This window comes from Camelina sativa, chromosome 15, assembly GCF_030686135.1.
Source record: "Camelina sativa cultivar CO46 ecotype springtype chromosome 15, ASM3068613v1".
NCBI lineage: Eukaryota > Viridiplantae > Streptophyta > Magnoliopsida > Brassicales > Brassicaceae > Camelina > Camelina sativa.
The window spans coordinates 25729896-25874074 of NC_141894.1; the positions used below are offsets into that span (position 1 = coordinate 25729896).

Sequence of the window (144179 nt, forward strand, 5' to 3'; positions counted from 1 at the left end):
TCAATAATTACAAAAAAAAAATGAAGATTAAGATAATTTCCTAAATAGTGTGGGTATTATTTGAATTTTTGTTAAAAGTAGAGGTTTAGGTCATCTCCAATGGTAAGGTTGTAAGCATATATGTTAACAATATTTTCAGTATTACAGTTTGTAAAATTACAGTTTGTATTTTTGCATCTCCAATGTCATCTCCAATAATGTTTGTCATCTCCAATGGTAAGATTGAACATATACTCAGATGATAAAAGAGTTCATCATACTGTAATTTTACAATCACTAACAGCTGCAACTTATACTCAGATGACAAACATCCCAAGATAGATATAAATGTCTCATAGCCATTAGGATCCGACAAGATTACAGCGATGTGGTCCAGGCCAAGGATCAATTCTCTCCAGATACGGAAATGCTACTCATTTACTATGTGGCCACATGGATATGAGCCCTTGCATACGGTCCATTTGAATACCCGGAGAGAGGATTTATCCGTAGGCTGCACCTCCCCCAGGAATTAGTCTCGAGCCCCTCCATAGGTCAAGGATTTACCCTGAGTTATCCAAAAAAAAAAGATTACGGCGATGTTGAGCACTGGAAACATGAGAAAGATTCCATATGCATCAATCCCTTTGGATTTGAGTTTCTCTACCACCACATCAACATTTGCTTGCACATATATAATCAAAATCAACAAAAAAAATTGGCTAAAACAAAGCTCCCAGCTTCCAAAACACATACAAAATCTGCTTCTTTAATCAGAATCACAGATTTTAGCAACTTCAATTCTAGGCTTTAAAAAACCAGTAAAAATCCTAAAAAATGTCAAAATTCAGATGATTCACTACACAGTAACATGGAGAAAACTAGATTCTGTATAAGATCAAACCAAAATTTTCAAACACTTTTGGGCTTACAGTGAAATTGCAAAATCAAAATCCCTAATAAACAAAAATAACCTAATTGAAGCATAAAGTACGAAGACCTGTCACTAAGAACATGGAATTCAAATCAAACAGAGAGATTGTGGAAATCTGTTTGCGGGGAAGAGATGATGACGGAAGCGCCTTCGAAACCGAAACGCCCAATGATTCCGAAACCAGTCCCTTGTGTCAAAGGATTTGACTCGAAGCCGTCACAAACGCTCAATGATTTGTGTATTTTGTTTGGCCATTGGAGATAAACATCGAGAGAGAGATCAAGAGAGAAATAATAAAAAAAACTAACCCTACACTCAATTAAAAATTAGCGCGCAAGCATCCTTTTTTTTTTAATTAACACTCCACACGTTGAGACATTGACACATGCCTCTAAGAATCAACATGCAAAATTTCTTAGCTAAGAAATAAATCTTAGCTTATTCCATATTTTTGATTAATTTTTTTCCTTTAATAGCCAAGGGCATGTCCAGTGGAGAAATTTAAGGGTGCTCAACAAAATTAAATTAATAAAAATATTAAAAACTGAAGAAAGAGAAAGAAACGTTTCTTAAATAGAGACTTTTTAGAAATGTTTCTCAGCTACTACTACACACATGTCAGTTATTTAGACCAAGTCCAGTGGGAGTACTTATTGGGTTGCTCATGTTTTTTGTAGGGTCAAATTTTAATTTAAAAACTCAAAAGTTGGCCCACTAAGAAAACAAACGCTTCTGGAATTGCTGACCGAAAAAACGTTCTCATACTGTTTGTAGGCCATAGACAATTTTCATTGGTTCAGCTTTATTCAAAAATTAAAAATATAATTATATGATTAAAGTAGTACTTTTTTTTTTGAGAATCTCCAGCTATTTCTAGGTTGGACATGCCATTAGTAAGAAATTTTCTTGTACTCATATAATATTAATATTTTCTTTTGTGAGTTGACTAATTTAAGAATTTAATAATTTATTAATATCAGAGAAGATAAATTTAGGTTGAAGATGTAACTTTTCAAAACAATTCAAACTAGAGGAGAAAGTTGATACACGGGTTCAGAGAGAAGGGTTGCTAAAGAAAAAAGGAAAAAAATTGGGGGTTACTGTCTAAATGGGCCTTTTTTAATAAAAACCTTTGATATTGGGTATTTTTATCCGTGATATCGGATTTAGGCCTTTTTTGATAAAACAAAAATACAATGTTGGCCTTCTCTTCTTCCTTCTTCTCCGGCGATGAAAACCCTCGCCTCCTTCTCTTCTTCCTTCTCCTTCATCAACACCATTATTGTCATTTTCAACACACCTCCAAAATACTAAAACGCCCTACCACTAACACCATCTCAGAGCTAATGGATTCAATCTGTGTTGTGGTAAATGAAAAAAAATATAAACCTTAAGAGGATACTATCTTGTGAACCCAAGGGTTCCAATCAAAAATCATCTCATCTCATCATTGTCACCAGATCTCATCATCTCCACTACCATCTCTTTCACCGGATCTCATCAACTTCGCCACCATCTCTTTCACCGGAGTTCATCATCATCACCACCATCTCTTTCACCAGATCTCATTATCGTCACGACCATCTCGTTCACCGGATCGCATCATCGACACCATCATCTTGTTCACCAGATTTCATCATCAACACCATCATCCACCAGATCATCATCACCATCTCACCACTAACGCCATTCACCAAACTAAGAAAAAGAAGAGGGCAAAATTATCTTTCCAGTCTCAAATAAACGCTGAAATCTGTAATCACGGACAAAAAGTCTTTACCAGACAATACTCTTCAAAAAAAATCCTTATCCCATAATTAACTCAAGAAATTATGAAGAAAATACAAAAAAAGACTCAATTCAATCTCCCAAGAAGTACTATACTTCTCAAGACTTGTCAGAAACTGTTGTTGGCATTGTGCAATTTCTTTTTTCTTTTTAATTCTATACAATTTCTTTTGGATTATCTTGTAGTAATTTTTTTATTATCTTGGAGTTAGTTGTTGCTGAAACAAATTGAAACGACCCGACCCGTTTTTTTTTAATTAATAAAATAATAAATAATAAATAATAATAATAATAAACTACAACTAGTGGTCCCATATCCACTAGCCACCTACCACAATCACAATCAACAGCGGGAATAACCAATCTCAATATCCAATAATAATCAAATAATTATAACAAAACAATATCCAAAACTCAACCAACATGAATCATAGAACTAGCAACCTAGCAATGTTTCTACTGACCCAACTCTAGCAACCTAGCAATTCCAGACAACAACCAATCAAGTCCCTAGAACATCCTCCTCTTCATCGCCTTGATTCCACGATCACACTTTGCCTTTACCTACACCACAAACACAAATTGAGATCCATGAGTATATTATAAACACTCAGTGAGGCAATCCTCCCATCTACTGGGCTATACACACAAGCAACTGTAATTCCAATGTTCCAAACAATCAACAAGTAAAGCATACAAACCAGGAAAACCAACATCATCTCGCTGGAAGGGAGGTGCCGACCGACACTGGCTCTTGGTGTCGACCAACACTACCCCACAGTGTCGATCGATGCCGCTTCACTGGTGTCGACCTACACCAATTGGTGTCGATCGACACTACCTCTGCAACCGCAATCTGCACGAAGCCGAGAGTCAAATCTCGCTCCTAAACTCCACCAAATCGCCGATTACTCAAAAACCAAGTCATATACGTCTGTAGGAACCTGTAGCAATCAATCCCAGCAAGAAAAACACACAAAAACAGCAACAAACAAGCAAGAACAAGGAATCACAGGCTTAGATCAACCATGGTCATGCACTCACCTATCTGCAGGAAGATTCTAACCAACAGTAATGAATCCAACCTTCCTAGCAAGCTTCTAGATCCTTCCTAGCTTCAAATCTCTCAAGAACAGCCAAGAATCTCACCAATCTCCTCCAAAAACTCAAGAACAGCTCCTTTCTCTCTTTTTCTCTCAAAACGATGAAACGGCGAGAGACAAAACTTGCCAAAAAACCCTTTTTCGTTGATTGCCACTTAAGTATCTCGGTTCAATGGTTTTCCTTAAACCAAACTGACCAAAATCGACAATTGAATCAATCTGGTTGAACCATAAATTAATGGTGTTGACCGACAGCATCCTTGGTGTTGATCGACACCCACCCCCAAAACGCAGAGTTTTGGTTTGTGGGGGTTACAATTCTCCCCCACCAACATAGATTCGTCCTCGAATCTCGAACAACCATCAGCCAAGGACTCTCGTGCAACGTCTCCACGGTCCGCACCCCTCTGACCGATCTACGGAAAGTCACCTCTAGGCGATAAACTCACGTTCCAGGCATTATTTGCTCTCGACTTTTGGACTTTCCTTTACTCATAGGCCTTAACCTTGAGTTTTTATTGGCTCCTCATCAGGCCGAAACCTGCATGCCATAATGTTGGCTCCTCATCAGGCCGAAACCTGCATGCCATAATGTTGGCTCCTCATCGGGCCTAAGCCCGCATGCCATAATATATAAGGAAGTCTAATATTCGTCTCTCGGGTTGCCACCCTACATCGCGCCCCCGGATCGTCATCCAAAGTCGATATACCAACCATACGCCCAAGCCACAAAGTCTCAGAATATGGTAGTACTACAAGAACCAAAGTCCCCCCAAAAGTCGCGAGCAAATAATTCTGAACACGTCTGAGTCCTATCCCTATACAGGTTTCCTTCCCGTGGCTCGCGTAAAACATGACAATGTCCTACCAACCACATATCCCCTCTCTAGAATACCTCATGACCACACAAGGATCATATACATGCCACAAGGCCAAACAAATGTCCTAAACAGGACCGCCACCAAGGCAAAACAAATTGTCCTAAACAGGACCGCCACAAAGGCCAAACAAATGTCCTCAACAGGACCGCCACCAAGGCCAAAAAAAAGTCCTCAACAGGACTGCCACCAAGGCCAAACAAATGTCCCAAACAGGAACGCCACCAAGGCCACTCGTCCCGAAGGACCGTCACAAAGACCACTTGTCCCAAAGGACCGTCACGAAGACCACTCGTCCCAAAGGACCATCACGAAGACCATACATCCCGAAGGACCGCATAAACAGGAAACACTGGCTAAACAGCCCGCCACAAAGGCTACACAATTGGCTTAACAGCCCGCCACAAAGGCCACACAATTGGCTAAACAGCCCGCCACAAAGGCCACACAATATCTCAAAAGACAGCCACACACGGGCACAATGACTCAAAAGTCTGCTACTAAGGCCACACAAGCCCCTCCAAGGCTCTCCACCACTAAAATGGACAAATTCTAACTCACATAAAATTTTCCATTTTTAGCATTTTCCAGTTTTGGAAACCTCTATTTCAGGAAAATTTCCTCCAAAACCCTACTTCACGAGAATTTCATACCCCGAAAACCACCTCATCTTGTTACTTTGTCGCACAACCAACCACCCCTAAGCGACCAAGTAAACAAGAGAGATAGGCTGGAATACTCTATTCCCGCTCCAGCCACAAATTATAGATGGGACCAGGCTAGACAAGCTCAAGTCGCGGCTTGCTTCTCATACCACTTCTTAAACCTTGCCTTCATCCTCGCCTCTGGCTTCCAAGTCTGCTCCTCAACACCATCACAATCCCAAAGGACTCTCATCAAAGGAATCTTCTTCTTCTGAAGTTCCTTGATCTTCCTCCCGAGAACCCTCACTGGTCTCGCCTCCAAAGTCATGTTGGGCTGAAGATCTTCAGGAATCTTAGCCAACAACTGATTATCCTCACGGAGACACTTCCGCAACATAGAAATATGGAAAACCTTGTGGAATGCCCGCATAACCTCAGGCAACTCCAGCATATGCTACCGGTCCCACCGGCTCAATCACTCTGAACGGACCCATAAACCTTGGACTCAACTTAGTCTCTGTCAATGACCTGTTCGGACCCCAAAACATGGCCATCTTGAGGTACACTCTGTCTCCTACCTGAAACTCAAGATCTCTCCTCCTCCTATCAGCATAACTCCTCTGCCTATCCTGAGCCTCCTTCATGTTCAGCTTGAGAAGTCAAATCTTCTCTGAGGTCTCCTGGAAAAAATCTGCCCCGAACATGCTCCTCTCCCCCACCTGAGTCTAGCATAACGGTGTACGGCATGGTTTCCCATACAAACCCTCATAAGGAGCCATCTTAATACTCGCCTGATAATTGTTGTTGTAAGCAAGCTCTACCAGGTTCAGGTAATCTGCCCAATGCCCACCCCAATCCAACACACACATCCTCAGCAAATTGTCCAGCGTCTGGATCGTCCTCTCTGACTGTTCATCGGTCTGGGGATGATAAGCTGTACTCCTATGCACCTTAGTGCCCATCTCTGCCTGAAATGCTTTCCAAAACACTGAAGTGAACTTAGAGTCCCTATTAGACACAATACTCGCTAGCACCCCATGCAACTTTACTATCTCCTTCACATACTTCTTAGCCAAGACCGCTTCTCCATCAGTCTTCTAAATGGCCAAAAAATATGCTGACTTAGTCAACCGGTCCACAATGACCCAGATAGCATCAAAAGTCCGAGACACTGACAATCCTACCACAAAATCCATAGTGATCATATCCCACTTCCACTCAGGAATGGGTAGACTCTTCAGTAACCCGCCAGAAACCTGATGCTCAGCCTTCACTAGCTGACACACATCGCACTTTGCGACCCAACTAGCTACATCCTTCTTCATCCCGATCCAGTGATAGTACCTTTTGAGATCACGGTACATCTTAGTCGCTCCTGGATGAATAGAAAACTTGCTTGCATGAGCCTCTCTCAGGATCTCCTGCCTCAACTCCTCATCGTTGGGCACACAAATCCGACCGTGCACCAAGATAGTACCATTATCTGAGACCTGATACTCTGAATCAACATCCTTAGAGGCATTTACCAGCCCCAAATCCTTCTTATGAGCCAAACGCACCCTACTCAGAAGATCTGCTCTATCAACTACCTCCAAACCCAACGGTTCCTGAGAAACAGCACATAACCTCAAAGCACTGATCTCTCCTACCAGAGACTCCATTTCCTGCTCCTGAGCCGAAGCTACCATCTTCCGACTCAGAGCATCTGCAACCGTGTTAGCCTTACCAAGGTGATAGGCTATCTCCAAATCATAATCCACCACCAGCTTCATCCACCGCCTCTGCCTCAAGTTCAGCTCGGGCTGAGTGAATATATACTTTAGGCTCTTATGATCTGTAAACACCTGTACTTTTGCACCATAAAGATAAGATCTCCAAATCTTCAAGGCAAAAACTACAACAGCCATCTCCAAATCATGAGTAGGATAGTTGCCCTGATGCTTCCGCAACTGCCGCAAAGTGTAAGCAATCACCATCCCATGCTGCATCAACACACACCCCAAACCAACTATAGATGCATCAGTATAATCCACATAGGGTTCTCCCTGCTCAGGCAAAGCCAACACTAGCGTAGTAGTCAACATATCCTTAAGGCTTTCAAAGCCCTCCTCACACTCCTGTGTCCAAACAAAAGGAACATCCTTCCCTGTCAATTTAGTCATAGGCCGTGCCCTACTTGCAAAACCCTGTACAAACCTCTTGTAGTAACCTGCAAAACCAAGGAAACTCCTGATCTCTGTGACACTCCGGATCTACAGAAACCTCCTCTGCAGAGACAATGTGACCTAGAAAACCCATCTCACGCTGCCAAAAACTGCACTTGCTCAACTTAGCAAACAACTTCAGCTCCCGCAGCTTCTCCAGAACTGCCCTCAAATGTACTGCATGTTCTTCAGGACTCTTAGAAAATACCAGGATATCGTCAATGAAAATGATGATAGACACGTCCAGAAACTCCTGAAACACGCTGTTCATCAACCTCATAAACGCTGCTGGTGCATTAGTCAACCCGAAAGGCATCACCACAAACTCATAATTCCCATACCTCATCCTGAAAGCCGTCTTCCTCACATCTGCCTCATCTATCGGTATCTGATGATAACCCGACACCAGATCTACCTTGGAGAACCAAGTAGCACCCCTCAACTGATCCAACAACTCGTCGATCCTGGGAAGAGGGTACTTGTTCTTCACAGTGACCCGGTTCAAACCCCGGTAATCAATACACAACCGGAAACTCTCATCCTTCTTCTTAATAAATAACACCGGCGCTCCCCACGATGATACACTAGGCCAGATGAATACCTTGCTCAACAAATCCTCTAGCTGCTTCTTCAGCTCTGCCATCTCTGTTGGAGCCATTCTGTAAGGAGCCTTGGATAACGGCGTCGTCCCCAGTTCCAGTTCCATAGTGAAAGGATCAGACCGAGATGGTGGTAATCCCTACAATGACTGAAACACATCCTCAAATTCCTCAACAACCTGAATACCGCTAACCGTAGACTTCCCCACTGACTCTGGCATTGATATAGTAACCAAATAAGCCTCACGGCCCTTCTCGATCATCTTCCCAGCCTGAATGGCCGAGATCACGAGACTCCCCGAAGTCGGTCTAATACCCTGAAAAACCAACTTCCCACATGGACGCTCAAACTCCACTCTACCCCGATGGCAATCCAAATGCACCATATGTCGATGCAACCAATCCATCCCGAGAATAACATCATACAACTCCACTAGACTGATAATCAAATCCGCTGGCCATGACTCTCCTGCGATCTGAATATCCACTCCTCTAGCTCGTCCAATAACTCTCTAGAACTTGCCTCCCGCAACTCTGACAATTCATGTACGCTCCCCGGGACCCCCTCTGATTCTCGCGCTCTCTGCACACTCCGGAGTAATGAAGCTATGAGAAGCTCCAAAATCAAACATAACATGAGACTTAAACCTGCCCAGCAACAAGGTTCCTACACAAACCTCATGTGTTGAGAACCTAACACCTTATCACAGGAAAAACATAAAATCTAAACCTACTGAAATTCATAAAGTTTAAGTACAAGAAATTATATATGTGATCGCCCCGGCACTGGTTCCACCAGTCTCTGTAGTCGTGTACACCCGTGGCGCCTGCTCAATCCGTGCCACCTGCTGCCCTCTCGGCTGCACCTACTGCATCGCTGCCACTACTACCGGCTGCAACTTGGGACACAAGAGCCTGATGTGCCCTGGCTCCCTGCAATGATAACATACACGACCGCTGCCATCGGGGCACTTTTCTTGGGACAGCTAGCAACCTTGTGATCCTTGCTCCCACACCCGAAGCAACTCGCACCACTCGGCCTCTGCATAGCGTCCCACCTCCTCTTGGTTCCCTGCGCAGGTTTGCCGCCCCTGCTAGAACATCCATGATGTTGAGCCTTACTAGGCTGAACTGCTGGACTAACCGCCACTGATTGTGCCCGGATGTCCTCCTCGATCTCTACTGCAGTCTCAAGCAGCTCTGCACGCGTAGCATAGCTCTGCCCTCTATAGTGAACCCTTAGATCGTCACGTAGGACCCTCAAAAACCTTATGATATGAGACTCCTCAGACTCCATAGCCCCACCCCTATAAGATAGCAGTCGACTGAACTCCAAGTCCAGCTTCTGCACTGACCGCGTTCCCTGAGATAACTAAAGAAACTGCACCTCCAACCGGTCCAATGCCTCTCTCGGAAAGTACTTGCGGTTGAACTCCCCGATGAAGTCAGCCCAAGTCATCTCCCTTTGCACTCTCCTAGCAGCCATTGATCTCCACCACACCAGAGCATCACCAACCAAGTGGTGGACCTCTATGTCCACTCAAAACTCCTCAGGACATCTCAGAGTCTGGAAGTTTTGTTCCACACTCGTCCTCCAAGCATCTGCAGCAGTAGGATCTGTACCACCCAAAAACCGCGCAGTCTCGATGCCCTTTATCTCCTTGAGCATGGACAAATAACGTCCATGTGCTCCTGCATCCGCAGCCACTGGCTGCCGCTCCTCTGCCACCACTGGTGGCACTACATGAGCCTGAGCCGGTACCACTGCCAGCAACCGCTCCAACAATTGTGCTAACAAGCCCGTAAGATCAACACCAGGGACTCCACTTGCTGGGACTCCCACACCCGGAACCCTAGCATCACTGGCCACTTGAGCATCAACACCGCCCCCTCCGGCCAAACTCATGGAATCCTCCTAGAATTCATGCAACTCGCCAACACCCTCAACTGTCACACTCTAGTTTGCAGTATCACTCATTGCTAGGCCTCTGCCCCTACCACGACCACGTCCACGTCCATGACCACGTCCGCGTCCACGACCACGACCAGCAACATCATCCTCTCTAACCATCTGCACTACCATGAACAGAAGGCTAAGCACGCAATTATACTAACACAAAAACATATACTCACCGTGGAATCACACAATATGCTCGAAGAGGATGTTCTAGGACTCCATGCCACACACAATTGACTAACTCACATAATCAATCAAAGCATGCAAATCCCAAACATCTACATCACAAAGCCTAGTGAACCCAAACCTAGACCCGTAAGGGCTCTGATACTAAACTGAAACAATCCGACCCGTTTTTTTTTTAATTAATGAAAATAATAAATAATAAATAATAATAATAATAATAAACTACAACTAGTGATCCCATATCCACTAGCCACCTACAACAATCACAATCAACAGTGGAAATAACCAACCTTAATATCCAATAATTATAACATAACAATATCCAAAACTCAACCAACATGAATCATAGAACCATCAACCTAGCAATGTTTCTAATGACCCAACTCTAGCGACCTAGCAATTCCAGACAACAACTAATCGAGTCCCTAAAACATCTTCCTTTTCATCGCCTTGATTCCACGATCACACTTTGTCTTTACCTGCACCACAAACACAAATTGAGATGCATGAGTATTTTATAAACACTCAGTGTGGCAATCCTCCCATCTACTAGGCTATACACACAAGCAACTGTAATTCCAATGTTCCAAACAATCAACAAGCAAATCATACAAACCAGGAAAACCTACATCATCTCGCTGGAAGGGATGTGTCGACCGACACTAGTCAAGTGTCGACCGACACTGGCTCTTGGTGTCGATCGACACTACCCCACAGTGTCGATCGATGTCGCTTCACTGGTGTCGACCGACACCAATTGGTGTCGATCGACACTACCTCTGCAACCTCGATACGCACGCAGCCGAGAGTCGAATCTCGCTCCCAAACTCCACCAAATCGCCCATTACTCAAAACCCAAGTCATGCTCAAATTTACCCTAGAGCTACTCTCTCAAATTAAGAGATCAATTGTAGTACTTAGGGATCGAATCCACAAGGACTCTAGATTCACACAATCTTTTAATTATGCTAAACCAAAATTGTAATTTAAATAGCATTGCAAAAACAGAAAATAAAAGAGTTGTAAATCAATAGGAATAAACGCTAGACTTAGGGAAATTCTCAGGAAATCATGGAAAATTAGATCAATTAAAGCACCGTTCTTGAACTCTAAACACAATTGTAAAATAAATCAGTTCTCACTGCAAATATTATCTAAATTTAAAACAAGAAAATATAAATCTCTTTGCAAAATTCAAGTTAAAAACCAGCAATAAAATCAAGTTTAGATAAGTTTACAAAATCACTAATTCAAATCTCTTTGCAAAAAGTAATTTTGCTCACCAAAGGTTTTTGTCAGAAAAATCAATTATATTTTCATATCAATCAATAATCTTAAGATCTAAATCCAGATGACTAATCAAAGATTTAGCATTTAGAACAACCTATGGTGAAGAACAAGAAAGATAATGAATCCAAAATAAACAGATCTAACAATCCATGAAATCTCTAATGAGAAACCCTAAACCTAACAAGTAGATCTACTCAGACATAATTATAAGAACACAAATCATAAATAAAATAGATAGCATTAAGAGATTAAAAGAAGAAGAAAAGGAGTTCTGAATCTTCTCTGAAGGAGTTTTGATTCTTCTCTCCAAAAGCTCTCTAAAATCTCTCAGGGTCTTCTCTCAAAAGTTGCAGGGAAAAATAAAGCTTAGGTCTAAAACAATGACCAAAAATCCTATTTATATTCCTAAAAACGTCCAGGGACCAATGATGCAAATATGAAAAATTTTGGGGCAGCTTTGTAAATCTTCAAAACTTGTGAGAAAACTTCCAATTCTTCTGCTGGATGATGCATCGATCGACACCATCACTTGCATCGACCGATGCAAGTCTCTTAACTTGTCTCCCAACCTCACAGCTTAGCCTCAATGCTTGAATGTGCTCCAAATCCTCCTATTTAGCTCAATTATGCTCACATCCATGCTAAATCCTATAAAGACTCATAAAGACTCTAAAAACACCAAAAAGACTCTATAGATAGGACTTATATCATGGCTAAAAACACCTAAAAACCATGATATATCAATTCCCCCAGACTTAGCTTTTGCTTGCCCTCAAGCAAATCAAGAACTTCATCTGTGGAAAAGGTTTGAAAACGCGGAAACTCCTTTTCTTCTTAAATTAATGCCATGATCATCCAAATCATAATCCATATGCTTAGCAGACAAATCCTAATCAAACCACCATGTACTTCTCCGTTGGCATTTGTTTCATCCCAAATTCCACAACATCCTCCATTAAGCCTTCATCGATGGGACTCATCAATTTGATCAATGTCAAGAACCTTCTAGACTCATTCCCGTACAATACCATAACAAGCAAGACAATTTCTTTAACACATGTGGTACTCTTTCTCTCCCCCAGACTTATTATATTTAATCTTCCTTTGAGTTTTGCTTTATTTTTTTTCTTATCATTTTTTTCTTTTTATCAAAGGTGTAGGCGAATAATGGGGTCATCGGTAATTTACCTACCCCTCGCTTCCAAACTTTGTGTGATCATTTGACTCAAGAGTAGAATAATGGGGTCAAAGGTAATTTACCTATCCCTCTAAACTGATCAAAATCATCTCATCTTTTATTCTCTTTTTTTTTTAAATAAAGCTCTCAGGATAGATCAAGTGGAGTTCCCTTCCTTCTCTCTATCTCTAATCCCCCGTACTGCGAATGTCAAAGCGGATTCCTTGGCACGCCAAGCGCGACTGTCTCCGCAGCATGTTTTGTTTGTGAACTCTTTTCCTCCAAATTGGCTCTTTTGAGCTGATTCTATTGTTGTCAAAAAAAAAAAAAAGCTCTCAGGAAAAATCTTTTAAACTTAAATAAGGGAGAGGAGTACCAATTTTTTAATTCTTTTCTGAAATCTTACTTGTCAGGTATGAACAAGGAGTCAAGCCCTATGAACATCAATCTCCTTGATGAGTATAAAAAGAAAAGTACAGAGATTACCTCAGACTTTTGTGGATTCTGTTGGAAATTTGGATGTCTATGGTTCACTGGCCAGCCTTTGGATTTTTTAGTAGTCGGATTTTGGACTCAATCTGCAGCATTAATCAACCAAGGCAGTACTCTAAAACAAAAAGTCATAGTTCCCAACAAAAATTTTGACTCAATAAAACAATTTTTTTTGTTTGACTCTCAAAAACAAAAACGTAGTTAGTAACTGCCTCCCCCAGACTTAAACAACACTGTCCCCAGTGTTATCAAGTAAGAGATTGGCGAAAAAAATAAACAAAAATGAATAAGTATTGAAAGTGTGAACAAAAACGTGTTACCAGTCCGGATATTCTGTGTCGACCGATGCTGATGGTGTGTCGGTCGATGCACTCTGCAGATGCAGAGAGTTCGAACATTACTCTTGAGTTAGCTGCATTAATTTGTGTTTCTCTCATTCCTTGGATGTTATCACTGCTAAAAATCACTCAAACACAAGATTAAACGCAACATGATAGATAGAAGGTCACAATTCAATACAAATTCAAACTGACTCAAAGCAAGAATAAAAATGACTCAATTTAAGTGGAAAAGAAAAACCTATGAGTGGGTTGCCTCCCACTAAGCGCTTGTTTTCAGTCATTAGCTTGACTGTGTTGGATCTTAATCATGCGGTGGATCAGAACATGACAATGAATGCTTCCGAGAGAATGTCCTCTTCATCCAAGGTGGTGTGTAGGGTAGTAGGTATATGAGATCTGCCAAGGATGTGAGGATCATGACCATGACGGGTCTGAGGTATGGGTGGCTTTCTGTTATGTCTTGCAAAATCATCAATAGAAGAAACAAGCGCTCTATGATAATCTCGTGGCTTGGTTAACTGCAAAACAATTTTTGTAGCTTTGAAAGTCTTATTGATGATAGGAGAAGGTTTGGGTGAAGAAGATTCATACCTTGGCCTTACCTGCGGACTCTGGAGTGTGGAGTGGTGAGATTTCAGCTTTACAACTGGTCTAGGACTTGCAGCTAAGGTATCAACTCGAGAATCTGCGGTTTTGAACAAGTCTGAACTGGCTCTGGAAGGTGTGTCGATCGATGCTACAACTGCATCGATCGATGCTGAGCCTGCAACTCGTGTTTCTTCAACGATTCTGCAACTAACCTCAGCAATCCGTGTTTCCATTACAAAAACGTCATCTGCCAGCGACTTGTCATGCATCAGAACCTCATCATGGTCTCTAGTACTGATTAGATGATCTCCACTCCAATCTTCAAGCTTAACAACTTGCTTGCTCACTTTCTCAGCAGTCTCCAACTCTTTGACATACCCAGCATCAATGTCTCCATGAAGCTCAACGATCATATCATCATCAAAAGCAATTTCCAGAGAAAATGTCTGACCATCAATAGTGGGAGCTCTTCTCAGCTTGTCCATCTCAAAGTTCATGACCAAATAATCCACATTCAGAGATATGTGTCATTTCTTTACATCTATGACAGCACCAGCTGTAGCCAAGAATGAGCGTCCTAAGATGAGAGGATCAGTAGGCTCTTTGTCATATTCCAGCACCACAAAGTCAGTGGGAATCATGCAATCTCCAATCTTGATTGGAATATCCTCTAAAACACCTTCAGGAATCCTTCTGGATCGATCAGCTAGGATAAGAGAGATCTTAGTTGGCTTGAAATCTGTCATCCCAAGTCTCACAACAGCAGAATGTGACATTAAATTGATACTAGAACCAAAATCACAAAGTGAGTGAGCAAACCGTTCTGCAGAGATAGAGCAATCAAGTACAAAGCTTCCAGGATCAGGTAATTTCTCTACAACCCTACTCTGAATCATTGCACTCACTTTCTCACAGACAACCACTTTCTCTTTCCTCTCTTTCTTCCTTTGAGCAGGTTGGTTCAACAGAATTGCACTGACATCCTTGGTTAGCAAAGCTCCTTCCTCAGGGCTCAAACCATTAGTGACCATTCTCTTCACATACCGCTTAATCCCAGGAGAAAACTTGACTGCATCAATCAAAGGCATCTCAATCATCACCTTGTCCATCATAGCTTTGCATCTAGCTTCTTCAATCTCCTGCTTAGACCTCCTAGGCTTAGGATAAGGAACCTTAGGCTTATAGGCTTGCTCTGAATCAGATGGTGCAGCTCAGAGAGAAACCGAAGCTGTTTGTGGGGAGTGTCGATCGATGCTGATATTGTGTTGATCGACGCTTGATTGAGTTTGCATCGACCGATGCTCTTGTGTATCGGTCGATGCAACATCAGCTACCGGATGATTGAACTTCCTCCACCAAAATTGCATTACAAGTATGCTTGGGGTTCGACTCTGTTCTTCCAGGAAGAAAACCCTCTTATCGTTTAACAGACCCAGCAGTCTGAATCACCTGATTCTCCAGCTTCTTAACATGAGTGTTTAATGCATCAAACTTCCCAGTCAGCTCCATGTAGACATTGTCAATCTTCCCATTGAATGTCACTGTCAGCTGCTCTTGACCTTGAAGAATCTGCTCAAGCATGGCCTCCATCGACTGTCAGAAGTCTGTGGAGGTGGAGACTGATAAGAAGAATTACCATAGGTCCTTGTAAAACCACTGTTCTGCTGCTGCTTCTGGTAATCCGGCTTAGGAGTATAGCCTAAAGAGTTTCCACTGTAAGGCCTATTGCTTTGTTGATTGCCAAATTTCTGTGCCTCATACCCAGCTCCATACACATAGTTGACATCTTCTTCTGTAGTCTCTGGCTTTGGCTCAAATGTCTCAACATCTTCAGCAAAATGGACAGACTTCTTTCCCACAAGAAGATTGTGCACTGTATCCAACTTAGCATTCACTGTAGCAAACTGATTTGAATCATGGCCTTCATGTGCTCTTTATCGCTCTAGGTCCGCATTCTTAGTGCTGTTGCTTGATGCTAGCATTTCTATCAACTTTTCAGCGTCATCTGGGTACCTTGTCTTGAAGTTCCCATCACTAACAGCATCCAAAGCCATCTGATACCTCCAGTCAATCCCACTAAAGAAGATACTGATCAACTGCACCTCTGAGAACCCATGATGTGGACAGTCCCTCTGGTATTCTTTGAACCTCACCCAAGCAGCTTTGTAAGATTCAGCTGGTCCTTGTCTGAAGGTAGAGAGCTTAATCCTCAGCTCATCAGACATTGCATCATCATAGAATTAGTTCAAGAATGCCACATTGATGTCATTCCAGGTCTACAGAGATCCTGGTTTGAGTTGCCTTAGCCAATGAGAAGCTTCCCCAGCAAGAGAGTAGGGGAAAAGCTTGCAGTAGATATAGTCCTTTGTGACTCCATTAGCTTTGATGCTTGTGACTATATCCTCAAAGTGCTCAATATGGTCTAGAGGCTTCTCATTTGGTATGTTCTGGAATGGCCTTTGTCCAACAAGAGCAAAATAGGCAGGCTTCAGCTCAAAATCATTCCTTGGGAATGGAGGAGGGACAATTGAGGAGCGGTTCTCATAGAACAAGTCTGGTCTGTTGAATTCCGCAAGAGTCTTGACAAGCTCTCCATTGTTTTCCCGTCTGCCCTGACCGTTCTGCTGGTCGTTACCATCCAAATCTGCACCATTCGCACCGGCTCTGGCATTGCGTCGATCGACGCCAAGGTTGCATCGACCGATGCCATCATTGCGTCGGTCGACGCCTTCATTGCATCGGTCGATGCCTTCTGCATTCTCATCGACCACGACGAGTTCTTCCTGAATAACCCGTCCGTCAGCATCAAGTTTTTGGCCTTGTTCGTTGCGCACATGACCCTCTTGATCCCTCAAAACTCCAGCCGCATATGGTCTCAATATGATTGGGTTGACCATCTTTGCTGATTTGGCTGCTTTTATGTTTTCACGCTCTAGTTGTCCTAACTCTTGGTTTGTAAACTTAACAACTAGACCAGTAGGATTTTTTCTGATGCTAGGCTTAGGCATGTACCTGAAACACACAAGAGAAAAGAAACAGAAGCGTGTGAGTAAAATACAAAAAGAAAAATTTAGACAAAATCAAAGATTTTAATCTAATGGTGAATCAAAAGAGTCCCCAGCAACAGCGCCAAAATTTGATATGCTCAAATTTACCCTAGAGCTACTATCTCTATATTAGTAAAAGAGAAGTACAACTTATCTTTGGACGAAAATGCCCCCAATGTCAATGACCAGAAAACAAAATCATTAAGGTTAAATGAGACATTAAAAGTAATCGAATCGGGTTTTATTTCTTAAATAACTCGAAATTCTTAAATTACAGACCCGACTCTATGAAATTGGATCCTCTTTGTTGGATCATTCGCCGGATCAAGAAAATCCGCGTATTTTTATTCGGATCCTACATCAAACAATTAAACTCTTTTTTGGGTATATAACCCTAGATATAAACATTGAGACTCGATTATTAAACATTGAGACGCCGCGGCGTTGAAGAAGAGAGATCGTTGGAGGCATGGTTGAGACGAGACGTCACAGCGATTTTGCGCTTCTTCTCAGGAAACAATATAATCACAACTTACCAACAAGAAAAAGGTAAGATCTGATCACCTTCTCAATTTTTTTTGTTTATAGAGTATAAGATTGTGAGTTTTTCCTTCGATCCTTTCTTCAAACTTTGCTTTGTGAATGTTATATGAATAGGAGTTTACTCCAGCTGCTGGGATTATATGCAGTCAGATTTGAAGCATATGGCCTAAAAAAGGTTTTGGCGTACATGTAGAACATATCAGGTAATCTGAGCAACAGTTCAAAATCTAAGATTTAATCATAGACTGGATTTTTCTAAATAATTCTAGATCAAATACTTTACTCTCCTGCACAACTATCTCACCTTTGATGTTTCTAGATACTACAAACTAGAAAAGCGATAAATGCTGGTTGTTAATTTGAAGGTAGAAGAAGAAAGTGAAGAACAGATGTATAAAGTATAATGAAGAGAACGAGGAAACCGTGGGAAGCATCTCGAGATGTTGAGAGCTGAAACTGATGCTAATCAGAAGAGATATGAGTTTGAAACTAAAGGAGATAATGGTGATTACGAATGACACACCCTTTTTATTATATTTCATTTCTTCATGATTGAGGTTTTATATAATCTTTTCTCTAGATGGTATTGACTTTGGCACTATGGTTGTTTTGCAGTCTAGAATTATTAGTGTGTGAAGCTAATCATACATCATTTGTTCAGTAATCCGATTTTTGCAGAACAGAGGTCATTATGAGCTCTATTCATCGGTATGAAATAGGTAATTTTCGATCTATCTTTTTTTTCTTTCTCAAATGGTTTGATTTTTAAATGAGCAAAATATTAATGTTAATAATGCCAACAATCCCTTATTTGAGATCCTTCATTATTTTTTTACTTATCTCACACATTTGTAAATATGATACAGATAAATCACATTGTTGCTCTAAAGGTTCTTTTTATGAGCTCATAATAGAAGTCGAGATACAGTCTCATGATCAAATGTTTTTCTTTTTTATTGACTAATAAAATTATCCAAACTTTTGGCCTTATAACCAGCTTGCATATATCACACTTCTTTTGTTGCAGAACATAAACTAAGATATGCAAATATATCAACTAGAGACGATGACATGCAACAGTGAGTTCTTCTTTCTACGGTTTGACCTCTTAAATTAGTTTGTTGTATAAAAACAAAATTAATTGTGCATGTATGTTGCATCGTTAGGAAGGGTTGTCATCTATTTCCATGGCAAGCGTGTGAATGTATGATTATATATAAAACCAGAAAAAATGTTAATTGGTGCTCACATGTTAAGCTTTACCCACCCTATTATTTTATTTTATTTTTGCATTGAAATCTATTCATTTGATTTTAAAACTAGCTAACAATACTATTCATGGATTCATAAGCAAGTAATCAAAATGTCTTAAAAGCTTCTAAAATGGTTGATATATGTATGTTTTTGTGTATGTTATTCCATAGTGTTCATTAAAATGATAAGTGTAACTGTTTGAATAATGTGTAGAACAATCTGATCTTTATGATTTTTCGTTTTTGTCTGTAAATTGTTGTTAGTAAATTAACTAACAATTCTTAAATCTAAATGTGAGGATAAAGTAGTATATTTTTTATTCTCTTCTTGCAGGTACAGTTGTACTAATATACCATTATATTATGGGTTTGGTGGTTCTGATCCACAAAAGTGCATCATCTATTGAACTGCAACATATGGAGAAGGAATAAACATGAGAAGAATTGAGAAAGTTTGAATAGAACAATACAGTAGAAGAGAAGCAGATAAGTAGAGAAAAAGTGAAGGTGATCAGACAGCCATGTAAAAGCTCCACTTCATTTATGAGCATTTGTTTTCTCATGATGTATGCAAGTAATACTTGCCAAGTATATTAGCTGCATGAGTGTCTTCTTTTAGATGAATTTGGTAATACAAATCCCACGTGGTTTACTTAAACTTAATAATATGTACTTATAACACATACTTTTCAAAAGTTAATCAAATCTAACAATTTAATATATATACATATAGGATTTAGAATATAGGATTCTCTTTTATAAAAATCCATGGTTTGCAAAACTCAAAATGATATAGTACAGCGGGTGAGGATTGATATTTTTATGACATATGGTAGAGCAGGTGAGGATTGATATTTTTATGAATAAAATTCTTTACGGGTTGGTCTATCAAAATATATTGTGACTGTATATTGTTTGCAAATGGATATTTTTATGAATGTAATATTTAAGTGGGTTGGTCCGTTAAAATATACACTGTGAGTGTGTATTTCTTACAAATATATTTTTACAAATATAATATTTTACGGACTGTTCCATAAAAAAAGTACATACATTATGATTGTGTATTTTTACAAATGCAATTTTTTATGGATTGGTTTGTCAAATATAACATATTAATGCGTATATTTTTATACGAATACGATCTTTTATGGGTTAGTCCATCAAAGCCTACGTTATGACTGTGTACTTTTACAAATGTAATCTTCTATAAAATTTTATGTATATTCTAATTTTTACTACAAATCATATTTACATATATGAATATTCTTCCGCGCTGTAGCGCGGATCTGATCCTAGTCTCAAATTAAGAGATCAATTGTAGTACTTAGGGATCGAATCCACAAGGACTCTAGATTCACACAATAGATTTAATAATCTTTTAATTATGCTAAACCAAAATTGTAAAAACAATGCAAAAACAGAAAATAAAAGAGTTGTAAATCAATAGGAATAAACGCTAGGCTTCCGGAAATTCTCAGGAAATCATGGAAAATCAGATCAATTAAAGCACTGTTCTTGAACTCTAAACACAATTGTAAAATAAATCAGTTCTCACTGCAAATATTATCTAAATTAAAAACCAGAAAATCTAAATCTCTTTACAAAATTCAAGTTAAAAACCAGCAATAAAATCAAGTTTAGATAAGTTCACAAAATCACTAATTCAAATCTCTTTGCAAAAAGTAATTTTGCTCACCAAAGGTTTTTGTCAGAAAAATTAATTATATTTTCATATCAATCAATAATCCTAAGATCTAAATCTAGATGACTAATCAAAGATTTAGCATTTAGAACAACCTATGGTGAAGAACAAGAAAGATAATGAATCAAAAATAAACAGATCTAACAATCCATGAAATCCCTAATAAGAAACCCTAACCCTAACATGTAGATCTACTCAGAAATGATTGTAAGAACACAAATCATAAATAAAATAGATAGCATTAAGAGATTAAAAGAAGAAGAAAAGAAGTTCTAAATCTTCTTTGAATGAGTCTTGATTCTTCTCTCCAAAAGCTCTCTAAAATCTCTCAGGGTCTTCTCTCAAAAGTTGCAGGGAAAAATAAAGCTTAGGTCTAAAACAATGACCAAAAATCCTATTTATATTCCTAAAAACTTCCAGAGACCAATGATGCAAATATGGAAAACTTTGGGGCAGCTTTGTAAATCTTTAAAACTTGTGAGAAAACTTCCAATTCTTCTGCTGGATGATGCATCGATCGACACCATCACTTGCATCGACCGATGCAAGTCTCTGAACTTGTCTCCCAACTTCACAGCTTAGCCTCAATGCTTGAATGTGCTTCAAATCCTCCTATTTAGCTTCATTATGCTCCCATCCATGCTAAATCCTATAAAGACTCAAAAAGACTCTAAAACACCAAAAAGACTCTATAGATAGGACTTATATCATGGCTAAAAACACCTAAAGACCATGATATATCAATATACGTCTGTAGGAACCTGTAGCAATCAATCCCAGCAAGAAAAACACACAAAAACAGCAACAAACAAGCAAGAACAAGGAATCACAGGCTTAGATCAGCCATGGTCATACATTCACCTCTCTGCAGAAAGATTCTGACCAATAGTAATGAATCCAACCTTGCTAGCAAGCTTATAGATCCTTCCTAGCTTCAAATCTCTCAAGAATAGCGAAGAATCTCACCAATCTCCTCCAAAAAACTCAAGAACAGCTCTTTCTCTCTTTTTCTCTCTAAACGATGAAACGGCGAGAGACAAAACTTACCAAAAAACCCTTTTTCGTTGATTCCCACTTAAGTATCTCGGTACAATGGTTTCCTTAAACCAAACCAACCAAAATCGACAATTGAATCAATTTGGTCGAACTAAAAATTAATGGTGTCGACCGACACCACCTTGGTGTCGACCGACACCACCTTGGTGTCGATTGACACCCACCCCCAAAATGCAGAGTTTTGGTTTGCGGGTGTTACACAAATGTGTTATGGGGTTGGTGTTCTTTAGTATCTGACGAAGAGTGTTTCATTTGCTGTGTGATTTTATTATCTCTCCTTATTTCTACCTGCAGAGGTTTGACTTCTTATTTTTTACACTTGTTTTTGCTTTTTGTCTCGGTTTGACTTCTTATTAAGCTCTTTTATTTGCTGAAGCTTTTTACTAGGTCTGGGCATTCGGTTAAATCAGTTTAATCGGTTTCTCGGTTTATTCAAAATTCTAATATTCTGCCGATTTGAACCGAATAAAATTTTGATTCGGTTTGGTTTGGTACTTGGTTTTTTCGGTTCGATTATAGGGTTTAAAATCAATTCCAAACTAAATCGAATTTAATTCTATTTCGGTTAATTCGAACCGAATTAGACCAATATAAAGATAAAAGGCTCAAATTAACATTTTTACATTTACAGACCAATAGCTAATGGGCCAAATCTAAGCTCAAATTCAACTACATATCTAAACCCATTAAAAATACAAATCCAAACCCATAAGAAAATTAGGGTTAATGATTGAACTCTCTAGCCGCCTCTACTGTCTTCCAAGACAACATATCAGGACTGGCGACGGTAATGGCATTATCCGATGTATTCTTCCACGTAAAGCCAACGACCTCTATCCTACCATCATCAGAATCACATGCAATAAAAAAATCTATCATCTAAAACTGAAAAATTAGAAAAACAAAAATAAAAAATTTGAAAACCATAAGATCTGAAGACTAACCAGTGAATCTAGTCTTGAGTTAGGTGATGAGAAGGCTGGTAAAGATGAATCACATGCCATGGATCAATGTTGAGTGAGAAATGATGTCGTGGGGGAGGAGAAGAAGAAGATAAAGAAGAGATGGTGAAGAATAAGCTTAAGAAGGAATGAAGAAAGGAGAAGGAGTCGAAGAAGAAAAAGAGAGAGAAGAAAACTTCTCTTTTTGCAATAAATAAAAAAAATTTAGAAATGAAAGTAGACCTAGGATTTTTGTCTTTTATATGATTCTTCCCTAAACCGAGAAACCCGATCGGTTAGTGTCTACCGAACCGAATCGAACCGAGAACCGAACTCCAAATTCCGCCGATCGGTTTACATCTAATAACTGGACATAAACCAAAACCGAATAAAATCGGTTTTTTCGGTTTGGTTCTTTCGGGTTGAACCGTTTGCCAGGCCTACTTTTTACTGTAGTAGTTCATGGAAGGCCAATTTTTCCTTTTCGCCCATATGCATTTCTCGTTGACCAAAAGTCAAAGTGCCTCTATAGTTTCTCTCTTTTGTCGTAGAGATGACTTGAGAGAAGATGTGGAAGAAATGGGAGCTAGTGTGGATACCATTCTCAGATACTTGGATTCCTGGTCGGGTTCTCGATCCATCCATACCTCTAGGAGTTGTCGTCTCCTTCTTCAGCCTGTTGGAGCCTCATTACGTTCCCAAACCTTCTCTCCGGAGCTTCCACCGTGATTTTGAAACCCTTATTGTTTCAGCATGATAACATGATTTTCATCTAGGGTATCAATTCTCTATGCAGTTGTAGTACAAAGGGTTATCAATCCAAATGGTTGTTATGCTAGTAGATAAGATGTGAACAGAACAATGCAAGTCAAGCGAAGTAATAATAGGGGTTTTGTCTAACAACCTAAGATGAACAAAAATAAAAAGGAATAAAGCAAGAACTACTCGACCAAAATACACGATGCAAGCAATCGAGTACCGGATCAAGCAGGTGATCGGGTGACAAGAAAAATAAGAACACAGTGATGAACAACTCGAGGATCTACACAAAGCTGATGATTGAGTACCAGTTCGGGTAAAGGGTCAAGTTAAAGATAAAAGGTTAAACCACTACAAGAAAACAGTCGATTAGCGACTACAAGTAGCGACTACATTTGTAGTCGCCAAAAATAACGACTAGATAGTGACCATTTTGCGACTAAGTTGTGACTACAGTAATTTAGTCGCCAATCAGTCTCTACTTTACCGACCACAGTAGATAGTCGTACTATAGTCGTCAATTTAGCGACTATTCTACGACTCATTCGGCGAGTCATTAAATAGTCACCCCGTAGTCGCCAAATAGTCATAAAATACAGTTAAAAACGTGGTTTTTTTTGTGGGGGCCAACTGATATTGAGTAGTCGCCTATTAGTGGCATAGATGTAGTCTTTAAAAACAAATTGCACCCATTTGTCTCCTTCATTCCAACACAATTGTCTTTCCTTCCCCAAAAAAAAATGTAGATCACAACCAAAAATTTGACTTTATAAAACCTTTTATTTTCTCCTTTTATATTCTCCAAAAAATATATATATATAGTTCTTAAAAAAAACACAATATATATATATATATATATATATATATATATATATATATAATGGCGGGAAATTTTTCATTAGAATTCGAATTAGTGGGGTTGGACCAATTCTCGTTTGGAAATAGCCAAGATACAGTTCAGAATAGTGGCGGTAAGTTTTTCTGTCCATGTAGTGTTTGCAAGAACAATAGATGTCTCTCGGGTAGAAGAGTTATGATGTATCTGTTTGATGCATTTAAACGATCGTGAAGTAACTGTCATACGAAAGAACCTGTCGGCAATAGAAGGGAAAGTAGAAGAAGAAAACAAACATATGTTTTAAGAAGCCTATCATTTTCTTACTTTTATTCACAAACAATATTTGCATAGGATTTCTTATGAATATGCTCTATTTAAAGCATCTATATAGGTTATATATAGAATCTTTTCCTTATTTCTTTTTTTTTTTGTTTCAATATTCATTAAGGATTAATAAGTACTAAAATATTTTATGTAAATTAAGATAGAAATTATAATAATAAAATTAAGATATAATTAAGATAGAAATTATAATAATAAAATTAATTTATTATTTTAGTTATTATTATAATTAAGATAGAAATTATCATTACAAATTCTTTTAATTATTATTATAATTAAGATAGAAATTATATATAGAATCTTTTCTATCTTAATTTTATTATAGAAATTATAATTATAATTATAAATTAATTTTATTATTATAATTTCTATCTTAATCATAATTTATATCTTAATTATAATTTTAAGGCCCATTAACTAACCTAAACCCATTAACCCACTAACTAACCTAAACCCATTAACCCACTAACTATATAATCGTGAAAACCCTAATCTCACACACAACCCTAATCTCTCGAAACTCAACTCTATCGCCTCTCTCGAAACTCAACTCTATCGCCTCTCTCAAACCCTAATCTCACAACACAACCCTAATCTCTTCGAATCTATAGTTTCAATCACCAACAAGATGCCACATCGAGGGAAGAAGAGGAAGGTTGGTCCTAACGTTACTCAGAGAGCGACGGGGGCACCACCAAATCGACGGCCTAATACTCTGCCCAGTCGGTACAACTTCACGCCGGCGGGACAAGATCCTCCTCCTCTGCAAACGCCTGAAGCACAAGTCAGCGGTTTGCAACGACAGTCTCCAGCCCAGATCCGGAACTATCCTCCGCCGCAACAACTTTTTCAGAACTCGTCTACACATCCACCTCCACCCGAGCTACACCGGACTCCTTCAGAAGAAGTCCACTTCAATCCACGGACTCAGGGAAGAAGTCGGGATGTCTCTCCGCCTTCTCCAGTTCGACCCTCTCAAACTCAGGGGAGAAGTCAGGCGAGAAGTCAGGCGAGAAGTCAGGACAGAAGTCGGGAAGTCTCTCCACCTTCTCCTGTTCGACGCTCTCAACCTCAGGCGAGAAGTCAGTCGCATCCATCGCATCCATCTTCTCAAGGGAACAACTTTGAAGAAGAATCTTCTCTGGTGTTGCCCGAACTACAGTCGAATGTGTTGCGTGCTCTAAATGCATTGCTTGTGGTTCCAGACAGGGATAAGTTCACCACTGTCCTCTCTCCCACACCCGTACCGAACACCCAATGGTATGATTTTCCTCTTCACATGCGAATAACAATGATTGTGGTTTGTCTTGTGCGAATAGAAATGGTTGTTGGTCTTGTCTTAGGCGAATAGAATTGGTTGTGGTCTTGTCTTGTGCGAATAGAATTGGTTGTGGTCTTGTCTTGTGCGAATAGAAATGGTTGTGTCTTGTCTTGTGCGAATAGAATTGGTTGTGTCTTGTCTTGTATTGATCTCATATCTGTTGGTTTGTCTTGTGAGAATAGAATTGGTTGTGGTCTTGTCTTGTGCGAATAGAAATGGTTGTGTCTTGTCTTGTGCGAATAGAATTGGTTGTGTCTTGTCTTGTATTGATCTCATATCTGTTGGTTTGTCTTGTGCGAATAGAATTGGTTGTGGTCTTGTCTTGTGCGAATAGAAATGGTTGTGTCTTGTCTTGTGCGAATAGAATTGGTTGTGTCTTGTCTTGTATTGATCTCATATCTGTTGGTTTGTCTTGTGCGAATAGAATTGGTTGTGGTCTTGTCTTGTGCGAATAGAAATGGTTGTGTCTTGTCTTGTGCGAATAGAATTGGTTGTGTCTTGTCTTGTGCGAATAGAATTGGTTGTGTCTTGTCTTGTATTGATCTCATTTCTGTTGGTTTGTCTTGTGCGAATAGCAATGACTGTTGATCTTACTTATTTTATTGGTTCATGTGTATGGAGGTTTACTCGTGACAAAGGATCGAAACTTGTTCGGAAGATTACTAAAATTCTTCAAAACAAATTCGAAGGTCCCTTCTACAGCTGGACATGTGTGCCGCGGGACAAACAAGAGAGATACTTTCTTGAGTTCGCGGTAAGGATGCATCCTGTTTACATAGCTTTCATACATAGCCTTCATACATAGCTTTACATTTTTTCTTTTCACTCACAATAGCTCATTTTTTTCTAGAAAACCCACACTTGGGATCCTTTGATAACCGGGACTGTTCAAGCTTACTTTGAGGGAATCTGTCAAAACCGGATCAAAGACATGGTTAGCGGTGTGAGGACTAGTCGAGTTCAACCAAACTGGATTGGCGACACTCTCTGGATGACGATGGAGGATTACTGGGACACTGAAGAAGCACAACAGAGGAGTAAAACCTACTCTGATGCCCGTATGTCTGACCGTAACGGCCTAGGTCCTCACGTCCACCTCTCAGGGCCAAAGTCGTATCGACAGCTTCAAGACGAAATGGTTAAGTAGCTGTTATTTTTGCCACTTTCAATTCTTACATAGCTGTTGTTTTTTTAGTTAATCTCTGTTTCTTGGCTAACATTGCAGGTTGAGGAATTGGGAAGAGAAGTCCGACTTGGTGAGGTGTTTATCAAGGCACATACAAAGCCTGATGGTACATATGTTGATCGGAAGGCAGAGAAGATTGCAGGAACTTATGAGAAGACTGTTCAAGAGAGGTTGTCTCAGCTGGAGGCAGAGTCTTTTGCTGTGTCAGATGGAGAATCACGGCCACGGGACCTCACAACAGAAGAATATACAGAAATTTTCCTTGAGGTAACTTTTTAAAAATACCAATACACATTTATAGACATGTAGTTTAACTTGTCATCCACTAATCTTAACTTTTCTCTTCTTTTCAAGTCCACTGAGAAAGATACAAGAGGAACACCTTATGGAGTTGGAAGCCTCAAGGACTGCCTTGTCAATGGAAAGCATAAGCAAGCATGTGGCTCTTCTACCTTTGTGGCTCTCGAAGAACAGTTGAAGGAAGCTCAACGAATGATAGAAGAACAGGCTACTCAACTACGGAGGCGTGATGCAGAAACAGCTGTGCGTGAAGCTGAGCAATCCAAAGTTATTGCTGCCCAGAAGGACAAGATTGACCATTTATCAATCGTCGAGGAGTTTCTGATGAAAAATGATCCGCGGTTTGAGAATTTCGTTGCAAGCAAACAGACAACCACAGAACCTCTTCCCCAAGATGATCCAGCTCCAACTCCATCAACCGCTGCTTAATAGGTTTCTTCTATGTCTTAACTCTTTTTAGATGAACTCTATCTCACTCTACTCGGATGAACTCTATCTCTTGCTCTTTTGTATGAACTCTATCTCTTGCTCTTTTGTATGAACTCATTGCCACTTTTGTATGAACTCTATCTCTCGCTCTTTTGATTTCTGTAACTTGAACATGTATTGTATTTCAATATTTCGATATTATGTCTTTCCAAATTCGAATCTTTCAATTAAAATTGGTATACAAGAATGAAAAGAAGAGGATAATGGGAATGAAAATAAGAGGATAATGGGAAATTAGTATATGAAACTTTCAAATTTTGAAATCAACATCAGTGGCTAAATAGTCGTAACATATAGATTCTGAAATCAACATCAGTGGCCAAATAGTTGTAATGTAGTTTCTAAATAGTCACTACGGTAAGTGACTATATAGCGACTACAACACTTAGTTATTAATTAATCACACTATAGTCGTAATATAGTCGTATTTTAACGACTATGAGATGACTACTTAATGACTATATAACGACTACATCTTTTGGTCGTACAGTAGTCGCTAAAAGGCGACTATAAATACGACTACATAAATTAGCGACTATCGATCTCCGACTGCTTGAGTTAGTCGCTATTTGGTCGTAAACGTAGTTTATACGACTACAAAGCGACTAATACTGTAGTCGCTAACCGCCTGTTTTCTTGTAGTGAACAATCAAATATGAAAGCTCCTAAGGATGGGGTAATCAGTTCATAAGTATTCCTAATCGATATAGAATATCTTATATGTCTCAAGCAATCTATTCCCTAGACAGTGAATCTCGAACCCTTGCTAATCCATTCTCACGGTATAAACAATCAACCTCAATCACTTCCCTACCCAACTCTCGTTGGAGAAACATGACCAAGCAGGCAGTACAATCTGATCCACTAATGTCAATGAATTCCTTACTCATCTGATCTCTTAGGCTAAGTGAATAGATCTCTAGTATTAGTTGGTTTAAACATTTCAACAAACATTTCTCGATGTGGAAACACCCTAGATTTAGTCTCAATCTCTCGGTCTGAAACTAGCATTAGAAACACTAATCCAAAAAAAAATTTTTAATAAGAATAATCAATTTAAAACATCCTAATCCATTAAGAATACTCACTAACCTATCCCATCACTAGAAACTTTTATTGACTACCCAGATCTCAAACGACATAGAAAACGAAATAAACTTGAATTGCATTGAAAACAAATCGAAAACAATAATGAGTTGAAACGTAGAATTGTAAACTAGAAAATAAAAAGGAAAAATACTAAAAACAAATTCAAAAAGTTTAGATCAGCTGGGAAAAATAGGAAAGTAATAAAGAAGACTTGGTTTATCTTTATTTTGTATATAATAATGACATGATATAAAATTACGTATCATCACTTTTCCACTTTCATGCTTCTTCATTATTGATATTTAAGAAAGTAAAACAAATACTTAAAAAGAGAGATGAAACACTCTTGGAAACCAAACAGTGCTTGTCATTCCTATTACTCTTATTCTCACCATTTTCAATTTTTTTTTTCTAAACGTTTTCATGGTTTCTACTAGACCCTTGTGTAATCCTGATCAAAGGGATGCAATTCTCAAGTTCCAGAACGAGTCTGAGACTTTGGAGGCATATTGTTTTGTTAGCAAGACTCCAAAGACAGAGTCATGGGCAAATAAAAGCGACTGTTGTTATTGGTACGACGTCAAATGTGATGCCGAGTTCGGGGATGTGATCGAGCTAGATCGTAGCTTCAGGTGCCTCTGTGGCCAGCTCAATTCCTATAGTACTACTCTTTTTAGGCTTCAAACAACTAAGTTTTCTAACCATCTCTTGACCTTTCTAATAATGATTTTATACAAGTTACCATTTCTAATTTCACCACTCTCGACCATTCAGTGGTAGGATCCCGTTTTCCGCATGAGGCAACTGAGCGAATTTTATCATCTTCGCATCGCATGAATCATTAGAATTTGTAATAATAAGTAACATGCACGTATGCGTTTTGTAGAAAAATAAACAAATTGATAGTTCTTTTTAGTGATTTAGTAAATTAGTTAACTCTTATATCTTGTAAAAAGCAGTATAAAATTATTTATAAAACCTTAAATGTCTTAGATTTTTTCTATATATTTTTAAAAAAATATCTTAGATTTTAAGAGAAGGTTGTTTGTTTTAGTCGGATTTTTATTGAGATCGCTTTAGTATTTTAAGTTTTTTTTCTTGGTTTTCCCGGAGAGGTTCCAATACAAATTAAGACTGGTCAGAATAAAAGAGTAAGAAACAATCCTTTTGGCAGTTGTCTACAGTGTTGATAAATAAAACGTATTTGTATTTTGCTGCAGAAAGATCATTAAATGTATAAATATACTCCTACTATTCTAATCGCAAAAAGAGAATCATTAAAACCAATCAACGTCAACCTAACTGCTCAAGGAGATTTAAATTCCTTCGGGAAATGTTATCAAAAGCTGTGCCGAGTCTAGGAGGCTCCATTTTTCCTGGATAGCACTAGCATGCACTCAGGAAACTTAAACCTGTATTTAAAAGTCTTAACACGTTAGCTAACCTTGTACTATGATGTTTTTCTATTTTCTTATTTTTCTTCTCTTCACACGTCGCACCCAACGTCTTTTTCAACATAATTGAGCATTATTGGCAGCAAAAAAAAGAAGTAAATAGTCTTTTATTTCCGGTAACTAATTTTAATTATTTTCTGTACCTGACTGAAATAACTAAATAAGAATACACGTCTCAATGCCTAAAAAGGGTAAAACATCTTTTAATGTTAATTGTACTTGAAACAATTAAAAATGGTAAGACAATTTTAGTGGAATTTGAAACAATGTAGTTATTGTTTATGGACTACGGTACGATAGTTTAATGCATAATGCATTTCATCACTTTAAGTTATATAACCATCCTGAGTAATTTTTTATTTGTTGATCACATGTGTGGGATAGTTTAAACGGTATTTACGACAACGGTTAACTTTCTTTCGCTCAGAAGCCATTATTTTCCCCCTCAACCAATTCACACATTCACACTGCCTATGACCATCGAGATCTGCCCAGAGCCCAGCAATCTTAACCGACTATCTTGGAACGCCATTAAAGATATTGGGTCTACCTGAGTCTGTAGGTACATTGAATAGTATATCTTCTTCGCAACCATAATTTATGGCACTGTTTATTCTAGTATCTTTTATCTTGTATGACTGGTTATATTTTGACCTAGTTTTGTGAAACTTAAGCTAAAAAGTGTTTTTCTTTTTTTTGGTGAGAAGCTAAAAAGTGTATTTTAGTTTGATTTTATTGGTTTATAATAAAAGGTCTTTGTTAGTTCTATTTATTTTCTTTTCTTAATAACGAAAAAGTTATGGGTCTAAGCGCATACATCATCTCATAACGGAAACTAGAATATTTTTATGGTTATTGTGCTACTCCAACAATAACTTACAAGTTTTGTTTGAGATACTTATGGTTAATTTATTGACACTTGGCAAATTATCATTAGTTCCATTACATTAGTTTAGTCTTGAAAATAAACAATTTGTAAATCACATTTTGTGAATTAATGAAACTCGAATCATTTCTAGTGTGTGTTTTAAATTTAGAACAAAATCCACCCTACAAAGGCCACAATAACCGATTTTAAAAAACTAAAACAACTAACATCCTAAATCAAATTGAATAAGCTTAAACCCAAACTACCCAAGGATGGACGAATATGTAATGGATGGTAATATAATTTTTTTCTTCTAAAAGTACGTAGAAGGCTACATTAGCTTGTAATGGCATGTTTATGGTATTTGAAGCACATATATAGTTAGAAGTATACGACCGACGGCAGTAAAATGAGGTAGTTGATTGTTTCGTCACTCCTATTTATTACTCATGAATGTGGGTAGATACTCCATAAATATAGCATTATCTAAATACACTGTTTCTTTAGTAATAACTCAAAGAGATACGACAAAAAATAGGTGCGGCTTCATCTTTCATTTTATAGTCCTAAATTATACCTAAATAATGAGGATTATCAACGTTTGTTTATCCTACAAAATAATAATTATGATCAGAACGAAAACAAGCACTAGATTTCTGATATATGTTGAGAAATCTAATGCACACGAAGTATACTTAGTTAAGTGCTACAATTCAAGTTTCAAGTGTAATATAAGCGCCAATTATTTATTTTTGTCTCGAATTTAAAATTGTGTTCTGATATTTTTCTTTACTTGTGATTTCTGAAGACCCAATATTTAAAATATAAATGTAACCTTGGGTAGTTTGGGTTAGAATACAACAAGGAGAAAGAATAATTAATACGTATGGTCATCACTCTCTTGATTCACTCTCAACTTTCTGTATATGTAAACAGAGCCAGCTTGAACAAAATGTCACAGCACAACTTAAAATAGAACCAAAGAGTAAACACCTAAACAAGACTTTTTTTCTGTCCTCTCTTTTTTATTCTTAAGGTTATCTTCAATGAAGAACTTGAAGATTGTTATCTTAAAGATCTTCTTCATCTCTTCAATGGCAGCATTAGCCATGAAACGATATGAGATCAACTTAGATGATCTCCAAAACTTCTTCCTCCACCAAATACAAAACAACCTCCAAACCATAAGCCTTCTATCGTTTCTTGTTGGTTTTGTGTGGATCCTTTACATGTTAACCCGACCTAAACCCGTTTACCTTGTTGACTTCTCCTGCTATCTCCCACCGTCGCATCTCAAGGTCAGTATTCAAACGCTAATGGGACACGCGAGACGTGCAAGAGAAGCAGGCATGTGTTGGAAGAACAAAGAGAACGACTATTTAGTTGACTTCCAGGCAAAGATTCTTGAACGTTCCGGTCTTGGTCAAGAAACGTACATCCCAGAAGGTCTTCAGTGCTTCCCGCTTCAGCAAGGCCTGGGTGCTTCACGAAAAGAGACGGAAGAAGTAATATTCGGAGCTCTTGACAATCTTTTTCACAACACCGGTGTAGAACCTGATGATATCGGTATCCTGGTGGTGAACTCTAGCACGTTTAATCCAACTCCATCACTCGCGTCCATGATTGTGAACAAGTATAAACTCAGAGACAACATCAAGAGTTTGAACCTTGGAGGAATGGGTTGTAGTGCTGGAGTTATAGCTGTTGATGCCGCCAAGGGATTACTACAAGTTCATAGGAACACTTATGCTATTGTAGTAAGCACAGAGAACATCACTCAGAACTTGTACTTGGGGAAAAACAAATCAATGCTTGTTACAAACTGCTTGTTCCGGCTTGGTGGTGGTGCGGTTCTGCTTTCCAACAGATCTAGAGACCGTGCACGCGCAAAATACCAGCTCCTTCACACGGTACGGATACATACTGGATCTGATGATAGGTCCTTCGAGTGTGCAACGCAAGAAGAAGATGAAGATGGCATAATTGGAGTTACCTTGACAAAGAATTTGCCAATGGTGGCAGCAAGGACTCTTAAGATCAATATTGCAACTTTGGGTCCTCTTGTTCTTCCATTGAAAGAGAAGCTTGCTTTCTTTATTACTTTTGTCAAGAAGAAGTATTTCAAGCCAGAGTTGAAGAACTATACACCAGACTTCAGGCTTGCCTTTGAGCATTTCTGTATCCACGCTGGTGGAAGAGCTCTTATAGATGAGCTAGAGAAGAATCTTAAGCTTTCTCCGTTACACGTAGAGGCATCAAGAATGACACTACACAGGTTTGGTAATACTTCTTCGAGCTCAATTTGGTATGAGTTAGCTTATACAGAAGCTAAAGGAAGGATGAAGGAAGGAGATAGGATTTGGCAGATTGCTTTGGGATCAGGTTTTAAGTGTAACAGTTCAGTCTGGGTGGCTCTGCGAGACGTTAAACCTTCAGCTAACAGTCCATGGGAAGACTGTATGGACAGATACCCGGTTGAGATTGATATTTAATTTTATGTTTAAGCACTTATGGCTAATAGTCTAAACTATCTTATCTTGTTTATTTTGTTGACATATTATTATCTTATGTATGTTCTTTTAAGAGTTTGTATTGAATGTTGTTGCTGTCTGTGTTCGCTTTGTTTTGGTACTTGTTTAAGTAAGAAGAAGTGGTGGATGATACTGAATTTTCTTTACATAATTAATTAACAGTCATTTCAAGAGTACATGGTTGTGGCCATCCATGTATTCAACCCATGCCAAAACAACTTGTAGCCAACTGGTTGCGAAGCGGTCACGAATCATATCCATACTTCCATAGATGTAACACTGATATAGCTACAGAAATAACAATAGTCAACCGAGTTTCTAAGGATGGCATAGAAATATCAGTGAGACGATGGAAGCAAAAGTGACAAGGGATTAAAGAAACTGTCATGAAAAATTGCCTTAGGGGTATGGCCACGGTAACATATTGGCCACTTCCGTAACTGTAAGCCACCAAAAGGCCAATGCCACGGTTGTTTTGGTGGCTAGCTAGTAGCCGAATACATGCATACAAAACACAGCCATATTATTTCTATTTTTCATTGTTACCAAATTTAGATATTTCGAATTTCTATTCTATTAAATTATTTTTATTTTTATAATTGGAAAATTTAACTAAAATAGAAATCATTATATGATCAAAAATTGGTACAGCTGTATACTTGAAATTACACATAAATAGTTCTATGGTTTATATAAATAAAGAATATACTTTATGATCTAATACATTTTAAAGAAAAAAATTATATCTGTTATGTTTAAATTTGAATATCAAATTTCGGCAAGTCGACTAATTAAAATATAGTCCAAATAAATAAATAAACTGTATGGCATCACTAATTATCAATTCATAATTAATACCTACATCAAATGTATTAATGTTAATGGAATAATATATAACTTGTTTCTAGTATATATACAATTTAACCCTTGCATGGCATGGGTCCTTACCTGTCAAGCGGATACCTTCCATCTTCGTTTAATTAATCGGTTAGTGACGTTCGGAATCTGCATGTCCGAGGTGTTGAATGTTTCTCAGTTTGACGTGATAAAATGATTCGAAGCAGCTAGTTCTACTTTGTTTGCCCGTTAAAAGGGACACATATAGTTCCATCCGATCATCTCTGTGTTGTGCTTCATGAAGTTAATCATGTCCCATTCCCATCATTGATGGCATCTCAATCTTCATGTTGAGCATCCACATGAGAAAGATAGTCGCATGTTCAGAAAAATCACCGCGATGGACCTATATCATTCAGAGTCCAAATCTATGATCCTTGTAAGGTTAGACTGCACTGCGAACAAAACATATACTCTCTCCGTTTCAAAATATAGGATGTTTTAGAGAAGTTTGTTGTTTCATAATATATGATGTTTTCAAATTTCAATGCAACTTTTAGATTAGTTTAGTAGTTTATATTATGCATTATTGTTTCTGATTGGTTAAACTTATTAAAAGTAAAGTCTTTTTAATCTGCGTGCTTTGCTTAAAACATCCTATATTTTGAAACGGAGGGAGTAATATCTATTAGTATTGTACAATGTAAACTTTTTAAAAAAGAAAAAAAAAACAGTACCTTGTAATAAGTGCAGAGCCGTGCTTCAATAGTTCAATGTATAAAAAAGAAACCTTGGCCTACAACATCAAATATTTGAAAAACACTTAAAAAGAGGCATATTTCTACAAAAGAATTTAATTAAGTAGGCTCAATTGGCTAGTTCACTCACGTTCTTAGTAGCAATAAGAACAAAGAGAATTAATAGATAAAAATGTTAAAGGAACAAGGAAAGAAACAGAACAAAATCTTATAAAATTAGCTTAAAGCATTCTTTACTCTATTTAATATCTTATCTATTGAAAGAAAATTATTAGAGAAACTGATTTTTGAGATTTGGTAAATAATTTTATGGTAAAGAAAGGGAGAAGAATTATTCTTTAAAATTATTTTTTTGTTGAACATTGGGTCTAAACCTTGACACGGCTCTCTGAATAAGTGACACCGAGTTAAAGCCAAACCGACGACTTCTCGCTCTCGTTCCGTAGTAAACTGTTGGGTCGCCACCTCGCCGGATTCTCAACATCATCGAACATTTACTGGATTCACTTATTGGCAAAAAATCATTCTTTCGCATATGCATTTTTCGTATAAGCTCCATGGTCATCGGTGTTTTTCAACAGCCATAAATTTTTATCTTAAAAACTAAATCTATTGTACTATTAATATATATACACGATAAGTTAAAAAGAATCAAATAATTAAGTGACACTTTACTCAAAACAACTATGATTGCAAAAGCTATGTTTTACTTCATCTTTATTTGTTGAATAATTTGAAACCGCTCATATCAGAGTGCGGGCTCTTGTCCATTATGATATGTTTTTCTTCAAATTTTCTTGATTGCACGTTGCACCATTCTTTGTTGATAATGTTCTTGATCAATTCATGGCATTGGTCTTTCTAACAATTCTTCCACATCGTGTGGTGAACGAGAAGTCGAGAACCCAATAATAACACTGATGTCAAGGCTTCATTGCTTGGTTGAATAGATGGACCGAAAAATTGGTTTAAGTACCGTTTTATGTTTTATGCTTCCATGTTTTTCTTTTCTTTTGTCGTGGAACCATTTGTATAGGTTTCTAATCTTTGATTTGTAACTTAAACTGTTTTCATTATCAATGAAATATTTACAGTTTAGAAAAAAAAAAAAACTGCTGTGAACAGAAAATAATAATAATTACAAGCTATAATATATAAAGATTGAAATACACATATTTTAAAAATAATGTCCATCGAGCCACCGCTTATAGTTAACATACCGAAACCAAATATACTGATATTCCGCCAGAAGTCCATTGAACTCTAAAAATCTTTGGTTAAGCAGGGATTGCATGCATGAGCTGTCATATTTGCACGGTGAAGAAGATTTGCAGCATGATTTTGCTATTGGAGGAAAAGACCCCTCAAATTGCGTGTAACTATGCCGAGAAAATAGTGAAAGAAAACCCATATTTGTCATCTCAAATTCGGAGCTAGAGAAGCAATGATTCTCATAATTAAGTTGAAAGGAAGCTGTGAGAATGGTATCGACTTAAAAGGAGAATATATGCCAAAACGGAACCATTTAGGTAGACTAAAAGAGATGCATCCGACAAACTTTAAAGAAAACCATTTTTTGAACATACATACACCGATACACGGTAAAACGATTATACAATGCACGTAGCGCGCGCTTACGTACGTGAATCCGTAGAGAGATTTTATTAGAATACTCGTCATTTATCAACAAAACCGGAAGATTGAAACATGTAAACTAGTTTTTCAAAATCACTATAAAAAAACGCATTTTTGAAATCTTTTTTATTTTTGAATATAATGTTAAATTATATTCAAAAGGAAAAAATAATTGTTTTACAACTAGTGCAACACTTTTAGATCATTTCCCCTTAATTAGTAGGATAGAATGTTAAGTTTGAAAAGAAACCAAGCCAAAACAGAGTCTATGAACAAGACTGAAACCAGAGTTGTAGAGCGTCATCAAATCTCCGATCCCCCAGTAAGCCAATAGACAGTAACCGATCCCTCACTTGCCTATCAATCCATGAGATAATAGCCACCTCAGTCTGTGGTGCCTCCCCATGCCTACGACCATTTCGTTCACGCCAAATCGTATAAACCACTGCCTGAAACATGTAGCGGCTTAGAAACCCCCGAACAAGCTCGAGACGCGGATTTGAGAGATAATCAAGCAGAGTCAACCAATCATTCGAGAAATGTGTTGCAAACAGACCCTCCGCAAGCGCCGACCAAACTGAAGAGACAAAAGGGCATTGGAAGAAGAGATGATCCCGAGTCTCTAGAACATTTTGACAGAAGACACACATGCCTGCAGAACTACCATTCCATGGAACCATTCGAGCCCCTGTTGATAAACGATCAAGAGCTACTAACCAAACGCAGAAAGAGAATTTGGGTGTTGCATGACCGAACCACACCCCTCGATGCCAAGCAATCGTGATTGAGGTGGTTCTAACGTGATTCCAAGTGTCTTTAGTAGAGAACTTGGGCCGATAGATATCATTTCTCCCACGCCAAACCACACGATCAGGGCATGATCGACGTTTCTGCCAGCACAAATGCAATGCCTCCTCTATGGTATTAAGCTGATCAACCCGATGCTTTCTTCGTCTACGATTTTCCCAAACCTCAGCCAAAGTACTCTGCCATGCTATCCCCATATCCAGGGAACCACGTTCTCCCACCACATCCGATAGAGTGCCTAATCCCGACCAGTTGTCATACCAGAAGGAAGTTTGTTCCCCATTACCCACTTCCACCTTACAAAACGTTTTAGCAAGATCCCGACACTTAAGTAGGCGTTTCCAAATCCAAGATCCCAGTGTTGTAGTACTCTTTACTGACCAGAAGGACACTTGCTTCAACAAATTTGAATTTACCCATTTCACCCACAAAGAGTCCCCATGTGAAACTAACCGCCATATCAACTTAAGAGAGCTTACCAAATTAGCTTCCTGAAGTGATCTTAGCCCCAAACCTCCCTCAGCTTTTGGCCTACATACTGACAGCCAAGAAACTTTTGCTTTTTGTGTATTCATCTCTGTGCCGGACCATAGAAATGCAGAACACATAGAATTTATCTCATCAAGACACGCAGTAGGCAAACTGTATGTGCCCATCCAGAAATTACATACACTCCACAGAACCGAAGAAATCAGGTTAAACCGACCCGCAAACGAAAGATGGCAAACGGTCCATGATCCAATTCTTTTTCGAAGCTGTTCCAATAACGGCAAGCAGTCTGCAAGAGTGAGACATTTGGTGACTAACGGGAGCCCCAAGTAACGGACGGGCAGAACACTCATATCAAATGGCACCTGAGCAGTATCGAGGGTGTGAGTAGCTCCTCCTGCCAAGTAGAGCGTGGACTTTTCCATACTGATCGATAGGCCCGATATCTTTTCAAACTGTGCAAACACCTTGATAATGCCCTCGATAGACCGAAGCTTTCCATCAGATAACACCAATAAATCATCTGCGAAGCTAAGATGAGTGAGGTTTAGATTGCGGCACCGAGGATGATATCCAAACAACAGTTCACCCGCCGTCCTGTCCAGAAGCTTGGAGAGCACATCCATGCTTATGAAGAAAAAATATGGGGAAATAGCACAACCTTGACGCAAGCCACGAGAACTCTGGAAAACCCCTGCTAACTCTCCATTCACTTGAACCGAGAAAGAAGCAGTAGTAACGCACAACATAATCCACTGAATAAATGTTGGAGGAAAGTGCATAGCTGAGAGAACCTTGGAGAGGAAAGACCATTGGACTGAATCAAAGGCCTTCGATATGTCAATCTTAATAGCACATTTTCCAGAAATAGAGGGTTTATGGTAGTCTTTAACAATTTCGGTGGCAAGCAACACATTCTCAATTAACAGCCGGTCCTGCACAAACGCAGATTGATTACTCGACACAAACTTTGGCAGTACCCTCTTCAACCTATTGGCAATAATCTTTGAGATGACTTTATAAATAACATTGCAGCAGGATATAGGCCGGTAGTCTTTCATGCTTACAGCAGACACCTTCTTAGGGATGAGAGCCAAAATGGTAGCATTCAAACCTTTAGGCAAGAACCCTTTAGCAAAAAATGACTGAACCGCAAAGACAAAATCTGCACCCAAAATCCCCCAAGTAGACTTGAAGAACTCAGCAGTAAATCCATCCGGACCAGGCAACTTGTCATGTGGCATAGAAAAGAGCACCCTCTTGATCTCCTTTCCTAAAACCTCCCTGGTGAGAGCATGTTGATCAGCCACAGAACATCGAAAAGGCAGTAGAGTCTCAAGGGCCTCAACCGTTGAGCCCTCAAAAGTACTAGGAATAACTTGCAAGAATTCTCTAAAGTGCCTCTCAGCTTCCACCTTAATTTCATCTGCCTGTACCACCACTCTACCATCATTGCATTGTATCTCTTTTATTGTATTCATAGCTTCTCTCACTTTAACTGCTCTATGGAAAGCTTTATTATTGCGGTCACCTACTTGAAGCCAATGCAACTTAGACTTTTGTTTGAGATATTTCTCTTCTAATCCAGCGAGAAATTCCCATTTCTTGTATGCTGCATTCTCGGCCTCCATTTCCTGTGGAGATGGATTTCCCAAATTAGCTTGTTGCGCTTGACATAACATCTCATAAGCCTCCTTTGTTTTCCGAACCAAATCTCCCATACGTCGCTTAGCCAGAGAACGCAAACCTGGTTTCAACCCTTTTAACTTTTTTGAAAAGCGGAAAAGAGAGGAAGTAGACAAGAACAGAGGCTGAGTGCTCTCCCAGTAAGAACCAACCAGTGGTAAGAATTCATCCATATCTCTTAGGAGATTGACAAACTTAAAAGGTTTACGCCGCTTAACCGGCACACCAGCCCCACTAGAGACCATGATTTGGCAGGGTACATGATCAGAACAACCCCCCGCAGAGAACACACTGTAAGCCTGCGGATAAGCTAATTCCCAAGCAGATTTGACCAAAACCCGATCAAGTTTCTTCAGAATTAGATCATTTTCTCTCTTGTTACACCAGGTGAACAGAGGACCATGATAAGTCATATCCGAGAGCGAACAATAATTAACAAAAGATTGAAATGCCCGCATCCCTGCTGTCAAGACCGGATGATCATCAACCCGTGAATGCTCACATAAATCCAACATTTCATTATAATCGTCAACTAGAATCCAAGGCTTATTACGGATAAGAGGAGAATCATGATGATCCTTAATCTCTTGCCATAACACCCGCCGAGCCTCGGGCGTACTCTGAGGAGCTTTAGGAAACTTCCTCACGACAAAATCCTCCCATAATGGCTTAGCCCCTTGAAACACTTCCTTCGGCACAACAACCTTCTCCTTACTGTCTATCTCCACTACCTCAAACCGTTGCTTTGTGAACACTCGTTGTGTCGCTACTTGTAGAAAAGAATGCTTCCCACTTTGAACCCCCAAAGATCCCGACTTGTGACCAGGACCATCCTCTGACTGAACCTCAACCGGGGACGCAGAGGTCCCTCCCAAACTACACCCTGCCAAACCATCCTTCCTGAGATCCTTCCCCGACTCCAGATCTGCCTCGGAGCGATGCGGCGAGACCGCCGACGGTAACATCCTTGACGAAAACGCAAGAAACCCTAATCGCCTTTTTTTTCATCCTTGCCACGTCAGCAAAGCCTCAAGTTAAAATCAAGTTGATGAAAAGATCAACCGTGATGCTTGTGGCGGGTTTAAGTTAACAACCAGAGTAAACGAACGTCTCATCACAAATACAAAAGACCATTCATTTCAGTTGATTTTGTTTCCTTACCGTCAATATAATATGTAAAAATACCAAGTCGTATTTGCACACAACTTCGATAATGGGACAGTACTGTACCGCCGAAGAAAACGTCTTCCACCTGACCAGCCTTTATTATTTTATTTCATTTATCCATTTCTCTTCTCTCTATAAAGACCTCCATCTAACTCTAAACAAATCATTCTCCCAAAATATACAAAAATGACGTTTCACAAAATCTTTTTTCTAATCTCTCTGATGCTCGTTGTCTCATTGGTTAATGCAGTTGACTACTCGGTTGTTGACAACACCGATGACTCTGCCGGAGGAAGGAGATTCCGAGGAGAGATCGGTGGTGTAAGCTATGGCACACAGTCACTAAGATCTGCCACAGAATTTGTGTGGCGTTTGTTCCAACAAACCAACCCTTCAGACAGAAAGTCCGTTACAAAGATCACACTGTTCATGGAGAACGGTAACGGTGTAGCGTACAACTCGGGAAATGAGATACACTTCAACGCGGGTTATCTCGCGGGTGTATCGGGAGATGTCAAGAGAGAATTTACCGGGGTGGTTTATCACGAGGTGGTTCATTCTTGGCAATGGAACGGTGCGGGTCGGGCTCCTGGTGGACTTATCGAAGGGATAGCGGATTACGTGAGGCTGAAAGCAGGTTACGCTCCGAGCCATTGGGTTGGGCCTGGTCGTGGTGATAGATGGGACCAAGGCTACGACGTTACTGCGAGGTTCTTGGATTATTGTAACGGTTTGAGGAATGGGTTTGTGGCCGAGCTGAACAAGAAGATGAGGAACGGTTATAGTGATAACTTCTTTGTTGATTTGCTTGGGAAAGACGTGACTCAGCTATGGAGAGAGTACAAGGCCAAGTATGGTCAATAAATGATACGATATAATCTCAAATATATGTATTCTAAATCTATATAAAAAAATAAAACGTTTAGTAAAAAGAAATAAAACTGATTGTAATCTCTTATGGTGTTGTTAATTCTAGCTATTGGACACACATATACGTAATACGTTGGGACGCATTTGCATTAAAATATAAGGTCTTGCTAAAATTGGTATTGTTAAGTTAAATAGTCAAAGATAAGTATATTGAGAGTTGATTTTAGAACATTTTATATCAGATAATCAGTGTTTGTTCGTGACCGTTGGTGGGATAAAAAAACTCTTTCTTGTAAGTTGTCCACAAGTTCTCTTTATTCTAGGGAAAGCAAGATCTATGGGAATGTAAAAGTTATACGTATTGCAACAATTAAACGACATAATTAAAAGTTAATTAGATGATCTACCTTAGAAGAAATCATGCATAATGGTATATAAATGATAAAAAATCGTCTAAAACATATTTTTTTATCCATTAATTCGTTCATCAAACAAAAATATTCTATAGTGCAAATACTCATCCATAGTTATATATTTGCTTTATTTCAAAATGCTTTCGCTAATCTTTTGTATCGAGAATTCAATCCTCCATATTGACATCATCACGAATATTAATCGGTTTCTAATGCGTAATCGCCTAGTTTCCACGAAAATTGATACGTTAAGTTAAGTCATTGATAATTCAGTCAAAGATAATGATGACATTTGAAGTTGTGGTGGTCGTGGTCGCATTAAAACACTTTCTTGTAAATCATCCATTAGCTATGCTTGTAAGAAAAATAATACTAACACTTAACTTTTAAAAAATCCACGAGAAGATAAGATTCACACTCGTTGACAACAAAAAAAAAAAAAAAAAAACACGCACCCAATTACAAAGAAGAGGACAAAAGAGTAATTTCGCAATTTTGTGACAGAAACAGTCTCGTCTCCGGCGACGATGAAATGGTTGCTCGTCGCCGTGTTGACCGCTTTATCAACGATCTTCTCCGCCGTAACACAGTCCCATCTCCTCCGTGGATCTCCGGTCAATTCTCTCTGCGCTGATCTCATTCATCCTGCTAATTACTCCTGCACCGAACACACTGTACTGTTATATCTCTCATCTTCTATCTTAGAACAGAGATTTTATTGAATCAGTCGCAAAAAAAAGGCGTTTTTTTTTTTTTTTTTGGTTTGTAGATTGAAACAAAGGATGGTTACATATTAGCTTTGCAACGTGTGGCCTCTCATGGTCCAAGACTTGAATATGGTCCACCTGTTCTGCTTCAGCATGGACTCTTTATGGTAAAATCTTGTTTTAAAGGCTTTAACTTTAACATCTCTGTTCTTGGTAAAATTTAGGTATACAATTGCTAAAAAATTTAATCTTTTTGTGTGTGTGTGTGTGATAAGGCTGGAGATGCGTGGTTCTTGAATTCACCAAAAGAGTCACTAGGTTTCATTCTTGCTGATCATGGGTTTGATGTATGGGTTGGTAATGTTCGTGGTACACGTTACAGTTATGGACATGTAACTTTATCTGAAAGTGATAAGGTATGCCAAAGACTTATCTTGTCTTTGTTCCTCTGTATGTATGAGCTTTACCTAAAAATGTTCATTTTAGTTTTGGTACAACAACCACTTATTGTTAATAAAAATGATTAATGCTGGCAAGAACAGGTGATGTTGTTGACATTATAGTGTGGAGAAAGGAGGATAAGAAAAGTAATGCTTTTATATGCAGGAATTTTGGGACTGGAGTTGGCAAGATTTGGCCATGTATGACTTAGCAGCAATGATTCAGTATCTGTATTCAGTTTCAAACTCCAAAATCTTCCTTGTTGGACATTCTCAGGTCATCATTCTACTGAATATATATGTGTGTTCCTTTTTTGTTGATTTCTAGTAATTTAACTTTCTTTAATTTGTTTGACAGGGGACTATCATGTCTTTTGCTGCTCTTACTCAGCCGCATGTCGCAGAAATGGTTGAAGCAGCAGCGTTGCTTTGTCCAATATCATATTTGGATCATGTCACAGCTCCACTTGTTGAAAGAATGGTTTTTATGCATCTCGATCAGGTACTCTTGGCTCTCAAATGTCATTAAAGCGATATGAGAGAATCAAGTTAACACGTTTGCTACTACTTACAGATGGTAGTTGCACTTGGGCTGCATCAAATAAACTTTAGAAGGTTTGTAACTTTTTTTCTCGTGTAGTTTTTTGTGTGTGTTGTTAAAGTGCCACCTTTCTTTACTAACCATCTGGTCTGCTTATTTTCTATCTGTGCTTTCAGTGATATGTTAGTTAAACTTGTTGACTCGTTATGTGAAGGGCATATGGATTGCACTGACTTCCTCACATCCATAACAGGTTTTTTTTTTCTCTTTTCCTCTAATCTCCCTGTAGTGATACTTTCTGTGTATGAATTTGTGCCTTTTTAATCTTTCTTTTGGACTAATATCAACGAGTGGCAGGGACGAATTGTTGTTTCAATGCGTCGAAGATAGAATACTATCTAGATTATGAGCCTCACCCATCATCTGTCAAGAATATTCGACACCTTTTCCAAAGTAAGATCTCTAATCCTTTAAACCTTGATATAACTTGGTCAAATGCCATAACTTCTTGTGTGTTACATGGCCTAGCTTACCTACTCATGCTCTCTTTGATTCAATTATAATGCCTTCAATCTTTACAATCATTTACCCCAGTGATTCGAAAGGGGTCTTTTGCACAATACGACTACGGGTATTTCAAAAATCTCCGGACTTATGGGATGTCGAAACCTCCGGAATTTAAACTCAGCCTCATACCGGGATCATTGCCAATGTGGATGGGGTATGGTGGAACTGATGGTTTAGCAGATGTGACAGATGTGGAACATACTCTCGCCGAACTACCTTCCCGACCAGAGTTGCTATATCTTGAGAATTATGGTCACATTGACTTTGTGCTCGGCGCAAGTGCCAATGAAGATGTCTATAAGCACATGATTCAGTTTTTCAGGGCAAGGAGAATGTCTACTAGTTGGTAAAATACTTAATACACTGCTCTGCCTTGCACGTAATTATTTTCTGCAAGTATATACACACATCTTATTGTAAATATTTCCTTACTAAAGTTGCTGTTTGAAGAGCTACTTTACACCAATCTAGATATGAACTGATAGAATAGTCCAGTGACTAAAGTGAATTATATTGGTCGTCAATGAGAAATTACCACACATTTCATCGTACCAGTTGTTTTGATTCGCCGCTAAAATTAAGCATTTCTGGCCGGAGATTGTTCGTGTGGCTGATTCGTTATTAGTAATTTGGATGCAAAATCAATTGTGATAGAATTTTTTTTTTGTTGAAATTTAGATGGCATTGGATGCGAATTTTGCATCCAAAGATGACAATGAGTTGTTGCCCTTACAGAGATGCTCATCAAATCAAATATCTGACTGACCCATCCTTAACTACACCTTTCCAGTTTCAGCGAAGATCATCAGTTTGTACTTAAGGCTCAAAGAAGCAAGCAGTCGATCTCAACATGTAACATATAAATTACCGCAAACTGAAAATATAAAAGAGGGAGAAAAGGAAGATACCAAGAAAACACTACATTTAACAGCGCACTTGCTAAAATGGGTCACGTTTAGAAAATGTTACTGGTCCTAGTAAGTAGCCTTTGAAGTTGTACCAGAAACTGAGCAATACGATGATCTGTGTCACGGGGTAAAAAAAGAAAATCATACTCTCTCAATCTTCTTGTTCCTTACTTGAATGATGTATGTGCAGTGCGAAAGCCCTTGGGAATCCACTGATGTGGCTGTTTTTTTATAACCTTTGGCTGAAGTACATGTTCATAAAGTATCTTGACGGGTTGAATCCGCTTAAGATCACTGCAAAAATGGAGAACAAACTTGAGACAATGTTTACGCTTTTTTGAGGAAGAGGAATCTGTGAAACCAATGAATCTGATTGAACTTACAAATAGGGGACAGGACAATCACCACCCCGATTGGGTAGAGGAAGAATGTTGTTCGCTCCAAAAATGGAAGTACTATATGAATTCACAACAAACAATGCTGTTAGCCCCAAATTATACAGCAGATATATTAAGGATGGAAAGAAATTTATGAGACTTACCGTCATATCCTAGGAAGTTAAGATAATGGTAGTACGAAGCCCCGACCATGAAAAGCAGATTTGATAACAGTAAAGGGATGAATCCGTGCGTTATCAGGAGTGGTGATAAGAAATAATGTATGACTACCACACAAGATGAAAGTATAAGTCATAAATAATCCCAGTTTGAGAATTGAGTAATGTATTTGAAGGTGTAATTACCGTAGAGCAGGACAAACATTGGAAAGAACGAGTTGCAGTGAACATCAAATGTATACAGCCTACAGAAAAATGGATAAAGGTATTCATGAACATACTCACACAGGTAGAGATTATAAATCGGAGAAACTATAATATGAATACTGAACTACGAACATGAAATTTTCTGTTTTGGAGATTCTAACTCATCTTAGAGAGGGAACAAAGTAACCAAAAGAAAGGAGGTGAAAAGATAAGATATAGTCCATAAACTTACCATTCAACGCGTTGTTCCACCACATGACTATTTGGAGCCTCCTCGCGAAGGTAAGAGTTTGTCAAAAACCTGGTAATCCATATCTTAAGTCAGAAAAACAGTGTATATTTGATAAACCGTGGTGTAAGATTACGAGGAAGAAAACTGTAGAGAAGGATTCAAATTTGTGGAAGAGTGATTGTCACAAAACTGGCAATGTTCATAAGAGGGATTTTAGTACCAAATCTTAAGAGTGTTTTTCTTGCATGATATAATGAGCAAAACAAGAATAAGATAAGATAAGCAATTCTAGTCGTAAAGGGAGTAACAGTGTTTATAGCACGAATGAAACTAGTAGACATATCAAGCAAGCATAACATTTAAGCCGCGTAAGATTTTACACCAACAAACGTCTATGTCTATGCAATGATAGAAACACCTTACCAACAGCATGTAGCTATAACTGCTCCGGTGATTAAGAAATGTGAGAGCAAAACTGAAACGACTACGACGACAGCATGAGAGCCACTATGGTCATACCTGAAGTATAAACATCAGATTAAAATCAACAAGAAACATAATTAAATAGTATTATGGTCATAATCAAACATAAGTACATATACAAAATACTTACGTGGCACAATAGGCTACAGTTGCAACAGCAAGAAGTAGGCTACAGATCACAATAAACGCAGGGTCATCACGTGCCCATTGGTTCTTAGTTTCTGAGAGAAAGAGAGAATAAGAGAAATTAAAGCAACTGCACTAAAACTCTCAGGCCATACGAAACTTAAGCTTATCTTTAGCATGAACTAACATAAAATTTTGAGTAAAGAAGAGGACATAACGCAAAAAGCTGCACAACTAGAAAATATCACAAGGATTCTCCGCTTGCTAGGTATTCATTGTAAAAGTGGACGTCTCAAGGTACTTTCAGAACAGAAGGCTAAATCATATAGAAGCAAAAATAAAAGCTGGTTGCAGTAGCATAAGGGTTTGCTAATGAAAGTTGAGCTTACGTTTGTGATACTTAGTGTGTTGATAGCTGATGCCAAAGCGCCCACATGCAAACAAACATACAAAAAGTACGAGAATAAGAAACTCACCACATAGTAACTTGACTAAAAACATTCCAACATGTTGGATTAGACTACACTATTGATCTTCTCAATCTCAATAGTAGCCTTGCACAAATCTAAAACTACCATTCCATCCTAGTACAGCTCTCTAGTAAAATCCTGGGCGACTTTATCCAGTTCTGGAACATAATTAAAAAGACTTACACAACTTTGGGAGATGTACAAAGGTTAAGCATTTGCCAGAAAGTATATTCAACATCCATTTGCTGCCACTGCAATGAACAAACAAGAAAAGTTTCATAGCCCAAAAGTCAAACTCGAACATGACCTCCAGATATACAAATTCACCATTTAATAAATTGCATTATCTTACAAATCCCCCAAACTACATGACCTCTATCTCTACATCAGTATCCTGAAAATATCTTGTTTGATTATCAGATCATGACACACACTCCCAACAGAATCTCTAGGAAGTGATCTACAACATCAGAACTTGCTAAAGCTAAGTGACACTGCGGAGCCAAAGAATCGATTCAGCTAAACCCGAGGTTTCTACCCGTAATTTGATCTAAGAAAATGACGAATCTATATGTCTAAATCTGAGATCAAAATCCACGAACCTTGACGATACGGCGAAAATACTGAAGGAACATTGGATTAGCTCGGGATGAAGAAGATGAAGAACGAGATCTGGAAGTGGTAGGCAACATCTTCTCCTCCCTCGTTCCTGATCCAGATTTTGATTCTTCTTCTTCTTCTTCTTCTTGAGATCGTTTTGATTCCAAGGATCGATCTCTCTGGTTCTCTGCGTTTTTTTTTTTTTTTGTTCCTTTCTGGTTATTTACGGGTTTAGGGATTTGTTCGCTTATACCGCAATCGCACTCAGACGCGAGCTTCTTTTGGCTGCGTTTTTACAAACCGTTCCATTAAAAAAGGTAAAAACTCTTCCCTACAAACGGTCTAAGAATTTATTTGGTTTAAACTACAGTTGGTTGATTCTGCGGGTTCGAACCTAGTTTGCGACATCAATTTTTTCTTTTGTTTGAACGACTAAAACGATCTCGTATTGGATATCTCTGCATACATCGATTCCATGTCATTAAAATTTAGCGGTGGATTTAACACCATGAAACGATTTGGTATAATTTAACAATGTAAATTAACTTTTGGATTTGAAATTCAAATTTCAGAACAGTGCATATAATTTAGCACATATATAACTCCAATTCGGTTCATTTGTGTAGCTATATAAAATTAAGGTTCTACTCTCTTCTTTTTAGTCTACTAGATTTAAGACTCGTGCTTAGAGGTGTCAATTGGGCATTAAGCCCACGGGTATAGCCCGTTAAGTAACATTGCAGGGCGGGTATGGGCCTTGTATTTGAAACCCAAAGTTAGCGGGTCTCGCGGACTCGATCCGTTTGGTCCGCAGTTTTGGTGGTCATGTCCGTCGCGGGTTTGCGAGCGACCCGAAGAGCGATGGAAGGTTCTTCATCTTCGTCTTCGTTATTCTCCAAATCGGACGGTGAATTGGAGGATGCTCGATTAGATGCTAATGAGACTCGTTTTTTGCGACGACTCCAAGCTTGAGTCACTAGTCTCTAACCTCCTTCCTCTTTAAGAGTTCTCGGCTAGCCTTTGAGAGAGGAGGAAATTCACGGATAACAGAGGAGATCCATGTCAGTTCACAAGCCGTGGTGACGAGAGCTCCGTTTCTGCTTCTGTTAAACTTGAATGGTATCGGCATAATGATTGTTCACGGCATATCAATTTTGAATCTTTTTGCCTTAAAACTTTTAGTTTTTAATTGAATCAGCTTCAAAGTTAAGAGTTTTCTTCATCATTTATCTGGGATTTATAAATTTGTGAACTTGGTGAGAATTACGAATCCATATATCCTCAGTTTAAGAATTGAGTTTTGAAACTTTGGGGTAACTTATGTGTTTGGTCTCCTCTAAAGCTTCTTCAAGCAAACTGGTTTATGATTTTTTTTGTGGTATCATTGTCAGGGACAAGTGGTGTGACTCACAATATGATAGATCATAGATGATTTTCTATCTCACAGGTATTTCAGAGTGCAGCTCTCTTTGATTCTCTATCAGTTCGTGAAAATGTTGGGTTACTACTGTAAGATGTTATTCTTTAACGTCCTACATAGCCTCATTTTTTGCCTTGCAGATGCTCTTTTGTTTTTAGACATATTTGATTAAATCTGCTTCATTGCTTGAACCCATGTAAGGTCCATGGCTTACATTAGCAAGCAACTCTCATCTCCAGCCAATAGAGTAGTTGTCATCAATTTGAATGTATGTTTTCAGACTCCTAAACTCTAGGCTTGTAGTTTCTCATGTAGTCTTCAACTTCTTTGAGTTTGACAGTTATGTTTTTTTTTTTTTCTGATCTTTGTTTTATTCGTATTCCCATATATTAAAGTGGTTTCAAGAATCTATAGCTGGGTTTAATTGTCTCGTTTTGATTTCAACACACAATGATAATTTGATTCTTTCACAGTCCTTTGTTATTAAGTTGTATAGCTCTTTGTGTTATGTTAAAATCTTGCTATACAACATGCTTTATCATTATGTATAGCTACACAACACACACACACACACACACGATGATCATTTACATCCACATTCACAATACACACTCTCTCTCTCTCTCTCTGCATGTGTGCTCGTTCATATTTACATATCAACATAAATAGCTGCAGGTTTTGTGTCTTTTAGCCAAGCTAGGAAAATGCATTCATCATTTAAAAAAAATAACTGAACAAACAAAAACTTGCTACTTCTGTTAAAGTTATATAATCTATGCTCATACAAAAACTTGATATTTTGGTGTGGATGATTTTAGTGATTCTTTTTGTTACATTTGTTCTGTAGAAGGAATGATGAAAGAGCTAGGTCTAAAAGAATGCAGAAGAAGAAGATGCTCGCAGGCATGCCCGTTAGTCCGCAAAGTTAAGCGGAGCGGGCATGGGCACTAATACGTCGCCCGCCGCCCGTGACGGACTTGTCCGCGGCGGATCATTGAAAATACGGGACCATCATGGTCAGTCCGTTTGGACATGCCTGTTTGACATCCCTACTCGTACTATAACACGGGTTAAAACATTATGCAATAAAATCATATGCTAAATATGAAGGCTTAAAAAAGACACATATTTTGTAAGTTTTATACCGTTAATGATTATAGATAAATACCCGTGCTATAACACTAGTTAAATTTTATTTCGTAATCTATCTTGTAAGCCACTATTTAACTTGTAACCCACTATTTAAGTTGTAACCAATCAATCTATCAATTTCGTAATCTATATTTGGTTAACGTTGTAGTCTATCGATAAAATATGTGGAAAATAAATTTGTAATATTGTGTTTAAAGATTTTTGGAAACAACGTGATATAGACTAAAATCTTCCGAAAATACAGTTTGGAATATCCATAATTTTATTTGTTACCATTAATATATCAATTATCAAGGAATATCCCTAATATTTAGGTGTAACCGATTAATATCAATATATGAATTAATCTATAATATATCTATAACCTATTTGTAACCATTTATTAAAAAAATAAAGTCTACAAAAACTATGTTGTGTACTTCCGTTTTATTAAAAAGAGGATTTGGCAATACAACTTATTTTGAAAAAGAGTTATTCAAACTACAAATAAAACACATTTAATCATATATCTAATTCACACTGTAATACAAATACAAAGTTGAAATCATAGAATTGTAACTTCCATTTATTTTCTTAAGTGTAAATTATCATTTCTCTTCCTATAAATATTTTATTCTTTAGTTCTCTCATTCTCCGGTTCTTTTCATCTTTCTCATTCTCACAGTCCCTCACCCTCTTTCTCCATATCTCAAATCTGAAATATTTTGTTGTTGTTGTATGAGTTTAAAAAATCAACTGAAATGTCATTGTAAAATTTTAATTCCAATTTTTAATTATTTTCTATATGTCATGATTTGTATCTTGAAGTGTTTTTTTGTTTGTATTAAAACAATTCCAAAACCATAATGACGTTTAACCAAGAAAAACAAAGTCTCTCGATACAAATAAATTTTGTTGGTATGCTCTTTACATTGTAAAGTCTCTTGAAAAAATTAATAAAAAAAAATAACCAAATCGTTATGACTTTTAACCAAAAAAAACCTAACTAATATAAACGGGACTCAACCTACTATCAAATAAAATAGACTCTCATATTTCATACTATTTTTTCTTTTCTTGTCACTTTAGCATTTTCATTAAAAAGATTTTTTTGTATAAAGTTTTAATATAAGTTCTCAGTTTCATTTGTTTTTTCATCTTCTTTTCAAACATCTAATACATTATGTAATATTTTATTAATATAAATAAAATATCAAGAAATGTGAAATTGGATTCATGGTTCTCATGGATTCATGAAATACTTTATTAATACAAATAAAGTAGACGCAAAGGTCTTGATGGAATTTCTGGCTTGTTTGCAGGTGATCATTTTGCTCATGGTTTTCTTCCACATGATGAAAATTGTCTCCAGTCGCGTTTGTCAGACAGATCTCGCTTCTGCTCCCGCTTACAGAGGTCATCATCTTTCTCATATCGTCATACTCCCCAGTTTCAATCATCTCCATCATATTCCAGCACATGTCAATCTCATATACTGGTTGAATGTGGATATCATGGAAGCTATGAGGAAAAGCAGCCTTAGACTTAGATTTTGTTACCCATAGTTATAACTTGAAAGTTAAATTGCATGTCAACAAGAGTTCTCCTAAGAACTTTGAATGTAAGATATATATGTATCTAAGTCCTTAAGATTCTTTAAGCTTAATTAATTTTCGTTACATATTGTTCTAAGATGAATGAGCGTTTGTGGTCCAAATGGCACTCTACCTCTCAATCATAAGGGCTAGAAATCCAATTGCAAGCATATAAAAATGGAGGAAGTCAATTTATGATTTGAACAGGGAAACATGAACATTCTGTGTAAAAGGAGGTTTCTACCCATAATTTAATCTGTGATCAAATCCACGATAGAACTTGAGAAAACAGAAGAACATTGACGATACGATACGACGGAATTAGTAAGTCCCTGCAGCCTTTTGTTTGAAACAAATGTCAAATGTGCTATACATGTTTCTCCCTCTTTTTTTTTTTTTTGTGGGTAAGGACAAAACTTTTGTGATCTAAACATTTCATATAATATTTAACGTCATTAAAAAAAAAAAGCACACTTATGTTATGAGAAATTGTTTGTCCAGAAAAAAAAAAAAAATGTTATGAGAAATTTTGTGGCTTAGAGGGACATGGCTAGGCCGGCCAAAATATATGGATTCCTAAAGCCTAATAAAAGTTGGTTGCCCATTTTCAAACAAAAATCTGCTACTTGAACTTGCCACCTCTAGCGCAATATATATGACAATAACCACTGTATCATAAGACGTTTTTTATAATGACGCTTCTTAAAGTTAACATATAATATGATACCTAAAGGCTAAGCACCACTTTGCTGGGCTATACGGGAATGAGAGTCAGTACGTAAAACTTGCTAGTTTTTTCTTGCTAGGTTTTTCAATGATGCATTCACGTAGGTCGATACAAAGAAAGAAGACAATGAGCTGTTTTAATTTTATTTTTGCTTTTGTGGAAATATTGAAAGGCTTCAAACAGCTATTTCTAGTTAGTAGAAATAAATTCTGTAATTGTCAATGCATTTAAATAGAAAGAAGGTAAAACCATTAATAATATAGATATATACTATAATTTTTCAATGCTTATTTTGGTGTTTTTTTCCAACTCATAATAAATATAAGATGATTTATAATATTTTTCTATTTATTTAAATCTTAGCTTTTTAGAGCTACTTTACATAAAATAAAATAAAATAAAAAAGTTGAAAATTAGCATACATTAATTAATTATTCATAAAATTAATTTTAGCTAATTAAAATATATTAATTATATGTTAAATAAAAAAGATACTTGTTACATATACATTAAATACAATATGACACTAGTCACTATATATAATTATAGAGTTAGATACTTTACTAAAATTGGTGCAAGTATCTTTGACGACTTATTAAATAAAATAGACTAAACATAGTCTTTAGATACATACTGGCGCAAAATATATTGAATACTAATTGATAAGGTTTCCATCTTTGAAAAAGTGGAAAAAGAGTCAAAAAGAAAAATAAAGTTTTGAGTAACACCCATCAATATAAACTCGAACTGTCCATTACATAGTTTCATAGAGTTAGTAAAGAGATAAAAGGGATTTCAGAATTGGGTTTGAGATTTTTATTAGATATGGCTAAGAATTCAAGCAGCAACAATGTTGATGAAGGCAAGAGATTCCTTTTTGACCTCAACGTAGCACCTGCTGATGAAGGTTTTGACCTGAACGTGGAACCTGCTCATCAAGAGAATCACAATGCTCCAAATCCTGTTAACGAAGCTAATCCTGTTGAACAAGGAAATCCTGTTGGTGAAGAGAATGGTGGTTCTCTGAATAACTCGAATTCTCCCAGTGATCCGGATTCGTGTTCGATATGTCAGGAGGCTCTGGTCAACAATAATGGTGGTAATCAGCGAACACTTGTTACGCTTAAGTGTGCTCACAGATTTCACTTGGGTACGTAATTTCTCTGCACACCAAATTATTTTCTTTTTATTGAATATAATTTTTTATTTGTGGTGAAGGAAACAAATTCAATTTTCTCTTGTTGATATGAGTCATATACATAAATCCTTAATTTCCCAATCATATACCATAGATCATGCTTAGACTGAGGCGCATAGTGGATCTGTCAATGATTTGGTATTCTATATGTGTTAGTATCGCTAGCTTAGTACGTTTTGTTGTCTGATGCGTTATTGTCATCTCATAGACATATCTAACAATTTTGTGTTGATATTTTCCATGTGTATGCAGATTGTCTTGGCTCAGCCTATAATGCAAAGGGCTTAATGAAATGCCCAAACTGTAGGAATGTCGAACCAGGTCAATGGCGGTTTGGAAACGCCGAATTCCTTCCAGAGATTATGGATGCTGCAGAAGCAGAAGCAGCAGCAGAAGCAGCAGCAGCAGCAGAAGCAGCAGCAGAAGCAGAAGCAGAAGCAGAAGCAGAAGCAGAAGAAGAAGAAGAAGAAGAAGAAGAAGAAGAAGAAGAAGAAGAAGAAGAAGAAGAAGAAGAAGAAGAAGAAGAAGAAGAAGAAGCTGACAATGATTCTGGATTCTTCTCTGATCTGGTAAGATGTCTTTCGTCTTTTGAATTCATGCTATTCTGTGAATGATATTTACAAAAACGATGCTTCTCTTACTATTGACCTCATCTAATATACATTTTGATGTTTAGTAATGCTTGTATAATGTTCTGTGTATCTTGTAGATCGTGAGATCAGAGTTGTGCCCTTTTGGAAACTCAGGTCATCGCTATCCCTATGAGTAAGATTTACATTAATAATGGTTACATGCATTAATAATACTTTATTAATGTTCTACAACTTTGGCAAAAATTGCACTTTAACATCCTCTCTCTCTCTCTCTCTCTCAAACATGTAGGGGTCTACAATGTATTTATGTAGAGTGTTCTTTCTTCATTGCTGAACACTTTTGTGTTCCTCGTCCTCAAAACTTTGAGGCTTCAGATCCAAGTGAGCAAGGGAACATCGACACTGAAGAAGTCCCTAATCGCAATGTTTCACCTGTGATTCCACCAAGATTCTCTAATCGCGACTCTGGCTCATATCCGTTGTTTCCGCATATTCCTGTACCATCTGATAGAAGGATCTTTTGGAGGGTCTCACGTCCTGGGGTGATGATAGCGAGGCATTATATTTGCCATCCATATCTCAATCACAGGTAAACAAAATATATCACGTATTCGATCGACTATTTTCAATAAAATTCCCTATATATATTAATTTACCTTCATTTTTTTTTCTATTTGTTGTAGTGCCACTGGAAGAACCGACATCTCAATGGTTAATACACCAATGGTTCGGGATTATCCAAGCAGCAGCACAACACCGATCTCACGTGGTCATGACATAACAACCATGACTAGAGGAATCTCAGATTCTTGGTTACCTTCACATGGTTCGAACCAAGTCAATAGCATTGGCTCCTCTAACGTATGGGTGACTGATAAGCCTTTCTTGGACCCGGTGCAACACATGATGATGGAAAGCGAGTTCTACACCATGGTTTATGGTGACAGTTCTGCCGGCATAGAAGACACCAGTGGCAACGGAAACGACATGGAGGTGGAAGCGGCAGCCATGGAGGCGGAGGAACCAATGGAAACGGAGGAATCGGCAACTTTGGTGGATATGGCAACGGGAAACGGCAATGGGATAAGTGGCTAAAGCTGAACTGTGGTGGCAGCTTATGTGGCTGTAATAAGCTGTACTAAGCATCTTTATCTTGTTCTATTAAATAAAATGAACTGTCTTTTTTTTTCTTCAGAAAACTTAAAATTGTTTTTTCCGTTTATATTGGTTAATCATTGAAATTTTTGTTCTTAGATCGGAGTTGTCTGGTTCACTCAGGGTTCTTCGATTCTCTTTTATTAATTACTTGACTTGCCATCTAGTATATAGACTTTATACTAAAAGTCAAAGATGGGGATGCGTAGTTGCGTACCACATAATATTTTTTCTTTATTTGTTCTTATATGTTATCTCATTATATAAACCATAGTTTTCAAAGTTAGTAATTCATGTCGTATTAAATTATATCGATAATATTTTGGCACTTGTGAAAATAAATTTTATTTAAAAATTATAGGTAAAATTCAAAAAGTCTAAAATAAATTGCAATTAATATTTTTTAAAAGTATATAAAACCAAAAGTAATCTATTATATGACTAAATTTATTAGGAAAATTATCTAATAAATTACTAATTTTAATAGGAAAATATGTGCAGCTAATAAGAAAAAAAAGTGCAATTAATAAGAAAAATTTGTGCAATTAATAAAAAAAATATGTGAAATTTAATTGCAAATATTATTTGTTATAAACATATAGTAAAAAAATAAGTTTATACATCCATCCATATTTTCTTTATACTTTCTTTTTTACAGCATATTTCTACTTAGATTAAATGTCTCTTTTTTTTTTTAAAGCACCAATTTAAATTTAAATATTTGTTTTAAACAAATTATTAATCGGATTTTTTTTAACAATAATTTAGGATACACTAACAAATTTTCCAAATATGACAAAAACTGAAGATGAAATTAACTGGAAAATATGACATAATACCAGAACAAGATGTCCCAAGGCGACATTTCCGATACAAAGAGTGGCTTCCCACAAGACCGGAGATGCGGAGAGAGTCAACAGAGGACTCTTCCATCTATAAATAAGTTTGATCTACAAAAAATTCCTCCTAATTTTCTCTGACAAAAAATAAAGATGAAATTAACTGGAAAATATGGCATAATACCGGAATAAGGTGTTTCGATGCGACATTTCCGATACGAAGAGTGGTTTTCCCACAAGACCCGATATGCGGAGAGAGTCAACGGAGGACTCTTCCATCTATAAATAAGTTTGATCTACAAAAAATTCCTCATAATTTTCCCTTATAACTTATAACTACACGATCTGATCATCACTAGGTGGAGTGCTCTTCTTTGAACCTAGACTGGTTGGAAATGATATGTACAAGGGACTGCTCTGTTTCTTATATTTATTCACACGATGCAATGTTTTTTCATGTTTCTTATATGTACAAGGGACTGCTCTGTTTCTTAACTAGACTGGTTCGAACCAAGTCAATAGCATTGGCTCCTCCAACCCATTTAACGTATGGGTGACTGATCAGCCTTTCTTGGACCCGGTGCAACACATCATGATGAAAAGTGAGTTCTACACCATGGTTTATGGTGACAGTAGTGCCGGCAGAAACGACACCGGTGGCAAAAAAACGACATGGGAGGTGGAAGCGGCAGCCATGGAGACGGAGGAACCAATGGAAACAGAAGAAGCGGCAACTTTGGTGGATACGGCAACTGGGGTTTTCGTCGACTTAATTGTCCAAGATATTTAATTGTGATTATTTACCTAATCAGTGTGTAAGATAGCTTGCAGCCAAATATAATAGTATACTTTTAACTTGATTACATATCAGGCCTTTTATATCATAGACCATTAACTATTGTGTGTTAGTATCATGAGATTAGTTTTGATGTTTTATGTGTTTTGTTATTTCATGAAGACATCTAGAAATTTCGTGTGCACATGGACCATGCATGGTTGCTTTGTGTAAAGAACTTTGAATTCAGAGAGTGAAAATGAGAGCAAACAATTGGGGTTTGACCTCAAAGTCAAAACGGTTGATGATGCCAATTATGATTCTCCTCTTGAGGGCTCAGATTTGTGTTCAGTTTGTCTCGAGTCGTTAGTTAACAATAATGATGATCATCGAACATTTGTTATACTTGAATATGATCACATGTTTCATTTTGGTAAGCTTTTTTGTACACAAAATAATTTCATTTTTTTTTTTTTTGTGGAATTTTCATTTGAAAAGGAAAAAATTCATTGATATGTAAGATAAAATGCCTCCCTAATAATTTAATTAGGATTATTTAACTAATCAGTGTAAGCTAGTTTACAGCATAATTTAATAGTACTTTTAACTTCATTTTATATCATAAAGCATTCAGTATCACGAGTTTAATTAGTTTTGATGTTTATGTGTTACTGGTTTCATAAAGACATCTAAAATTTTCGTGTTCATATGGTTTCTTTGTGTACGTATTGTATTGGCTCAGCTTTCAATGCAAAGAGTTTAATGCAATGCCCAAACTGTAGAAAAATAGAACTAGGTCAATGGCGGTATGCAACCGGTGGTGTTCGTTCGATCCCAGGTTTCAATGACGAGGATTGGACTATTGTAGAAGAAGAAACTGATCCAGGATTCTTCACTGATTTGGTAACATTTGATTCTGGTTTAAAATTAAATGAATGACGTCATTCAACAAAAAAGATGTTTGTCTTAATTACAATTGACCTCATCTAAAATATTTAACATATCGTTATTCTTTAATGCTAAAAGCCTAAAACCACATTTTCATGGATGCTTGGTTAACTAGGTCATGTGTAATGTGTAGAGTATTCTTTGTATCATGTTTTGTGTACCTTTTAGACTTTATAAACGCTTAGGACAGCTCTATTCTTTCGGGTAATATTTACATCAACTGGGGTTACATTTATACTCTTTACATATGTTCTACAGATGCAACGGTTCTATGTTAGTTGATAACCAGAGGTTCAAATGGTTTCTTGACGTCACAACTTAAAGTGACCATTTAACAAAGTTTCAGAGGCGATGAAGAAAAGGACGTTCTAGAGGGTCAGTGCCGGCCCGATGATATATGATGGTTAAAGCAAACCAAAAACTGATGTCCAAAAAAAAAATGCAAATGTTAACAAGCAAAACATACATAAACAATATATACTGATCAGTGATCACTTTATCTAAATTTTCCACTTTTATCATTTAATTATTAAGCCATTGTATATTAATTCTTCTGATCTGTAAATTCTATATATGAAAAAAATAAAAATAAACCACAGAGATTGGTAAACTTGAGGAAAAAAAAACAGAGAAATAGAAGAAGATAAAATAATGTTAGTTAAATTGTTTAAGTAAATAATTACTCCCTCCGTTTCATAATATATGATGTTTTAGAGGTTTTTTTTTAATTTCATAATATAGGATATTTCCAACTTTCTAGGTAACTTTTAGATTACTTTTATATTTTTTATTATTTATTCTTTGCAATATTGCTTATGATTGGTTGAACTTTTTTAAAGTGATTATTTCTTAATATGTGTGCTTTCATTCAAAACATCTTATATTTTGAAACGGAGATAGTATTTAATTTAAGTAATCTAACAAAAGAATATTAGTAAAATTGTTTATTTCTTTTAAGAAAACTGGAAAAGGAAAACAATTGGTTTTTTGGAAAAAGAATAAAAAATGGAAGGAAAAAAATTAGTTTAATGGATGACTGTCAAGGGGATTCGAACTTCAGACAGACAAAGAGCACAACACTTGAACAATTGAACCACTAGACTACAAATCATTATGAGATTTAATGCCCCTAAAATTTTATATAATATTTGCGTTTGAACTATAGAGGCTTGGTTGTTTGTTCTATGCTGCTGTTAGGTTGCTATAATGGAATGTAGTGGTCTAGAACGGTTGTTTAGATTGTTATAATGGAATGTAGTGGTCTAGAACAGTTGTTTAGGTTGTTGATTCATTGTTCTATGACTTGCTTTATGTTATTGGTATTGTTTGTTAGATGTTATTGAATTTTCGTCTCAAGTGTGGAAGGTTCATGGACTCATCGAGATCTCTTCTTAGGCGAGAAACCTCGTAGCTTTAAACCCTAGGTTATTCCATCGATTTGATGTCTCTCTGTCTTGTTTGTTTTGTGGTGATGTTGTTTAATTTCTCGTCTAGTTTGTTGAGTGTTAGGGGTAATTAAGAGGATCTTCCCCACTCCTTATTTAAAACAACTCTTATGTTCTACAACTTTGGCAAAATTAAAACTTCATTTCGTCTCTTAAAAAGTTATAGAGGTTCAAATCTATTGGGTCAGAGCATATTTCACATGAAGGTTTTTTTTAAGTAGAATGTTATTTTACCATTCCTTAATCCTTTGCTGCTATGAGAGTTCTTATTTTAGTAGCCAAGGTACCACCAACGCAAGAGAAGTTCCTAATCCTAATGGCTTACAATCCACATCTAGGCTATCAAGCTCATATTCATTAATAAAATGAACAAACATAAAAAAAAAATGTATTTTACTAATTTCCTCCTCTTTTTGTGACATTAAAGTACCTCTTTTTAATCTAGGGTTTTGTGAAAAAACCTTTTAATTCACCATTTCTTGCAATTTTATCTTTCAACTCCCAAAAATATACAAAAAATCATAGCAAATAATAATTAATACATAATAGAATCTATGTCATCATCGTCAAATTTTGAAAATATTGATAAATAATATATCAAATCGAAACCCCAACGACTAAGTGTTCAAATCTACATTTAATTTTTTTTTAAATTAATGCATGTGAGCGTAGAAACGTTTAGAAGATACATGTAATAGTTATATTTCATACTATTTTTGAATTCTTATGATTAATCTGCATTATTTTAGAAATGGAAGTTGAAGTTGCAAAAAATGGTAATTTGCACAAAATCCCTTCTTTTATGACAAAAGTTATACCTTTTTGTCGAGCTTCCCCTATTTAATATTTTGGAAGTACACAACTTCTTTTTGGTAGACTATATAATAGTTATAAGTTATAAAGTTATAGTTATTATTTGATTCATTAGTTGGTTACAAAATAGGTTATATGGGTTAACTTATACATAGATACACTTAAAAAGAATATCCCAAGAATAATACAACATAAAAGAAATAAAATCTCTAACAACCATACTGTTAGGCCATATATACTTTTAGGCAATTAAAGAAAAAATATATAAGAAAATCTCGAAAATTAAATAAAACGAAATAATATTTTACCTAACACTCCTCCAAACTTTTAGTATAAATCATTGACATTTTCATACCAAAAAAAATGTTCAATCCATAAAATATTCAAGCTTTAGTAATATTATTCTTTAAAAAAATATCTATTAAACTAAAATTTTAACTGAGTAACGGATCAAAATTTGAATATTTAAATTTAATTTCATATATTTCTTTGTTGAATTGTATAGTTTAATATAGTTTAAACTTTTAAAATAAATTAATTTGAAATATTTTAAAATAGTTTAATTTGATATTTTTAAAAATATCATAAATATATGATAGATCAAAAATTTAAAAATTATAAACACTCTAATTTGATTTGTTATAGCACGAATCAATAATATGTCATTATAATATGAAATAATTCCAAGAAATATGAGCAAAGGTTAAAATTTCAAGAAATATGATTTCTCAGATTAAATTAAAGTTTAGAATAATGTTGTTTCGTAGACTTTTTCTTGGTTAAGATGATTTTGACAAACATACGTTACATTAATATGCAGTATACTACGGGTTAACTCACAATATTAACAATCAAAATATAATGTATAATTTTAAACACTTAACAAATCAAATAAAAAAAATAAATTAATTTTTTATCACACAACTTAACTTGCGGTATGCCACGGGTTAATTATCTAGATCTACTAGAATAGATCTTACAAAATATATGTTATTTTCATAATTCATATTCAGCATATGATTTGGCATAGTATTCCATCCAAAAAAACTTTTAAAATAAATAAAATAATCACATATATGATGTTTTTGAATAAAAATTACATAATAAACAAAAGAAATTTCAATCCGTGCTAGAGCACGGGTTATATTCTAGTTATAATATTAATTCAAAATAGCGAATTCTGAAGAAGACATATCTTGGGAAACATGTTACATTTTCTTTTTCTTCTTTATTGATAAATAAAATTCACTTATTTTTCCAAAAAAAGAAAAGAAAAATTAGACATGTTTTTTTCCCAATATCTTGACAAAAATAAACCATGGAGGGGGGGCTAAGTCCAATACACCAACCCAAAAAAGAAGATAAAGTCCAGCCCAAGCCCAAAAAGCCCTTCTGATATACTCTTATAGACCTTAAAAGCAAAATTATCTATCGTCCCCACGTGAAATCGCAAACAAAACAAAAAAAAATCCCCAAATTGTGACCGGAATTAGGGTTTTGACGATGTCGTCCGGGAAGCCACAGCAAGGCGACACACGATTGGTGGTTGCTGCCACGACAGCGTCGGCATTGATGGAAGCGAAGAAGGCTGATCACGGAGGATCTTCATCTATCGTTGAGTATAAACCGCCGGTGATGCTTGAAGACGAAGAAGATCTAGAAGTAAAGCTCAGACGAATCCTCGAGAACGTTCCTGTTCGCGTTAGCAATACTTCTGGAAGTTCCGCTGGTTCTGGTTCCGGCGATTTCCATCAGGTAATTTAATCTTAGCCTGTATAGCTTAAATCGAAAAATTATGATTACTTCTGAAATCGAAGAAGGTATTGCGAACATGGCCTAGTCTTTTGGTTCTTAGGCGTAGTTAGTTGTGTGTTTGTAGCTAATCTCACTCAATTAAGATGAGTTTATTGTTGGGATCTGAATTTTCTTAGTTATAAGAATTTGATAGAGCTTGTAATGAGAAAAGAGTATGGACTTTTGAGTATATTATATGCGGGATGCTCATGTGAGAGTAACTAAACTAGCTTGTAGATTAACTCTGAAGGAATGTAATTACTTGAATCGGCTGTGATAGATTTCAACTTTTAGGATTCGAAAACTGTAAAAGTTAATTCAAAATTGTAGGTGGTTAAAGACGAATCCTGTTCTTTAGTAACTCGAAACGGCTGGATTCAATTCCTGGTATTTTTTTCTCAGCATGGTTAATCAAGAGAAGTCCTTGTTGTACATAACAGGAATCTGAAATTTCTTAGTCGAGATGTGTGTTTCTGACTTTGTTTTCTTCACAGTATCTTTATTATGCCCTGTTAAAATTTTGATAGAACTTGAACTCAAGAGTATTCGCTCGTGTGGTTTAGTAAATCGGTGCTGATTATGTGAATTCTCTTGGTTATGGCTTGAGTGCTTTCTGATATTTGGTCCTAAATATTGACTAGCGTATATACATCCTTTGCATATTTACGAGATATCTTGACTTGTGTGATAACGATGCATCACTCTCTTTTTACAGTACCGGCAAATGAGGCGAAGAGAACAAGACCGGCTCACAAGGATGGATATTGACTACAACAAGCGGTTAAAAATGGCTGAGTTTACTATAAGAAGAGAAGAGAAACTGAAAGCTGCAGAAGAAAAAACATCAAAGAAGCGTTTGAAACGCCAAAAGAAGAAGCAGAAAAAGCAGGAGAAGAAGATAAAACCAGACACTACAGCTGAGGAACAAGAAAAGCAACCTAGAGAAGTAGAATTATCATCTGACAACGGTGGCGATGAAGAAGAAGAAGAAGAAGAGTCTGTGGTAGAACCTTTACGTCCGATGTTTAATATCAAGTTCCAAGAGAACCGTTAATAGCTTTTTAAATTGTAAAACATGTTACATGAATCCAAAACTATCTCTTTGCAATATGAGTTTCTCTCTTTCCTTTTGTTTTCAACAATGTATTAAGGGGGAAAAGAAATGGAGCAGGTTTGTTTAATCAGTGTAATATATTTGGCGGCCCTTATTTATAACCCTGCAGCTAAATTGCAACTAAACCAAATCGAAATCAGGATTGAGTAGAGAAATTTATAAGCTGTTTGGTTTTATTATTTAAAATCAAAGTGAACCAAAAATTTTCAAATTGAACCAAACATAAGATTAAATTCCAAATTATTTTTTAAATTCTATATGTATAAAAACTGTATATATTAAATCTATATAATAATAACAATCTGAATAAATACCAAATACAGTTGCGATTTTTAGTTGTACCGTTTCGCTAAATACTTTTTTTTTATATATTTATTTTGAAAAATTATAAGTTTATTGAAGAGTTGTGTCTTTTAACATAAAAAAATCGTATGATTGCTTCTGTTTATTATAGAGTTCTGTCTTTTCATCATATCTTATTCACAACTTTTTGTTCTAATCGTTATGTTTATTTAAATATTTATTTCTTTTGAATTATATATATATATATATATATATATATATATATTATTTCTTCTTTTTTTTGACATCATATATTATTTCTTCTTAGATAACTAACAAAACATTGTTCCCTCACACAAATTTCTCGTTTCATGCTGCTTCTAAATAATATGAATTTCAATATCCAATATCCAATATTATTCTATAATCTAACTTAATGATTTTTAAAATGATTATAGTGATATATAAATTTAATCAACTTTAATTATGTAATTTACAGTTGCGTTTATTTCTTTTAAATCTTCGTAAAATATGTGTTTTTAATATTTACCTATTTAATCTTTTATTTTTAGTAGTTGTGTCTATTTATTATAATTATTGGTTGATAAATTTTCACTCAAGATGAAATTCCATTTATTTTTAACATTATTTTATCAAAAATTACGTTTACTTATTATAATATTCGTTTGATATTCTCACTTAGGATCACTTTGTCATAATTTTTTTTTTTTGTAATATAAATATCAATAAATGTTATGATGCTTGTTACTCTTTAATACAATTTTTCTTAAAATAACTAATACTTAATACATACAGAAAACTCTACAAGGTTGCCTCAATTCATTATAACTTTTCATTTAATAATTTTTTACTTAGAGTTGAGACTTTTTGCTATAACATTTTTTTATTAGAAGTTTTTCATTTTGATGGTTGTGTTTTTAACTCAGAGTTATATATGTTTTAATATTTATGTAATTTTAGCCCTATTTATTATTTTTTCTTTTGAAATAATTTTTAATTTTATTCTTAGCATATATTTTAAACTATTTTATTACTTTCAAATGATTTTATAATATATAATTCTATATTAAACTTTAATTCAACTTTTCTTGAAATACTTCCCCGCCACATTGAGGGTGTCTCGGTCCTAAAACCACATTGACACCGTACGTTTTGCCGTGGAAGCACATGGAGCTAAAAAGAAGAAGAACTCAGATGATCTGAGAACAATCAGAGGCAGCTCACATACGATATAAATTCCAGCTGATGTTATTCCAGAGATATTCAGGGGATTGTCTGTTAGTTCCTTTGCTTATCGAAACAATGTGCATCCTTCATTCGCAAATGAGATTTTGTGAAAACGTATTTGATGAGATCCTCGGATAGCCCGCAAAGTCTCATATTCACATTTGAAGGAAAGTGTTCAGGGAATAATTTTTTCTTCTCATCGGTTCAGCCAGAAGATCGAGGTGAATCAGTATCATCTTCCCTAGCTGTTTACCATATGAGCTGCCATTTTCGACTGTACAAAACGTTTGCACCTTCTGTTCACGGCTTGATTTGTTATGGACGGTCCATTACTTTGCCTAAGATATATATATATATATATATATATCATTTCTTGGGTTATGATCCCATCGGTGGTGATTACAAAGTGTTGTGTATGACGAAAGGAGATCTTGTTGGTAGGTGATATGGTTTAGGTCAAAAGAGCTTCGGGTTTTGACATTGGGAAAGGATAAATCATGGAGGATGAATGAAGATTTTCCTCTTCACTTTCTTGATTTCCATGAGTCTCATGATATATGTATCCTGGGTGTTTTGTGTTTATCGAGCTTTGCTCAACAAAGAAGGTACGAGTGAAGCATTTATGAGTTTTGATGTTAGATCGGAAAATTTTGATTTTATCAAAGGACCAGAGTTACTTGAAAACCATTTATTTTTTCCAAAGCTGACATGCTACAGGGGGAAACTTGCATTCATGTTCTCACAATTTCATAACCATATATATAGCATTGAGTTGTGGGTTCTAGAGGATGCTGCGACACATGAATGGTCGATGCAGTCTTATTCTTTTCCTATCACAAATGGCGAGCCGTCTTGCTATATGTAGTTTTCAATCCATTTTTTGTTGTTGGTGAAGGTGAGACTGTTTTGGTCCTTGAAACTGTATGCATGTTTTGCCTACAATATAGATGGCAAGGCTTATTTTGTTGTGTTTTTTTTTTCTTTTTCTTTTGTGCCAATGACGCAGGAGAGTTGGTTTTGGCACGGGCAAGTGTGGAGACAGGACCATTTGATGTTCTCTATTATGATCCAAATAAAAAGAGAGTGAGAAGATTCCTCATAGAAGGAATCACAGGAAAGGAGGATCCACTTTGGAATAAAGATCCATATCATCGCATAACCTCGGTCTTCCCTGGTCATGCTAATCTCAATGTTTCTCTAAAGAGTGCTGGCTCTTCTATATCTGCATTGATATGTGTGTTCTTCAGCTGCAGTTGTGTTAATTACTTGGAGGATGAAGACTATTCGTTTGTGTTACGTTTATACTCTCAGTTTTCTCATGGTTTTGCTTAGTTGCATACTTTATTAATCTTACGAGAGAGTTAATATTTATACACAGCGTAGAAGATCTAAACTATAGATACGAGTATAGGGTTACAAGATATTGATAGATATATACATTACAACTATATCTATACTAATAGATACGAGTGTATCACTGTCTCATCTTCTTTAATTTTGCGATTTTTTATTTTCATAATTTGTAATCTCTCTTAATTCTCCCACTAGATAGAGAGATTAAGATTTGGAAAAGATACATTTTAGAAAATTGTGAGTTTTAATTTGATAACAAGACAGAAAAATTTGGAACTGTCAAACAAAAGATTTACAATAAAATTAAAGAACATAACTCATATACTGTAGAAAGAAGAAATTTTGGTATTTAATTTTTACAATTGTAAATCCACGTTTTATAAATAATTTTTTACCGTCTTACTATAATCCGAATTGATTTATCCCGCGAGTCAAATTTCCTACTGGTTTAATTAAAAGAGAGCAAAACGCGAGCCATTAGATATTATACTTCATTTTCTTCTTCTCTTGGTTAGAAGATAAGATTTGTGGAGCGAGACCACTCAACACCGTTCGTTGGTATCACCGCCATGGAAAGACAAGAACAAGTGCAAGAGGCGAACAAGAAGATCTCCTGTGATGTGAGAAGCACAGACCAGATTCCAGATGATGCCATCGAGGAGATACTCAAAGCATCGAGTGTTGAAACCCTAGCGAGGTTTCGCTGCGTCTCGACGCAGTATGCATCCATGATTCGCAGCCGAGAGTTCATAAAATCGCACTTGATCAAGTCTTCTACTCGTCCTCTCAGAAGCCTCATCTTCACATTCATGGAGATGGACGGTTTGGGGAATCAATTCGTCTTCTCAGCCAGTCAACCTCAAAATCAAGGTGAATCATCTTCTTCAGCAACTTACCATATGAGTTGCCAAAATCAACTGCACACAACTTCTTCTGCTTCTGTTCATGGTTTGTTTTGCCATGGTAAGATGGAGATATATAACCCTAGCACTAGAAAATCCATTACTTTGCCTAATAGTTCCGCGGATTACATTTACTTGGGTTATGATCCCATCGATGGTGATTACAAAGTGCTGTGTCTGGTAAAAGCACAAGACTTACGTGTTTTGACTGTGGGAAAGGATACTTTTTGGAGGAAGATTCAAGATTTTCCTCCTCACTTTCGTTGCTCTCCTTATTCTCCTGATCTATCTCTCAATGGTGTTTTGTATTATGGAGTTTATCATCATCTCCCTGATGGGATTCTTCTCCACCCTGATCATTTGATTCCTGCGATTATGAGTTTTGATGTTAGGTCCGAAAAATTTGATCTCATAAACCTACCAGAGTTACCAGACAATGTCATGCATCCAATTCTGACAACCTACGAGGGAAGGCTTGCATTCTTTTGCAATACAAGACATGGTGATTCTACCTTCATTTTGTGGGTTCTAGATGATGCTGTGAAACATGAATGGTCCAAACACTTGTACGTTCCACCTCCATTAGATGGCCATACTTATGATGATTTTCTTGCCTTTTGTTTTACTGATGGAGGTAAGCTTCTTTTTTCTTTGGCACTTGAAACGTTTATGTTTTGGTTACAAAAGATGTCATGGCTTAACTTTGACCTCATTCTCCCAATGATGCAGGTGAATTTGTTTTGGCACCCCGACTGTTTCGTAGTGAAGAACCATTTTATGTTGTCTATTATGATATCAAGAAAAATGCTGTGAGAAGAGTCTTCATAGAAGAACTATTCACAGAACTGGATGAGGAGACATTTTATATGACGCAATCTATCTTCCCTGGTCAGATTGATAATCCCATGTTTCTCTAAGTTTGCTCGCTCTTATCTCCATTGAAATGTTTGTTCTTAATTAAGTTGTAATAATTACTTGGGAGATTTCATGATTTTTTTTGTCTTTTTTATTTTTAATTTTGGCAAAACTTTGTTTATGTATTCATACTCTCGGCATTGTCTCTGGTTTTGCTTAATTAGTGTTGCATCTTTTGAATGTTCATCTGCCTCTATGTATTGAACTTGTGTATTGCTGCCTCATCTCATTTAATTTCTTGGCCTCATGTAGTTTTCTTTTTCATCTATATGTCTTATTTGATAGGGAAAACTATGAGCTAAAAGTAAGGGGTTTCTCTTTAATATTGGTAGAGATATGAATATTAAAGAGAGGGTAGGTTCATACCGAATCTGTTAGATTTTGTAAGACAATTTTAAAGGGTAGATCGGACTTGGTAAAAGATCATTTAGGGATGCTATTGGAAGTCGAGATGGGGGTGTTTGGTTCTATGGGTTCATTAGCTAGAATGACTCGATTTTGTGAAGAGGCGACGAAAACGAAAAGATGAGGAGGAGAAGATCTTAAAAAAGATCGACTGAAAAGAGGAGGCTTACAGTGGTGGTTCTAGAGAGATGAGGGGGAGCGAGGTTTAGTTCATCCAATAATCTGTCATGCATTGCATATAAACATTTAAAGTGGAAAGGGCAGATTGGACTCGGTAAAATGATCATTTAGGGATGCTATTGGAAGTTCCAGAATGGTGGTCTAATTGGTTCTATGGGTTCACAAGACATACACACATGACTTTTTCAAGACTAGAATGACTCGATTTGGTGAAGAGACAAAAACGTTATGGTGGATGAGAAGATAGAAAAAAAGAGAAAGAAAAAAGAAGGGTTACGGTGGAGGAGAAGATCGAAAAAGAGAAGGGTTACGGTGGTGGTTCATGGTTCTAGAGACTTAGAGAGATGAGGGTAGAGAGAGGTTTAGTAGGTCGAACCGTCGAAATATGAGGAGAGCTTATATATATACGCACACACAAAAAACGAGAGAAAGAAACAAATGAGGGTTTTGTTCACACACAAACAAAAACCGAGAGAAAGAGACAAACGAGGGTTTTGTTCACAGGTCAAGATTCACACAGTATTTACACATGCACATTTCATAGCCATATGTCATGCTTTCTTAAATATAAGATAACTAGATTTAGATTTGGATCCGTTCTGTACATTTCATTATTTTAAAAATATTATATATATAATTGTTTATAATATTATTTTGATGCAACTCATGCAAACAATTTTTATGGTAAATACTAGGATACGATCCGTACGTACGTGCAGGTTTTTTTGAAAAGATTTTTTACCCTTTTCAATTTCTTTAAATTTTATAATCTGAAATAAATTTAATTTTCATGAAACATTGTATTAATATGAGGAAAAAGATATTGGATTGTAGTATAGATAATGAAACATATATCTATACTTATTATTTAGGATCCATAAATTTTACAAATCCGATCACGGCCCATGAAGACTCATATCTTCTTCTCAATCGTGCGGGGTTACCAAAGAGACAAAAAAAACAAAAAGGCGAGATACAGAGAGAATTGTCGGTGTTGTGAAAAAATTGATTTGAGCAATATAGATCGGATATATCCGAAAATCGAAAATCTCTGAAGCTTTTTCTATTACCAGTTTGGAATCCCACTTAAACCAATAGTCACATCGGATCAAACAGGTGACTATTGCCTCATTTGCCTCATGACATGCTGTCCACATTTTGTCAGCAAACTTCCCCCAAAGGGTGCATGACAAACGCTAGTCACTATAATACCACAAAATTTAATACACACGTTAGTCACTGAGATGATTAGTTAATAGACAAAATATCTATTATAGTCTTGTTACCTTGTATCTCGAAGGATGACCTCTAATCTCTTTTTGGGTTTGTCATTAAGCTCTGAGATTTTCATTTCTCCACACGAAACAACCTGTCCAACAACATCTAAAGTAGGGGAATTTATGTTATTCAGGTAATAACATAGGATAGTAATTCAAACCATTAATATATAACTAAACCATATATTAGCGTACCAATTAGAATGTTTTCATTCAAACTATCATCAGTGAGTATATTATCAAAAGAAGCTAGATCCAAATAAAAATTATTTGAAACAGAATCACATCGGCTTATGATGGTGGAGTTCATGATGGTCATTCTGTATTGATGCTTTGTTGCCCGGAACTTCCCTGTTGATCTTGACAGCTGAAAGTTCTCGATAATTCGCCAGTCACCAAAAACAATAAGTCTTTGGTGTTTGTTGAATTGCTGCTTATTAATAGTAGCATGAATGAGGTCTCCCTATAATAACATAATTGAAAAAACATTAAAACATTAGTTAACTTTATGGTTTGAAGTATATATGTTTATAAGTTATAAAGAGAAATCAAGAAACTTACTTGAAAATCAGCCAGAATCATTTCTATAGTTTCTCCCGCGTATGTCGTGTATTGTTTCCATGTGTGGACAATCTTGACTTTGATTTTCTACGATGTCTTGTAGGCCTTGAGGTCCGAAACATGTGTGAATCCATTCATCCCAGCCATGATTTAATCGAAGGTAAATTTCTATTCTCTTTTCGTAGGTTTGATGGTTTTTAAGATTTGCAATGTATTCTATGGTTTATATAGATATTTGAAGTTGGGTTTGGTTTAAAGGTAGAATATTCGATGCAATGAATATAAGATATTTTGTTCTTGATTTGATTTTGGGTTTGATACGATATTTCTGTTTTTAGTTTAGATTTTTGATAAATGCTATTAAATAAGTCATTATAAAAGGTAATGAAATCGAAATGGTTGTTGTGATTGTTTGATAAGCGAATATATGTGATTAACTGTTAATATTTGTAGTTAATGTTTTGATATGATCTTCATGATTGAATGTTTATACGTATGCTATTTTGAATGATGATTTGAAGATTATGGAAATGATAGAGTATGATTATGTTAGTTTTGATAATATTTAAGTTTCGGGATTTTATTATTCTTGATTTGGGACTTTAATTTAAGAAATAAAACTGGTTAGTTGCTATAAATGGGAATTTCGAGAAATCAGATTTTTTTTGGGTTTTAATGGGATCAAACCGTTGATATGGTTGTTTCCTAATTATCTGTTGTAAATTAGCATATTTATCTCATCTATATTAAATTTGCTCGCAGGTATATGAAAAAGAATGCGTTTGGATACAGTTGTACCTTAAACAGGATCCGAATGAGATAATAACAAAGACTTAGGATGCGCGTCTGTTTGCATTTATATTTTTTTTTCTTTCTTCTTCCTTGTTTTCTGCCGTAGGGGTAATATATGGCATTTTTTGCCAAAAGTTTTTTTTCTTTTTTCTTTTTGTACTCCCCAATTAATAGTATAGATTATTCATAGAATGTAAATCTATTATTTAAGTCTTATATTGTTAATTTTAACCCATGCTAGAGTATACAAAATTATTAATCCGTGCTAGAGTGTGTCCAGCACCTTCCGTGCTAGAGTATATAAAAATTTAACCCATGCTAGAGTATGTAAGTCTTAAAATTACAAAATAAACAGAAGAAATTTCAACCCGTGCTCTATCACGGGTCCTAATTTTTATTGAACGTTGTGGTTTATCAATAAAATCTGTAGAAAATAAATTTGTAATAGTGTAAATTTGTAATATTGTGTTTAAAGATCTTTAGAAACAACTTGGTATAAGACTAAAATCTTCCGAAAATACAGTTTGGAATATCCATGATTTTATTTGTTACCATTAATATATCAATTATCAATTTGGAATATTCCTAATTAAGGTTGCACCTAATATTTAGGTGTAACCGATTAATATATGAATTAATCTATAACCTATCTATAACCTATTTTTAACCATTTGTAACCATTTCTTAAAAATATAAAACTATGTTGTGTACTTTCCTTTTATTAAATAGGGATTCTTGTAGGGTTTAAGATTGTTTAGCATGGTAAACTGAGAAAGTATTGTTTAGCATGGTAAAAGAGATTAGCATAACTTATATACTAAGGTTGGAAGATTCTCAACCCGATTTTTTTTCATTATTTTCAGAATACCATATCGAAGATTTCGGTTAATCTTGTTAAATTAGGAAGATTTTATTCCTTTTTTATGATACTGAGTATATTTTTATTCCTTTTTTATGATACTGAGTATATTTTTATTCCCTAAATAAGTTTTTTATCGTTTGAAATAACTTCACGATTTGATAACCAAAGATCTGTATTTAATTAAATTACCATATCATTTGAAACAACTTCACAGAGTCCGAAGATATATATATGAACAGTTATCTTATTAAGAGTATAGGATTAATGTATATCCTATATATAACCTATTTGTATGCATTTGTAATCATTTATATTTTATATAAAGTCTACCAAAATTAAGTAGTGTACTTCCCTTTTATTAAAAGGGGGATTGAAGGTATCTAATTAACTCTAAAACTAAATTTGGAGGCGCATGTATATGTGCAGAGTACTTGATATTTAATATTAATTTATACTATTAAAAGGGAAACATTATTTACAAGACAAAATGAAACTTGAGAATATATGACATAAAATAATTCTCAATAAATTAAAAAGCATAAAAGATAATAAGTACATTAAAGTAATTTTGGCAGTCAAAAAGCGCGGATCCTTCTCTGACCAGGATTTAATTAATTTGGGTTAGGAAAAAAAGCCGAAAAATACCCCATCTATTTTTTATTTGGACATTTAATACCTCGTCTTTTTTGGTTGGAAGAAAAATACTTCATTTAATTATAGTTGGTCTAAAAATACATCATATTTTAATTTCTTGGTGAATTCGAATCCACAACCCATGGAACGTTAACGGACGTTACATGGTCGTTAATGGATTAAATTTTAATCTTACTATATATATACACATCTCACTATGAAGAATATTCTGACTTAGTTTTCGTGGTCTGGTGGTTAGACGCCATATCTCTTAACCCAAAAAATTCAGGTTCGATAGCCGGGATAACTGGTTTTTGTTGTAAACAGAGGTTTCAGGGAAATAATTGTCCCTGTTATTCATTTGTTGTATAGGATACAACATATATATATAATACAATATTAGGGTTTAGGGTTTATACTAATGGGCCGATAATGGGCATCTATACAACAATATAATTATTCATAACACTCCCCATGGGATGACCATTATAAAAATGTAGCCCCAAATGCGCATATGAGATGCTCCCTCGTTAAAAACCTTTCATGGAAAAACCCGATGGGATAAAAACCATGATAAGGGAAAAAGAGTACAACCACGCACATGATCATATTTCTCCCCCTAAAAGCATCATCTTCAGGTTATACATTATGATCATATATATATCATCTATTCCAAACTGTTATAAACAATGCTTTAGTGTACAAAACTCATATGATCATCATATATTCTATTGGGTCATTGAACATTAAGTCATTTGAACCCCTTTCATATAGAAGATCTATTTGAACTTGAGCCCAAATATTCTTTTACATACAATCTTCCAAACAATCATCTTATACATAGGAGTTATTCATAATCTCGTTGTAAAACTTTCCCTTTCAACTCTTCTTTTTAATATTGTACTAGAAGATAATTTTTCTATGTAAGATGATGTAAGCATCTTGAGATAACATTTTTTTCATCAGATGTCAAATCTGTAACCTCAAGAAATGTCATGACATATCTGATCTTATACAATCCGATTTCTCCATCTCTCAAGAGTAATATTTCATCATTGATTATTTCTCCATATATTCCTTGGTATGTAAAATCTCTACTAGAGATAAGATGATATGTTCATCATCAACATATTTTGCACTTGTTCTTATAGCTTTCTTTTAATAAGAACCACTTTCAAGTGCAGAAGAGACACATACAATTTTTTCTTTTAACGAGGTTCAGCAAAGGCCTACATCCTCAAACTTTCTTAAAAATACTTCTTGAACACAATTATAATTAGTGTTCAATCTCGGATTTACACAACCCTAAGATATTCACTTAGCTTGTTCCCGATTTATTTTCAACCCACTATGAGATCCTCAAGATCAAAAACAATGATCTACACACATGATTCTCTCATAGAGATAAACTTTCACCCTTTTCTCTCCAATGGTGTCAAAAATCATCAAGACTTTTTCTCGCTTTTACAATGTTCTCGAGAACTATAAATTATTGCCTCTAGCAATATAATCACTTTAAGGGATACTTCTGACAGTTTGGAAACCTTCTAGATAGACTGAATCAAGTCTTGCCTTGTTTTCAAAGGCATAAGGAATCTACATAGTTGCTTCCACCATATGAGAGTGCATTTCTCATAATAAATATCAAGTATTTATGAGAATCATTGTACTACTACATGTACTTTATTTCTCATAAAGATCCTCTTATGTCCTACTCATTTTACACTTTCAAGTGTAATGACTGCAAGTCCAAATATTATCTCTTTAAGAGACTTAAACTATTTCATAGTTACTTCTTTTGATGATTAACCAATCATTCTTTGTGTACACTTTTCAATAAAATTTTTATATTAACCGCGGTTTATGATCCTCGATTTTCATCAATAACATCATCAACTGCAACACTGCATGCAAACATATTACGACGTCGATTTGCTTATTGGTTCCTTTTTCATTATAGACATGACTCAACTTGTTGAGATTTCCTTTCATTATGATTCTCAGGTACCTGAATCTCTTTCTTACTCATGTCTACATCTCTTCTAGAGATTTTTCATAACTCCTTGCTTCCTCGGTGCCATATTAATTTATGATCCTTTTTCTTTTCCGAAGATGCTTATATTTGGAACCATAAGTCTATCACACTTCATGCGATCGTTAGACTTACTAGCAGTTGATCTTATCCTTTTAGGACATTAATATTAATTGGAGCACAGCTGGTATATGTGACTTTGTCACTATCAAGGTCAGTAAATGCTTCTTGCATTTTTTGCTAAATTTTGAAAATAAATTATCTTTTCAACTTCTAGCGCACATTTCTTTGTACGAGGATCAAGATAATTTCTTCCAATACTTTTGTTCCAGCTGTTTATTTCTTCCCCTTATGTTGGAAAGACTAACTCAGTGAAACAACAGTCTCTACATCTTGAGTCCAAATTCTCGAGATATTCAATCATCAAAAGAGATTCATATCCAACATATTTCCAATATTCTTTCAAATTCCATCTTATATCACTGTGGTGGAGAAACCAACATGTATAACACATTTAAAAGGAACATATCTGGTTTCTGACCCAAACCAATTGTATTGGGGAGTACTCATGATAATTCTTTGGCATGATGCGAATTATTTGACATATAGAGTCAGTTATGTCAATTACTTGGCATGCTTTCACCACCATTGTCAATTAACCAAATACTCTAGCAAATTTCATGTTGCAATTTAATAACAAACATATATAGTGGATGATCAGTCCACAATATTACTTTGTACATACCACAAAATTGACATTATCCAAACTCATGGGATTGGTGAAAACCATATAATAAATCACTAAGAAAACTCTTCAGGTTCTCTAGAGAATTGTAACATCCGCGAACCAATTTTTGTATTTTTGGTGTGGGTGTCGATCGACACCCTTGGTGGCATCGATCGACACCGTGTGTTCCAGTTTGGTCGGGTTCGTTTTAATTGTCGATTGGTTCGGTTTGGTTCAATTAAAATCCCTAAAATCGTGTGTAAAAGGGGAAAACGACCCTAGGTCGTGTTATTTTGTTGGAGTCGCCGCTTTTGAGAGGAGGAGAAAGAGAGAAAACGTTTCTGTGACTTTCTGGATTTGTTCTTGGAGTTTTTGGAGAGATTTGAGGCTGTAGGAGGGTTAGCTATTGCTAGAAACGAAGGGGAAGCTTCTGGAGGTGTTGTCTTCCACGTTTCTCAATCCGATCTTCCTGTTCTTGAGGTGAGTGCATGACCATGGCTTATCTAAGCTAAGATCTCTAGATTCTATGTGATTTGGTGCTTATGTGGTTGTTTCTTTGAGTTCTCTATGATATTTCGTTGCTGTCTGGGCTGGGTTTGGCTTCTGGGAGTGCAAGGAGCGGATTGGAGAAGTTTGGAGGCGAGTTTTGGAGTTTCTGATCGAGGGAAATCGCTGCTCGGCATCGGTGTCGGTCGACACCAGTTTGGTGTCGGTCGACACCAGATAGTCAGTGTCGATCGACACCATCTGGTGTCGGTCGACACCCCTTGTTCAGTTACGATGGACGATGCATGCTATGTATATTGCCTGGTTTGTTTTATTGATTGTTGTTTGTGGCATGTAGAGATCTTATTGCTTGTGTGTATAGCCCAGTAGATGGGAGGATTGCCTCACTGAGTGTTTATCAAATACTCATGCATCTCAATTTGTGTTTGTGGTGCAGGTAAAGGCAGAGTGTGATCATGGAATCAAAGGCAATGAAGAGGAGGATGTTCTAGGGACTTGATTGTATGGTTATCTGGCATTGTTAGGTTGCTAGAATTGAGTCTTAGAGCATTGTTAGGATTGCTGGATGTTTGATTTATGCTGTTTGGGATTAATGCTGGATATTACTTATTTGGTTATTGGATATTGTTTTATTGGATATTTATCGGAATGTGGTTAGGTGGCTAGTGGGTATGGGACCACTAGTTGTAGTTATTTAATTATATTATTATTTATTATTTATTTAGTAAAAAAAAAAAAAAAAAAAAGGTCGGTTGTTTCATTTTGGTATCAGAGCCTTTATGGTTCTAGGATGGTTAAATGGATGGTTAGAGCGGTTAGGAATTTAATTGGGTGAATTATTTTCCTTTTGCTTGATGCATGATGTTGTGTGATGGAATTGATTATGAGTAGTTAGTAAATTTGTCTGCGGTATGGAGTCCTAGTATCATCCTCTTCGAGCCTTCAATGAGATTCCACGGTGAGTTATTGTTATGTTTCTTTGTGTGGTATTGATTTGTTTTCTGCTTGTTAGCCTCTGTTCTTGGAAGATCAGTGGTTAAGGTGTTTGAGTAGTTGGTCGTGGACGGGGACGTGGTCGTGGTCATTGTCGGGCGGGTTCCGAGGCTAGCGAGTGTGTGGTCCAGAGTTCCACGAGGAGGTACGTCAGAGGGTCGCAAGCGTATCAGGAGGGACCAGAGGGGATTAGCCGGTGAGCGTGCCGGGGGTGCTGGGAACCCAGGTGTGGGGTTGCAGCAGGTGGAGCCCAGGGTCGAGATGATCGCTTGGCGGATCTATTGGCGTGCTGTTGGAGCGGTTACCGAGAGGGGTACCAGTGTAGGCTCCAGTTTTGCCGCATGTGGCGGGGTGCAGTCGAGGGCTGCGGATGTTGAGGACTTTCCACCTTATGTTAAGAGGATGGAGCGGTTGTAGATGACTGGTATAAGATTATTCTCAAGAGGTATCGGGCCTAGAGAGGCGGATAGGTGGACATATGCAGTTGGAGCAGATATTTCTCTGCTTGGTGGTTAATCCAGTTGGATATAAGTTGAGTGGGTAGGTGTAACATTGCAATGTTATACTCGGACCACAGGAGGTAGTTGTGTCGAGAGATGTTTATAGTCGTTAAGGATTGTTGCTCCTGAGGGGATGGTGATTCCCCTGAATACCGATAGCTCGAGGGGCTGAGGGCTCCGAGAGTGGCAGAGGGGATGTTGTTCTCCTGAGGGGATGAGTAGTTCCCCTGATACCGAGATCTTGAGGATTGTGGGCCAAGAGTGAGACGGTATAACTCGAAGACGCTGGTCTGAGAGTGAGATCGGTATGACTCGAAGGTTGCGACCTAAGAGTGGAAGAGTTGGGAGCAAGCAATTCCTAGGACGTGAGTATAAACATAACGATTGAATGTAGACCTTGAGAGATTGACGGTGGTTTAATCTCGGGTTTTGAATGTGTTGACTTTTGGGACAAGGTTTTATGACCATAGCGTTTATGAATGTTTGGCTGTGTGCCAGGATTGTGAGGCCAGTGGTGCCGGAGTCCCGGGAAGGGGAGTTACAGCAGGATTGAGCTGGGAGAGGCATATTTGCCAGATACATAAGTTCACGAAAAGCCTTCATGGCAGGATAAACTAATCGTTGTAACGATGCTGGATGAAGTTCATTGGAGTTGGACAGGGTTGCTAGATCCAAGGTTTTGGTAAACTTGTTGGAGGGAATAAGTCAAGTGGTTTGAGTTAGCTGCCTGCAAAGCATTTGACGCGGTGAATCAGAATATGCGAACGTATGGTACTTGTTTGTTTTATTATGCTCATATTGATGATTTACTGTGGAGAATTGCCAAGTGGAAAAGCTATTTCTGGAATAATTTATCTTGGGAAAGTTTCCCTAAGTGGCAAGTTACTAGAGGTTCTTGGACGAACGAGAGGGTTGATATTTAAGTGGCGGCGAGTTGATGTCGGCATACTTGAGTATTTGTTTAGTTGAGCTGAGGAAGCAACTAGAGGATTTATGGAGCAAGGGATTTATACGTTCTAGTGTATCACCGTGGAGAGCCCTGGTGTTATTTATTAAGAAGAAGGATGGGAGTTTCCGCTTGTGCATTGACTAATGGGGTTTGAACCGGGTCACTGTCAAGAACAAGTACCCTCTTCCCAGGATTGATGAGTTGTTGAATCAGCTGGGAGGTGCTACTCGGTTCTCTAAGGTAGATCTGGCGTTGGGTTATCATCAGATACCGATAGATGAGGCAGATGTGACGAAGACTGCTTTCAGGACGAGCTATGGGCACTATGAGTTTGTGGTGATGCCTTTCGGATTGACTAACGCGCCAGCAGCGTTTATGAGATTGATGAACAGTGTGTTTCAGGAGTTTTTGGATGTATCTATCATCATTTTCATCGACAATATCCTGGTTTATTCTAAGAGTCCTGAGGAGCATGCAGTGCATTTGAGGGCAGTTATGGAGAAGCTGCGGGAGCAGAAGTTGTTTGCTAAGTGGAGCAAGTACAGTTTTTAGCAGCGTGAGATGGGCTTTCTGGGTCACATTGTTTCTGCATAGTGAGTTCCTGTAGATCCGGAGAAGATTCAGGCTATCAGGGATTGGCCTAGACAACAGAATGTCACTAAGATCAAGAGTTTCCTTGGTTTGACAGGTTACTACAGGACCATGAGATGTAGTCTCTGGTAGAAGAGGATAGTGCGTTGAGCTTGTGCGTGGTTTCTCGAGAACCATTGGGTTAGGAGGCGGCTTATGGAGCGGATCTTCTGAGCAGGGTGTGGTTGGCTCAGGAGAAGGATTTGGGGCTGGTGAATGTCTTTAAGGATGTTGATTCAGAGTATCAGGTCTCAACTAATGGTACTATCTTGTGTGCCCAAGGATGAGGATTTGAGATAGGAGATCTTGAGGGAGGCTCATGCGAGCATGTTTTTCTATTCATCCAAGAGCGACTAAGATGTACCGTGACCTCAAGAGGTATTATCATTAGGTCGGGATGAAGAAGGTTGTAGCTAGTTGGGTCGCGAGGTGCGACGTGTGTCAGCTGGTGAAGGCTGAGCATCATGTTCCAAGCAGATTACTAAAGAGTCTACCCATTTCAGAGTGGAAGTGGGATATGATCACGATGGATTTTGTGGTAGGATTGCCAGTGTCACGAACTTTTGATGTTATTTGGGTCATTGTGGACCGGTTGACTAAGTCAGCATATTTTCTATCCATTAAGAAGATTGATGGAGCAGCGGTCTTGGCTAAGAAGTATGTGAGAGAGATAGTCAGATTGCATGGGATGCCAGCGAGCATTGTGTTTGACAGGGATTCTAAGTTCACTTCGGTGTTCTGGAAGGTATTTCAGGTAGAGATGGGCACTAAGGTGCATATGAGTACAACTTATCATCCCCAGACAGATGGACAGTCTGAGAGGACGATCCAGACGCTGGAGGATTTGTGTGTTGGATTGGGGTGGCCATTGGGCAGATCACCTGAACCTGGTAGAGTTTGCTTACAACAACAGTTATCAGGCAAGTATTAAGATGGCTCCTTATAAGGCTTTGTATGGGAGACCATGTCATACACCGTTATGTTGGACTCAGGTGGGGGAGAGGAGCATATATGGTGCGGATTTTGTTCAGGAGACCTCAGAGAAGATTCGGGTTCTGAGGCTGAACATGAGGGAGGCTCAGGATCGGCAGAAGAGCTATGCTGATAAGAGGAGAAAGGATCTTGAGTTTCAGGTTGACGATAGAGTGTACCTCAAGATGGCTATGTTGCGGGGTCCGAACAGGTCATTGTCAGAGACAAAGTTGAGTCCGAGGTACATGGGTCCGTGCAGAGAGGTTGAGCGGGTGGGACCAGTGGCATATCGGTTGGAGTTGCCTGAGGTTATGCGTGCGTTCCACAAGGTATTTCATGTGTCGATGCTGAGGAAGTGTCTTCACGAGGGTGATCAGTTGTTGGCTAAGATTCCTGAGGATCTTCAGCCTAACATGACTTTAGAGGCGAGACCAGTGAGGGTGCTCGAGAGGAGAGTCAAGGAACTTCGGAAGAAGAAGATTCCTTTGATGAGAGTCCTGTGGGACTGTGACGGAGTAGAGGAGCAGACTTGGGAGCCCGAGGCGAGGATGAAGGCAAGGTTTAAGAAGTGGTTTGAGAAGCAGACTGCGACTTGAGCTTGTCTAGCCGGGTCCGAGTTGTAGTCCGTGGCTGGAGCGGGTACGGAGTATTCCAGCCCATCCCTCTTGATATTTGGTCGCTTAGGGGTGGTTGGTTGTGCGACTAAGTATCAAGATGAGGTGGTGCTCGGGATGCGGGTTGTTGGCTCCGGTTGTTGTATTTTTGGTTTTTCGGATGTGATTTCGTTGAGATTGTAACGATTATGACATTTTTTTGAGATTAATAAGATGAGTATTTTTTTCTTTATGTTTGACTGTTGTTGTCATGGGAAAAGTGAAATAGCTCGGGTTTCTATTTTTGGAAAGTTTCCATAAATAGAAAGTTTCCACAAAAGGAAGGTTTCCATAAATAGAAAGTTTCTAAAAAGGGAAAGTTTTGTGGAAATGTTGAGGTAGATCTAGCAGGGAGATACTCGTTGGCATCAGTGTTTGTTTTTGCTCAAGGCCGTGCGGGCCCAACTCACGTGATGCCGATAGCTCGATGGACTTTGTGGCCAGAGAGTGGGAGTGGTATGTTGCTTCGGATGACGATCCGAGAGCGCGCTTGAGGGTGACGACCCAAGAACGGGATATGTGAGACTCCCTGGATACCGTAGCTGTGAGCCGGTATGTCTCCAGGGTTGCGACCCGAGAGTGGGGGGAGTGGGCGTGTGAGACTCCCTGGATACCGTAGCTGCAGGCTGTGGCCTGGCAGTGAGCCGGTATGACTCGAAGGTTGCGACCTGAGAGCGGGGGGAGTGTGTGTGTGAGTGACTTCCTGGATGTCGTAGCTTAAGGCGGTTGGCCTGATAGCAAGCCGGCATGATTCGTTGGTTGCGACCACGGACGGTGGAAGCACTGAGTTGTGAGCAAATAGTGTTTATGATGCGAGTATATTGGCTAGAGGGAGACCTCGAGGGTCAGTCGGAGGTGTGCGGGCTGTTGCAACAGTGGCACGGGAAACCTTGGCTGACGGTGTTTAGTCCGGTCTGGGGACGTGCGGGCCGTGCTGACGGTGGCACGAAGGTCCTTGGCAGATGGACGGTATTGCGGGATTCGGGGACGAATCCATATTGGTGAGGGAGAATTGTAACATCTGCGAACCAATTTTTGTATTTTTGGTGTGGGTGTCGATCGACACCCTTGGTGGCATCGATCGACAGCGTGTGTTCCGGTTTGGTCGGGTTCGTTTTAATTGTCGATTGGTTCGGTTTGGTTCAATTAAAATCCCTAAAATCGTGTGTAAAAGGGGAAAACGATCCTAGGTCGTGTTATTTTGTTGGAGTCGCCGCTTTTGAGAGGAGGAGAAAGAGAGAAAACGTTTCTGTGACTTTCTGGATTTGTTCTTGGAGTTTTTGGAGAGATCTGAGGCTGTAGGAGGGTTAGCTGTTGCTAGAAACGAAGGGGAAGCTTCTGGAGGTGTTGTCTTCCACGTTTCTCAATCCGATCTTCCTGTTCTTGAGGTGAGTGCATGACCATGGCTTATCTAAGCTAAGATCTCTAGATTCTATGTGATTTGGTGCTTATGTGGTTATTTCTTTGAGTTCTCTATGATATTTCGTTGCTGTCTGGGCTGGGTTTGGCTTCTGGGAGTGCAAGGAGCGGATTGGAGAAGTTTGGAGGCGAGTTTTGGAGTTTCTGATCGAGGGAAATCGCTGCTCGGCATCGGTGTCGGTCGACACCAGTTTGGTGTCGGTCGACACCAGATAGTCAGTGTCGATCGACACCATCTGGTGTCGGTCGACACCCCTTGTTCAGTTACGATGGACGATGCATGCTATGTATATTGCCTGGTTTGTTTTATTGATTGTTGTTTGTGGCATGTAGAGATCTTATTGCTTGTGTGTATAGCCCAGTAGATGGGAGGATTGCCTCACTGAGTGTTTATCAAATACTCATGCATCTCAATTTGTGTTTGTGGTGCAGGTAAAGGCAGAGTGTGATCGTGGAATCAAAGGCAATGAAGAGGAGGATGTTCTAGGGACTTGATTGTATGGTTATCTGGCATTGTTAGGTTGCTAGAATTGAGTCTTAGAGCATTGTTAGGATTGCTGGATGTTTGATTTATGCTGTTTGGGATTAATGCTGGATATTACTTATTTGGTTATTGGATATTGTTTTATTGGATATTTATCGGAATGTGGTTAGGTGGCTAGTGGGTATGGGACCACTAGTTGTAGTTATTTAATTATATTATTATTTATTATTTATTTAGTAAAAAAAAAAAAAAAAAAGGTCGGTTGTTTCATGTTTTCAGAAATTTCTGATTATTTTTTTGCATCACTACTGAACCGGAATGGCTTAACCGGTCATGCCAAACAGTGATATTTTCACAAAGCATTTTATCTTCTAAATAATGCATGTAATCTCTAAAACACTTATATTGTCTTAGGTAATAATACTTATAATTTCAAAGTATTTTTTTTCGCTTTCATATGAGTGATTAAACTCATTTTGGGTGTGAACATAATCTTATATTTGTTCCATCAAATCTGTATGTGGGATTCCTTAATTCTTCCCCTCGAGATGATGACACTTCATGTCTATCCATCTTGATTTGAATCCCAAGTAATCAATAACATTCTCACATTGGGTCATGTATAATATCTTGGACCCTTTTCTTTTGAGACTTGGGGGACTATAACACATTAATATTAATTTGTGTTCCCATAGACAATAGTATTTATACTCTTCAAGAGCTTTTAATTAGGGGTGTTAAAATGGGTAACCCGATCCGACCCGATCTATACCCACATGGGTTAGAGACTTTTGTAGGTGGGTTCAACCCGACCCATTTATTAAAATGGGTTGAATTTATATACCCAAACCCAATTATATAAAACCCGATGGCTAAATGGGTTATATGGGTTACCCTTATATAAATAAAATAAAATAAATAATTGATATTAAATCCATAATATATTTATATATAACAAAATTATAAAACAAACCAAAGTTTTCAAGCTTAAAAAGTTAATATCTAGATATTAAAGAAAATTTTCACATTCATTTTAGATCATTGACATATATATTACTAGGTTCGAATCCGCACGTACGTGCGGGGTTAATTTCAAAAGCTAAATTTGTAATCAGATTTACAATATATAATGTATATACAGATTATTTTTGCAAACCTATTTTTAGTAGGGTTGGATCTTCGGGTAACCCGTTCAGGTGGGATATTACATGATCAAGTTTGGTTAAACGGGTTTAGAAAAGTAAAACCTATTAAGTACTTTTCGATATGGGTTCGGTTTAAGTTCGAGTACTATCAGCTTCGGGTCGGTGTGGGTTACAAATTTGAGAACCGATTAGTACACCGAGTACCCAAAAATAATGACTTGATATAGAATTTATATTATAACTTTTGTTTTAAAAAAAAAAGACATAAGAGTATATGTAAAAAAATATAAAAATAATTAAAACATGTTTGATATAAATATTTCGGAGTGGATGTAATTCATGTTTCATCTTGTACCTGAATTCTAGTTGTATAGAAAATACATTCCCAATAGTGAAGATTCTTGATATAAGACATTTCCGATATTAGACAAAAAAAATTATTCCCGACTGGAAACGGGATGGACCGAATACAAAAATTACCAAAATACCATTTGGGAGAAAATTACAAAATTAGTTGACTTTTTTATTCTTATTATTTTAAAAATTTAATATTGTAAAACACACTTTAATGCCTTTTAAAAAACATGTTACATATAAGATTGCAAGCGTCGATATAATTCAAAAATAAAATAATGTTTTCGAGGAAAATTAATAGATAAATTAGCTCAAAATAAAATAATATGGTTAAATATAATAATTATTTATAATACGTCCTAAAGTTATATCATTATATATATAGGTGAGAGTTTATGTTGCTTTTAATTATAAATAGTAAGGATCACAAAGTTTCTTTTGGTTGCTTTGTGGTTATTTTCAGTTTTGAGAATTCTTGATCACAAATATTTCGGAGTGGATGTAATTATTTGATTGGTTTATTAAAAGATAATTAATAAAATAATTTACAAACACAGTAACCACCATCAACATTACTCTTAAAAAAAGGGTAGTTTGTTTTTCTTATGAGAATTCTGTGTTTTTGTAAATATTATTTGTAGACAAAAAATCTTAAATAATTTCAATATTGTTTTTAAGAAACAGTTGAGAACTTTATAATAGTATAAATATATTTAGCCAAAGTGAGACTCTACATACACTTTTCTATATCTTTTAATATATAATCAAATTAATTTTTTTTACATGTATAAATTTTTGATTTTTAATATTTTCTATCTATACTAATCATGCTTAATTACTTAAATTTCCTTTAGGAAATATTGCAAAGTCGAAACTAAATAATTATTTGTTTATATCTAATTATATTAAATTGATTTGTTATTTCCGTAAATATCTCACAATATAAAACCAAATCAAATATGTTTACATATATATATATTTATAATTTCGATTTGAATTCTTGATTATTATGGAACCAAACATTAAATAGTTTTCAAAGATATTGAGTAATTATCGGTTCTATTTATATGGATGTATAATTAAATTGTGATTTTCTTATATATCAAACAAATTGATTAAATTCATTTTTTGAAAAAATCTGTTTGTATACGCATTTATACTAAGGTTTCATATTTTAAATAGTATAGATATATAGTAAATATATACTAAGGTTTTCATATTTTTTTCTGTTTTTTCCATATGTATTAAGATGAATTATTTAACATAGTTTTTTGGTTAAGAAAATTTAAAAATATAAAATAAAAGTTAGTATTCAAATATTAAGTTAGATTTCTATAAATATCTCAAAATCTAGAACCATTTACGTTATATATATAATTTCAAATTTAATAATTTGCTTTTATGGTAACAAATTTAAACCATTTCAAAAAATATCGGCTAATTTTAATTTTATAATTAATTTCGTAATTATTGTTTCTATAAATATTAGATTTTCAAATAACAAATTTTGTTTACCATATATTGTTTATTTTTTATTTTTTAATTATATAATCAATTGGACCTGTTTGGCAACATGGATATATGATATGTTTTTTTTTCTTTCCAAAATCTTGTTTTGTACTCCCCAATTAATAGTATAGATTGTTTACTTTTTTTTTTTTTTTAGCAAAGTAGAAAAACTTAACATATATTTTAGATATTTTACATAAATTAGTTATAAAAATAAAATATTTTACATATTAATATATATCTATATTATATTATATGCATATATATATATATTTTTTATTTTTTTTCAATCAACCCATTGATAACCCATAACCCTAATGGGTTTACCCCGATAAACCCACGAACCCATCAAAACCCATTTATTTATATGGGTATAAAAACTTAACCCATACCCGTTAAAATAATAGACAAACAGGGTAAACCCATGGGTTTCTACCCATTTTGACACCCCTATTTTTAATATACTTTTCTACCACTTATAGCATAAAGTCATATTCACTTCAAAGAATAGACCAGTCCAATAGGATGTAATTCACATCAACTCATAATTTTACTCATTCAGAAATAACAAGATTATAATATTTTTTAAAATATAATTTTCATTATATTGTGTCTACATGACAACAATATTTTATGACAAATAGAATATATTTTCTCTAATATATTTCCAAAAATGATATTATCTTCTATTATAATCTTGGTTATAATAGGAATTTAAGTTGTTTGTATATATTTTCTTATAAAATTTTAGTCATTTACTTTCTTTAGATTATTCTAAAGAACTAGATATTTTTATGATCATGTACGTGGACTTAAACCTCCTCATAAAAATGATGCCAAAAAAATATAAGCAATAATCATTATTTAGTAAATTGTTACTAAATTTTGAATTTATTCACCAAAGAAGGTTAGAGATATGATTTAAAATATTTCATCATGATATTATATCTAATTTAATTAGATTTAAATTTGTGATTAAACAGATAAATTAATTCAAAAACATTATAACAATCATATAAATGAATGTTATATAAGTATTAAGCATCATATCTTTATATATATATATATATATATATATATATTATAATTTATTTATTTATTTTTTTAAAATAACTTTTCTCTTTTCTTTTGTAAAACAATTAAGAAAATAATTTCATGATAAAAACTTTGAAATTTCTTTAAAATCATGTCACTGAAATCGTAAACAATAAAACAATGATTTTTAGATGTCACGTATTTTAACCGTAATTCTCTATTATTAGCTGGTATATGTGACTTTGTCACTCTCAAGGTTAGCATCTTTGCAAACTTTTCTAATAAATTATCTTTTGAAATTATTGCGCACATTTCTCAGTACGAGGATTAAGATAATTTCTACAAATATAATGCTTTACCAGATGTTTATTTTCTCACCCTCATGTTGGAAAGACTGACTCACTAAATCTCGAGATATTTAATCATCAAGAGAGATTTATATCCAACATATTTCCAACATTCTTTCAAATTCCATTTTATATCATTATGGTGGAGCAACTAAATATGGATAACATATTTAGATGAAATATATCTGGTTTCTGACCAAAACAAGTTATAATGGGGATACTCATGATAATTCGTTGGCCCGATGCGAATTTCTTGACATTTAGAGTCATTTTCAATTACTTAGCATGGTTTCACCACCATTGTCAATTTACCCAATACTCTTGCAAACTCAAGGTTGTGATAACAAGAATATAGTGGATGATCAGTCCACAATATCTCTTTTGAATACATACCAGAAAATTGACACTATCCAAATTTGTGGGGTCGATGAAAACCATATAATAGGCTTGCTTTGTGAAGCAGCATACATAAGAAATCACTTCAGACATCTCTGATTATTCTTTCGCATCACTACTGAACCGGAATGGCTTAACCGGTCATGCCAAACAGTGAGATTTTTACAAAACATGTTATCTTCTAGATAATGCATGTAATCTCTAAAATACTTTTATTGCCTTGGGTAATAATAATACTTATGATTTCAAAGTATTTTCTTCACTTACTGTCTCAACATGATTACTTTTCAAATCTTCAAGATTTGCTCTATTATATGAGTGATTAAACTCATTTAGGATGTGAACATAATCTTACATTTAATTTGTTTCATCACCTCTGTATGTGAGATTCTTCCCATCGAGATGATGACACTTCATGTCTATCAATCTCGATTTGAATCCCACTCAGTAATCAATAACATTCTCAAATTGGGTAATGTATTATATCTTACACCCTTTTGACTTTAAGACTAATTGGGGGACTATAACACTTTAATAATATCAAATTGTGTTCCCATAGACAATAGTATATATACTTTTCAAGAGCTTTCAATACTTTTTCTACTACTTCTTAATATTGTAGTAGAATAGTGAAAACTCATATTTACTTCAAAGAATAGACCATGCTAATAGGATGTGATTCACATCAACATCTCATAATTTTACACTGCCACAAAAATATAAGAATATAATCTCTTTTTTTAAAAAATATTTTTTACTATATTGTGTCTACATGATAACAATATTTATTTTATTTTTTTTGTGACTTTTAAAGTATAAATTTTCTACTATCTTTTCATAAATGATATTATTTTCTATTATATAATCATGGTAATAATAGAAACAAGTAGATTTGTATATATTCTTTTAAAGAATTTTAGTCATTTACTTTTTTTAGATTATTCTAAAGAACTAGATAATATTTATGATCATATACTTGGACTTACACCTTCTCATAGAAGTGATGCCAAAAAAACATGATCAATAATTATTATTTAGTAATTTGTTACTAAATTTTCAATTTATTCACCACACAAAGTTGGATGACATGATTTAAACATTGAATCATTATATTATATCTAATTTTAATTAGATTTAAATTTGTGATTAAACAAATAAAATAAATCACAAACATTATAAACAATCATATGAATGCTAAATAAATATTAAGCATCATATATATACTTTTTTTTAAATAACGTTTATATATGTATATATATATATATATATCTTTTTCTTCTTAAACGTTTTATTTTTTCTTTGTTTACTAAAGATTTTATTGTAAAATCTAAAAAATTTTACAAAGAAATATTATTATATTATTATAATTATTTTATAATAATAAATTATATATATTTTGATATATTATTTATTTTATTTTATTTTTTAAGACCTAAAGCCATTCACGAAAATAGACGTGCTTATTAGACATAAAAATAATACTTATCTCAAGAGAAGATGTTGTCCAGGAGCAGAGACGTAAGCATCGTTGGCTAATAATTTTTACTCAGTCCTCTTACGTCAAGGTAACTTGTAAAGCTCTCGGTATATAAATCAACATGGAGACGATATCACAAACTCGGCATCAATTATTAGACCGACTAAAGCCAGCCGGAGCTGAGCTGCATATAAACGATGCATCAAACAAACGATACCACATGAGTATATTATAAGATACGAGATTAAACGAACAGATTAAATAGTAAAGCAAAGGGGTATTAATCGATGATGAATAAATTTCAGTATTGCTCATATGTTTGACTTCAAGCTGAATCAAAACTAACTGAACCATTTATGGAGCATAATCGATCATAAACAACATAATAATATAAGTCAATACTCCAAACTGACACGTTTAAAGTCACACGTGGAGCATAATCGGTAATCAAGCGTTAAACAACATGAATAAATCAATAAAGCATGAGACGATTGATATATTAAAGCATGTGAAGTCAAAGCAATATGGTTTAGAATTAAACATGTGTAGACTTGTTATTAAGATCAACAAATCTAAATTACACTCAGCAATAACGATTATAGATTCGTTTCCCAAAAACAACAGTAATGATAAAACAAATACGATCTCTATAACCAAGTATGACCGTTCTTTTATATAGCATGAATCGAACGATAATAAAAGATGATGTTACTTATCTCAATATTGAAACCGTGGATTCAGAGGTGTTGGAGATCTACAACTATTTGCTTGGTCGGCTAAGGGTTTTTTTTTTCTTTTTTCTTTTGAGACGGCTAGGTTTAGAGGTGTTATAAACAGAGGTTTTAGAGAAATAGTTCTCTCTATTATTCATCTGTTGCATACGTTACAACATAGGATACAATATTAGGGTTTAGAGTTTACACTAATGGGCTGATAATGGACATCCACATTATACAAATATATCTATAACACTCTTGCAAATAATTGGGATTGTTTGCTTCTCTGTTAGGTTTCTTAAGAATAACTGAATCATCCATCACCAAAAGAACGAATAAACAAAAGGATATGATCAGCAGGAGCAACGATAGCCATGTAGGTATTCGACAAAGGGAGATTTGATAGGTTCTTCTCGGATCAAAGGGGGATGCGGCCAAAAAGATAAAAGAGAGAGAGAAGAAGAAGAAGAATAAACCCTAAACGAAATCAAAACCAACCCAGATCTAATTTCATTGTGAGGCTTTCTCTCTTCAATACCCAAAACTTTAGATTCAACACTAGCAAATCTCCTCGGTGAAAAAGAAAAAGAATAGAAAATTAGGGTTTTGGTTTCTGCAATCCGGTTCGATACGGTTGACAGAAAACCGAGTCATCTCTAAATGGAAAAAAAAAAAAAAAAAAAAACAAACCCGGAAGCCACCGGCTTCGAACCCATATTGCGTGTGGTGGGAGTTATGACATAAGGCAATTTTACCACCTAACCACGAAAATTATCATGGTAACCTCTTCGTATTGAATTTATATATAGTAAGATTAAAATTTAACTCCATTAACGACCCTGTAACGTCCGTTAACGTCCCGTGGGTTGTGGATTCGAATTCACCAAGAAATTAAAATATGATGTATTTTTAGACTAACTATAATTAAATGAAGTATTTTTCTTTCAATCAAAAAAGACGAGGTATTAAATGTCCAAATAAAAAATAGATGGAGTAATTTTCGGCTTTTTCCCCATTTGGGTTATGTATAATGTGTCCGGAGTCAAATTAATTAATAATATAAACAAACAAAATCTTTTTCACAATAAAAACTCAGCATTTGAATTAGCGGTTACATGAGTGGCCCAAACGCGTAATATCCAATAACCCATTATCAAGATGCGTAATAAATACATTGGTCCAATAAAGAATTCTTTCCAAACGGAACATAATTCTCTAAATAAGAAATATTAACTACTACTATAATTACTAAGATGTTGTATACCTTAAAAAAACGAATACCAATAATAATGGAAAATAAATATAAATTTATGTTTTCATACTCACGCAAATTAAGCCTTTAATAATTATGGGGAAAAAAACTTAAAAATACCTCATCTATTTTTTATTTGGACGTTTAATACCTCGTCTTTTTTGGTTGGAAGAAAAATACATCATTTAATTAAAAGATGCGATTTAATACCTAAACTAATAAATTTTGTTAGTTTCATATCTACGCTTTTTTGACAAAAATATAATTCCGTTTTTACCCTTACTATATCAAATAATAATTAATTTTAAATAATATGACATTAATTTATAAGTTTATTTGAATTATTATTTATTTTAATTACAATTTTGTTTTACAAAAAAATACAAGCATCTTCATCAAACTCTAATTCATGTTTATTCTCCTCTCTCGCTTTCACAGACTTGGTCATATCATTTAACATAAAATAAAATTAATTTTAATTCAAATACACTTATAAATTAATTAAAATAAAATTAATTTTAATTCAAATAAACTTATAAATTAATGTCATATCATTTAAAATTAATTATTAATTGATATAGTAAGGGTAAAAATAGAAGTTTATTTAAATATTTAAAATAAAGTTTTTAAAATAAAATTAATTCTAATTCAAATAAACTTATAAATTAATGTCATATCATTTAAAATTAATTATTAATTGATATAGTAAGGGTAAAAAAAGAATTTTATTTAAATATTTAAAACAAAATTGTAATTAAAATAAATAATTTTAATTCAAATAAACTTATAAAGTAATGTCATATCATTTAAAATTAATTATTAATTGATATAGTAAGGGTAAAAACGGAATTTTATTTTTGTCAACAAATCGTAGGTATGAAACTAACAAAATTTATTAGTTTAGGTATTAAATCGCACGTTTTAATTAAATGATGTATTTTTCTTCCAACCAAAAAAGACGAGGTATTAAACGTCCAAATAAAAAATAGATGAGGTATTTTTAAGCTTTTTTCCCAATAATTATGTAAAATCAAAAATTAGCAAAATTTCATATATCACTAATGTTGAAAAAGGGAAACTATCCATATGTCCCAGTCACACAAATTAAGGCAATTCTAAATATGAAATGATAACAAATTAGCAAAATTATCGGATGCAATGTTTCCAAAACTAACAAAAAAATATTACACCAAATAACTCCTACTTACCATTCTTATTTGCTCATTTACTCGCAAATTAATTGGAAACTATACAACTATATATAATTCGTTCGGCGAATACAAGATATCGTAAAACAATATCAACGATAACCACTTTATACAGAAAATGGCTGTAAGTAATGGAATCATGAGTCTTGCTAACATAAAACCTTTCAAGACGAGTTGGAAGATCCAAGTGCAGATCGTTCATTTGTGGAGACAATATACGATTTACACTGGGAAAACCTTAGAAATGATTTTATCAAATGTTGAGGTGAGATTATATTCATTTACTCTAGTCTACTTATATTTGTTAAACCCATATATGATTACGTGACTAATAATATATTATTTGCTAACTATAGGGAACTCTAATCCGTGCCAAAGTTAAAAAAAAATCATGTCAACAAGTTCCATGAATGTGGTTTTTGAATTACTAAATATATATACATGAAGAGTCCAAAGTTAGAATGTGGCCTTTGTTAAACCCATTCTTGCGATGGCCTTGCAATGACGATTAATAAAAGTCAGGGACAGTCGTTGAGCAACGTTGGTTTGTATTTACCCTGACCATGTTTTTCACATGACCAGCTCTATGTTGCTTTATCAAGAGTTACTTCTAAAAAAGGGCTTAAGGTGCTAATCGTTGCTAAAGATGGGAAACTCAAAAAAAAAACCATGAATGTGGTGTTCAAAGAAGTTTTTCAAAACATATAGGCAATTTCTGAACACGGAGTAACTTATGTTACTTAGGTATGTATTTGTTTAAGTATAACACTGATTTGTAGAACTTATAGTTTACTTGATATTGCTTTAGCTTATTCTCGGTTGGCTGAATTACAGGTAGGTATTGGTGAAGGCGTGAGTGATGATTAAGGGTGGATTATGCCTTAAAGACGTGAAACCAAATTGTTTAAGTTGCTATACATTCTTTTAATATTTTTAAATCTCGGCAAACATTACACTATCTATCATGTCGAAATCTATATAGAATTTCAGCTGGATCTATAATTTCGGAAGATTTGTCTAAAATTGGTTTTACGCAGTTTTATAAGGAAATAATCTAGAATAAGAAATTTAATCCTACACATGTCACAGAGGCTTCAAGATTATTAATTTGAGAAACCTATTTGGATATTTCCTTAATCTAATTTGCATCTTAAACAAATTCCACAAAATTTAAAGGGATAATGAACCTGATAAATGATGGCGAACCTTGCTTTGGCGTTGATCGCGAACTGCCCATCTCAATTTGGATCCATTAATTACTTGCAGGAAAAATTGATTTATAAAAGATGAATGAAAACCTGATACAAATCAAAAACCCAGCTTAAATACAAATTAAGAAACTAAAATTGCTTACCTTGCACAATACATAGTGTTGATCTCACTGGCTTCTACGCAAATTATTGATGAACTTCCATGTCGCTTGATATTTCAATTGATAAAAGTAGCTAAAGTCGCAACAATCGAGAACCAGAGAAGCTCCCAAAGAGGAACATTGTAAAATCTATTTGATTTTTATTTTTGAAAAAAAAAACTAAGTGCAAGAGTAAACGAGATCAATTTGACTTCCACTGTCGCTTGATATTTGTTTATGTGGAAGAAGAAGGTAAAAGCGCCTCTTACAGTCGGACTGTCACCGGAATTTGTTTCGGTTTTTTTTCTGTGAGTTTGTATGGAAAAATTAAAATGCTTCTTGATTACTTTGTTTTATTGGGCATTAGAAAGAGATTTTTTTCCATATTGTACTTAATAATTAACTAGTTCGCCCTAAAAAGCTCCTAGGTTCGGGGTTCGAGACTCTCTTACGAACCATTCCTTCTGGCGCCGGTGAGACCTCTTATCGCCGGCGTCGGGGTGACAAACCTTCTTAACCTCTCTCGAATCTACATAAGCTTATTCCTGTTCTTTTATTCTAACTCGAAGTCTTTTTTTCCTCAAAATCCAATTACAATTTCCCAAGAAGCTGTCTTCTCAAAAGGTTACTTTACCGATAGAAGAGCACATCTCTGCTCTACAAGCTCCGATCTGAATCAGATCTCGGATGTGGTCCTGCTCGTGAACCCGATGACAGAAGCTTCCCAACAGTTCAGCTGCTACTCATCCTTTACATCCGAGCAAGATTTCCTCGCTACACCGTTTGGCTCTAGATCTGGACTAGCACCGGCACCACCATTGTTTCCTTCCCACTGGTTTTCATTGATGGCAGGAGCTTCTCTTGGACCATCAGGTGTGCCTTTTCCAGTGGGAACGCCGACAGCACACGGCGAGCTCAAAAGTTGGTGGATGGTTCCCTTAGATGCTTTACCGTCGCATGTCCCTCCATTCTTGAAAAATGGCGGCGGCATTTCCTCCCATCACCCACCACCAGCAACCCTATGGTTTGTTAGGATAGACCTTGCTTATCATTGTTGCCTATTAACGCCACTGTGGCCCATATCCAGGTCTGATTTCTTCATTGCTCTGCTTAGCCTTACTCAGAATCGTGTTTGCTGGATAATGGTGAGATTGGTCTCCCATTTGGTCATAGGAAAACTATCCTTAGAGAAGACTAGCTTATTCCTTTCTCGAAACCATATGGATACTACACTTTACTTTTCATTGGATGCAAACCTTTGTTGAATCTATGTGGAGCTTTACATTTCTCGAACATTATGTGCTGTGTTGCTTTCCAAGCCACTATCCTACTCCCTGACCTTGAACCGAGTTTGAACCCTCCCAGATCCGGTGTTGATAAGTCTATATCAAGCTCAACCTCTTTAGCACCCATTACCTCTGCTTGGTCAAGTCGAGTAACCCTCGGTAGTAGAACATTGGCGGCTTTAGATTGGCTTGTTAGATATGTGTATTGAGGCCAGTACTTTAACATTGGTCGGATGTTTGTAATGCTAACTATAAGTATGATCCTGCCCTGACCTCGGAGTTGAAACCGTTGCTTATGCCCATTGCTCCCATTCCCCACCTATCGCCACTAGATTGTAAGCTTGGTTCTGTTGATAAATCTCAAAGCCAAACCGACTACAAGCTTTGTGTGGATTTCCTTAACCTCCATGGCTTTGAGCTTCATTTGAGGGAGGATCCACCTGTTTTATTACGGTTTGATGCCCATTCTCTGCGAACCCCGATTGTAGCTTCAACTAGATTCAAGAGGTCTGTTTCTAGAAGATTAGAAGAATTTGCTCTTATATTTCTGATCCCTCCCCTGTTGGCGAGAAGCCCTCCACCTCTTCCCTTCGTGGAACACTTTTTTTCAAACTCGACTGCGTTATCCGCTAGAGCTGTTCATGATCACCTGTTGGTCAAAGATCTCGTGAAGCTTGGCTTCAAAGACGAATCCACATTGGTTCCAGTACTCTTCTCAAATATTTTAAAATTTGTTCAAGTTGAAAATCACTTTGTTAAGCCCATGGAACTCTTATCCTTTTGTTGCTTTGTTTGTATTATCTCTTGTTGTAAGAACTCACTTCCTTTTGAGATTTCAGCTTAAATGAAAGCTTTGGTTTGACAAAAAAAAAAAAAAAAAAAAAATTGTTAATTGTTAACCCGTAACTTTTATGTATGAGTTAAAAAATACAATAGATATAGATTATAGGATTTGTAGTGTAATTAATCCATTATATGTATATTAATCTTTTCCCCAAGAAAAAATTGTATCTTAATCCTATGCTCGGAGGATAACGGAGAGTACAATATGCATGTAATTTTCGAGTTGGAGTCGCTATAAAATTGATACAAGCCAACTATTTAAATAGTATAGAAGATGGAGAAAGTTATGATTTTCCTCAAACGAACAAACTATATTACATCCACAACAAATTTTCTATACTACACTCACAACACGTTTTCTACTCTCCTTTATTCTCTATAGACAAATTATAAACTTTGTCTAAATAATTATAAAGAATAACAGTTCTTTTCTTTAGAAAATAAACAACTTTGATCTAAAGCAATGATAATTATATTACTGAAAAATATTAGAAAAAATAAAACTTAGTTTTTGCAAACAATCACACACGTATGTGCGGACCCGGATCTAGTATAAAGTTAAGTGGTAATACATAATTTGGTTGTAAAAATTATATGAAATTAAGTGTGTATGTTCCAAACTTTTCCAACAGTATGATTAGGAGTGTTAAATTTATTTGGATTTAGTTTTAATTTGGGTAAGTTTTGTTTATAATAGGAGGTACAATAGCAAAATGAGTTTGTTGAATAATGATATTAAAGTAACCATAATTTGATTACAGTACCTAAGATAAATATATTTTTGAAAATGAAGTACTTAAAAATAATAAATTTAATTATAAAAAGAAGTCAAAACATAATATTTATTTTCATACTATTAAACTCGGGTTTGTGGACTTGTAACTTAAAACCAATTGCCAACAAGTGAATTAGCCCTAACCTCTTATATATTACTTACATCTCATCACATTTTCCAATGTGTGATCTTTCTCAACACGTCCTCTCAAGATAAATGGATCTTCTAGCCATTAATCTCGACAGAAACCAACATGGCTCCTCGAGATAATGTTTTTTAGCTATCTTGATGGAATTGAGCCTTCTATTGGGTCATCAATTAGTGGGGTGATCGGGCCTCTATACGGGCTAAATTAATTAACGGACTAGTATGTGTAGGCTCTGATACCATGTTAAATTTGGATTTTACTGTGGCTTCCAAATCAAAACCAATTGGCACAAATGGATTAGCCCTAACCCCTTATATATTAGTTAAGTCCCATCACATTTTCCAATGTGGAATCTTTCTCCACATATACCATTTAATATCTAATTTATCCCTACCCGCACGTTCATACATGGTAATGTTTGTAGACGTATTTGTTTAGTAGAGCATTCATAATCTCAATTTCGAGTGATCTAACCAATTTTGAATCTATATACATTTTTGAAGTATATTTTGGGTTTTACCTTTTTTGTACTTATTTAAAAATTTATTTACAAATAAACAATTTCTAAAAATAGCATTACTTCATATTTTGTTTCCTAAATATTTTACATTCCATTCGAACAAAAAATTACAGCAAAATCAATATGGAAACAGAAACTATGATATATTTAACAACACCTTCTATTGTGTTTTGAAGATATTCTATCTCTGAATCCTTTGCAAACAAAGAAAATAACAATTTGATTCATATTTTGTTTTCCAAAAACTATGAGCTTTGATTTTTAATGTAAAAATAACTTCGATTCACATTTATTTAATTATTATAATTAATATATATAAACTTAAAATTTTTTAATATATTATGAATATGTAAAATTAAAAAGTTTAAAATACTATATAATATGGTTATATAGTAGATGGGTTATAAAGAAAACATGTTGGAATTAATAAAACATCATTAAATTTGTGTTAACACGGGTTAGATACTTATTTTATTATTTGTTAACACTATTAACACAAGAAAATAAAGGGATATTTCCACAATAAGAAATGGAGACTGAAGATGAATGAAAAAAGTAGGCAAAAAGGTAAGTATATATAATCACTAGAATTTGCACCTTCGCAAGCGCGGGATTTTAATTGAAAACTTTTTCTATTAATATAAATTTTTGAACTCGAATATAATCATTCAAAGTTTTGAGGGTAAATCTTTATAGATATATATCATGTGGTAATATTAGGAAAACTTGTGACAACCCGTCCCGCGGACCCCACTAGCCCACTGCTAGCTGCCCCAACGAACCATCCGTGGACCCTGCTAGCCCACTGCTAGCCGTCCAAACGGACCCCAAGCTGGCCCTGCAGGGCATCGATCCTAACCCATCACTGTGGAAATCCACATTCACCAGTAGGTTATTGGTGCGCCAGGCGTTCCTCGAACCCTGGTCCCTACCCTTTAACAACCTTCCCACAGGACAAGCTGTCACCAATTGACCTGCAGATCAATTGGTGGCAACTTGTCCTGTGGGAAGGTTGTTAAAGGGTGGGGACCAGGGTTCGAGGAACGCCTGGCGCACCAATAACCTATTGTGGATTTGGATGAATAGTTCCATTTGCCTAGTGAGGGGTTAGGATCGATGCCCTGTAGGGCCAGCTTGGGGTCCGTTGGGACGGCTAGTGGTGGGCTAGTGGGGTCCACGGATGGTCCATTGGGGCAGCTAGCAGTGGGCTACTGGGTTCCGCGATTTTATGTGACAACCCGTCCCGCGGAACCCAGTAGCCCACTGCTAGCTGCCCCAACGGACCATCCGTGGACCCCACTCGCCTACCGCTAGCCGTCTCAACGGACTCCAAGCTGGCCCTGCAGGGCATCGATTCTAACCCATCACTGTGGAAATCCACATCCACCAGTAGGTTATTGGTGCGCCAGGCGTTCCTCGAACCCTGGTCCCCACCTTTTAACAACCTTCCCACAGGACAAGTTGCCACCAATTGACCTGCGATTTTTATGTGACAACCCGTCCCGCGGACCCCACTAGCCCACCGCTAGCTGCCCCAACAGACAATCTGTGGACCCCACTAGCCCACCGCTAGCCGTCCCAACGGACTCCAAGCTGGCCCTGCAGGGCATCGATCCTAACCCATCACTGTGGAAATCCACATCCACCAGTAGGTTATTGGTGCGCCAGGCATTCCTCGAACCGTGGTCCCCACCCTTTAACAACCTTCCCACAGGACAAGTTGCCACCAATTGATCTGCAGGTCAATTGGTGGCAACTTGTCCTATGGGAAGGTTGTTAAAGGGTGGGGACCAGGGTGTCAGGAACGCCTGGCGCACCAATAACCTACTGGTAAATGTGGATTTCCACAGTGATGGGTTAGGATCGATGCCCTGCAGGGCCAGCTTGGAGTCCGCTGGGACGGCTAGTGGTGGGCTAGTGGGGTCCACGGATGGTCTGTTGGGGCAGCTAGCGGTGGGCTAGTGGGGTCCGCGGGACGGGTTGTCATAGTATTAATATGTTAACCTAAGAAAAAAACTAATATATGCATCTACTTTTCCTAATAGATTTTTTATTTAGTTTATATTTTCATCTTTGAATTATTTAAAATTCATATATTACCGTGCTTATAATATTCTATTGTTTCTTTACTTATGTCAAATTAATTTTCTTCTAATTTCTCAACCTTGATTGGTTGGTCATAAACTTTTTTTTTTTTTTTGCAAACATAATTGTTACCATTATTCATTCAATACCAAAGAGAGATAACGAATAGAAGCTCATCAACCTAATGGATGGATAAAATAGGTTAATCAATCACAAGCTTACAACAAACATAGATAGATAGATTGGAAAAACATAAATTGTTGTTGATGGATCCATATGAGCTCAAAGACTGTGACATCCTAATTTGTGGAAAAGGTATAAAAGAATTGATTTGGCCACATATATCACTAAAATGCACTTATTTTTTTCGGTCAAGGATCCTGACTCCTGAGAGAACTTTATGATCGGTGACCTTCCTCGAAGTGATTGTCGGAATTGTGCGAGTGATGACAAAACACAGAAAAATATCATTTGTAGATTTGTAGGGTCGGTAAACGAGTTTTTAAATCCTCCCAGACGCAACAAACCGGCTATCGAATATGGGTAGGTCCACAGGCCGGGGATAGATGTAGGGCCCACTTAAGAAGGTGGGCATATGGACTGAAAATGGACATGGGCTCACTAAGTAAGGTGGCGGTTGAGGCGTTACAGAGACAGAGCTACATCATGGTGTGTCAAAGATACTTCCACAAATACATTGGAAAATTTAACATTAGTTACTATCAAAAGATTTTGTGACGTTAGAAAAAGGTTTTTACTTTCATTGGTTGTCGGAGCAAGCCATTTTAAGATAGCAAAAAGATGTGAACATGTTCTCTCCACACAGGAGGAGGGTAGAACCGAGGTTCTTTCTATAGTGGAGAAGGTTGCACACAAGGTTATCTCCCAAGGGAAGAAGGTGGAGGAGGTTGGACGCAAGGTTATCTCCCCAAGAGGAAGGAAGGCGAAGCCTCCGTGGTGGAGGAGGTTGGACGCAAGGTTCTCTCTATAAGGGATGAGGGTGGAGCCGTGGTTTTCTCTATGGTGGTCATACATTATTGTGATGGTACATTATGTAATATATTATGTAATATATTTTTTATTCAAAAAAGCCAACAATTTTTGTAATTAAAAAACGATGCAGAAGTGAAACTAAAATAGTTGGCTTAATGTGTTCATTCATATAGACATTTTCTAGGTGGTGTTAAAAAATATATTTGTAACATAGAATATATTTATGGTTTTAAAAATACACTTTTAATAGTAACATGCATAAAATATTTGTAAATAGATATAAATCAGTGTATTATAGCAAAAATAAATTTTATAAATAACGTACAACAAATTTTAATATATTTTTTTAATTTAATTTATAAAACTTTAAACCTGCACATCGGGCGGGTCCTCATCTAGTATATATATAAAGTTACTTTTTCTCACATCAGCCACTTCTTCATTAATTTTGTGGGCCTTTACAGATTCTAATAAACCCTTTCAACATCCATTCAACTAAATTTCATCCAAAATCTATAGGCCCAACACTATTTTTAAACCCTATAGATTTAATTTTGTACTTTAAAATAAATTAAAAATATTCATTTAGTGTATATTTATGTTAATTATAAATAATAGAAAATTTAAATAAAAAAATATTTATGTAAAATAAATAAAGTATTACAATAAGAAAAATACTATAATTTTTTATTAGTGGTAATAATATAATTAAAATTTTCTATTAAACTGATCATAATTTAAAATTTCAAATGTATTATTGAGTATTAGAATGAAAGTAAAGTTTAAATTTAGGTTAGAATAAAAAATATGTAATTGTGTATTATTGAGTTTTAGAATAGAAGTAAAATTTAAATTTGAGGTAGAGTTTTTTTCTTAAATGCAATTGTGTATTATTGAGTTTTAGAATGGAAGTAAAATTTATTATGGTAGAATAAAAAAAATTCTGTAATTTTATTTATAAAATTTAAACAGGAAAAAATATTAAAAGTGATATATTATTTTATAACATGATCCAAAAAGAAAAAAATTTGATATTTCATAAATTGAATCAAATGCTTCTAATACAAATTTAAGTATTGAAAAATAGTAATTAAAGAGAAAATAGTTATAAGATATCTTGAAAATTATTTTACAGTCTAATATGTGTTATATGTGAGCCAATAGAATATGGAAAGAGTAGATGTCAAAAAGAGTGCATAATCAATAATGACGAAAAAATTATAGTTATAAGTATTTGAAAATCTTATTATATAAAATTTGATGTCAAAATTACTAATTAACAAGATCGTGACATGTGTCAATTGTATCATTCAGATGTTGACACATGTCAATTTTAAATTTATTAAAATTATAAAAAATAAAAATGTAAAAATTTAAAAACTACCATAAAAAGGTTTTATATAAAAGTAAAATAGAGAAAAGAAAACCTAATTTTATTTAAAGTATTTAAACAGTTTTAAAATTTAGAAAAAAATAATTATAAGAAAATTATATATATATATATATATATCATAAAATTCAAATATTGTTGAAAAAAAAACATAAAAAAATAGATTTTCTCATATTTTTTTCACCAATCAAATAATTTATTCAAAAAACTGCTATTGAAATATATAAGATAGGAGTATGTAAGATTAACATATGCGTTTTTGTAATTAAAAGTTTATCTCTTTACTTTTATATATTGTTTTTACTTACGGAAAGAACTAAATATATATTTTTTGTTAAATTTAATTTTATTTCAATAACTTTGAACTCATCTACACCTATTTTCTTTAACTAAAAGTGTATCTATTTACTGTTTTTTCCAATCAAACAATTAAAAGGAAATTTCTCGGTTAGCTGTCCAAACCGGAGGGAAAATATTTACAAAAGAAACTTTAGAGATAAGAGAACACAAAGCACAGTCAAGACAATCCGCCTTCGTATTTGATGCATGTGGGATCCAAGAGATGGAGAATAGTGGGCAAGACTCTAGCGAGTTAAACTCATCGAGCAAATTGGAGAAGGACGGCCAATATCCAGAAGACTGCACCATAGTGAGTAACTCAGCACAATATTCAAAAGATGATTGACGTAAAAAAAAAAAAAATAAATAGATCATCTCATATTTTTTTCACCAATCAAATAATTTATTCAAAAAGTCTGCTACTGTAATATATAAGATAAGAGTATGTAATATTAACATATGCGTTTTTTAACCATAAAAATATTAATGTGAAGAGACATATAATAGGTTATTTAAGGTGTTCATAAAGATAATTTGTTGGTAGTAGTAAAGACTAAAGAGTATATTTTAACAGGAAAATATATTTGTGTGTACAAATACATTTTTAGTGGTAATGTATATAGTAGATTTGTAAATGGATATACGTTAGTGTATTACAGAAAACAAAAAATAACTATTTTCTATAACTAAAAGTTTATCTCTTTTTTATTCAAAAAAAAAAAAGAAAAAAAAAGTTTATCTCTTTATTTTTATATATTGTTTTTAATTATGAAAAGAATTATATATATATTCTTTGTTAAATTTAATTTTATTTTAGTAACTTTGAACTCATCTACAACTATTTTCTTTAACTAAAAGTGCATCTATTTACTTTTTTTTAACCAAATAATAAATTAAAAATAAATTCCTCGGTTAGTTGTCCAAGCTGGAGGGAAGGGGTTTACAAAAGAAACGTCAGAGATAAGAGAACGCGAAGCACGGGCAAGACAATCTGCCTTCTTATTTGACGCATGGGAGATCTAAGAGATATAGAATAGTGGGAAGGACTCTAGGGAGTTAAATTCATTGAGCATGTGGGAGAAGGATGGCCAATCTTCAGGGACTGCACAATAGTGAGTACCTCAGCACAATCAGTTTCGAAATGTTGACAATCGATCCCTGCAACACGTATCCGCTCCATGACCGACAACAACGCTTCTAACTCCGAATGTAGGGGAGGGGCTCCGTTTTAGACACTTGGCCCCCAACAACAAGGTTCGCTCTTCACCAACGCAATACCACCAGCCCAATCCTGAATGCACATTGGTTGCTTTCCAAGAACCATTAATCTAACAACCAGGTGAAGAAACTTGGACATCCGAAGACGGAGACGGCACTGGCATGACCGCCGTAAAAGAGGGCGCCTCTTCCCAGGCTAACTTATCGCCCAAAGCCTGAGCAATTATATCATTCGCCTCGATCTCTAAATCTTGATTTTTTTATTTATTTATGACCTTCCAGAATTGTCCATAAATTTTATGGTAATTGAAGAGCTTGTTCAGAATCACCCTGTTGAGAGGCACCCCTCCAGAAAATAAAATTCAAATTCGAGTACACTGACTCATATAGAAAACCTTCTGATGAGACTAGAGTCGGAGATAAATCCCAAACTTCACACGAGCGAGGGCATTCAAAGAAAACATGATGAATAGTCTCAACCGCATAGTCGCACCATTTACACCAAATATCACATTGGACAACTCCGTGTACCATTTTATTTTTATAGATAAATTTTACTTATTAAAAATATTTATTTATATTTTTTTGTTAAATTTAATTTTATTTTAAAAACTCTAAACCTGCACATCGGGCGGGTCCTATTCTAGTAAATTAGTAAAACTTGAAAAGATAATAATAATAATACACAACTAAAATCTCTGACATCTCATTAATTGTGTGAAACGGATGAGTTTGTAGAAAAATAAATGATATACATTCTTAACTAGATTATTAGATTCCAAGTTGGGTTTAATAGTTTGGCCATATAATCATGGAAAGTGAGATAAGATAGGCACATTCATGAATTGGTTGTATATGGTATGTTGCAATTACTTCAATTGGAGCGGTTGCGGTCTGTATATAGTAGTAACGATACATGAATGGGTAAAGCAAGCTTGGTAAAGATGTTATAACGATATGATAATTTATTTTACCAACCAATTTATGAATGGGTAAAGCAAGCTTGGTAAAGATGTTATAACGATATGATATTTTATTTTACCTTTAAACTAAGCAATATTCATGAGATTCGGTATTTTCAAATTTATACGGAATAATATTATGTAAGTATCAACATCTATCGTAAATAATATAATACAATTAGATCAACAATCGATCAACATCAAAGTCTTTTAAAATGTTTTAATGAAATATGAATAAGAAATAAACTCTGTTAATGATAAAAGATATTAAAGTAGTCATCAATATCGTTTAGTTTTGTGACAACCCGTCCCGCGGACCCCACTAGCCCACCGCTAGCTGCCCCAACGGACCGTCTGTGGACCCTGCTAGCCCACCGCTAGCCGTCCAACAGACTCCAAGCTGGCCCTGCAGGGCATCGATCCTAACCCATCTCTGTGGAAATCCACATCCACCAGTAGGTTATTGGTGCGCCAGGCGTTCCTCGAACCCTGGTCTCCACCCTTTAACAACCTTCCCACAAGACAAATTGCCACCAATTGACCTGCAGATCAATTGGTGGCAACTTTTCCTGTGGGAAGGTTGTTAAAGGGTGAGGGCCAGGGTTCGAGGAACGCCTAGCGCACCAATAACCTAATGGTAGATGTGGATTTCCACAGTGATGGGTTAGGATCGATGCCCTGTAGCGCCAGCTTGGAGTCCGTTGGGACGGCTAGCGGTGGGCTGTGGGGTCCACGGATGGTCTGTTGGGGCAGCTAGCGGTGGGCTAGTGGGGTCCGCAGGACGGGTTGTCACATAAAAATTAGGTTATTGGTGCGCCAGGCGTTCCTGGAACCCTAGTCCCTACCCTTTAACAACCTTCCCACAGGACAAGCTGTCACCAATTGATCTGCAGGTCAATTGGTGGTAACTTGTCCTGTGGGAAGGTTGTTAAAGGGTGGGGACCAGGGTTCGAGGAACGCCTGGTGCACCAATAACCTATTGGTGGATGTGGATTTCCATCCTGATGGGTTAGGATCGATGCCCTGCAGGGCTAGCTTGGAGTCCGTTGGGACGGCTAGCGGTGGGCTAGTGTGGTCCACGGATGGTCCGTTGGGGCAGCTAGCGGTGGGCTAGTGGGATCCGTGGGACGGGTTGTCACAAATACATATTCCCAACTAAAAAGGGAGAAAGTATGAGAAAATTTTTGTTTAAAAGAATAAGAGAAAATTATCTTCCCATTAAAAAAAACTAATTAAATAAAGTTGAAAGTAGTGTTTTTGAATAAATTATTTAATTATAAGACGATCTATGTTTATATTAAAATGAGTATTTACAAAATTTTAGAATTAATAATTAACTGTATATTATCTTTAATCCCTTTTTTTTAGAATTAATAATTTAAAATTAAAATAAGTAAATATTATTATAATTTCAAATTTTATGAAATATATTTATAATCTCCTTATTATCTTTTGATAATATTATAATTTAAAATAAGTAAATAATGTAATTTTTGATAATTATCTTTTAACATTATGAATATTTTATAAAAAAAATATTTTATTTTTGTTGTAATCATATATCTCTTATTAAATATTAACTTTTACAAATATCAAAATTTGAAATTGATAATTTAACACATGTCAAAATCTTGTTAATGACTAACTTTCAAAACTCAACTTAATATAATAAGATATATACATAGTTGAGAATGGTTTAAAAGAAACATCACTTTTTACCTTACTTTTAAGGGACAATTAGGTGCTTCCCCACGCAACGCGTGGGTTGTGGTGTAGTTGGCACTTTCTTGTTTTTTTTTTTGGTCTTTTTCGTTTTCTCTTTTGTATTATTTCGTTTTAATTAGGTATATACGGGCTTTACCGTCACTTTTGTTTACACACTATATGTTTATACCATTTCGTTCAGATGTGTATAATTGTGGCGTTTACTTTTTATGAATTATGAAGATGTTGTTTCTTGCTTTTGAGGATCCAATCTTATCATTGACTGATATTGTTTCCAATACATTTATTGTATTATATATTTTCTAATTAACTGCTTATGTAAACCCTTCATACGTTGATGTTGCAATAATAAGTTATTTTTTAAAAATATCTTCCGTGTAAGTAATTATGTTTGTATGCCCATGTTTTGGTCTAATATCAATAAGATCGTTTCTGTTTTTCTTTAGTTGGCTTTGAAACCAATATTGAGTTAAGCAAATAATGGGTCGAATTATGGTGTTAATAAGTAATATAAATTCTTATGTATATATATTGTATATATGTGACTATAAATTTAGCTAACTAAAAAATTATGTAATATTTAAATACAATCTTGAAAATATATATATATATTTTTTTATTTGTGGGAGGAATGTATGAAATTATTGGATAGAAGTTATTTTTGAGTTAAATGACCTTTAATGTCTTTAAAGTGAGTTAAATATTAATAAATTTTTATATGTGTCTTGACTTTTTTAAAAAGGAATACCAAGTGTTTCCTTCCAAATTTGAAGTGATATAGTATTTTAGTTTTCTTATATGATTTTATGAACTTCAATGTAAAAGTTTTTCAAAATAATAAGTACACTCACTGATTGAATTATAAAATTTGGAGAAATATTTATTTCGTTTAATCATCTGCTCTTTTAAATAAATTAAATAAGTATGTTGTTATTCCTACAAATAGGACAACATATATTATAGTTTAACCATGGAGTTAAGCAATGGAAATGGAACTTGTGATTGCAAGACAAAATGCTTATATGTTACACATTGATCGTTTAAAAATGAATAGGAACATCTAATTCTCAAATAAAGTTGATTGTTTTGTTAAAACCAACATATGTGAATTAAATTTAACTATGCAAATTTTAAAAATAAATATGAATAGATTAGAAAGGCAAGAAATATAAAAGAAATATTTTTTATATAAATAAAATAAAAATTGAAAACAATGTTAAATATATATAATACTTTCTACATTAAAATATAGAATCAAACTCTTACAAGTTACAACACATATGAGATATAACAACATTTGATATTGGTAGGAGAGGAAGAGAGAATGTTTACTATAAGATGGTAATCTAAATTGGATAATGGAGATGAATCTTTAAAAAATAGAACAATGTAATATCTATATATATATATATATAATACTTTCTAAATTAAAATATAGAATCAAATTCTTACAACACATATGAGATATAACAACATTTGATATTGGTGGGAGAGGAAGAGAGAATGATTACTTATAAGATAATAATCCAAATTAGATAAAGGAGATAAATCTTTTAAAATAAGAACAATGTAAAATATATATCATGTAGTCTCTAAAATTAAAATTTAGCATTAACAATTTACAATGATATTTCATTTTTTTTTACAACCCATACAACAAAAATAAGAAATCAAAAATAACAAAAAAAGATGAAAAATGATTTGAGGTATTGTAGAAGAGAATGAGAGAATGTGAAAATGAGATAGTAAAAGAATGTCAATATGAGAGAATGATAGATTGAGACAATGCTTATTTATATGATAAGAAATGATGGAAGTTACATTTAGAACTATGGAGTTACAATAGTAATTTATTGTGTTTGAATAGAATTGAGTGGTAGAATATGATTAATGCATAATTTATTTTATTTTCAGTTATAATTTTATTTTAATGTGTGAGTTAAATGTATTGTGTTTATTGGATCTTAAATATTGTTTAAAGCAATTAGAAAGCAAATAAAAAAATAAAAAAAATTAGAAAACATTAAATGAAAATCAACCAATAAGGAGAGACCAAAACCTTACTTATATATATATATGATATATTGCTTTAAACTTTGAAATGAGAAATATATTATAAACAATAATTTTACATGAGAAATATATTAATTTAGCCAACCAAAATATGAATAAAATTTTAGCCAACCAAAATAAATAAAAAATATTAAAATTTAACCAAAAGTAATTTCTCTTGAAAGATAATAAGTTAGTAGGAGGAATGAATTAATGTACAATTATTGGATAGGAGTTACATTTGAGTTAAATGGAGTTATATGTCTTTAATTATAAATAAATATTTTAACTTTTTATAACCTAAAATAAAAGGAATACCAAGTGGCTGAATCAAAATTCACATGATTTGGTTGTTTGTTGATATAAACTCAACACTTACACATAATATTTCAAAATAAAAAATATTACTTTTTAAGTGACAAACTAAATTAGTTTTCTTATAAAATTATATGAATTCTTCAATTTCAATAATTTTTAAAATCCTAAGGATAACTTATATTTTTTTGGTTTTCACTCATCAATTTAAATTATAGTGCTAGATTTCTTACTAATGGTTTCATCTTTAGAGAATTTAGTGAAATGATATTTTTAAAACTATATTTTATTTTTATATTTAAGTTCCAGTTGAATATGTTTTGTTTTTTGAATCATTTTTTATTTTGATTAAAGACACAAAAAACCAATTGTTTAATTATGTTCTTTTTGTTTTCAAAAACCTCAAATCATAAAAATATATATATATATATTATATTGATCTCTGCAGATTTAACAATTGGATCACAAAACAAAATAGTCTTTATAAATGGATAAATGGATAATTATATTGATCTTTAAATATTATATTGATCTTTATAAATTATTTAAAATGATACATGAATATGTGAGATAACCAGAGACATAATAGATAATTACATATGGATCATTTTAACTTTATGATCTTATTGTGTGGTAAATATTGTAAGGAAGTATGAAAATAATGACTTATAAGATGTTAATATAAAATAGAAAATGGAGATAAACATTTTAAAAGATTAAAATAAATATATAAAATATACATATCATACAAACTCTAAAACTAAGCTTTTACAATGATATTTGATTTGATTTTTTATAATCCATACAACAACAATAACAAAAAAAAAAATACAAAACAAAACAAAACAAAACAAAAAAGAGATTTGAGAGTAGTGGAAGAAGATGAGAGAATGAAAGAGTGATAGACTAAGAGAATAAGATAATGAGTATTTATAGGAAGAGAAATGATGAAAAATTACATTTAGAAAAATGAGAGTTACAATTCTAATTTATTGTTTTGTTTTAATACAATTGATTAATACAACTTAGTGGAGAAATAAAGTTAATGCATAATTTATAGGGAGAAGCTATAAAGATTTCAATTTTATATTATGTGAGTTAAATGTGAAAATTAATTGTTTTAAATTTGTATTTTAATATATATTATTTTTTTGTTAAAATTTTATGACCGAAACTCTACTTTTATATACAGTATATGATTAGATTTCACCTTAATCGTTAATTAACTTAATTCAAAATGACTTAAAATTAATAAAACGATGTGCGAACTGCGAAGAACGAAGAGACTCGAGGAAACAGTTTTGGGATTGGTGAGAAAGAGAGAAAGAGAGAGAGAGAGATCGCTCCAATGGAAGAATCTGTTCATCAATCTATTCGCTTTGGCTCAGGTTTCTCTCCACTGTTTTCATTCTTTATGGACTCCATTAACATGTAGATCTCCCCTTGAAATCGCAACGATTCCATTTCGATTTTTGAAAATTTTGTCTCAACTGATGGATGCAGTTGCGGATTTGATCATGCGGAAGAACCGACGCGGAGGGTATCTCCTACTCGGATCAACGACGCTTTTATGGTTCCTTTTCCAGAAATGTGGATACAGCTTTTTCCCCTTTGTTGTTAATACTCAGCTGCTCCTCGTCGTTATACTCTTCCTCTGGGCCAAATCTGCTATTCTCTTCAACAGGTAGCAAAATGTCACATTCGCTTCATCTACTCTAAGCTATGTTTTTAGGCTAAGTATGTAGAATTAGCTTGGTTTTGTGGGATCTAGAGTGGAGCTTATCATGTTTTAGATAAGATATGGTTACAGGACAAGTAGGTAGAAAAGTTATGCAAAAGTTGTGCTAAAACTGAATTGCTCTCTTTGCTTTGTTTGAGTAGACCTATGCCACAACTACCTAATCTTGAAATCTCTGAGGCATTTGTGTTTATGGTGGCTAATGGTATGCGAGTGTGGATTAATACCGTGCTCGCAGTTGCTCGTGATATTTACGTTGGAAGAAACGCAAAGCAACTCTTTCGGGTCAGCTTACTGTTTTCCAAGTGATTTTGTTCTTTCGTTTCTTGATTTTTAGAGTGTAGCTTAGGAAATTGAAACAGTGATATTCCTATTGGCAGGTCAGTGTTGTGTTGTGGACAGTATCATTTGTTGGCAGTTTCTTAAACTTCCTCACAATTCTCTATCTCGGTGAGTAGATTTGTTTTCCTTTGTCCTTCATTATTGATTTTGCATTCAAGACTGCTCAACTTACCTAATTGACTTTCTCTGTGTGATGATCTAAATGGATAGGTGTTGTTCTCAGTCTGTTGGTCCCCATTGTGTACGAGAGATACCAGGAACACATTGATGATAAGCTATCTTTAACACATCGAATCATTCAAACACAGTGCAGGAAGATCGACGAAAGATTACTACAGAAGATTACTGCTAAGCCTTCAAATAAGATAAAGAAGATGCAATAGGTAAGGTTACTGACCCTTGTCTAAGCATTTATCAGCTAGCCTTTTGAGATATTGTTCGATTTCATCACAGATATGTTCCTTTGATAAGGGGCTTTTGTTATGCCTAGCACATGACGATTGTAATTAGCCTAGGGGTAATTTGCAATATAGACAGTTTTTCCAGGAAAGAAATAGGAGTTTAGACTGTTGTAGCTTAGCCAGCTTAAAAACAGAGCGTACATAGGGTAGTTGAGAGCTGAAGGTTTAAAAGAGAGTGAGAGAATACGTTTGGGGGGAATTCTGGATTTTTGCATTGGTCGAGAGTTTAGAGCTGTCATTAAACAAGTTTTTCTATGGTGTACTTCTTTGGTGAATTCAATTAGAGGAGTTCACCGCTTACCATTCTATCAGCCAAGTAATGTATATTTACAATACAATAGTGAGATATGCGTAAATGTTAAGTAGATTAGATAGACATCAATGGTACGAATATTTTAAATTATCTGTATGCTGACCAGTTGGATATTTGTTAACGTCTAATATGTTTGCACTTTTTTTAGTTGCAGGCAGTGAAATAAACAAGATATAATATGGCCGAGTTGGGGAGGTAAAACTGAGGAAGTGCAACAGAGCAATGTATAACAAACTATGATATGAGTATATGAGATGAGACTTTGGTTTTCACACTCGAATCAACCCTTTAGTTGATAGGGACAATATGGATGAAGAAGTCCATGTCTATGTGTAACTTCAGGAACTAAACGTGATTGGTTCTAATTGGAAGATGGGACAGTTTTTGGCAAATATTGGTTATAATGTGGAATTGTGAGTTTATTAGTTATGTGTTACAGTTCTACGACTTGTCTACACAAGTGATAATTTATCCGATAAATCACAGTTGTAACTCAGGAACGTTACCAATGGTTTCGTTCTGAAGTTTAAGAGGAAACAACATGCCACAGATTTTACCGTTTATGATTACAAGAAGTGAGGCCACACAAAGGCAGAAACTCAAGCAACTTTAGGAGCTAAGACAGATTCCGAATTGGGCACTGTCACAGACCGCAACAGCTCCAACGAGCAAACAAGGCCTAGGAAATGAGAGAGTAAGGTATTCGCCGATGCCTGCAAAAGCAGCTCTCAAAATCAATCAGTGAAACTTACAAAAATCATTTTTGCAAATCTTTTGGTAAGACTTAGAGGGCATTAATATAGTAAAAACTTTTTGTTCACCTGAACTAGGAAGACATCAAGAGCAAGAACGGGGCTGTAACCCTGGGAGACTCCCTGGTAGAAAGGGTTAGCTGAGGTTGTTAAAGCCTTTGCAACTAAAAATCCAACCGTTGCTTGCATCCCGAGAAGTGCTGCCCCCATTCCCAAAAGATTTACCATAATCCCGCTCCTCAAACCTTTCACAACATCAGCACGTGGTGGAGCCTGAAACCAATACAGCCTTAATTAAATACTGGATTTCTCGCTTGCATACACCCAACTACGAAACTGAGTAACAGGACCCAAGAAGCAGTAACAGCAATTGGGTCCAGCTTAAGTACTTAAATATGATCAAAGGTTCAACAGCTAGTAGCATAGTAGCTACTACTATATATAGGATTCACAGACTGGTCTTTAAAAAAACAAAGTTTACCCAATTTATACACATAAGAAGCTACAAGCGCTATTGTATGAACGTTCACTTCCACAGAACGCCACTCACACCAAGAGAACTGAGTGATTTAACTTAAAAGACACATCCTAGGATCCTTACTGTTTCTACTTAGTTAATTCAAACTTTTTACACGTTAGTGAAGTCATTAGACCTTTAAAAGCAGTGAGTTGGATTAAACTACAATATAGAGGGAGACATTGTTACCTTGGCAGGGTCAATGGCAGTTCTACGGAGCCTCTCTGAAAGCCGGATATACCCAAAGGACCAGAACACCGAGACAAATGACGCAGCAATCCCACTTGCAGTCCCATAAAAGGTAGCAGGTGAAGTAGGTTTCCCTGTCACAACAATGGAGAAGGATAGAATCACAGCTGCCACAACGGTTGACACAAGCTGCCCCCAGAAACCAATACTCCCTAGCCTCTTGAAGTACCTTGACGTCTTCTCCAACCTCTTTGCTACCTGTGAAAAACCACTCACACTCTTAAAAACTCTCTTTCACCCCAATACAGTTCTTAAATCTCAATTCTGAAAAATTCAAAATCCAAATTGTTATCTACTTCCTAAAAACAAAAGCTGATTCAAGTTGAAACTGTGAATTAACGAGTTTTCATTTTCGATTTGCTCAGACACGATCGTGACAGTCTCCTTCCACCACTCGATTCAGCTAACTTAGTCAAAAAGCAAGACGAGATACTAAGATTCGAGCTGGAAAAAGCTAAAGAGAAGGAGAGAAACCTGAGCGAGCTTTGCCTTGTCGACCTCATTATCACCGGAAACGGAAGAAGGAGACGTCGGAGAGGAAAATGCCACCGTGGATGATGCGAAACTAGGTTTAGATCCTCCGATTTGGAAACCGTAGACGGACAGAGACGGTGGCGACTGGTGTGAAGAGACGGTGGCTTTCCTCTTCGGAGCCAAGAGAATTGGATTGAAAAATGGTAGGGAGCGAGTAGAGAGGCGTTGGTTGTGGCACGAGTTCTGAAAACCTGGCCGTAGAGCGACGGCGGAGACGCCGGAGGAACTCACCGGCGGCAAAAATAGTGACTGCATATTTTTTTTAGTTGAGAGTAAAGTTGTGAATTGGTTGCTGTTTAGGCTTCGTTCTATCTTAATAAGTGCAATGGGCTTTTTGCTACCTAACGGCCTTTTAGAGAATTTTTTTTTTCCTTTTTCTTTTCTTCTTTATTAACGGTCCAAAGTATTTTATTTTCTAATTTTTTTTGTTTTATCAATTTTTGTAAAAGAAAATTCTCTAAAATACTACTAAAATATAACTTTGTTTCAAAACATTATTACTAGTTTTTTTTTACAAATACCACTAAAATATATTTTTTTCAAAACTACCTAAACTAAACTAAACTTTCAACTTTCAATACCTGTATAATAAATAAATCTTAAACCGCAAATCCAAAATACTTATCAAAATTTTTAAACACTAAACTCTTTTACAATTATTTTTTAAGCTTTGTGATTTTTTTGGATTCAAAATTTGTAGTTATATTTTTCAAAAAAAAAACTAATGATGGTATTTTTAGAACAAAAACTTAGTTTAGCGGCATTTTACATTATTTTTCTTTACGAAATTTATTCTTATGGATTTTTTTTTTCTCACACCTTGTCTATGAGTATCTCAAAACTAAACAAATATAGTAGACAAAAAAACTATATTTTAAAAAACAAATTCAGAATAAATTAAAAGAATATTCAAGTTCATGAACACGACATGTACTAAACAAATGCATTAAACTCGTTAAGTACGTAATTCAAATTTGAATAAATATTAATTTCTAGATGTAAATTGAGTTTTCTGTTCTGATAAAAACATTATAAAGAAATAGGAAGAATATCAAAGATTCTTAATTAACAAAATAAAACAACGATTTGACTAATAATTTTTTTAACAACTTATATTTCTCTATACGATGGTTTAGTAAATTGTGGTACATGAAAGTGGATCAATCATATTCAGTAAGTTCTGTTCTAAATTAGTTCCAAACGAATAGCTACACAATAAGAATTGTTGCAAAAGTGTAATCTTTGAAGATTGTACAAGCAGAGAAGCATCTCTTAAGTAACTATATGCATCAGGACCACCTAAATCAGATGGTGAAACTTAAAGAGCTTTAGACCTTGAATCCTTGATCCTTGCTCTGCCATGACCACAACCTTCAACAGTTTTTTAAGGAATTATATAACCTACCATGCATATGAGGTTCCAAAGATGGGTTTCCACTAATCAGTCAGAGAGATTCTCAAGTGAAACTAACATAAACTCGTCTACTAAAATCTTGATCCAATTAGCACACCTTTGCTTTTACAAAACTCACGTAGATAGTCCTGACATCTATGACCTTACCATTATACTCTATAGCTTTCAATGCTGCTTGTGGAGTGACAAACTCTTAATTTCTTCTCCGCGATAAATTTTCCTTTGTTGGACATGCCACACTCTAGCCCCAAACTTGAAGCCATTCAAATGACTGATTGCATGCCAAAGAGAATTCGAGTTATATGTACGCATAGAGACTACAATGAATAATTAGCTAATAGTGGGCCTCTCTATCCCTAATGCAGATGTAGATACTGTGTTACCAGGTATTATTACAAGATGTTCTCATCTAATTTATCTTGAGTTGATCTCGAGATCCGATCTATTTGAATTATTACACTCATGATTCATGGCTCAAATTTGATTACAGAGATCGACAAAGTGGTGATGAACAAATTAAGCCGAAATTATGAGGATCAAATTCACCAAGCAGAGGTTAAAACCAAAGCATTTATCAACATACAGTACAGTATTCGAAAAAATCAATTTGAGACGCCTCAAGTTCTAATGTTACACATCTTTTCACATCTTGTATCTTCTTCCGCGTCCGTTTTTGACGTCTCAAGTTCTAATGAACATTTTGTTTTTTTTTTGTTAGAAGGCAAAACGCTTTAATATGTGTTTTAGGCGGAGACATATAGTAAGATTGGAAATATTCATTAGTGTATTTTTTGAGTCATCACTAACAAATATTCATTAGACATATAATAAGATTGGACCTACGCATCTTCTAAAAATTTAGTACTGTATATTTTTTTCTATTTACTCTTGTAAGCCAGTAAGTAAATTCATTTTTACAATTTTTTTTCTTTTTTTTTTTTCACTAAAATCTCAGATATTTTATTTTAACATTTGTAAATTTGTAAGTAAAAACAAATAATAAAATATATTTGCTGATACGATTTTCATATGGATGGGTTAATCAAAATTTAGTATTTGGTTTTGGTTTAAGATTTTGGGACTTGGCATCAGTTTGATAATATATAGTATACATATATTATATCCATACACACTTTACTGTAAAATATATATATTTTTTTTGGTATAAGATTTTGGGGCTTGGCATCAGTTTGGTAATATATATTTATATATATACTCTCTCTGTTTTTTTATATAAGATTTTTTTAGATTTTTGCACACAAATTAAGGAATCATTTACTTTTTGTTTATTTTTAAACAAAAACATCATTTAATATCTACTTAACACACAATTCAAATGAAAAACATATATTTGTGAGAAAATCATCTATATAACAAAAATAAATGGTCCTCTATTTTTGCATCTATTATAGAGTTTCTCTATTATAGAGGTGAGTTTTACTCCAATGGTCCTCTATTCTCACCTCTAAACTAGAAATTGCTATTTTTTCCTCTATATTTTTTCTTATATTTATAGAGGAACCCTATTTTTTTTACAAAGGTTCATCTATAAATAAAAGAAAAAATAGCAATCTATATTTTATAGAGGACCATTCGAGTAAAAGTCACCTCTATTATAGAGTTCCTCTATTATAGAGGAAAAAATAGGGAAAACCATTGGAGATGGTCTAAAAAATCATCCAAAAAAGAATAGAGGGAGTAGTATATATGTGTACACACTTGACTGTAAAATATATATATTGGTTTTGTTTAATATTTTGGGACTTTGCATCAGTTTGGTGATATATAGTATATACTAGATTAGGACCCGTGCTAGAGCACGGATTGAAATTCCTTTTATTTATATTATAATTTTAGAATAAAATACGAAACCGAAGATCATGATTAATGCTAGATTAGGACCTTAAAAACTGTTACTATCAATCATACAAATTATATTTTATATTAAAATTATAATATAAATAAAAGGAATTTCAACCCGTGCTCTAGCACGGATCCTAATCTAGCATTAAGGTTTAATTTTTAATTTCTAAATATGATCCCGAATATCACGATTAATCTTGTTAAATTTGCGAGATTTGATTCCTTTTTTATGATTGAGAGTATATTTTATCCTTTAATAACTTTTTTTTTATTGATGTGGTTTATCAATAAAATCTGTGGAAAATAAATTGGTAATATTGTGATTCTAGATATTTGGAATCATATACGTGATCTTCCGAAAATAAAGTTTGGAATATCCATGAACTATCAATTTGGAATAACTCGTTTAAGATTTTTGGTTTTATTTGTTACAATTAATATATAGATTAATTTATAACCTATTTGTAACTATTTATTAAAATTATAAAGTCTACCAAAACAATGTTGTGTACTTCCGTTTTATTATAAAGGGGATATACACACACTTGACTGTAATATATATATTTTTATACTTTCATTGTCAAATATGTTATCAAAATCAAAATCTCTCACTTACATGAAAGCCTGATTTTGCATCATAACATGCAAAAACAAGCATAAGTTACCATAAACATCATTTCTTTTTTTCTTGAGTTGATATGACAATTTCCCTTTGCAAGATTGGTATCAAAATCAGTGCATAAAACAAAATTATCGAAGAAAATATATATATATATACTTCTTGCGATTTTTTGTTTTTACCACATTGTTCTTTTGTCACTCAAGTATACATAAAAAGAAAAGAAAAAAAACTCTATGTTTAACGGAGAGAACCGTATCAACCAAGTTTATACTTCTTCTCGAGATGTGTTATTTTTCTACTTTAATGTCTAAGAAACTGTATTTTTCCTAATGAATCATACAATTGACTGAAAATGACAAAAAGAAAAAAAAAATTGTCAATTGTAAAGTTAACGTTTTAGTGTGTTTATTTTGAATATCGGTTTTTGTTAATCATGTTTTGGTTACCTGATATGTTTGAGCAATTGCAAATGATGGTAGACGACAACATTACAAAGTGTAAGGTAAGAAAGGAGCTAGCAATTGATGTTTAATGGCTTTGTTTCACTTACTTCACTCTTGGATTAGACTCATTCAGACAAAAAAAAAAGTATAAAATAAAATAAGTACATCGTTCTGCAAGTTCATGTCAACGTGTTGATTTCAATATTTTTGCCACAAAAAAGGCATGCTTTCGAACTACATAGTGAATTTTAGAAAAAATTTCAAAGAATATTTCAACTGCCACACATGATATAAATTAACAGCGTCACGTAAGGAGTAACAATCGTATTATACGCAAGTTTTAAATTCAAATTTTCGAAATCTATATTCTTTTTTGTGGTAAGAAGAAACAAAAAATAAAGATTATTATACAAAATTTTGCGGACATTTTTACGAACTTCGAAAAAAGACAAAGTACTAAATGAGAAATATCTACGACAAAAAGAATAAAAGAATAACCTGTTGACAAAAAATTAAAAATAAATAAATGACCAACCCCTCTTTTTATCTCTTATACAAACCTCACCCTCTCTAAAGCAGAACCTCATAGTTTTGCTTTGCTCCAATATCTTATAAATTTGGTGAACAGAACAATCATTACTTGCAGTGGTTCACCCTCTCTCTCTCTATCTCTCTGTCTCTCTATCATAAGAACTCATAAGCATTACTCAGAGAAAAGAGAAAACCTAAGAACTCAAACCATGACTTCCATCAGAAGCAACCTCCTCTTCCATCTTCTTCTTCTTCTCCCTTCATTACTCCAAGCTCTTAACACAGATGGTGTTGCTTTACTCTCTTTCAAATATTCCATCCTCAATGACCCTCTCTCAGTTCTACGCAACTGGAACTACGACGATGAAACACCATGCTCTTGGACCGGTGTTGCCTGTACAGAGCTTGGGAGTCCAAACACCCCAGGTTTGCTTAGAGTGACAAGCTTGGTTCTTCCCAATAAACAGCTCCTGGGTTCTGTCTCTCCCGACTTGTTTTCGATACTACATCTAAGGATATTGGACCTCTCCAACAATTTCTTCCATGGGTCACTGCCGGATTCAGTGTCTAACGCTACTGAGCTTCGTGTTCTGTCTCTTGGGAACAACAAGGTTTCTGGTGAAGTGCCTAGTCTTATCAGCAACGTGGCTAGTCTACAGCTCTTGAATCTCTCTGCTAACGCCTTCACCGGCAAAATCCCTCCCAATCTCCCACTTCTCAAGAATCTTACAGTCATTTCCTTGGCAAAGAACTCCTTTTCAGGCAATATTCCAAGTGGGTTTGAAGCAGTACAGGTTCTAGACATCTCCTCAAATCTTCTAGACGGATCTCTTCCTCCTGATTTCGAGGGACCAAGTCTACATTACCTCAACCTATCACACAATCAAATCTCCGGCGTGATTTCTCCAGCTTTCAGCGAGAAATTTCCAGCAAGCACCATCCTCGATCTCTCCTTCAACAATCTAACAGGACCAATCCCTGGTACACCACCATTGCTTAACCAAAAGACTGAGTCCTTTTCTGGTAATATAGGCTTGTGTGGGCAACCATTGAGAACTCCTTGTTCAATCCCTTCTACTCTATCAGACCCACAAAATATCTCTGAAACTACTTCACCAGCAATAGCAGTCATGCCCAGAAATCCAATACCAACAACTCCATCAGTAGAATCACCAAATGAAACAGCCAAAAGCAAACTAAAGCCAAGCACAATCGTAGGTATTACACTTGCAGATATAGCTGGTCTAGCTATCATAGCTATGTTCATCCTATACATATACCAGATCAAGAAACGTAGAAGCTCCAAAGAATACAGCACTTTCAGCGTCTTACAAAAATGTCTGGAGAAAAACGATACATTACCAGTCAAGAAATCGAAACACAACAACATAGTCACAGCCTCAGAGGTCACGAAATCACCAGCTACAAAAACTGGATGTGGTTTGTGGATAATTCGTGGGTATGATGACACAACGTCTGCATCATCCGAGAGCGACGTAGAGAACCAGCTGCAAGACAAGAAACCGATTGAGGTATTTAATCGAACAAGTGGTGGGCGAGAAAAAGGCAACACTGAAACAAAACTAGTGACGGTCGATGGAGAGACTCAGCTAGAGCTAGATACACTGCTAAAGGCATCAGCTTACGTACTTGGTACAAGCAGAAACGGCGGAATCGTGTACAAAGCCGTGTTAGAGAACGGCTCAGCTTTTGCGGTGCGGCGGATCGGAGCGGAGTGTTGTACGGTGACGAAGTTTAAAGAATTCGAAAAGGAGGTTCTCTGTATCGCTAAACTTCGTCACCCAAATCTCGTTAGGGTTCGTGGCTTCGTCTGGGGTAACGAAGAGAAGCTTCTCATCTCCGACTATGTCCCAAATGGGACTCTACCTCTCTCCTCCATCTCCGGTAAGTTATTCAGTTTTTCATAAAAGGCCTACGTTATACTACTTAATGCTACCATACGCCCAATATGCGCATTTTAGTAACAACCAAGTTGGAAACTCAAGATTTTTTGGTTTTAACATTTATTTTTGTTTGATTCGAAAACAGCTAAATCAGGCTCGTCTTCACAGAATCCTCTCTCGTTTGAGGCAACGCTCAAGATAGCAAAGGGCATAGCTAGAGGAATGGCGTACATCCACGACAAGAAGCATGTGCACGGCAACATCAAGCCAAATAATATTCTCTTGGACTCCGAGTTTGAGCCTGTAATTACTGATATGGGACTTGATCGTCTTATGACACCGGCTCATTCACTCACGGATGGACCAATGTCGAGCTCACAGCATCATCCACCAGAGTGGTCGGCTAGCCAGAAACCAAATCCTAAATGGGATGTTTATTCCTTTGGTGTGATACTCTTGGAGCTTCTCACGGGCAAAGTTTTTTCGGTTGATCGTGATCTTGTTCGTGATTATGAGACCGATGAGAAAACTTGGTTTTTGAGGTTGGTTGATGGGACAATTAGGGTTGAGGTGGCTCGCCGCGAAGATGAGGCCGTCGCTTGCTTTAAGTTAGGCTATGGTTGTGTCTCTTCCTTGCCTCAAAAGCGACCGTCTATGAAGGATGTGGTGCAAGAGCTAGAAAAATTGTTTGTTTAATTGTACTTTATTCAAATTTAGAAAGATTGCGTAAATTTGTTGCAATGCAAATGGATTACTTTGCATCTTTTGAATTGTTGTTTAATTTTTTTTTTTTATAATTTGTTTTTAAAGAAAGTATCATGTATAAGTGAAATCATAATTAAGTGCAAATATTGTCTCATGAGAAGCTCACAAACCCCATGTAATTAGTTTTTTTAGTAAGTTTATATTCATGAAAAATACAACAAGAAAGCTACTGATCGTTTGGCTAAATAACCTTGATGCTACAAACTTTGTATCTTATTTTTATGTCCCTTTTCCATTGTAAACATCCTCCATTATGATCACTCTTCTTCTCCTTAATAAAAAGGAAGCTGTTAAAAAACAACAACAAACAACATCTCTCCTTTTCTCTTTTATAAAATCAATTTAAACATATTTCATCTGAGTGTTCTTCAATTATTCTTCATTTTCTTTTACCTTCTTTTCATTTACTGTCTGATAAGAGCTTATATTTTATCCTGTTGTGGTTCTACTTTGATACTCATATGTTGCTTTTATTAAACAAGTTTATTCGGACTATCATTAAACAATCTATATTTTGCATAGGCTTTCCAACAAAAATATAATAGTGGTCAATATACTCAATTCGGAATCTTTACAGAGAATAAATTTTTTATTGTTGTTATATAGGGGGTGTATTTAACTTCAAAATTTAAGTAAATCTATAAAAATAAAAAATTATGTTATTCAATCATGTATTTTAAAATTTTTTATGAAATCTAAAGTTATTGAATTAGTGATTTGAAAAACTAATTTAAAATCCACGGTTACTGAGAGCGTTTTAAAGATTTGGATTTTAATGATTTTAAAGGATTTTAAAGGATTTGAAAAAACAATTTTTAAAAATACAGAAATCCAAATGCTATGAATTTAGAGATTTATTAGAATTTTACAATAAAAATTAGCAACTTCCCTAAAATCATATAAAAACTCACCATAACTTAAATAATTTAAAGATATTAGATTCAATACACCCCCATAGTTTAGAAATTACTCTATTTTTAATCTTTATATATATTAATGATGAATTTATAATTTAGAAAAGCTAGTTTCTGTATTTATAGTTTTAACGACAACATTATTTATAATATCAACGATTATAAGGAGTTGATTTTTTTATGTCTTAATTTATATTTTTTAAATCATTTACAGTTTTCATATATATATATATATATACTAGCACAATCATCTTGATATTATTGTTGCAATTGATATTCTTCATTAAAAACCTTTGTTGTTTTGCTTCCTTTATATTTTTTTAGAACTTAGGTCTTCGAATTTCCTTTGCTTTTCAAGATGAAAAATAAATTAATATAAAAAATTATATGTACTTGTTGTTTCATTTTAAACAATGTCGTCCCATAGAATATTAATCAACCGATCAAGATATGTTATCTCAGTAATTAACATTTTAAAATACTAGTAATCCATTTTATTATTATTAGAATACCTATTAATAATTAGGGACAATTGCATTTTTTTTACTTTTTTTTGTGTGCACCAAATATATATTAATCAACCAAAGTTATGGGAATACACGCTAAGACAGTTCTTCGCAATAGAGTCAGCTAACACATTCGCTGTTCTCGAGATAAAGCAACAAGTAAAGCTAACACAAGAGTCTAGTAATAAGAAGATATCTGCTAAAACACCATGAACTTCCAAAATAACTGATCGAGAGTTTATAGTTTCAACCAATTGACAGTCAGATTCCAAGAAGAGGTGACTTATTGACAACTCAGTCATTTGACGGCTGACTTATTAGCAAAAGATTAATTACTAGAATGTTACGGCTGACTTATCAAACGATACAGCTGAGTTACATATTTTCAGTTGATGAAGAGGCTGAGTTTGGCAGCAATTTTTTTTGCTTTTTAATTAGTGTAATGTTTTTCATGTTGTGGCTGAGTTTTAATTAGGCCGAGTTATGGTATTGTTTGATGGCTGACTTGCCACGTCGGACGTAGCATCCATGTCAGCATTCCATGTCATCATTTTTTTCTCCGGAAATACGAAACGTCGTTCGACTCTTGTTCTTCAACTGGTTAATAAGTACACTATTTACCTTCTTATTCACCTTGTTCTTCTACTTCTTCTTCACTTTCTTCTTCACCTTGTTCTTCTACTTCTTCTCCACCTTGTTTTTCATTCGTGGATTCAGTTCCGGTACTAGTTGTGTCCGGTAATTGGATAAAGACACAGAGATATGTATTTAACTCCGACGATAGAGGGTGTATAGTTGTGCAGATAGATGGAGGCACAACACACGAGAAGCTTGTGAAACTTGTTCTTGAAGACTATAGACTGGACTCGTTTAGCCATGAGCTAAAGCTGAGCTACATGTTCTCGAACAGGGCAATGAAACATATGGCGCATGATACTCCACCAGTTTTTGTCTCCAATGATCGACAGTTGCAATGTTTTTTGGGGCTATGGAAAACTGATCAGCTACGTCTCTGTGTAGAGTTTTCGGCGAAAGAGTTTACAGAAACTAGTGGAGCTAGAGGAAGTATGATTCGGCGAAGCAGAGACTCGAAAGCAGAATCTACATACGAAGTGTGCGGTGGGGGATTTAAAGGCACTTGTTTTGATTATGGTAAGATCGTTGACAAAGAAAACGAAGAAGAAGAAGAAGAAGTTGTCGAAGTAGCATCTGACGAAGAAGAAGACGATGAATTTTCAACCCGATTTGATGTTTTCGACGACTCTGATGGTGAGTCATCTGATGACGAGAAGTTTTCTGTATTGGGCGAGCCTCAAAGTAAAGTGGAAGACCCACCTACTCCGCCTCCTTAGAATAAAGCTCATAAAGATGATAACTTTGCCGGATCGAAGATGAATCCGAAGACTATTAGGTTGGAGGTGTCAACGCTAAAAATTGCTGTAGGACAACGATACAGTAGCAAAAAGCATTTCAGGAATCACGTGAAACTTATTTCGGTTAGGGATGGATTTGATTTTAATGTACCAACCTCAAATCCGAGACAAGTGATTTTTAGGTGTTGGGTTAAAGGATGTCTTTGGAGAGTTCGTGCATCTGTACAAGGGGATGAACCGGATTTTCATGTTCGTGTATACGATTCGAAACACACATGTTCTGTGACGAAACGTTCTACTAGATGCCGCCAATCAACAGCTGATGTATTGGCAGGTCTTTACAGGGACTATCTTGGTGATCTTGGTCCGGATGTTAAACCTAAAAGTGTCGGAGTCATTTTCAATAAGCAATTTAGTCTTAAGGTAATTACTATGTTTTGACTGACTTATTGATAATAATGGTTGAGTTATAGTTATGTATAGGCTGAGTTATTTACATTTTACGGCTCATTTATTGATTATTTACGGCTGACTTATTCGAATGTATCGGCTGAGTTATATATATATATATATTATGGCTGATTTATTAATTTGTTGGTGTCAACAGATGGGTTATTGGAAAGCATATCGAACGCTGCTGAATGCAAGGCAGATCGATCAGGGAACTCCTGAGGAAAGTTTTAGTGAGTTGCCTTCTTATATATAAAAGTTAAGAAGGGAAAATCCGGGTACAGGCACGCGTCTTCAAATAGGTGATGAAGATAGATTCAAATATGTTTTTATTGCTTTTGGTGCGAGTATTGCTGGGTTTGCTTTCATGCGCAAAGTTGTTGTTGTCGACTGAACGTTTCTCCATGGTAGTTACAAAGGGACGCTTCTAACAGCCCTAGCTCAGGATGGTAACTTTCAAATTTTCCCATTGGCTTTCGCTGTTGTTGACACTGAAAATGATGAGTCTTGGCGTTGGCTCTTTACACAACTCAAAGTTGCCATTCTAGACGAAAAGGATCTTGCGATAATCTCCGACAGACATAAGACAATAGGGAAAGCGATTGGTCAAGTGTATATGTTGGGTTCGCGTGGAATTTGCACTTACCATTTGTATAAGAACATCTTGGTGAAGTTCAAAGGAAAATATTTGTTTCCTTTGGTGAAAAAAGCGGCAAAGTGTTTTAGGCTAACTGATTTTAATGAGGCTTTCAATGAGATTGAAGCACGTCATCCCGAACTACATGGATACCTCCAACGAGCTGGTGTCCGAATGTGGGCGCGTGTTCATTTCCCGGGTGAAAGGTACAATTTAATGACAACGAATATTGCAGAATCAATGAACAATGCACTGTCAAATGCTAGAAGTCTTCCCATAGTTCGACTTCTAGAATCGATATGGGATATGATGACCATATGGATTTCTGAACAGAGAGAGGATGCAAAATCGCAGCTAACAACGCTCACTCGAGGTGTTGAGAAACTGTTACAGGTAAGTTTACATAAGTCAGTCGTCAATGTTGATAACTCAGTCATAACAGTTACAATATCTCAGCCGTTATTGTTTCCTTATCTCAGCCATTACCATAGTTTTCATAACTCAGCCATTGTTGTTTCAATAACTCAGCCGTAATTGTTTTCATAACTCAGCCTAAAACGTTTCTTAATAGGATCGTGTCACAGCAGCAAGACTTATGGAGGTACAAACGATTGTTGCTGTACATGTGCAAGTGAAATATGGATCATCTTTGCATGTTGTAAATTTAGAAATAAAAAGTTGCACATGTCGTCGTTTCGACCACGAGAAAATACCATGCATCCATGCAATCGCAGCTGCAGAGCATATGCATGTGTCTCGTATATCCATGTGCGATCCAAAATTTAGGAGTGTCGATTTGGTTAACGGATGGGCTGGTTCAATCATACCTCCAGATGAATCATTCCCTTCTCCTGAAGTTGTGTATAATCATAAGTGCTTGCCTCCGATTGTTGTGAACCAGCCAGGAAGGCCAAAGAAGCGTAGGATTAAATCATCTTTGGAAGTTGCTACTGGAAATAAACGCCCTAGGAAGCAACACGCATGTTCGCGATGTAAGCAAGTTGGGCACAATGCGAAAACTTGTGCTCTATAGTTAGGGAGATTTATTTTATTTTATGTTATTACTCATCTGTAAAGTACTATAACTCAGCCATCACATGAATTGATAACTCAGCTATAACTCACTATAACTCAGCCATCACATGAATCGACGAGACATTTCGTCCCGTATCACGATAACTCAGCCGTCATAAAATATAACTCAGCCATATAATCAGTCGTATATATATCAGTCGTTTGTTTCATATTGTTTCTTTCAATAACTCAGTCATAACTCACTATAACTCAGCCATGACATGAATCGACTATATCTTTTGTTTTCCTGTAAAATTATAACTCAGCCGTTAAGCAATATTTTGGCAAGTTAACCTAATAATAGACGCAGCCTTTCTTTTGATAACTCATCCGTTATTCACTATAACTCAGCCGTCACATGAATCGACGTGACCTTTCGTTTTCCCGTAAAACTATAACTCAGCCTCAAAGTGAGAGTAGATACCAAAATGTGGAAGCATGAAAGGTGGATACATAGAATTAGCCGAAGAAAAAAGGGACGTTTAATACATGAAAAAGATGGGAAACTAGACGAATAAATAGAAAATAATTATTTTAAAATAAACAGAAATTAGAGACACAAATTGATAAGGTAAAACTGGAAATCACTGCTGGAAACCCTAAAGGATCTCAGAGACTTTGAGGGACAACCACAGAAGGTAACAGTTTTTGCACATGATATCATAGTCTCCATAGCGGAGAGAATGGAAACCATAATCCATACAACACATCACAGCACAAGCGGGAGAATAGACGCGACCTTTCGTTTTTCCTATTGTTTTTCCTTTATATTCTCCTCATTCATATGTCTGACTCTCTTTCATCTCATTCTTCGTTTCTATTGTTTCTCTTTATCTACTCCTAAATCACAGATCTGTCTATCTGTTACATCTTCCTATCGACATGGAAGTTGTTCCTCACATCGACGGACAGTTTTTTAGAGATGTCGAAGCGATCATTTGCGCCACTGGTTGGGAGAATATTCCGGTTCTAAACCCTGGTGTGGGTTCCTGGGTTGACAAAACCACTGTTACGTGGTTCAAGTTCCTTCACGTTCTCTCTATCGCGATTGGAGGAATACTTCAACACAACTGGCACCATGCGTGGCCGACGTACCGCTTGATTCCCTTCCACTTTAAGAGATGGTGGTTTCTCCTCCTCGCGGTAAGATCAATAAAACAAACCATATTGATATTATTCTATACTCTTATTGTTTCTTTTCTTTAATTGTAGCGTAAATACACGTGGAATCCAAAGCATACTTTAACGGTCTGGACGCAGTTTAATTTGGTGGCTAGAACGTTATTCAGATCCTAGATACGTGCTCTCAAGAGGATATGGGCGAGTGGTGGCAATAAACCCGAGATGCTGACTTGGAATGATTTGGTCGATATGTTTGAAGAATTTGGCCCAGATGACGTCGGTTTCAAAAAGTGATTTTCATTGTACTTTTTTGTCGTCTTCTGTATGAACTAATGAACTATGAACTACAAACTATGATTTTGTATTTTTTTTTTATGATTTCGTTTATGTTGTATTTTCATATTAATATAAATCAGTCGCTATTACGATATCTCAGCCATTACGGAATCATAACTCAACCATAAAGTTCGATAAGTCAACCACAATATTGGATAACTCAGACATCACTTTACCGTAACACTTTGAATAATAATTTTAAATTTAAATTTGAGTTATAATAATTTTAATATTCAATTATCGGACAAATACTTTTACAAAAAATAAAAATGCGTGAAAAAATCTTATTTTATGAATTTATTATGAATTCATAATTTTATTATGAATTCATAATATAAAAAAGCTCACTTTATGAATTTATTATGCGTGTGGATTTGAGCAGGCACAGAATTAGTACTTTTACGCGTTTCCCTAACAACACTTTTTGTGATATCGAGATATTTTTTAGTTAGATAATTTATCAGGAATCTGACAAAACGAAAGACCCAGGATAGAAAGAAGAATACGTTTTCATATTATTGTGAAGACCCTAAACGATAACTCAGCCGTCATAAACTATATCTCAGCCATTACTACAATTATAAGACTATATAACCGATCAAACCAAACCGAACCGAAAACTAATTTTACCCCTTTTGGTATTTTATATTAGTATTTTCGGTTAATTACGATTATATTCAGCTTGCTACGGTAATTTGGATAACATTTGGGTTATTTATGGTTATATATAACCAACACAGAACCAGAAATAACCGAAAAGTAATTTCAAAAATTTTTGAAATTTGAAAAATGGTTATGATATTAGTATATCCAAATTACCACCTTAAACCAAACACAATATAACCAAAACCAAACTGTTATATTAAAACCCATAATGTTGGAAATATGAAATATACACCTCTAACCCTAACCCTAACCCTAACCCTAACCCTAACCCTAACCCCTAAATGTCATGTTCTGAATGTTTTACACATTTTGATCAGAATGTGTAAAAATCAATATTTGTCTATAATTATTACTTTTTATTGCTTATTATGATTGTAATATTCATTTTTTTCATTCTATATTTTAATTTTGAGTTATGATAATTTTAATTTACAAATATTTCATAAGTCAGCTGTGTGAAGTATGTAAATCAGCCGTAACTTAACCGTAAACCAGCCATAATTTTGAAAATAGACAAATCAAAGTTTTACAAATCCAAGTACAATTCCTACCAAAAGAAATCCAAATGTTTTACATATCATAGTACATAATGCATATACTAACAAAAGAAACGAATCGAAGGACATAATGCATTATTTAAGCTGAACTCACAAAATCAGGTGCCTTATCGTAGATTTCTGCTGCCATTTTAACCCGTATAGCCTGGATATTTTGATCACAGATTCCATCGAAAGACACACCAAGCGCTAGACATTCTATAAACTTTAAAGCGTACACACCACAGTCACCAACCTGTACGTTTTGAGGGACCTTGGAGGCACTCTTCCTCCTGAAACCGAACTGACTGGTAGTATGTGTACGAATTTCATGAGGAACGTTCTCGTTCATCATTGCTGGAATCATCCTGTTAAACGCCCTACAAGCATTCAGCATTTTTCTATCACTGTCTTTGGTTACTTGTCCCACGATGCTATCATAGCAATCATTATGCCTTCTGATGAGATCCACGTGCAGCGCCACCCAGTGATTGCCTCCAGTTTGTGGAGTAATATACATGTGATCCACATCTTATATTCACTTCAAATTAGTCGGTTCATGTAGTGGAATCAAACCTTTAACGAAATCTTTATAACTATTGCCAGTCATTTTAAAAAACTTGGGTTTCATATCGAACATCTTATAATCACGAATCATCGTTCTGGTGAACCACGGGTCTATAAACGCAATGTGTTTGTTGTGGAATGAGAAGGGATCTCGTTTGTACCTAATACTAAGGAGTCTCATAAACGTGCCCATGTGCTGTAAAACAGAAAACTGATTAGTAAACAACAACTCAGCCATAATGTAATATAAGTTAGTCGTAAACAATAACAAATCATACCACTGCCACCTACTGTCATTATGTATTATAACACAGCCGTAAACATAATAACTCAGCCACTATGTATTATATCTCAGCCATAAACATAATAACTCAGCCATTATGTATTATATCTCAGTCGTAAACATAATAACTCAGCCATTATGTATTATATCTCAGCCGTAAACATAATAACTCAGACATTAAGTTAAACTTACTTTATCAGACAGCCACCCAAATGTATCAGACAGCCAGTTCTTTCTTTCAGTGATGAGAGTCCTATAGAATTCAATATTTGGTGTTGACTTGCCTAATGGTGTACCCCTAAGAAAAAAATAAGAACATGTTAATATAATTTTAACAAGATGTGATCAACAAGGGTCTAAAGGGTCATACTCGGCTGTCTTTAGGTACTCCAAAAGTTTCTGCAACTTGACCTGATCAACCGGTGCCAGAGGATCATATATTCCAGCTCCAGGTACACAGTTCTTCCTCATGCACGTCAGTCCGTTGTCCCCAATATAAGGAAAAATCCTCGCTTGTGTAGCTTGTAGTTTATTCAATGAACTTCCATCCGGGGACAACTTAACATTCTCCAGCCTTAAAGCTTTAATTCTATCAGGCCTAATCTTTTCCTCCTCATCATCATCAGATTCAGGTTCAAGGATATTGTTTTCAGCCATAATCTCGGCTGTCATATCACATATACTGCTGTCAGCAGCGTCGGCACCAGCATTTGCACCAGCTTCGGATTCTCCCTCATTCAAATCAGGTTCTACATATTGCAATTGAATGACGTGATTAGGCTTAGTAGTCTTTCTAACTCTTCTCTTTGGCGGATTATTTCCAACCTTCTTTTCCGCCAACTCTTTGACCTTCTTTACAGCCGCCGCCTCATCTTTTGCCTTCTTTTCCGCCAACTCTTTGACCTTCTTTGCAGCCGCCACCTCATCTTTGACCTTCTTTGCAGCCGCCGCCTCATCTTTGGCCTTCTTTTCCGCCAACTCTTTGATCTTCTTCGCAGCGGCCGCCTCATCTTTGGCCTTCTTTGCATCTAATTCTTTGTCCTTCTTTTCATCTTTGGCATTTTTCCTCGTGTTAGGCCGTTGAATTGGTTTTGTAGCAGCTGGAGACTTCTCCATGAAATTAAGAGGATCATCTTTATCAAACTCTTTATTCAGATTCCTACTGACCCCAGCCAAACCACTGCCAACTACCTGTATAACATAGCGAAGACAACTGAAGATAATGATAACTCAACCTAAACATTCTGTAAACTCAGCCATAACATTAACATAATTCAGACATTACCGGAGGACTGTTGACAGAGTAGTTTTGGTGCATTTTTCCTGGAACTACTAGTACTGGTGGATTTTTTGGTGGACTTTTTGGTGACAACAGTTCATCCTGAAGGTCTTCTGGTAACAGGTTCTTTATTATGAAATTTTTATAAGTGTTTTGTGACTACAGTTCATCCCGAAGGTCTTCAACAGTGTTTTGGCCAGTTTGCCCAACACCCAAGGAAAGCACGTGCTCTTTCATCTGCTTGAGATCACTCTCAACAGATACAAACCTGGTTTCAAACCTTTCATTCATCCTCTCTTCTATTCTATCTCCAATGTTTTTTTTCAGAGGTGTCAAACCTTGAGGTTAAATTAGACACCAACTCAATGAGAGTTCCAACCGGTCCACCACCCTGACTGTTGGAAACTACCACCTTCTTGCTTTCTGCTTCTTTGCGGGAGGAGAGTCAGAATCAACTTTCTGCTTCTTTGCGGGAAGAGAGTCAGAGTCAACAGCTGCTTTAACATCCCAAAAACCTTTAACAAACTTATCCCCATGTATGTCTTGGATAAGGCGATCAAATGCTGGGTCGTCTTTTTGATCTGGCCACGTATGAAATAGCTCGCGTACATCATCCTTCATAACCATTTTAGTCACACGCAGCTATAACATAAGAGAATATGAGACCCATAAGTAAATAATAACTCAGCCATCACGAAACATAAATCAGCCAATACTAAAACATAACACAGCCATCACTAAACCATACCTCAGTCATAACTAAATCATAACTCATCCATTACTAAACAATCACTCAACCAGATACAAACCTTACCTCAGCAAACGCTTTGATATCTTCAGCAATTACTGATACCATCATAGAACGTGTACGGTTTCCACCCCATTGAAGCATCGGTATGCCACCATCTTCAGCTGATGCATTCCCAAACCGTTCTCCAAATCATTTGATGGACTCATATGCCCAAGCCTGTAACACGGGTGTAAACCCACTAAGGGTGTACGACTTTCCCGTAGGGTTCAACATATTTATGGAATCAACAAGAGCTTCAAATGCTGACCGACCCCACAGATACGTCTTCATTGCTTTATCATCAAAAACTCTTTTGGCACTTTCATATGGAATTCTAGAGTTATGATGCAAACCATAAAGTCCAATGTGTTGAAGAAGCAACAGCCCCAACCATTTACGATGATCAGGGTTAACCCATCCCCGGCACACTTTTAATGCTTCCCTGACTTCAAGTAGCGTTGGACCTGCCCCACCAGGCACTTTCAAAAGTCTGAAGAACTCTTTGAGTTCCTCTTCAAGTTCAAATCGTTCAGTAGGCATTGGGTCTATGTTTAACCCCGTCAGATAATGAAATTCATTCAACCCAAACCTGATAGGTTGACCGCCGACCACAAACCAAAGCTCCTTTTTATGTACCCTTAACTGGTTACATAGTAGGAAATGAACAACCTTACCAGACCAGACGAATTGGCTATCAACTAGCTTAGAGATTATTCCAATGGGTACATCCTTCGTTTTTTCCCACGCATTCAGTCCTATTGATTCCCTAATCTGAGGTAATTCTAACATCGTGAAATTGGTGTTAATTTGTTTAGTATGTAGAATAGACTTCATTTCTGGCCAAAGTCTTGGTGGGTAATCCCTTGCTTGTTCTTCAGAAATATCCTTAGCCATCTGATAGTAAAGCATAAAATAAATCAGCCATAACATATGACAAACACAATGCATATAATAACTCCGCCACAAACACATAACTCAGCCGTAAAGCATAAGATAACTCAGTCCAAACTCAACCATCAACGACGGCGACAATCACCCGTAACTCAAAAATAAAGAGGAAGACACATACCCGAACTCGAAGACAAGATGGCTTAGACGGAAACAAACAAGACTGCGACGACCGAATGAGGATATCGAGCGAGGACGGCGAGAGAGTAGAAAAAGACAGATTATCGCCGGCGGAATTAGGGTTCGTCAAGAGAGAGAGAGATTTCGCCGACGATAGGGACAGAGAGTTTTTTTCGCGGTTAAAAACCGTTCACTTTCCCTCTCATTGAAAACTGTCGATTCTGGAAAGATAACTCAGCAGTCATAAACGGTATCTCAGCCAACCCTCAAATTAAGAATGACTAAATAACGGACTAAACCGATTCGAACCGAAAAAATAACTTTTCCCAATTTGGTATTTTTGTATTGGTATGTTTGCCTAGTTTTCGGTTATATTCGGCTTATTTCGGTTATATTAGGCTAATCTACTTAATTACAATATATTTTGGGTTATTTATGGTTATATATTCATCTAACCGACCCATAACCGAAAACAACCAAAAATTAATTTTAAAATTTTTTAAAAATATTCAAATGGTACTCTTATTAGTATATCCATATTACCACCTTAATCCAAACACATTAGATCCAAAACCAAACTGTTATATTAAAAACAAACAATGTTACCTCATCTAAACCCTAAACCCTAAACCATAAACCCTAACCCTAACCCTAACCCCTAAACGTCATGTTTTGGTATGTTTGACACATTTTGATCAGAATGTGTAAAAATCACTCTTTGTCTATAATTATTATTTTTATTGGTTATGATAATAGTAATATTCATTTTTCCATTCTAAATTTTAATTTTGAGTTATAATAACCTTATTTTACAAATATCTCATAACTCAGCCGTTTAAGTCAATAACTCAGCCACTACCTAGTCAAATTACTGGCCCCTTTTTTTAATAATAAATAAAAATAAATTCAAAAATTTGATTTCAAATTTTTGAATTCCTTTTTAATAATAAATTGTTTAAAATATATTTATTACGCGTATGGATGATAACAAGAGACATAATTATTGTTTGCGTCTCCCCAACAACCCTTTTTGCATTCCCGAGCGGGTATATAATAAATTAATATGGCCGTCGGATAACTCAGCCATAACACCATTATTATGGCCGTTGCATAAGTCAGCCGTAATATAGTTGTTAATTTAACTGACTATCCTAAGTCAGCCGTAACATATTACTGTCAAACGACGTCCTTCGATATATTGTTTTAGTATAAATTGTGGGATTTGTTGTGATTTATTGCTTCAGTAATCGAGATCGAGTCAAGATGATGGCAAATAGAGATATCTACGGCGGCAACTCCAGGGCTGATGAGAAAACTGCTTCTAAAGCACTAGCTGAAATCTCAAAGCATTATCTTAATATTGTGTTTGTGGAACTGTAGGAGCTGAATCGTAATGAAATAAATATGGAAATGAGCTACGGCGAAATCCGGAGGCGTGACAAGGGCGTTCCAATCGGGTGTAATTGCGGTGCGGTGCTTCTCGTTGCCACTTCTATTGATCCTACCACGAGAGGAGAACGTTATTTCAGTTGTCCGAATGACATCACAAATGTAAAGATTTTTGTACTCTTATTTTTGAGTTTTGTGTTCTGCTTCTGACTTTTTTTTTTAGTCTAATATGAATTATGTACTATTTGTAAGGGTCCCGGTCAAGGCTGCGGTTTCAGAAAGTGGTGGACTGATGCAGTGCGCAAAGAGTTTAGGGTTATTCAGGAGGAGAAGAATGAGATGAAGCAGGACTTGGATGCATCCAAGAAGCGCATCGAGATTCAAGAAGAAATGATCTTGTATTTGGAAAAGAAATATGACGCGCTGGAGAAGAAGTTTGAGAGCTTGAACAAGTATCTGTGAGATTAGTCAAGCTCCGTTGTTTTATTTTTTATTTGGAATTGATATGAACTTTCTATGTTGTGGTGTTTTATCAATCTATTTTAATAACTCAGTCATGATTAATTATAACTCAGCCGTCATAAACGATATCTCAACCAACCCTCAAATTAGAATGACTAAATAACTGACTAAACCGAACCGAACCGATAAAATAAATTTTCCAATTTGATATTTTTGAATTGGTATGTTTGGTTAATTTTGGATATATTCGGCTTAATTTCGGTTATATTAGGCTAATCTACTTAATTACAATATATTTTGGGTTATTTATTGTTAGATATTAATATAACCGACCCATAACCGGAAATAACCCAAAAAAAATTTGAGTTTTTAAAAAAATATTCAAATGGTAATAATATTAGTATATCCATATTACCATCTTAAACCATACACATTAAAACACATTAGAACCAAAACCAAAAATCAAATAATGTTACTCATCTAAACCCTACATCTCAAACCCTAAACCCCAACCCAAACCTAACCCAAACCCTAACCCCTAAACGTCATGTGTTGTATGTTTTACACATTCTTGGTGAGAATTTGTAAAAATCAATTTTTCTCTATAATTATTACTTTTTATTGGTTATAATAATTGTAATATTCATAATTCAACTGTACATTTAAATGTTGAGTTATAATAATGTAAATTTACGAATATTTCATAAGTCAGCCATCTAAGTCAATAACTCAGCCATCACTTAGTCACTTTGTCGGAATTTTTAGATTTTTTATTCGAATTTTGAGTTCAATATTTTAATTATTTTGTATAATATATTGTGAAAAAGCTAACTTTATAAATTTATTACGCGTGTGGATATGAGCAGGCACATAATTATTGTTTGGGCTTCCCCAACAACATTTTTTTGTAATATCGAGGCATGGCACGAAAGACTAAACGAAGCCGTACCAAGTACATAACTCAGCCATAACTCACTCAGCCGTACGAAGTAGATAACTCAGCCGTTCGAAATATATAACTCAGCCATAACATATATGTTTATTTAATATTTAATTATAACTCAGCCGTGTGAAGTACATAACTCAGCCGTAACATTGAAAAGATACTAAACAAAGGACTTTCTTATCCAAGTACAATTCCTACCAAAAGAAATCCAAATTTTTTCAATATCCAAGTACAATTCCTACCAAAAGAAATCCAAATGCTTTTTTACATATCCAAGTGCAAGTCCTACCAAAAGAAATACAAATATTTTTTACGAGAACTGATTCATAAAATCAGGTGACTCATTGTAGATTTCTGCTACCATTTTAACACGTATACCCTGGATGTTTTGATCACAGATTCCATCGAAAGACACACCAAGCGCTAGACATTCTATAAACTTTAAAGTGTACACGCCACAGTCACCAACATGTACGTTTTGCGGGACCTTGGAGACTGTCCTCCTCCTGAAGGTAAACTGTTTGAAAGTAGGTGTACGAATTTCGTGAGGAACGTTAACGTTCATCATTGCTGGAATCATCCGCGTAAACACCCTACAAGCATTCAACATTCTAAGCTCACTGTCTTCGGTTACTTGTCCCATGATGCTATCCTAGCAATCAATATGCCTTCTGATGAGATCCACGTGCAGCGCCACCCAGTGATCGCCTCCAGTTTGTGGAGCAATATACAGGTGATCCACATCTTCTATCCACTTCAAATTAGTCGGTTCATCTTGTGGAATCAAACCTTTAACTAAACTTTCATAACTATTGCCAGTCATTGTAAAAAACTTGGGTTTAATCTGGAACATCTTATAATGATCACGAATCATATCACTGGTGAACCACGGGTCTATAAACGCAATGCATTTGTTGTGGAATGGGAATGGATCTCGTTTGTACCTACACCTAAGGACTCTCATAAACGCGCCCATGTGTTGTACAACAGAACACTGAGTAGTAAACAACAACGCAGCCATAATGTAATATAAGTCAGACAACGACAACAATAACTAATACATTAAGATAAACTTACTTCATCAGTAAGCCACCCATATTTACCATATTCTTCTGGCCTCACTGGCCAGTCCTTTCGTTCGGTGATTAGCACCCTATAGAATTCAATTTCGATTTTGCCTTTGCCTAACGGAATATTCCTAAGAAACAAATAAACACAAGTTAATATAATGTTAACAAGCTGTTATTAACTTGTTAAGCAAAAGGGTCTAAAGGGTCATACTCGGTGCTCTTTAGGAACTCCAAAAGTTTCTGCAACTTGACCGGATCAACAGGTGCCAGAGGATCATATATTCTAGGTCCAAGTGAACAGTTCTTCCTCATGCACGTCAGTCCGTTGTCTCCAATGTAAGGGAAATTCCAGCTTGGATGATCTTGTTGTGTATTCAATGCACTCCCATCCGCTGACAGCTTAACACTCTCCAGCCTTAAAGCTTTAAATCTTTCAAGCCTAATCTTTTCCTCCCCATCATCCTCAGATTCAGGTTCAAGTGAGTTGGCTTCAGCAAAAAACTCGTATGTAATATCATAAACATCAGCACCTTCTGCACAAGCTTCTGCACCAGCTTCTGCACCAGCTTCTCCCTTATTCAAACCTCCAGGTAGTACAAATTTCAACGGCTTAACAACAGCAGCAGTAGGATTTTTAGGCGGCCTACCACCTCTACCTCTACCTCTACCTCTACCTCTACCTCTACCTCCAGCCGCAGCTACTTCTTTGGCATTCTTTTCCGCAGCTACATCTTTGGGCTTCTTTGACGCAGCTACTTCTTTAGCCTTCTTTGCCGCCTTTAACTCTTTGGCCTTCTCTGCCGCCTCTAACTCTTTGACATTTCTCCTCGTGGAAGGCCGTGTTTTCGTATCAGCTGGAGACTTCTTAGCAGCTGGAGAAGTCAAAGTGTTCTTTTCCTGTATATCATAGCGAAGAAAATTCAAATTATGATAACTCAGCCTAAACATTCTGAAAAATCAGCCATAAAACAAAGATAAATCAGACATTATGATAACTCAGCCTAAACATTCTGAAAAATAAGCCATAAAACAAATATAAATCAGACATTACCTTCTCTGCCGCCTCTAACTCTTTGGCCTTCTCTGATGCCTCTAACTCTTTGGCATTTCTCCTCGTGGAAGGCTGTGTTTTCGTATCAGCTGGTTTCTTAGCTGGAGAAGTCAAAGAGTTCTTTTCCTGTATATCATAGCGAAGACAATTAAAATTATATTAACTCAGCCTAAACATTCTGAAAAATCAGCCATAAAACAAAGATAAATCTGGCATTACTTTTGATGTCTGAAATTCCTGTCCATGTCCCAAATGTAAAATCTGGTCAGTCGTGTTTTGACCAGTTTGCCCTAAATCCATTGAAAGCACGTGCTCTTTCATCTTTTTGAGGTCCATCTCAAAAGATCCAAGCCTGGTTTCAATCCTTTCATCCATCTTCTTCTCCAGATTCGCCGATACATTTTCAATGTTTCTATCAAAGGTGTCAAACCTTTTGTTTAACTTAGAGATCAATTCGTACATAGTTCTAACTGACCCATCTTCCCCAGCATCTTCCCCAGCATCTTCCTCCTCACTTACCTTTTTTCCTTTCTTCTTCCTCTCCTGTGCAACTCCTTCACTAGTTTCACCACCCTGACTGTTGGAAACTTTCTTCTGGACTTTCCGCTTCTTTGCGGGAGGAGATTCAGACTCAACAACTGCTTCAGCTTTCTTTTTCTTTTTCTTCTTATCACTCCCCTTAACATCCCAAAAACCTTTAACAAACGTATTCACGTATTCATATGTATGTCTTCGATCAGGCGATCAATTGCTGGGTCGTCTTCTTGTTCTGGCCATAAATGAAATAGCTCGCAGCCATTTTCCTTCATAACCATTTTAATCACACGCAGCTGTAACATAAGAGATTATGAAACCCATCAGTAAGTTTTAACTCAGCCAACACTAAAGCATAAATCAGCCATTACTAAACCATAATTCAGTCGTCACTAAACAATAACTCATCCATAACTAAATCATAACTAATCCATTACTAAACAATCACTCAACCAGATATAAACCTTACCTCACCAAGCGCTTTGATCTCTTCAGCAATTATGGTTTCCAGCGATGAACGTGTACGGTTTCCACCCCATTGAAGCATCAGTATGCCACCATCTTCAGCTGATGCATTCCCAAACCGTTCTCCAAAGCATTTGATGGACTCATACGCCCAAGCCTGTAACACGGGTGTAAACCCACTAAGGGTGTACGACTTTCCCGTAGGGTTCAACATCTTTATGGAATCAACAAGAGCTTCAAATGCTGACCGACCCCACAGATACATCTTCATCGCTTCATCATCAAAAACTCTTTTGGCACTTTCATATGGAATTCTAGAGTTATGATGCAAACCATAAAGTCGAATGTGTTGAAAAAGCAACAGCCCCAACCATTTACGATGATCAGTGATATATCATGGTTTTTGTGGTTTTTAACCATGATATAAGAAGTCTTTTAGAGTCTTTTGATTTGTTTTCTAGATTGTTTTTGAGTCTTTATAGGTTTTTAGCATGGAAGGAGCAAAATGGAGCAATTTGGATGTTTTGGAGCATAAATCTTGAAGAATCAATTTGGTCTCGGATGAAAGCAGGAGCATCGACCGACACCAAGATAGGAGGCATCGATCGACACTCATCTATGCCGACTCAAGACCCAAGTTTTGGAAAATTTACAAATCTGCCCCAAAGTTTTCCACATTTGCAACATAAGTCCCTGACGTGTTTTAGGACATATAAATAGTGTTTTTAGGTTTTCCAAACCCTCAAGTTTCATTCTATCAAGTTTTATTTTTCTGCAACCCTGTGAGATTTTGAGAGCTTTTGGGAGAGAGATCTGAACTGCTTTGAGAGAAGAATTTCTTGAACTCCTTCTTACTCTTTTTAATTTCAATTGCTTATTATTCAGAAACATGTCTTGTTCTTCATTGATTATGTCTGAGTAGTTTGCTTGTTAGGTTTAGGATTTTTCACAGGGATTTTATGAATTATTAGATCTGTTTATTTAGGATTCTTTATCTTGCTAGATCTTCATCTTAGGTTGTTCTTCATATTAATTCTTGATTGATCACCTAGAATTAATACTTTAGGAAAATAAATTGATATGAGAATATAATTGATTTTCCTGACAAAAACCTTTTGATGAGCAAAATTATTTCTTGCAAAGAGATTTGATTAAGTGATTTTGTGGACAATCTAAACTTGTTTTTAAAGCTGATTTATTACCTAGAATTTTACAAAGAGATTTGGATTTTCTGGTTTTAAATTTAGATATTATTTGCAGTGGGAACTGATTTAATTTACAAAAGTGTTTAGAGTTCTAGATCTGTTCTTAATTGCTTGAATCCTAATTTATTGATTGATTTAATATTTCATAATTTCCTGAGAAATTCCCTAGGCCTAGCTTTTTGATCTTCTGAATTTACAACAAGCTTTATTTAATATTTTGCATTGCTATTTTTAATTCAATTTAATCTGTTTAGCATAATTATAAAACTCTATAATTTATTGTGTAGTCTTGAGTCCTTGTGGAATTCGACCCCTAAGTACTGCAGTGATCTCTTAATTTGAGAGAGTAGCTCTAGGGTAAATTTGAGCATATCAAATTTTGGCGCCGTTGCCGGGGACTCTTTGATCTACCATTAGATTTGAGTTTTTGATTTTGTCTAAATTTTTCTTTTTATTTTCAAACTAACACGCTTTTGTTTTCTTCTCTCTTGTGTGTTTCAGGTGTATGCCTAATAAGCCTAACACAAGGAGCAACAAGACTGGTCCAATTCTGAAGCTTTCAAACCAAGAGTTAGGAAAACTTGAGCGTGAGAACCGAAAAGCAGCCAAATCTCTGAAGATGGTTAACCCAATCATTTTGATGCGAGATGAGGATGGTGCTTTGTGGGATCAAGAGGGCCACTTGCGCAATGAGCAGGGCCAAAAGATTGATGCTGAGGGCAATGTGATTGCTGAAATTGCTGTTGTCGACGAACCAGCTGATGGTTTCGACGGTGTCGATCGACACCAACCAGGTGGCATCGATCGACACCCACCTGCAGACGTGCGTGGAGCTGCCAACCACGTACAGAACCCAGTTCGACGACAGGAGAACAACCGGGACTTGATCAGGACCATTGCTGACTACAACCGGGCTGATCTGGTGTATGAGAACCGGTCTGCTATTGTTCCTCCCCCTTTTCAGAGGAATGATTTTGAGTTGAAGCCTGCTTACTTTCAACTGGTTGGACAGAGACCTTTCTCTGCTTTGCCCAATGAGAAGCCTTTGGATCACATTGAGCATTTTGAGGATCTGGTGATTAGCATCAAGGCTAATGGGGTGACAGAGGACTACATCTTCTGCAAACTCTTCCCTTACTCACTTGCAGGAGAGGCATCTCAGTGGTTGAAACAACTGCCTGCTGGATCATTGACAAGCTGGCGTGATGTCAAGGTGACCTTCCTCAACCACTTCTATGATGATGCAATGTCAGATGAGTTGAGAATCAAGCTGTCTTCCTTCAAGCAGAGACCAGATGAAGCTTTCAAAGCAGCTTGGGTGAGATTCAAAGCTTATCAAAGAGACTGTCCACACCATGGTTTTTCAAGCGTACAACTGTTGAGTATCTTCTTTAGAGGGTGTGACTGGAAGTATCAGTTAGCTTTAGATGCTCCAAGTCATGGGAACTTCAAGACAAGATTTCCAGAAGATGCAGAAGTTTTGATTGAGAATTTGGCTTCTAGCAATAGCACTAAAAGAGCTGATGCTGAAAGAAAGAGACTGCATGGAGAGTTTGATGCAAATCAGCTAGCTTCTGTTAGTGCTAAGCTTGATTCAGTGCACAATCTTCTTGTGGGAAAGAAGTCAGTCCAATTTGCTGCTGAAGTTGAGACGTTTGAGCCAGAGCCAGAGAATTCAGAGGAGAATGTCAACTATGTGTATGGAGCTGGGTATCAGGGACATAGATTCGGTAATCAGCAAGAAAACAGACCTTACAATGGTGACCAGAAGCAGCAACAAAACAATGGCTATACAAGAACCTATGGGAACTCATCTTATCAGTCTCCACCTCCTAAGAATTCTTCAGAGAGTAGAATGGAAGCCATGCTTGAGCAGCTTTTGCAAGGACAAGAGAATTTGACAGTGACATTCAATGGAAAGATTGACAATGTCTACACTGAGCTGAATGGAAAGATAGAAGCATTGAATGTTCATGTTAAGAAGCTGGAGGTTCAAGTTGCACAGACTGCTGGGTCTGTCAAAAGGCAAGAGAATTATCTTCCAGCAAGAACTGAGTCAAACCCCAGACATGCTTGCAATGCCATATCAGTGAGAGATGAAGATGATGGTGAAATTGTTTCTGCAGAACAAGGAGAAAAATTGGCCAATCTGTCGGATCCAGATGATGGTGTCGATCGACACCACCTGGGTGTCGATCGACACCCATCTCAGTCAGATGCGGAAAACACAAAATCTCAGGTTCCAGCTGTTGTTGAAAGGGTCTACAAGCCTAAGGTTCCTTTTCCCAAGCCAAGAAGGTCTAAGCAGGAGCTTGGGGAAGCTAGATGCAAGACTATGATGGATAAGGTGATGATTGAGATGCCTTTAATTGATGCAGTGAAACTTTCACCACCACTTAAGCGCTATGTCAAGAGAATGGTATCCAATGGTTTGAGCCCTGAAGAAGGAGCATTGCTAACTAAGGATGTTAGTGCAATTCTGTTGAACCAGCCTGTTCAGAGGAAGAAGGAGAGAAAGCAGGAGGTAGTTGTCTCTAAGGAAGTGAGTGCAATCATTCAATGTAGGACTGCTAAGAAGTTACCAGATCCTGGAAGCTTTGTACTTGATTGCTCAATCTCAGCAGGAAGGTTTTCTCACTCACTTTGTGACCTTGGCTCTAGCATCAACTTGATGCCACATTCTGTTGTTGTGAGACTTGGGATGACAGAATTCAAGCCAACTCAGATTTCTCTAATCCTAGCTGATCGCTCCCGAAGAACTCCTGAAGGTGTTTTAGAGGATATTCCAGTTAAGGTTGGAAACTTCATGATTCCCACTGACTTTGTGGTGCTGAAGTATGATCAAGAGCCTAAAGATCCTCTCATCTTAGGAAGATCTTTCTTGGCTACAGCTGGTGCAGTCATTGATATGAAGAAGGGACACATAGCACTGAATGTGGATGGTTTGAGTATGAGTTTTGAGATGGATACATTGAGGAGAGTTCCTACTATTGATGGACAGACTTTTTCTGTTGAAAAAGTTTCTGCAACACGAGCATCAGGCTCAGTGTCGATCGATGCCACCAAGAGAGTATCGATTGACACCCCTCCACGACCGCGACAAAGCTTGTCCAAAACTGATGCTCCAAGTCAGAAACCTATTCCCAAACAGAAGAGTCATCACTCCACACTCCAGAGCCCTCAGGTAAGGCCAAGGTATGCATCTTCTTCTCCTAAACTTCCTCCTATCATCAACAAGAATTTCAAAGAGATAAAAACTGTTTTGCAGTTAACCAAGCCACGAGATTATCGTAGAGCGCTTGTTTCTTCTGTTGATGATTTTGCAGGACAGAAAAGATACCCTCCCATACCTAAATCCCGCCTTGGTCTTGTTCCTCGCATACTGGGCAAGCCTCATGCACCTAAAGCTTATACACCACCTTGGATGAAGAGGACTTCAATGCCATGTTCTGCTCCTCCAGATGCCTGAGCTCCAGCACAGTCAAGCTAATGACTGAAAACAAGCGCTTAGTGGGAGGCAACCCACTGGTAGGTTTTTCTTTTTCTTTTGATTTTGATTTTTGTTTATTTTATTTCTTTTTTTTGCTTTCCTCTTACTTGATAACACTGGGGACAGTGTTGTTTAAGTCTGGGGGAGGTTAGTATTAACTATGTTTTCTGTTTTTGATTTTCAGTTGTGTCAGTCAAAACCATAAAGTTTGAGTCAAATTTTTCAAATTTTTCTTTTTATCTTTGGGAATTATGATCTTGACTAATGATTTCTCTTATTTGGCTAACACTCTAATGATTACTTGTTTATGCTTGATCTCAGAACTGAAGCTTAGAAAGACTATGAGCCTTATCAACAATCCTGAAAGCCATTATTCAATGGATATCTGATTGATCTAACGTTGTCTCAACTTTTATCAGGATTTTAACCGGACTTAATCTCTTACTTTGGGGTTGGAAATCAGTGGACTAGACTTCTTCTTCAGGCCATACAAGACAGTGCAATTTTTCAAAGTATGTCTCCCCTCTCTCTTCCCTTCAGTGCTTTAAAAAAAAAAAATCAGAAAAAGAGAGAATAAAAGATGAGATGATTTTGATCAGTTTAGAGAGGTAGGTAAATTACCTGTGACCTTATTATTCTACTCTTGAGTCAAATGATCACACAAAGCTTGGAAGCGAGGGGTAGGTAAATTACCGATGACCCTGGTATTCGCTTACACCTTTGAAAAAAAAAAAAGAAAAAATAATGGAAGTGAGAAAAGGGAGAGGAAAGGAGATGTAAGAAGAAAGTCTTGGCCTGAAAAGAGTCCATATGCCACTGATCAATACACCCAAGGTAAGAATTCACCTTATTTGTGCTTTAATATTGACTAAT

General features: G+C 35.8%; 12 protein-coding genes, 4 long non-coding RNA genes, 1 other non-coding gene and 3 pseudogenes across 23 annotated transcripts in view; 13 read left to right on the forward strand and 7 right to left on the reverse strand.

Moving 5' to 3' along the window:
• Window positions 1–1903: 1903 nt before the first annotated feature.
• LOC147927111 (uncharacterized) lies at window positions 1904–2828 on the reverse strand. Its single transcript, XR_015581960.1, has 2 exons — window positions 2694–2828; window positions 1904–2611 (listed from the first exon to the last, which is right to left on the reverse strand). It is a non-coding gene; the product is annotated as an uncharacterized LOC147927111 (long non-coding RNA).
• Window positions 2829–16269: 13441 nt separating this feature from the next.
• LOC147927112 (small nucleolar RNA R71) lies at window positions 16270–16376 on the forward strand. The gene has a single exon (XR_015583217.1). It is a non-coding gene; the product is annotated as a small nucleolar RNA R71 (small nucleolar RNA).
• Window positions 16377–17480: 1104 nt separating this feature from the next.
• On the forward strand, window positions 17481–19725 carry LOC104747351 (uncharacterized). 5 transcript variants are annotated; one of them, XR_761134.3, is made up of 6 exons: window positions 17481–17756; window positions 17865–17953; window positions 18116–18254; window positions 18366–18469; window positions 18778–18829; window positions 19338–19725. It is a non-coding gene; the product is annotated as an uncharacterized LOC104747351 (long non-coding RNA). The 5 variants fall into 5 exon arrangements; XR_015582958.1 differs by having other exon boundaries at window positions 17489–17756; window positions 18371–18469; XR_015582959.1 differs by having other exon boundaries at window positions 17608–17756; window positions 18070–18254.
• Window positions 19726–22355: 2630 nt separating this feature from the next.
• On the reverse strand, window positions 22356–24236 carry LOC147927113 (uncharacterized). The gene is made up of 2 exons (XR_015581265.1): window positions 22709–24236; window positions 22356–22602 (listed from the first exon to the last, which is right to left on the reverse strand). It is a non-coding gene; the product is annotated as an uncharacterized LOC147927113 (long non-coding RNA).
• Window positions 24237–25150: 914 nt separating this feature from the next.
• LOC147927114 (uncharacterized) lies at window positions 25151–28093 on the forward strand. Its single transcript, XM_087489497.1, has 5 exons — window positions 25151–25904; window positions 26587–26719; window positions 26816–27103; window positions 27191–27418; window positions 27506–28093. Exons 1-5 carry the CDS (start codon window positions 25273–25275, stop codon window positions 27878–27880), a joined length of 1656 nt encoding a protein of 551 aa, XP_087345623.1. The 5' UTR covers window positions 25151–25272; the 3' UTR covers window positions 27881–28093.
• Window positions 28094–32204: 4111 nt separating this feature from the next.
• On the forward strand, window positions 32205–34014 carry LOC104747352 (3-ketoacyl-CoA synthase 8). The gene has a single exon (XM_010468981.3). The coding sequence runs from the start codon at window positions 32398–32400 to the stop codon at window positions 33841–33843; it is 1446 nt and encodes a 481-aa protein (XP_010467283.1). The 5' UTR covers window positions 32205–32397; the 3' UTR covers window positions 33844–34014.
• A 7418-nt stretch (window positions 34015–41432) lies between these two features.
• LOC104747353 (uncharacterized) lies at window positions 41433–42249 on the forward strand. Its single transcript, XM_010468983.2, has one exon. It carries the CDS (start codon window positions 41448–41450, stop codon window positions 42123–42125), a length of 678 nt encoding a protein of 225 aa, XP_010467285.1. The 5' UTR covers window positions 41433–41447; the 3' UTR covers window positions 42126–42249.
• Window positions 42250–42831: 582 nt separating this feature from the next.
• LOC104748710 (triacylglycerol lipase 1) lies at window positions 42832–45350 on the forward strand. Of its 2 annotated transcripts, XM_087488205.1 has the most exons (9): window positions 42832–43218; window positions 43314–43418; window positions 43527–43667; window positions 43858–43968; window positions 44050–44193; window positions 44266–44306; window positions 44409–44485; window positions 44590–44685; window positions 44827–45350. In XM_087488205.1, the coding sequence occupies exons 1-9, from the start codon at window positions 43072–43074 to the stop codon at window positions 45147–45149; spliced, it is 1185 nt and encodes a 394-aa protein (XP_087344331.1). In that variant the 5' UTR covers window positions 42832–43071; the 3' UTR covers window positions 45150–45350. The 2 variants fall into 2 exon arrangements, with proteins under 2 accessions (XP_087344331.1, XP_087344332.1); XM_087488206.1 differs by lacking the exons at window positions 42832–43218; window positions 43314–43418 and having other exon boundaries at window positions 43530–43667; window positions 43794–43968.
• Window positions 45351–45589: 239 nt separating this feature from the next.
• LOC104793371 (uncharacterized) lies at window positions 45590–48803 on the reverse strand. Its single transcript, XM_087488207.1, has 10 exons — window positions 48384–48803; window positions 47965–48032; window positions 47701–47726; window positions 47316–47406; window positions 47126–47221; window positions 46703–46771; window positions 46450–46508; window positions 46249–46371; window positions 46091–46162; window positions 45590–46001 (listed from the first exon to the last, which is right to left on the reverse strand). The coding sequence occupies exons 1-10, from the start codon at window positions 48471–48473 to the stop codon at window positions 45937–45939; spliced, it is 759 nt and encodes a 252-aa protein (XP_087344333.1). The 5' UTR covers window positions 48474–48803; the 3' UTR covers window positions 45590–45936.
• Window positions 48804–52143: 3340 nt separating this feature from the next.
• On the reverse strand, window positions 52144–53449 carry LOC147927115 (uncharacterized). Its single transcript, XR_015581481.1, has 2 exons — window positions 53255–53449; window positions 52144–52453 (listed from the first exon to the last, which is right to left on the reverse strand). It is a non-coding gene; the product is annotated as an uncharacterized LOC147927115 (long non-coding RNA).
• Window positions 53450–53929: 480 nt separating this feature from the next.
• LOC104748711 (uncharacterized) lies at window positions 53930–56298 on the forward strand. Its single transcript, XM_087487689.1, has 5 exons — window positions 53930–54404; window positions 54705–55021; window positions 55162–55217; window positions 55335–55634; window positions 55729–56298. Exons 1-5 carry the CDS (start codon window positions 54080–54082, stop codon window positions 56138–56140), a joined length of 1410 nt encoding a protein of 469 aa, XP_087343815.1. The 5' UTR covers window positions 53930–54079; the 3' UTR covers window positions 56141–56298.
• Window positions 56299–62451: 6153 nt separating this feature from the next.
• On the forward strand, window positions 62452–63995 carry LOC104747355 (uncharacterized). The gene is made up of 2 exons (XM_010468985.2): window positions 62452–62775; window positions 63530–63995. The coding sequence occupies exons 1-2, from the start codon at window positions 62524–62526 to the stop codon at window positions 63866–63868; spliced, it is 591 nt and encodes a 196-aa protein (XP_010467287.1). The 5' UTR covers window positions 62452–62523; the 3' UTR covers window positions 63869–63995.
• A 1471-nt stretch (window positions 63996–65466) lies between these two features.
• On the forward strand, window positions 65467–66790 carry LOC147927116 (F-box protein At2g21930 pseudogene; annotated as a pseudogene).
• A 590-nt stretch (window positions 66791–67380) lies between these two features.
• Window positions 67381–68630, forward strand: LOC104748712 (F-box protein At2g21930 pseudogene; annotated as a pseudogene).
• A 1779-nt stretch (window positions 68631–70409) lies between these two features.
• Window positions 70410–71072, reverse strand: LOC147927117 (uncharacterized). The gene is made up of 4 exons (XM_087487309.1): window positions 71052–71072; window positions 70686–70953; window positions 70500–70596; window positions 70410–70416 (listed from the first exon to the last, which is right to left on the reverse strand). The coding sequence occupies exons 1-4, from the start codon at window positions 71070–71072 to the stop codon at window positions 70410–70412; spliced, it is 393 nt and encodes a 130-aa protein (XP_087343435.1).
• Window positions 71073–109863: 38791 nt separating this feature from the next.
• On the forward strand, window positions 109864–111891 carry LOC104747356 (reticulon-like protein B10). 2 transcript variants are annotated; one of them, XM_010468986.3, is made up of 6 exons: window positions 109864–110033; window positions 110149–110329; window positions 110527–110668; window positions 110764–110833; window positions 110936–111108; window positions 111648–111891. In XM_010468986.3, the coding sequence occupies exons 1-5, from the start codon at window positions 109994–109996 to the stop codon at window positions 111106–111108; spliced, it is 606 nt and encodes a 201-aa protein (XP_010467288.1). In that variant the 5' UTR covers window positions 109864–109993; the 3' UTR covers window positions 111648–111891. The 2 variants fall into 2 exon arrangements, with proteins under 2 accessions (XP_010467288.1, XP_010467289.1); XM_010468987.3 differs by having other exon boundaries at window positions 109868–110033; window positions 111654–111891.
• LOC104747357 (protein TIC 21, chloroplastic) lies at window positions 111881–113966 on the reverse strand. Its single transcript, XM_010468988.3, has 4 exons — window positions 113492–113966; window positions 112958–113215; window positions 112321–112524; window positions 111881–112212 (listed from the first exon to the last, which is right to left on the reverse strand). The coding sequence occupies exons 1-4, from the start codon at window positions 113804–113806 to the stop codon at window positions 112099–112101; spliced, it is 891 nt and encodes a 296-aa protein (XP_010467290.1). The 5' UTR covers window positions 113807–113966; the 3' UTR covers window positions 111881–112098.
• Window positions 113967–118594: 4628 nt separating this feature from the next.
• LOC104747358 (receptor protein kinase-like protein At4g34220) lies at window positions 118595–121187 on the forward strand. Its single transcript, XM_010468989.3, has 2 exons — window positions 118595–120329; window positions 120474–121187. Exons 1-2 carry the CDS (start codon window positions 118634–118636, stop codon window positions 121022–121024), a joined length of 2247 nt encoding a protein of 748 aa, XP_010467291.2. The 5' UTR covers window positions 118595–118633; the 3' UTR covers window positions 121025–121187.
• A 5742-nt stretch (window positions 121188–126929) lies between these two features.
• Window positions 126930–144179, forward strand: part of LOC147927118 (uncharacterized) — a 21576-nt gene continuing 4326 nt past the window's right edge. Inside the window, exons 1-2 of the mRNA XM_087487310.1 lie at window positions 126930–127138; window positions 140900–141546. Coding sequence (XP_087343436.1) covers window positions 126930–127138; window positions 140900–141546 — 856 coding nt within the window. The remainder of the gene's footprint in view (window positions 127139–140899; window positions 141547–144179) is intronic.
• Window positions 141078–141178, reverse strand: LOC147927119 (small nucleolar RNA R71; annotated as a pseudogene).

Coding starts and splice junctions, on each gene's coding strand:
- LOC147927114 (XM_087489497.1), top strand. CDS start 25,273: ATGCCACATCGAGGGAAGAAGAGGAAGGTTGGTCCTAACGTTACTCAG. Junction 25,905..26,586: donor CCCGTACCGAACACCCAATG/GTATGATTTTCC, acceptor ATGTGTATGGAG/GTTTACTCGTGACAAAGGAT. Junction 27,419..27,505: donor ATACAGAAATTTTCCTTGAG/GTAACTTTTTAA, acceptor CTTCTTTTCAAG/TCCACTGAGAAAGATACAAG.
- LOC104747352 (XM_010468981.3), top strand. CDS start 32,398: ATGAAGAACTTGAAGATTGTTATCTTAAAGATCTTCTTCATCTCTTCA.
- LOC104747353 (XM_010468983.2), top strand. CDS start 41,448: ATGACGTTTCACAAAATCTTTTTTCTAATCTCTCTGATGCTCGTTGTC.
- LOC104748710 (XM_087488205.1), top strand. CDS start 43,072: ATGAAATGGTTGCTCGTCGCCGTGTTGACCGCTTTATCAACGATCTTC. Junction 43,419..43,526: donor TTCAGCATGGACTCTTTATG/GTAAAATCTTGT, acceptor GTGTGTGATAAG/GCTGGAGATGCGTGGTTCTT. Junction 44,307..44,408: donor CATCAAATAAACTTTAGAAG/GTTTGTAACTTT, acceptor CTGTGCTTTCAG/TGATATGTTAGTTAAACTTG.
- LOC104793371 (XM_087488207.1), bottom strand. CDS start 48,473: ATGTTGCCTACCACTTCCAGATCTCGTTCTTCATCTTCTTCATCCCGA. Junction 47,727..47,964: donor TGTACATCTCCCAAAGTTGT/GTAAGTCTTTTT, acceptor CTTTGGCATCAG/CTATCAACACACTAAGTATC. Junction 46,772..47,125: donor GTTATAGCTACATGCTGTTG/GTAAGGTGTTTC, acceptor ATGGATTACCAG/GTTTTTGACAAACTCTTACC.
- LOC104748711 (XM_087487689.1), top strand. CDS start 54,080: ATGGCTAAGAATTCAAGCAGCAACAATGTTGATGAAGGCAAGAGATTC. Junction 55,022..55,161: donor CTGGATTCTTCTCTGATCTG/GTAAGATGTCTT, acceptor TGTATCTTGTAG/ATCGTGAGATCAGAGTTGTG. Junction 55,218..55,334: donor GGTCATCGCTATCCCTATGA/GTAAGATTTACA, acceptor TCAAACATGTAG/GGGTCTACAATGTATTTATG.
- LOC104747355 (XM_010468985.2), top strand. CDS start 62,524: ATGTCGTCCGGGAAGCCACAGCAAGGCGACACACGATTGGTGGTTGCT. Junction 62,776..63,529: donor GTTCCGGCGATTTCCATCAG/GTAATTTAATCT, acceptor CTCTTTTTACAG/TACCGGCAAATGAGGCGAAG.
- LOC147927117 (XM_087487309.1), bottom strand. CDS start 71,072: ATGATTCTGGCTGATTTTCAA. Junction 70,954..71,051: donor TGATTCTGGCTGATTTTCAA/GTAAGTTTCTTG, acceptor ATGTTATTATAG/GGAGACCTCATTCATGCTAC. Junction 70,597..70,685: donor GAATGAAAACATTCTAATTG/GTACGCTAATAT, acceptor CCCCTACTTTAG/ATGTTGTTGGACAGGTTGTT.
- LOC104747356 (XM_010468986.3), top strand. CDS start 109,994: ATGGAAGAATCTGTTCATCAATCTATTCGCTTTGGCTCAG. Junction 110,330..110,526: donor TCTGCTATTCTCTTCAACAG/GTAGCAAAATGT, acceptor TTGTTTGAGTAG/ACCTATGCCACAACTACCTA. Junction 110,669..110,763: donor ACGCAAAGCAACTCTTTCGG/GTCAGCTTACTG, acceptor TCCTATTGGCAG/GTCAGTGTTGTGTTGTGGAC.
- LOC104747357 (XM_010468988.3), bottom strand. CDS start 113,806: ATGCAGTCACTATTTTTGCCGCCGGTGAGTTCCTCCGGCGTCTCCGCC. Junction 113,216..113,491: donor ACAAGGCAAAGCTCGCTCAG/GTTTCTCTCCTT, acceptor GGTTTTTCACAG/GTAGCAAAGAGGTTGGAGAA. Junction 112,213..112,320: donor TTGATGTCTTCCTAGTTCAG/GTGAACAAAAAG, acceptor CTGCTTTTGCAG/GCATCGGCGAATACCTTACT.
- LOC104747358 (XM_010468989.3), top strand. CDS start 118,634: ATGACTTCCATCAGAAGCAACCTCCTCTTCCATCTTCTTCTTCTTCTC. Junction 120,330..120,473: donor ACCTCTCTCCTCCATCTCCG/GTAAGTTATTCA, acceptor ATTCGAAAACAG/CTAAATCAGGCTCGTCTTCA.